Below are 136292 nucleotides of genomic sequence, written 5' to 3' on the forward strand. Positions count from 1 at the left end.
CGTCAGCCTCCATCCATCACTCCCTAATAGACTGACATCAGTAATAAAACCACCCGTGGCCCGAGGGGGCTGGAAGCACCTCCCGCATCTGCCGCCCGGGCAGTGCCGCGTCGGCCGGGTCTGCGGCTCTTTCCTTGGGGCGGCTCCGGGGTGAGGACAAACCGCTTTGTATTCGCTCTCTGCCGTCTCTAAACGCCCTTAGGAAGTTACCAAAATAGTTGGACTTTAAGAGAAGTGCAAGGAAAAATAGAAGTTGACAGTGTGGTTGGCTTAAAATACTGGGTTTGCTGCCCCCTGGGTAAAGAAAAGCCCCAGGACCCTGTGAGTCCTGTATTGGCCAAAGCTTCAGCACCTCAGGTGATGCTGTTTGTGGGCCTGGGATGGCACAGCTGACTCCAATAGCATTCCTTTGTTTTCGCAGAAATTGGTTGTCTTGAAGCCTGAACTCCTATCATTATGTAGGTTTCTATTTTTCCTGGTGCTTTTTGCGGTGGGTTTCTAGCTCTTATGGCAGCAGACTGAAAATCTGACCTTAAACCCTCAAAAAGGTAAGGAAACAGGTCCTAATGTGTTTTATTAGTCTTTCTCTCTCCATGTGGTTACGATGGAGTTTTAGATAGTCAAGTAGCGGCAATCCTGCAGTGCGTGAGGGGACCTGGGTCTCCTGTCCTGGTGTTTTCTCAGCCCATTGTAACGCTCTTCTCTGGTCCGCAGCTAATCACGTGTTTTGCAAAGGCTCTGCCAGGGCTGAGAGCAGCTGTAATTTCTTCCAGTGGTTAATTTGGCCACGCAGTTGATTGGGAAAGAGGGATACTTGGTCACTGAGGCAAGAAGAAGGGGAAGCAGGATGCCTGGGATATATTCTGAGCCTGGGAAAATCACCGGTCTCTCACACTTCAAATGGCACATCACAAAACGAGACCCCCACTGCCCTCAGACACGAGAGCTCGCCGGGAGGAGTGCTGTTAGTGTTGTTGGTGCTTGGGATGGGGCTTTCCGGGTGGATAATGCTGCGCTGGGGGAGGTGCCGATATGTTATTTGGGTAATGGCTGTGTTTCTTTCCGTGCGGCTCCAGCGGTGCTGGAGGGCTGACTCCCCAGATGTGGTCCAGCCAACAGCTGTTGCGTGTGTCCTCAAATCTCCCCTTTACCATGGGAATGTGCTCTCCAGCTGTGGCCGGCGTTGCAGGGTGTTATTCTAGGCTGTGACCTTTTTAATTATAATCCTCATCATTGCACAGTGACCTGGTCTGAGGGCTGCGATCACAGCTATCAGAGCAATCAAGATATTGGCACATTTCCCCAGGCACAGACCTCCTCCACCTAATTTTTTTATTTTTTTTCCCCCCCCAGTTTCTAAAGCGCCCTTGGGAGACTGAGTGTTTGCTACAGCAGCTGGGGATGGGGGAGCAGCCAGATGCCAGCAGAGATAGAGGACAATTTGTGCCTTTAAGCTGCTTGGGGCTGTATTTAATGGCACCGCCACCTTGCCAGAGCTGGTTGCTGGAGACCGGCACCCTGCAAATCGCATCCCTTGCAGCAAGCAGGGCCCCGGTGCCGAGGCGTGTAGTGAGAGGGGTCTGTGCTGTGCTCCAGGTAATGAGTCAAGTGTGTCCCCGTCCCCGCGGATTACACCAGTGGTCTCCCGCCATATGGCATCCAATTTAATCAGCTGGGGTTGAGTTAAGTGGATTAGGCAGTGCAAGATCCTGCATTGTAATTTAAAGGGCTCTGTCAGCAATAATTTAATGGGGGAAAAGGGCAGTGTTTGGGGACAAGTGGGAAAGAGGAAAGAACGGGGCTGGGCTCCAAAGAGGAAATTGATTCTTCATTTCCATTTTGAGCATAAGGGCCTGGGAGACTCCAGGCTTGAAGGACATGGGGGAATTGATTCTTTTAGTATCTTTTAACTGCCTCAGCTGTCATCACACACACACACTCACTCTCTGCCTGCCAGCCAGCCAGCCAAAGCATCCTCGGTAATCCTGTCTCATCCAGCCCCCTTGTGCCCAAGTCCTCTTCCCCACCTGTTGGTCTCCCCCAGGCAGTGGGACTGCGGGGAGGGAGGGGATGCTGCATGGAAATGCTTTAATGTCGTCCTTAGACCAGATCCCTCTTTATCTTTGCACTAATTGTGGCTGTGCATGGGCTGGGGGAGCACACAGCTCCTCTCCCTGGAGACCTGAGGCTGAATGTGGAATTTTAGGAAGTTGTTTGGAGGGCAAAAGAACTATTTAGGAATTCGGGGATTCTCTCTGGACAGCAGTGTGGCTTCCCCACAATTTTTTGTCTTCCTCTTTGCTTCTGCACTGTCAGATCAGCCAGCCAGCGCTGTACGACTTGCCCTAATTTAGCAGATATGCTGATGCCTCCCTTCCCCCTCCCCTCTTGATGCAGAGAGAGAAATAATGTGGTGGGCAGCGGCTGTGCTGCCTGGCCGCTCGATGTGCCCGATCCCTCCGCAGCCTGAAGGCGCTGCTGTGAAATGGCCAACGTTCAACTTAAAAAAATGGGGGCCTTGGTGTTGCCCAAATCCTATTTGGGAGAGGACTGCAGATGTAAATTGTCCTGGGCAGCACCACCTTGGTGCTCTTTGGCTCTCAGTGCTGCAAACGCTGACGTGACCCTTCTCATTAACACCAGCCAAGGAGACACCCCGTGTTCCCAAACAAAGAGCTGTGCCTATGGAGCAAAGTGGAGGGAGGGATGGAGGCTGCGTTTCCCTGCAAGCTTCCATGGGAAAGGCGCCTGAGCAAGGAGGGAGGGGAAGAGAAGAGAGACCATATGGTGGGAAGGGAGCGGGAGCTGAATCCAAGCAGCGCTTGATACAGGGGAGCGTGGCTGGGCAGTGCATCCAGGAGGTAGCCATCCTGAAGCTGTAGAGATCATGGTCAGCCCAGCAATAATTCTGCTGGCAAACTTAAAAAAAACCCAAAATAAATCCTGATCCAAAAGCTGCAGCAGGTTGTCTTTGACTGAAAGAGGCTGAGGAACAAACCACAGGGTATTCCCCCGCCGCAGCATCCCGTGCCGTGCTGGCACAGGCAGATGTGCGCTGCACGGGGCTGCCACGGAGCTGAGCGCTTCCCGGCTGCCCCAGCCTTCGCAGCAGCTTTCAATAAGGCACAAAGAGGGTTTGGAGCCGTTTCTGCCTTCCCAGGGCTGGCCTGCATCTGGGCAGAGCTGTCTTTGCCACAGCCCGCTCCCTGAAGGGTTTTTTTTTCCCCCGCAGCATCTCTTGGTTGTGACTTCGGGGGCACGTAAGCCTGGTGCCGGGCAGGGGAGGTTTCAGCTGCTCTCAGCACGATGGTGATCCGGTGGCTGTTCAGATAGTCCTCGTAAATACGGCTTTCTGGGGGAAGCCACCATCTGGAGCAGCTGCTTTGGGCTTTCCCACGTCGTCTCTCTCGCATGGAGGGATTCATGTGTTTAGGCTGTGAGAGAACATGCCCGCTGCTCCGAGCGCAGGCGAGGGATGCTGCACCTTGCTGCTCATCTTTAAATATCCCAACCCTATTCCCTGTCCGGCGAGACAGGCAGGCTTGCAGGGGGGGGCGGGTTGGAAGTTCTTTGGCCCATAGAGCTAAAAAGCAGTGGTTTGTGGAGCATGTTTTTGCAGGTTCTTCTCAGCTAAGCATCTATTAAGGAATTGCTTGTCCCTTCCTAACGGGTTGGGGCTGCAGAAAGGGCTGCTCCTCTCCTGCTGCAGATGGTGGGGAGGAACAGCTAGCAGAGCTCTGGTGTGGAGGTCTCTGGAGAAAGTTCAGGGTGCTTGTTAGCTGATGGATGGGGTAGGTTGAGACTTAAGAACTGATGTTTAATGCTGTTGACGTTTAATTTAATTGCATTTGCTATCTGCTCCATTACACACGGGTACTTAGAGTTGAGGGTAGGTGCAATTATTCCTTTCAAAGTCTAAATAAATGATGCTATGCTGGTTTACCCCAGGGTAGGGTGTATTTGCTACTCATTTATTCTTCTTAGTTGCAAGGGATTGTGCTGTCTGGGTATATTACATTAAAGATCAGCTTTTGTATATCACTTACTGCTGCTCCGTGACAGGTGATGGAGGCAATCTATGTATTTAGCCCTTATAAGCCTTTGCAATGGAATGTGCTTGGGTGCAAAGAGGCAAGTGCTACCTGACAGCATCTTGCAAACAACCTGGAAAAGCCTTTTCAACATGCCCGTTCTACAGGTGATAGTGTTTCCCGTGACCAGGCAGAGCTTTCAGAGAGCTACCAATGTTACCACTAAGGCATGGATTCTCCATCCCTTTTACACTGGTATAACTCGGACATTCCTACCCAATTCAACTTTGCACTTGATGTTCGGCATGTTTTTCATGGGGACCTGCCATTTTGGGGTAATCTGGTGTACCCCAAAGGCAGGGTTTGCTTTGCAGGGCAGCCCAGTGCAGCAAGGGGGAAAGATGCCTCTGGCAGGGCTGGGTGAAGCCCCTGGCAGCACAGCTGCCTCCTCCCTCTTCCTCTCCTGGTTTCAAACCGTGGCTCTAGCTGGGCTGAGCTGATGTTGGTCACACGGGCATTTCTCTTAGCCTAATAAGATTTGCTGGATTTCCTGCTTGCTTTTTTTCTTCCTTTTCTTCCCCTTTTCTTTCTCACATGTAAATCTGTTACACTGCCTTTTGCTTTACAAATGTCCCTGGTAGGGAGGGAGCTCAGGTGGTGGCAGAGCGAGGTCGAGGCAGGGGTCGAGGCAAGCACAGTGCCATGAGAGCAGCTCCCTGTGTGCTGTCTTTAGTCCCCTGAGCAAACGTGGCACCACCAAGGAGTGGAAAACCCCGACATGGGGCTCAGGGATGTACTGTCTGTATTGTGCTGTGCTGCAAGGAAGCCCTCCAGCCTTCCCAGCCCCTGCCGCTCCCTTCCTTGCCTTCTGTATTTTTCAGTCCTCTTCAGTATTTCCTTTTTATCAGCTCTTCTTTTTTATTTTTTTGTTCTTCTGAGATGCTTATCAGGCTTTTCTGATTTAATCGATACTTGCCTTTTCTTTCTGCCCTCTTATCATTCTGTGCCCCAAAGCCTCCCCTATATGTTAATGTTTGAGACCTGGGATGGTTACCTCTGCTTATAAGCTGTGTGTGTCTACACAAACCCCCACACAGCAGTCCCATCCCCGTGCCCACGGCAATCGATGTGCATTTTGCCAAGTTGTTAGAGCATGATAACACAGAGTACGTTATTAGACCATGGTTAGGGCCCCATCTGCGTCTTTCCCTGCTGTTCTCTTATCTAAACAGCCTCGGTGCCTGTGTTTGCCTTGTAGGCTAAAATGGTTTCAAAGAGCTCGGTGACTGGTGGCTCGAAGGCTCTGATAGTGCACCTGGATCAGAAAGCATCCTAAATAAATACATACAAGTGGAGCTGTTGGGGAGAAGAAGCGAGGAAAGAGGAGGGAGAAAGGCAGCCAGAGCTTTCCTGCGTGCACCGCTCCTCCGGGCAGCAAAGCTCCAACTAATTAATTATGTTGGGACGCAGAGAACCATGAATAGAGGCTTCTCCTCTTTTAAAGCTAAAGACATGAGCATCGCTGCTATGTGGCAATCTCATCTCCCCGCGGTGTTTTGGGGGCAGGAGGTTGTAACTGACCCAGGATGGACAAGGAGGACGAACACCAGGGAGACTTTACACGCTCTCTGTGGCTGCTGCTGCACCACGGTACGGCGCACGTGCAGAGCCCCAAGCGAAGGTGACCTGCGAAGGACAGGTCAGCGTGCTCGTGTGGCAGCGAATGGCGCCCACAGCAACGGGCTGCCACAACCGTGTCAGCTCTCCAGCCCCGCTCGTACTCACACAATATATTCTGCTACTCTGAGCCGTTGCCAGCCAGCTTGGGCACCCTTGCTGCCCTATTGCTGGGGGGAGGCAGGCAGGACCACCGATCCAGAGTGGTTTGGTCTCTTGGGGAGCATCCCAGTTCCAGCACAACTGCCACTTGCAGCTGCAGCAGCCCCCAAGACCACTGCCAGCACCGTGGCTGCTGCTTACTCCTATCTGCTACCTGTTGTGTGCCAGAGGCACGTAGGTGCAGGGAAGATCCTTCTCCCACAGCCATGCGTTACAGCTAAAGGCAGAAAACAGCCTGACCCTCTGCAGCAACATCAAAACCCTGCCCCACCTCTTCTCTAGCAGCCCCTCTGCTCGGCTTTACAGAGAAACATACCGTCTTGCACGCTACTGCTCCCTTCCCATCCCCTGCTGGGAAATGCTCTGAAGCCCTGTTCCTCCAGGTGCTAAGCTCACATAGAGCCCAGGACTCAACGCTTGCTTGTGGACCAAGAAAACTTGGAAGACAGCATGTCCTAGCTCCAACTGCCATCACTGCAGCTGCATAAATGGAAGAGGTCAGCATGGACTTGGATACACACACTCGGACTGAATTCTTTGGGGAGGAGACAAGTTAACTGAGCAGTGCCAGGGCAGCTGTAGTGCACACGGGATAAACTAGAGAGACTTCCCAGAAGGCCACAGAGGAACGGGCTGTTTAAACCCTTAAAAGAACTGTCACCTTTTAGAGAGAAGGTTTGCAACTGTTTGTGAAATACACATGGGGAAGAAAAACCCAAAACCAAAGAACAAACTCTAACATAAAATCACTTTAAAATTCCCAGCTGTGCAAAGACCAGCAGTTGTGTAACATCTGGTCTCATTCCTTCAGTGTGTTTTGTATTGGAGATATTTTCCTAAATTCTTGGCCCACATACGTGTGTTTGAGCAGGTTAAATAGAAGCTTTGGCAGCCCTAATGATGCATTTGGGGTGAGCACACAGACGTATTAGTTGGGTGAAGTGGGAATATACCACTGTGCTGCTCTGGGAAAGGCCTTTTAGCAGAGGAGATCAAGTACGTGCAGGAGCAAGCAAGCCGTGTATCAGCCTGAGCGCTGGCACTGCTTTTAGCAGGAGCAAGCTCGGACCCTGGTGCTGTCACAGCTCTAAGTGGTTCCTGACTGTCACACTGAGTCAGTGCATCTGCCCGGTGCTGGCTGGTACAGGAGAAAGGAAAGAGGACTGGAAAATGCTGGGGTGAGGGGACAGCCTCCCCGTGGCAGTGTGTTAGCGGTTGGTGCCTTGGCTCCCAGTTCCTCGGGCTCAGGGCTGCTATTGGGGGGAACGTCCTTCAGGACTCGGACCATAAATGCTTTGTGCACGGCCTTGCCAAGGAGAAATGCCACTGTTAGCTGATTGTTTCAGGATGGGAGATATGGAAAACTCTGATTTCTTTCTTCCTTTTATTTTTTTTTTTTTTTTTCCCTTTTGCCTCTCCTTCTCCCCTTTCCAGCAGTTCCTCTAATTCTGCTCCCTCCCACAGCTGGAAGTATGTGCCTGGGGTTCAGCAGATATAGAAAGGAACTTCTGTGAGAGGCCAGGAGGGAGATCCTGGAAGTTGCTGTGTGGGGCTCTCTTATGCCCCTTTTTCTTGCTGCCTTCACATAACAGGGGAATTTTTATTCTAGGAAAATACATCTATAAACATTTTTTCCTTTTATTGTTTTTACTCCCCAAATTTGGAGGCTCTCATCCCTTCCTCAGACTAACCTAGCTGTCATCTTATTTCCTTATCTCCTGTGACTTTTCTAGTCCTTCTTGTCATTCCCAAGCAGCTCAGCAATTAGTCACTGAAAACTTTCCACTTCCATAAGCTACCTGCTGTACTGCACTGCTAAATAAGTAAGTGGCTCAGCTACTGCAGGCAAAACTCTGTCCTTCTGGCTTGCTGCTGGGGAGGAAGGACGGTGAGAGTTAACCGCTGCGCTCCTGGAGGACAGGCAAGCTGCGTGGCTTGTCCCCTGAGCTGGACTGTCAGGATAACTGCATCATGGTGGACAGAATTTGGGGTACCACCGGCTCCCCAGTGCAGTGAATCTTTTGGGCAAGCTAATAGTGAATTGCAGCACTATGGACCACCCCACGTAGGCTGGGTAATGCAGAAGACAGACAGGTATGGGTGCTTGGAGGTGCTAGCACTGAGCCCCTGGGTTCACCCCAATGTCAGGAGCCAATCACCAGAGCACTGGTGACCCTGTGTCTTTATGGGGATGAGTTGGGAGCGGTGCAAGCTCAGCACCTTGTGTCATTTTCCTTCTTAGCATGCAAGCAATCAGATGCTTGGCAGGAAGAGGAGGAATTAAAATAAGATCCTTAAATCTGGAGACCTTTAGAGGTTACAGCTATAAAGTCCTAAGCCTGCATTGCAGATGGTTTGGTCCAAAAGTTTCTCTGGCTGCCCAGGAGGAGAGGACCATCAGTCTCGCAGTGGCAATGAGATGATGTGCTGGTTCTCGTACTCCCTCTGGTCCTGCTGGCTAACTCGGAGCAGTGCGAGGCCATTTTATTTATACGGGAGAGATTACCCCAGCACTTAGGCTGTGCTTGGGCTCCGGAGACTGCAAGGGTGGCTTTGAGAGCCCTCCTCTTGGGCTGCACTCTGTGCTTTTTGGCTTAGACCTGAATGCTGGGAAAGCGATAGGGAGGCTGGGAAGATCAGGGAACGCAGCGGGGGGACTGTGAGGAGGACTCGTCTTGGGAGGTTGCTGCGGGGGAGATGAAGGCTGGAAGCGGTGGCAGAGCTAGCTGCTGGGTCTGGTCTCTGCTGTGCTTGGATCCAGATGCGATGGAGTTGGCATGCAGCCGTCCTGAACACAAATGCTTCTGATGAGCAGAAGAGGTGTCCCCACTTATCCCCAGCTCAGACTCTCTAATTTTAGCTAATTCGTTCTCTTGGGGTCTGGCTGCACATACGCTCTGTGCACAGGGTATGATGCAACTGTAGCCCCACCATCAGTTCTCAATGGCTGGAAAAAGGTTCGCCATCACTGTATTCTGGTTTTAAGGCTTAGAGACACAGATTCCCCAGCCCATGGAAGGTGAGGCTGTGCGGCTGAACCAAAGCAGCGCTGACATCTGTTCATGCTTAGAAAGCCTGGCAATGAGCAAAGCCATGCTACCGAGCAATCGGAGCTCCATTTTTTACCACTTTCTTTAAATCCTTCTCAGAGCAACACAACACAAGAATGAAACACCTCAGAGGACACCGCTACTGTTTCCTGGCTGGGATTTGAGCCTCTGCTTCTATGTGCTGAGGTGTCTTGGTACAACGCCTTGAACATGCAGGCGTACAGCATGCTAGGAAACAGGTAAAGCAATCTGAGTGGCACCAACTTCATTTGAACAAGGCTGGAGACCAGATCTTGCTGCCTCCAAGGCATGTGATGGATCCGGTCAGTTGCTGTGGGCACTTCAGGGGGGTGAAAAAAAGTGACTGGGGTTTATTTTCTTGGAAACATTCGTTACTTCAGCAAGGCAAAGCTCAGTGGAGGATGGGGGGGGAAAGTAACAGGTGCTCGGAGTGGAGCTGGAGGAATGATTTCCTCTGTGGTGCTAAAATGGTTAATTAACGTAATCACCGCGGAGCTCCAGTTAAGCCATCTGTTGCTTAGCAAACAGTTTTGGATGTAAATGTAATAAATATTTGATGATGCTGTGAAATGACGATGAAGGCCCAGCAACCAACTGGTTCACAGAAGAACCTTCTCTGCTCTCCTAGCTCAGGAGGTTTCTTGTTTCTCCCGCCCCTGGCTCCTAAGGAACAGTCCTTAAGCCTACGCTTTTGTCCTCCGCCTTCCTGGCGCGGCTGCCAGGCGTGGGTTTCTGTGCGACCCTGGGCTGTTGGCGTGCCAATCCTCTTAGTAATGCTGGCCCGCAACCGCCCCGTAATTGTGCTACGCTGGATGTCTTGCACTGTACTTCCACCCCCCAGTTCCAAACCGACAGCTTCACAGCTGTGACCAAAGACCTCCGGATACTGCTACGGCCGTAATGCAAAGGCGCAGTGTATGTGGACAAAGTCCAGCACTGTCCTCCGTGATGCTTTGTGCATCATGCAAATTAATTACAGTTGTAATTACGCTGTAGGATCTTTCCAGTTGGCTGATTTTAGTTAAAGCCTTCCACGTCTCTCCTTCTGAGTTTGTGCAGCCCCCATTCATACAGGAGGCTGCAAACCCCACAGCTGGGCTTTGTTTTGGGTCTGTGTTTTCCTCCAGTCCTGTGTGTGTGCTCAAAGGTGGAGTCTATCCCCAGCATCAATCCATCATCTGGAGGCAGTTATTCTACGTTTGTGCTGCTGGGACAGAGCTAGGAACCTGGCCTGCAGTGGGAAGGTGGTTTTATTGTTTTGAGCCAGTTGCACGGTGCCAGTGCTGACTCATGAACCTGACACCAGGGACAACGTTAGGCTGAAAATCAGTCGGTCCCGCGTTGTTCAACGCTCCCTATATTTGTCTGTAGTTCTGCTGTTCCTCAGCCTGCATCCTGCCCCTGGCCCAGTGCCCAGGCCCCTTGTGAGCCATGGGAAGACGTCACCAGAAATGTGAATTTCTGAGCATTCAAAGGCCGCACTGTTTATTCAGCCGATAGCTCCATCTCCGCGCTCTGTCCTGGCTTAATTTGACCGTTGTGTTTCAAAGAACAGGGCCCAGTATCCCGTTATTGATACTTCCTGTTAACTGAGAAATTTGGGTTAAAAACCGGCTGCAACAATCCCTAGGGGGGCTGGTTATCATTCCTTGCTGGGCCTCTGCCCTGCAGCTGAAGTTGTGTAAACTTTAAATCGTGACATAACGTACTGGAGCAGCAGTGGGCAGAGGCACTGCAGCTGGACCGCGCGTCCCTGCTGACAGTCAGCTGGCTAAAGCGAACGTAGGACTGTACCGTACCTGCAGTGCAATGTGCCGAAGGGGAGCTGGGTTTAGGTAGGAATGATTTTTCCCTGTGCATTGACAAATCTGTTCAGCTCATTCCTGGGCCACTGGCCTGAAATGGAACTTCTCCCAGTTATTACTGCGTGTTGCCTCAAAACATTAAGCAAAATATTTTATTTTTTTTTAAAAAAAGCCCCAAATATGCACAGCCACGGACTGTCCAGCCTTAGGATAAACATACACAGAACTAGTGCGAACATAGGTGCAGTTACTTCAAAACAAATACACAAGTGAATGTTTATCCTCTAACAAGGCTATTTTTGCTGTTTGAAACTTGGCCTTGATTTTTATTTATTTATTTATTTATTTCACTCCTTCCCAATTTCTCTTGCTCTTATGGCTGGTTGGAGAAAACCCTCCAGAAGTAACTAGGTGACTTAGAAGCTGAAGATCCCTTTAGATTTGAGCTTGGACAGCAAAAGCTTTTGAGAGACACTTTTAGCATCCTCAGCTTAGCAACACATTATTTCCAATGTATTAATTTCTAACTAGCATGCCTGCTAACTCTACCTGCAACTGCTCTGAGATGAAAGCAGTGTCACAACTACCCATGTTTGATTCTGCCTGCAGCAAGTTTTCTGGGGAACCAGCTTCCCTGGGGATGTAACACACCAAATTTTTTAACTGGACAGATCTGGGCTCCTTGCCTCCATCCATCGGGTTTAAACTTTCCATGGCGAGGACAGTGGTTTGGAGCAGCGGAGCTGAGATTTCCACGGAGGTGCCACCGCAGGACGAGGCGCTGGCTTTGCCAAGCCAATGTGAGTCTTAAGAGAAGGTATCCCACCCTCCTGCACCCGGGATTTGCTCCCTTTTCTGCCCCCGCATCCCCCTGGCCCGCCATCCCTGGCAGCTTGCGGGGCGTCCCCGTCCTTACCCTGCTCCAGGTCCTGCTGGTCATACCAGGGCTCCTCTTCCTCGCTCTGAAACTCCTCCATCCTGTCGGCGCTCAGCATTTAGCACCAGCGGCCCCGGGAGACGCGCAGCATCCGCCAAAGGGGACCCCGCCGCCGCCGAAAATGCGGAGCGGGGATGGATGCGGGGATGCAGGCAGGGATGCGGGCGGGGATGCGGCCTCGGTGCCCCGGCCGGGCCGGGAAGGGGAGGGGGGTGGCACGACGTGGCACCCGGCGCCTCGCTGATACCCCGGGGGGGGCGGCTTCCTCCTGCCTCCGGGGCCGGGGGGAGGCTCCGGGGATGAAGCGGGGACGTGGCGGCCGGGGCGGGGGGACACGGCTTGCCCAGGGCTGGGGGATGCACAAAGGAAGGAAGAGGGCCCGGCGCAGCCAGGCAGATCCTCTCTCCGCAGCTCGGTGGAGACCTCTAGCATGGAAATGCTGCAAGGAAACCCGGCGAGAGGGAAGGGGGAGGCGAGGCGAAACCGGCCTCCTCCTCCTCCTCCTCCTCCTCCTCCTCCTCCTCCTCCTCCTCCTCCTCTCCGCCCAGCCCTGCCGCGGACAGCGGGGCGGGCGTGGGGCTGCAGGGAGCGGGGTTTTGGGGTTGCCAAGGTGGGGGTGACCCGCAGTCCCCCCTGCTAGGATGCCTCCAGCTGGGTCCCTGCACCCCCGGGGTGGTCAGCCAGGAGCAAGGTTTGCTCCAGCGCCGGTGGGGATGCGGAGGGTGTTGCAGCCTTGCCACGGGCTTCTCGGTGACTTTGGGCAAGTCTCGGGACCCGTCAGTGGGGAGGTCAGCGCCTTCTCTGCCTTGGTGGGTTTGGATGGGTTGCTCTTCAAGGTGGGGGTGTTTCTAAGCACCCTAGCTGGGGCTGTGGAAGGGGAAACGCCGTACGAAGAGCCCCACAGCGTCACCTTAGTGTTGTGTCCTCCCTGGCTCTTCCTCCAGCTCTCTGTTCTCTCTGGTTTGCACCCTGATGAGGAGTCAGTGCTTCTGAGGCCAGTTTCTCTCTTAATGCTGAGGACAAACTCTTTCTGAGGGGTGAAGGAGCTTAAAATTGAGAGAAATGAGGATTTGTAGAGTTCTGAGGAGGAAATGTGTCTGTTACGTACAAGTAAGTTCAGAAAAGACTTGGGATTTTGGTACTTGCTTTTCAGCTTAAGGGAGCAAAGGTCAGCGAAGGTGGCCTTTCTTCTACTTGCTAGTGTGGAGTTTGGTCTGAGGGGCTTTATTCATCCCTGTCAGCCCTGGAATCCATCAGAGACTCTAAGGTCCAAATTAACCTATGTGGCAGTGGGTTTAGATGATTTTTTTAAACTTTTTTTTTTGCCTTCAGTGTGATGGACCTCCCTGGATTTACGCTTGATTGCATTGCCTTGCAGTGGTGCCTACAGAAAAGGCAATATAAGATGTTTACGCAAGAGCAGCAGACGGTGCATCCAGAAAAGATGAGATCTGTGTCAGAAAACTCTGTCCGATCCAGCAATGACAGGCAGCTGCGAGGCCCTGGGTGATTAAAGCCATGGCTACTACTCAGCTCTTGTGTATAGCAGCAGAGGAGGGAAATAAAGCAGGGAGTAAGAAAGGAATTGCAGGTGATTTTTCCCCTTCTCTCCTCACAGGCCTCTCTGTACACATCCACATACTCCCAAAATTCAGTGACTGCCTGGAAAGTCTTCTGCCTTAATGCAGTTGCAGACCAGAGTTGAGGAATCTCTTTTAACCTGGCATTTAAGTTAATCTGGGAGAAAGACATCTCTGACTGGCTCCCAGATCTTTTTCTGACCAATTTTAATATAGAAATCGAAAGATATTAACTGTGAAAAATAATTGCCTGTAAAAAGTGTTCTGTCCCTAACAAGAAACTATCATAATTTAGCTGTACTGCATAGCCACGCTGAGTGCTTCGATGCAAAGCCCTGGGCTGTTTGACAGCAAAAGCCAGGTGACATGATTCTATGAAAATACAATTTTTTTTTTCCTGTAGGTTTTACAAGAATGTCTCAGATCTGACCTGTCACTCAATGTAATCAAACATTGGTGATTTCTGTACAGGTTATATACCAACAAATGAGAATTTCCACAGTCTGCCCCAACTGGGGAGTCAGCACATTGCTTTCTTTTGCAAAACGATTAGAATTACCTCATTTCCTCTGAAGAAAGGAGGTTTACAGAGCTGGCTGAGCATGTGAAATGTAACTCCACGACACCAAAAAGACCTGCTTGGTGCAGAAAACGGTGATGATAGCTTCGAAGGCAACACTGCATTGCCTCAAACAGCTGCTTTGAGGTGTTTCAGGGAGGGCCAAATCCTGAATTCCTAGTCCCTGGGGTTATAAAACATCATCTCCCTGCAGGTGGGTGGAATTTCATTAGGGTTAAAGGGCCACCACATGCAACGAGCTTGTCACAAGGTGCTTGCACGGGGTTCTTGCTGCAAACCTGTTCACTCCTGGCCCTTTTCAGCCCTGGACTAGGGAGAGGCTGGAGCCGGCCATCCCCCCCTGCATCTCGCTGCACCTCTGGACCACCTGGGCTTGTGTCCAGACTGCTGAGAGCAGCCAGGCTCCCCGGCAGTGGCTAGACAAAGCTGTCGTGGGGCTTGTGCCTGACTGCAGCTGAGCAACGGGGCTTCAGGGGACAAAGGCTGCGGGCAGAGGGGGGCAAGAAGGGGGCAAGATGGGGGGAGAAGTGGGCAAGATGGGGTCAGAGGGAGCTGATTGCGGGGAGAAGGCAAACGTCGGGGGAGAGCGGGGCTGTCAGTGAAGACAGAGAGCCTGGGCCGGTGGGGAGGGCGAGGAAGGGCTGGAGGAAGAGGAGGGCGAAATGAGGGAAGCCGTGCTCTGCCGCGGGCCCTCACGGAGAGGGGAGGTGAGGGGGGGTGCCAGGGGAGCACGGCCATGGGGAGCGACATGTGGGCGGGAAGGGGCTGGAGGGAGGGAAGGGGCTAGCCGGAGGAGGATGAGAAGGAAGGGGTGAAGCGAGGAAGGGATGGCAGACGGAGATGGGAAAACGGGAGAGAACGAGGAAGGTGTCCGCGGGGAGGCGGCGGGGCGGGATGAAGGGCTGGCGGCGGGGCCGGCGGAGGAGGAGCCGCGGCCGTGGGCGGAGGAAGGGATGCGGGAGGAGGGGAGGGAAGGCCGGGACCTGCGAGGCCGGGTTTGACAGGAGGGAAGGAGGCAGGGAGAGCCGCCGGCGCGGGGAAGGGGGATGGCGGCAGCGGCGGCCCGAAGAGGGGAGGCGGAATCGGCGGCGTGAGGGACGGCCCGGGACGGCTGTGCCCGGCAGGCCGCAGCCCCGCCGAGCCGGGCCGCACCATGGGCAGCGCCGACTCCAAGCTCAACTTCAGAAAGGCGGTGATCCAGCTCACCACCAAGACCCAGGTGAGGGCCGCCATGTCGGGCGGTGGGTGAGGTGAGGAGGCGGCGGGGGTGGGGGGCGCGCCGCCATGTCGGGCCGTGGGTGAGGTGAGGGGGGGGCCGCCATGTCGGGAGCCGCCCTCCTGCCCTGAGGCGCGGCCTCCCCCGGGCTGTGAGGTGGCCGGGGACGCTCGCAGGTAGCCGGGGAGGGCTGACAGGTCCCTCTCCCCCGGCCCTGCCCGGAGACATCCCCGGTGCTGGGAGAAGGGGGCGGCCGGGCTGCTACCCCCCACAGCCCGGCCTTGGTGAGCATGGCCGGCGCGGGTGCCTTGTGCATGGGGACAGGGCTGCACGCTGCGGGGGGGCTCGGGGCGGAGGTGACCGCACCGCCGGGGGGGCTTCGGCCATGGCTGGCTGTGGTCCAGGCTCTGGCGGTGAGGCCTTGCCCTAAGGCTGGGGAGCTGATGGCGGGTCTGGGCAAGCTGGTCCCATCTGCCGTGACGCTGAGGGCTATGGAGGGGTACGGGTAACGCCATAAGGCCGTGCTCTGCCTCGGGGCAGGCGTCAGGTCTGGCCGGGCCTTGCTTCCATCACGCCTCTGACATCTTGCGTGGCTAAACAGCGTCCTGTGGTAGCAGACGGAGACTCTGCTGTCGTAAGGGATGCCCACAGCTCCTAACGTATTCAGCTGCAGGTTTACATCACCGCAAGGTTTGCCAGTGCCCCCTTTCCTGTATCTTCTTTTTCCCCTGAATAATTGGTAGAGAACCTTGCCCTGGTTTTGGGTAATAGCTGATTGAAAGGGCTGTTGGCCAACCATGCTGTTGGGACAGCTTTTTGCAGCAGAGGCAGCTTCCATCTGTGACCTGAGAAATAATGCTTTATTTCTGCAGGCTATAGAGGAGAAGGAATTAAGTGAAAGGAAGTCAGGGCTGTGTGTAGGGAGGGTGGCTGCCTAGAGCGCTAACAGGTGCTGCACATGTCCTGGGAGCTAGCTTGGCTCTTGTCTTAAGTTGTGCGCCCAGTAGCACTGACAGAAAATTAGTAGCCTGTCCTCCTGTCTAAGGAGGAGAGGATTTTGTTCTATGGAGAAATTGCATCTTGGGTTCTTCTGAGCTACAGTGGAGAATTGCTTTATGGTCCATCTTTGGCGATGAGGCAGTAACAGCTGCTAATAAACTCGGGGATGATGGCAGAAAGATATTTAACGATGAGGAATGAATTCGGAAGAAAAGGATATAGATGCAAAGAAGTCAAGGGTAATAGAAAAATCTGTAAAAACTCAAGAGATGAAAACTAGGACTGGGAAATGAATCACAGATAGGAAGGCTGGAAGAGCCTTTGAGAAACTGTTTATACTTTCTAAAGCTGTGTCACTTCTATCTGCATTGCTCAGGAATGGCTTTTGTGAACATGTTCTTAAAACCTGCAATTGTGAATGTTCCACAACATCCCTAGGCAAAAAGAGAAGTGGATGAATTAACGTTTTAAGGGATTCTTCCGAAGTCTTTTGTGGTTGCCTAATAGTTCAGAGTGCCTTCAGCTTTGGACTGTCCTTCATCCACTGGGAAACATGCTTATAAAGTGAGATTGGGGCAGGAAATTGAGCTTATAGGGATCTTCTCAGTCTGCTGTTCATGAAGAAAATCCTGTATGAGGCAATCCTTCATAATGCCAGCCAAGAAGAGAGTGCTCCCCTCCCCTGGTTTATCGACATCTGTAATGAAAGAAGGTTCACTGGGGCCCTGAATAAAGGAAGGAGAAAAAGCTTCATTCTTGGCTGGATTGATTTCACGTTCTTTGTGGTCTAGGTGAGACTAACTGCCATGTGGAAAAAGGGTGGGGTGTTGGCGCTCCCATATTTACATACCGTAGAAGGGCACTGGTGTTTGCTTGTGCAGGATGCGTGACTGGACTCTGCTGGAGCCTTCTGAGCTCGTACCAGCAGCAGCCTCCATGTAACCTCCTAGTCCATGAGACCCTGGATTCAAAACCAGGCCGCAGTAATGGATAGAGTCAAGTCCTTCAAAGCTATTAGCTCAAAATACGCTTTGCTTCCTCAGCAGTGTGTCTCCTTTTTTACAGCCTTCTCCTCTGACATTAGGTAGCTGGACAAACAGATTTTCATCAAATCATCGGTAACGTGAAACCGTGAGCTTAGTAATGCACTGTGCAGTGTTTCCTAAGGCTGTGATGGAAGGAAGTGGTTGAGCAGAAAGCACTGTTCACTCACTGGTGAAGGTTCAGAGTTGGCACTGAAGTTAATTTTTTCTTAAAAATAAGTTGTTATAATCTCCAGGCTTTCGTTAGTTAAAAAATTATGACTGTTCCTTTGTGAACAGTTAAAAAAAGAAATCAAATAAATCTGTAAGGAACATAACACTTGAAGGCTTGTAGCACATGTGGAGCCCGGAACTGGAAAGTTGAACCAAGTCTGAACACAAAGGAAATTGATTTTTTTAATTGCCAAAGAGAAACTCTGAAGGTGTAAGAGATTAAAAAGGAAAAATTACTTTAGAATGATTTCAGTGCTTAAAAAAGGGCAGTAGTACCAGAAGAAAGGAATTAGCTTATGCTACAGGTGTATATTTATAATCACACAAGGAGAAATGGGCTTTAGGATCTTTATGTGATATGTATATATTACATTACCCTGCACACCTTTAAATTGATAGGGCCCACCCTTTTAATAATAAAACAGGTGCTTTATAATAGGGAATGTGTGAGCCCTCCCAAACTGCCCATAAAGATGCTGCCTACTTAACAGGTGAAGGGAAATATAGATGGTGTGACAACTAGTCAGTGGCAGGGCAGGGAACTGAAGCTGGGAGACTTAGCTGCTGGGCAAACACACTTTCTTTTGTCAGCCAGTTGGCAATTAAATGGTTCCTGCAAGTGACCGACTGGAAGATAAGAAATTTTAATCTTGTGAACCAGCTTGTTAGATTTTAATGCTAGCTGTGCCTCTGCTTTTAAAGAGACAGGAAGGATCAAACACGAGGGACAAACTCCAGTCCTTTCTTTTTCCCTCATGTGGAAATGCAACAGTACAACAGGCTGTTAATTTGAGCCTGATAAAAGTACATCTTGCGCTTGGACAGAGCTCAGGTTCTGGTAGCCTGTTTCTGATAGTTTTCAGGCTTGACTCAAATGTCCGAGTGTCTCAGGTTGATCAAAAGCAAAGTTGTTGTCTGAAAAGCAAAGCTGTAACTAATGCCTCGCACAGCTGACTCTTGTCCTGGGCTTTCCCTGCCAGACTTCTACAAATCCCATTTTCCAGTTTCCTTTGCAACACTGTCTCTGCTGTGGGAGCAGAGAACTGGCGGCGGACTCGCATGCAGTCTCTCCTTGATTCTGCGCTGCTGACTGCAAAGATCCTATAGAAAAATTTACTATTGCTCTGAAGTCCATGTGGAGCCGCTGTCCTGGGCAGCAGGGATGAAATCTTGCTAGTTATTAATGTTTTGAATTAGCGTCCTCAGGCTTTCCTTTTGCCCAGTGGCTCGCAAACAGGTGGTACAAAGGTGCGTGAATTGCCTTGAACTACTCTGCTGGCCCTGCCGGGTTGCCTGATCACCTAGAGCTCAATCAAGTGCTGCATGAATGGCTCTCTGGTCATGACACACCACGGCTCTGCTTCATTTGGGTGGAAAGGAGCACGCTGCTGTTACAGATTACCTGAGCTCGTGAGGTACTGGCTAGAAACCCTGGTCAGGGATGAGGGACCTGCTCTGCTGTCGAGTTCCAGAAAAAGAAGGGTCCCTGCCCCAAACGCCTCTCTGCCTTGGCTGGTGGGATGCTCAGCTGGCATCTTGGCAAGAAGCAAAAAGAGAATACAGTGAGCGAGACTAGTGGCTGCTTGCCCCCTTGATTCTGTGCTGATGGTTTGCAGCAACCTCAAAATTGGTTTAAGGACAGCCCTCTGGTAGGGACCTGTTGGAGGAGTTGTTGGGAACGGGCGTTCGATGTGAAGGTGTAAGCGTGGAGAGCTCTTGGTTGGGAGGAGGGTGCAAAAGCTCACCCTGCCTGAGTTTGTGAGGGATTGTATCTGAGAGAGAAAGCGAAGGTGGTGGTAGCATCAGGCTGAGGACAGTAACGAACAAGGGGGAGGCTGTGCCTTGGGACCTTTTCCCAAGGTCAGCTCCACTCTGTTTTCCTGTTTCCTCTGACGTATCCTGTTTGCCTGGGGATGGCCTGTGCAGGGCTGCGATTCTCTGTTCGGTAACGGGCAAGAGGCTCGCAAACCGAGCGTCTTCCTTTCCTGACTCCTGCAGCGTGTGTGTGGTGTGCTTTAAAGAACCTGAAACCCAACATTTGTAACTATTGGGAAATAAAGACTGGAGGGGTCCAGTAGGACTGGTTCCACCTTTGTGTGGCCAGCATGCAGGTGGGAGGTCTTTACACTTTGCCTAGGTGAACTGAAGGCAAAAATCTCCCTCCTTGCCCACTCTGAGGTGTCACATCACCTTGGCTCTGCCCACGGTGTTCTCAGCAGCCACTCGGTGCTACAGTCATCTCATCCCTTTGGTGCGGAGAGCATGGTTCAGGCAGCAGCATCTCTCTTTGCCAGTTAGCTCTGTACCTTCAGCAGCCTCTGTTGTGGGGTGCGTGGGGGGTCAGGAACTTCCTTTGCTCTCCAGATGGGCCAGTTGTGTTTCCAGAATAGAGTTGGGCTACTGAGCCCTCAATTCTGCCGGCAACAAAGAAATTCTCATGGTGCTGCTGGCGCAGAGCTGGTGGTCTGTGCTGTGCTGGGGGAACATCAGGCTCTTTCTTATCTGTGCTGCAGCTCCCTCCCCAAACGAGGATGGATCTGTGCTGATCTGGAGGATCCGAAGTGGCTTCAGCTCACAGCATTGCTGCTGAGGATTCAGCTCCTCCTGAGCTCTTCTGGTTAGAGCACTGTTAAGGCTAGCTGCGGTGCTGTGGGATTTGTTACTGCGGCATGTACGGTACCGACACTTGTAACTAAATCTTGACATTTCTGAACGAAGGTGTCCGTGGCTGGTGAACAAGACTGTTCTAGGTCTCTGTAATTCCCTTCTCTATGAGCTAGATACAGGCTGTTGGGTGAGCTCAGCATGAGGAAATCACAGAATGTTAGGATATTTAGATCCCCAGAAATGGATTTTTAGATCCCCAGAGATGCTGTGTGCAGAAGACAATCAGCTTAAAAACATCCAGTAATGTTCTATCAGGGAGATGAATATTATGTGGATTGAGTAGCTTCATGATGCCAGACTGCTAATTAAAACAGGGGGGCTGCAGGGATGTGAGCGACTCGGTATTGAATCCGTGTCCCAGGATTGTACACGGGATACCATCTGTTGATGAGGAGCTGACTTGCTGCAGCTATTAAAAATGAAATAAATGGTGTTTTAGCATAATCTGCTGCCAAGATGGCAGCCGTGACATTAATGTGGCTGCAGCATCCAGCGTTGCAGCTTGGGTAATCGGTGCTATGCTTCTCTGCCTCCATGTAATCTTAGTCAGAGACCGCGTTCTCAATCAGTCTGAGCTGTTGTGTTCCCATCTGTAAAATAGCGGCTGTGTTCAACCTCTGAGGAGGCCTCAGGCTAGCGGGAGGTAAAGGGATCTGTGTCTGCTGGAGGGAAATGGTTTTCTGCTTCCCCTCTAGATGAGAGTGAAGCCATTATTTATGCATGATCTCCAATTAGCAGCAGTTGCTGCTCGCTGTTGTTGTTGGGAGTGGCTGTGGCAGGCAGCCAGTAGGTACATGTGGCAATTATACATGTGGTTGTGGTACATGGTTTGAAAGGGGATGTAGGATGTTTTGTGCGTTACATGGATTGGATTTCCAAATACTTGGCTCCTTTTTGAGCAGTGAAATTAGAGGTGAGATTTGCAAAATAGCTTTGCTTCCATTGCAGTATTTCATGCCCAGGTTACAAAGAGCACAGCTCCTTCACACGTTCAGGAAGGTGACAGTCAGGCTGTAAACACTTGGCTGTTCCTACAGATCCCCTCTGATGAGCTGTGTGCTTGAACCATTTGGAAAAAGTTGCTCTTCCCTTGGGAAGAGGTTTGGTGGGAGCTTGCTTTGGTGGCCAGGTGATAAAATGAAGAGGGTTTCAGCACTAAAGCAGAGTTTAAGATGCTTATACACGTGTGTGTTTTTTTTTCTGGTTTTGTTTTTAAAGACTGGAGAGTCACTCAGGCTGATTTATTGCACGGCTGGAAGGACCAGGACAAGCAGTAAGCAGCCTCTATGGCGCTGGAGCGTTAAGGCAGAGAGCTGCAGGGCAGTAACCAGCTATACCAGTTTGGGGGTGGCCCTGCCTGCCCCTCTCGCTTTTTGGCCTTTGAGTGGTAGTGACACATCACCTGCTCGCAGACTGTGGCTCTTAGTTCAGGAGGTGATAGCAAAGGGGGAAATGCAGCACTTCTCGGTGTCAGAGCTGTGAATGAGCTGTTCCCCCCCCTGGAGTCACATCTTAGTGGCATTTAGAAGGGGCATAAAGCTGGGCGAGTTTCCTCCCTGCAACAGCAGAGCTGGGAATGGGCAGGAATTGTTAAAAGTCAAACACATGTTCATATTTTTGCCCCTTTCCCATCTGACATGCTAGACCCACCCATGGTGCTGATTATTGCAGTTAGCGAGAGCCGCTGTTTGCTTCAGAGCCGGCGCCATCGCAGGCAGGAGGCTCCCCCTCGCCCCAAGCCGAGGGCTGGGGTTGCTCAGGTGCTTTGGCATGGCTGGGGAAACTCCTCTGGAAAAGCTTCCATTTTCCTCTTCTGACTGAAATAATGGATGCAGCTCTTACGCTGCTTGGCATAAATAGGCATGTATTTATCCCACCCCTGTGGCTGGACCCATGGGCTGGATGAGCACTCCCAGTCTTGTTTGGGTGATGCCTATCTCTTGCCAAGTATTAGCATTTAGATTGGAAGAGCTGTGCTCAGTTTTAGACTGGCTGAAAAGTCTTTCCTGATTATTCAGAGCTCCCAGGCTTTGGATGCCTGAGATGTGTAATGGAGATACCGTCTTGTTCAGCAAACCGTGCTGGCATTTTCACCTTTTGGGGAGGAGCAGGTCATCACTGTGCTTCTGCGGGGTTGGAGGCATTGCTGGCCCTGCGTGTCTGAGCCTCTGCTTCACCTTGAATGGCCAGCGCTGTCCACTGGCTCTACAGAACCATGAAGGGCGAAGCAAGGTCCGGTCTGCTTTGTTCAGCCGCGTATAACCTGACACCCCAGTTGTCATCGTTGTTGTTTTGATTTAAAAGTAAATGCCACGCTGTCAGGAAGAAGCTGGGGGAAATAACATTGGAACTCTGCAGCCAGCTGGGCAGAGCTGTCTTTCCAGCTGCAGTCTGGCAAACGGACCGTCCTTATGGCCAGCATCCCTGACAGTGGGGTTTCAGGGCGGGCTCGAGGAGAATGCTTATTCTCTCACTGTGAAAAGGGGACAACAGTGCTGGTAAAAGAGGAGGTTGTCTGCACCTGCAGAGCCAGAAAAGGTAATGGGAAGGTTTGTGTTCCCCGACATTTGTGGAGGGGTGGTTTTTTGGTGGTAGACCACAGGTCTGAAATGCATTGCTTTCTTTGGTATATCGGTCTCCTTCCGTCTTCCCCTCTGAATTGCACACTTAGTGCTTTTTAAGAACAAAGCATTGGCAGCGACCAGCTGCACTGAGTCCAGTTCCCTATAAATATTTGATTCAGAAAGAGCAATTCCGTTGCATCTGTAAGTGCTTTGAGGTGGGCCTGTCAGTTCCATGGGTCTGTTTGTGCCCTAATGTGAGATGTCCCTGATTGCTTCCTTGAGACTTTTGTTACGATAGAAGTAATTCCAGTGCACGCTCAGGACATCTTGGCTTGCTCTGAAGGTGACAGAGTGCCTGAGAGCCTGGGCCATGTGTGTTGGTAAAGATCACGCCCTAGGCTGCAGACAAGCAGGAGGTCTCGTGTGTTGTGATTCTGTGAAAGACTTGGGGAGTCACAGTCTGATGCAGTTGGTCACATAAATGTCTTACTGCTCACCCCCTTGCTGAGGGAATGCTCCGTTTGGGAGATTGAATTGGTCAAAGCCCTGGTAACAAAGGAGGTACAAAACCAGTGCCAGTATCTTTTATTGAACCTCTTCTGTGCCTGGTCCTATCATCCCCAAGCCAGGCGTAATTGCTGGTGTCTGGACTTGGTAGAATGGTAGTTCTGCCTCTGTAACCGTGTTTGTCTCTCCATAGCCCGTGGAGGCAACGGATGATGCCTTTTGGGACCAGTTCTGGGCAGACACAGCCACTTCAGTTCAGGATGTCTTTGCCCTTGTACCAGCTGCAGAGATCCGAGCAGTGAGAGAAGAATCGCCTTCAAACTTGGCAACTCTGTGTTACAAGGTAAGGTTGGTGCTGTCTTATTCCTTGGTGCTGCGCCAGTAGCCGGGGGGGTGTCCCTGGATCAATGGCCCTATGGCTCCCAAGGGGAAGACAGGTACCATATTGTTTTCTTACACCACGTGATGTGCTTGCTTGTCCCTGTCTCCTCTTGATGGTAACTCTCAGCCCTTCCTCGCTTGGTTTAGCACAGACCACAGCTGGCATTTGCTCACTTTGGAGTCTTTTTTCCTCTTGTCCTCTTCCTGTGTTTCACTCTGCCCTCTTGGGTCTTGCCCGCTGTATAAACTGCTTCCTGCTTAGGGGCCTTTGTACCAAGGCTGCATATTTGTGGCAAGGCTGGTGCATCCAATTCCTTGTCTGCCTCCAGTTGCTCCTCACCGTGCGTTAGTCTGGCTTCAAGCCAATAGATCCCAGAGGGATGTGGTGATTGTCACTGTATGAGTGCCTGGATGAAGTTCGAGGGAGATCTTAAGACTTTCCTTCCTTCTGCTGTGACATCAGAACATCCCTGATGTTGCTTCTGGTGTTGCCACCTCCTGGTGTGGAACATAAGGGACATTGACTCACGTTTCCTGCCCAGCCAGGTTTGGCAGATTGTCAAGCTGGTGAGCAACAGCCTGAGACTTATTCTGCCTGGGAAAGTGCAGGTGTTAATAATGCTCCTGATTTCAGCCATGCAACGAATAGCCTTGAATTTGTAGTATTGGAAACATTTGGAATGGCATTTTCCCAGTTTTGAATGGTTGTTGCAGTCCTGTTTTTCTTTCCTGCTCCACAAAATGTGAATGAGACCTACTGAATCATACTGAATCTGACTGGCAATCGTGCCTCAGACAGATGCCTGTAGTGGATACTTGAGAAAGAACACAAAAATGAGGAAAGATTGAATGGTTCTTCCCTAGTGCTGTCTCCTGGCTTCTGGTAATCAGCAGCTTGGGAATTGAGAAGGGCTGAGGAGATCTGTACTGACTACATAACCCCCTTTGACTCTGTGTCCTCTTTCCCCAAAATCAAAACTAAAATATGGGCTGTTCTCCCTGCTGGAAATGGATGTGCTGGGAGACCTGTTGACTGCAGGGCTGTTTATTCAGGAGCCCCAGATCTTGGGATATCAGGGTTAGAGGAGCCTGCAGACTCCTGCAATGCTTTTGCCAGGCTTGAGGCTTGACCTGTGCCAGATGCAGTGTGCCAGTGGGCTTAGCAATGCTGCCTGTTCATGGAGAGCACGACAGCATGGCTGAAATGTCATCTGCAGTCATGGCTAGAGACTCAGACTGTACAGAGTCATAAATGTGCCTGAAAAAATAGTTAAGCTCCGTCACAGAGTAGCGTGTGGACAGACTGAGACTACACAAACAGCATTTAAATACCCATTAAGGCAGTGACGCAGGCTAGCAGAGTCAGTGACCCAGACAGTCTGCTATGAAAATAAGCAGGGACACGTGACCTCATGAATTAAAAAGCAGCAAGGTGAATCCTTGGTAAATGTTTTGGCTTTCATTCCCCCTCTGTTTCCCCTTAGGATCAGGGAGTAAGAGCAAGTGGGTGCAACTGCTGGGGGAAGGAGCTGCCCTTTCCTTTCTGTGGGTAAAACCTCCTGCCTCTGCCTCCTGGGGCTGTGGTTGCTGCCTGGCAGGACCCACATCCTATGCTGAAAAACCCAGTGACTGTCTCCATTGGCAGTTTCGGCAGCGACTGGATGGATTGCAGAGACTCAGCCCAGAAGCTCTTTCCAGAGCAGCAATCCTAGTCGCAGGGTCAGTGGGGGGAAACCCGGCCTGCCACCCTCCTCTGCAGCAGGACCTTGATGGGCTCTGCTGGAGGCCGTATCCACACCCTTAATAGTCACAGGCAGCAGCTTAGCTCCCACCTCCTGAGTCGGGAGAGGTCCCTGCTGTAATCACAACGGCACATACCGATCTGTCAGACTGTGTGTGTGTCTGTGCAGTCTTCCCCTGCCAGCGCCTCGCACCGTGTAGCACAGCGCTGCTGCCTTGGTTCTGCCCGCCTCTCGCGTGCTTGGTGCGGCTGATTAATCTGAGCTGCTCTTTGCAGCGTGTGGTGTCATGGAGCAGTGCTGGAAGGAGCCTCCTGGTGCTGCGGCTGTCTGCCTCACATGGCATGACACGTGTGCTGCATGGCTTAGCTTTGGCACGTGAGATCTTTTGCAGTGGGACGGTAGAAATTCAAGAAGGTCTGTTGAAGATCATTAACCCTGTTTCTCCAGTGTTTCAAACAGCAACGGCAACCTGTACCGTTGAACTCTGAGAAAATGGGCTACAGAACTGCTTATAACTCCATGTGAGCTTGTCACCAACAGGACAGACCTGCCCAACTCTTGCTAACTTGTGTGCTGGCTAATGCTACCTGCCTTGGTTGTGTTTCCTTCAGGCTGTCGAGAAGCTGGTGCAGGGAGCAGAGAGCGGCTGCCACACGGAGAAGGAGAGGCAAATCGTCTTGAACTGCTGCCGGCTTCTCACCCGTATCCTGCCTTACATCTTTGAGGATCCAGACTGGAGAGGCTTCTTCTGGTCAACTGTCCCTGGGGCTGGCCGAGGAGGGGTCTGTTACTTGGCACTTACTCTTCTTTCTGGAGGGTGAAGGGGAGGTTGCAGCAGGGAGACCCTGTATACTTTTGGGGGCAACTTTATTTTGGTCAGAAATTAGGTGGCACCTTCTAAGTTCTTTTCCTTCCTTTGATTCTTGCTGCTCTTCCTCTCACCCTCAGCTGTTTTGTTTATCACAGGTTGCTGCGTCAGCCAAATTATTTCACTTGGGTGTGTAGGTGTAGGAGAGCACTGGTATGTGAGGGAAAGCTTCTCCGGTAGGTGTGAATCAAAATGAACATGAGAGTGGTACTAAAGGCTGTATGACTTTCTTAAACCGAAATGACCCAATTCCATTAACTAAAGTCGATTTAAGATTCAAGTCAAACTGAAATAGGGTGTCATTTCCACTGGTTTTACAATGTCCCATTTAAAGCAAATAATGTCGGAGAAGCTCTCAGCATTGTGGCTCAATACCCTGCTTATGAGCTGAGTGATACCGTTTTAACCAGGGGCCTAGCCTAATAGGTGAAGACCACAAATGAGCAAGGGCGGTTAAAGAATTAGGGTTAAAGAATGAGGTATGTTTCTGGCTCCGTCAGTAGTGTGTGTAACCTCAGGGGAGTCTCTGAACCTCCCTACATTTCTCTGTCTGGAGAGCAGGAACAATAGTACTCTTCTGTGTCTCTCAGAGGAGCAGGGTGAAAGTGCTTTAGGATCTCACTAGAGATAGTGTTGAAAACACAGCTGAGTTGGGCCAGGAATACTTATTTGCCTGCTTGCTCCTTTAGCAGCTGCTGTTCTGTGCGTAAAGAGCACTCTTCTATGAGTTTCTGAATCTGCAGGTCAGCCTGGCTGGGCTGAAGAGTGTGGTTTCCCCTGAATGTTAAGTGTCCTGCAGTGTTTTGGGGGAAGGCTATAAAGGATCAGCAGTGGTTGGTACAGTACAAACCTTGCGCCTTGCGCTGTCTCTGCCTGTCACCTCTAATCTGTTTTGCCTGAGGCACTTCAAGGGGAAGTTCTGGGTGGTGGAAAGAGAAGTCTTTGCTAGTCCTGCTGTGTTACGTGATGTGTGTGATTGGGAGGGTGGTGGTTGTCCATCCTTTCATCCCTGCAGGGGCCGAGGAGTTCTGGAGAGGCTTAACAATGGAGGAGCTTGTTTTGGGAAGGAACACGCAGAGTGCCTGGTGCTCTGATCCAGCCAGGCTGCTGTTACAACTGCTTTTCCACCTTGTTCAGCACCTGGAAGAGAGAGTTTCTCAGCCTTAGAGTGGTGGAGTCACCCCAAGGCGATCCAGCCCAGTGCACGTGTACTGGGTTGAGGAGCCCTCCCGCTGCGTTGTGCCCCCTGAATGTCAGTGGAGCTGTCATGGTTCAGTGTGCTCCATCATTTAACCACGTGCAGAAGCAGCTGTAAGGGTGGCTGAGCTGCCTGGCAGGGGGATGACAGATAAAGCCCTGAGATGTCAGGGAAGCTGGGGCCACGTCTAAGCCAGGGGCAATGGCTTTGCCGTCTGAAGGCTGGTATCTCCCAGGAAACTGAAGGGGAAGAAAATGGTGTGCTTGGACCATTAGTAAATACCTCTGCAATTGTCCTTTGCCTGCTTCATGAGGTAGTGATGGATGGCAGAGCTCCTGGAGCATGGGTGCCTTCCTCCTGTAAGGGAGTCTGTATTGTGTACAGGTCTATTTGTTTGTTGTGTGGCACCCATTTTGCATGTGGTGGTACCCAGAGCCTGCAGGGACTTTTTCTGGCAGCCAAGGCGATGTTAGCAAAGATCATTCTTGGAAAAGAAATCCCCTTGTACCCTGGTACTTGTCATCTCATCTCTGAACTAGGAGCTCAAGTAAAAGCATCTTTGCTGTGCTGGCTCTCTCCATCCGTTGGCTGTGGGCCTTACATCCGGGGTCTGTTTGACGGTAGTCGTCCTGCTGTCACCGAGACAGGCGTCACAGCCACACAGGTTATTATCTCCGTTAGCTGCCTGCTGTGATTTAAGAGCCATGTGTCCTACGCAGGCTGACAGAGGCCTGGCTCAGATAGATAAGCTCCTGCCATTCCTGTTCCCTGCCTTTCCCTCCAGCACCAGTGTGGTCGGGAAGGCCTCCCATCCAGGATGCTCTTTGACAGGCAGGATCTGGCAAGGTTTCCCGTGGCAACGGCTGCAGAGGAGTAGCCGTGCGTGATTAGAGTGATTGCTTTGAATGCTGGAAATGGCAAAATCCCCTCTGCTGTCAGGCTTGCTTTGCCATGGCAGGCTGAGGCGGCCCCGTGCATGGTGCATGCAGCCTCTCCCGGTTCTGTCACCTTCAGTTCTGGGCAGCCCATGCAGGACTTTGAGAGGTTTTACACCTTATCGCTGGCTTCTTCCTGTTGCTGTCTCTGTGCACCATCCAAATCGCCCTCCTTCATGACTGTAAAACCCTCTTCTCTGTAAACAGTTCCCTTTCCTTTTGTCTTGAATAAGTCAAGCATCTCTATTTGGAAAGGTCCAGTGCTACTCTTCTGTTTCCCCAACATCTCTAGGCCTTTGTCTGCTCAGTTTGGTGTCATTAAAGACCTTGTTCCTGTTTAGTCATCACCTTCCAGGGGTTCATTTCTTTCCTGTACTGGCTGGGTTGTGTGCGTTTCTCCCTCTCGGTCCTTTGTAACTTCTTGCCTCCCTGTGTCTTCTTGGGGAATGTACCTTCTCTTGCTGTGTTATACTAGTGTTATTGTGGCCTCTTTGCTAACCCTGGGCTGACAGCACTCTTCCATGTTTTTTGTTTTTAGGGAGAGGAAGAAGATGAAAATGCCCGGCCACTGGCTGAGTCGTTGCTCCTTGCTGTCGCAGATCTGCTCTTCTGTCCCGATTTCACTGTGCAGAGCCACCGGAGGAGCACAGTGGTAAGTTGAATCATGAGATTATCTGCATAGAGGTAGATTAGCTGCATGGTGGGGGTACCCTGAAAAAGCCCAGCAGCTTCCTGCAAACCTACAAGAAGGAAAATACAGAGTTGCTGAGCTTGAACCCATGGTGACTAATAATGATCAGCATTTTGGGTTCACTGTGTGGTGTTTGTGCCTTCTAAAACAGATGTTCTGAGACAACTGGATGAGTCTTAAATGGAGTGGCTGGCACCTACCCCTGCACTACAGCTTGCCCCTCAGGAAAAGGTGGTTGTGTTGCCAGTGGAGCAGAGACCTTTAGTACCTTGTTCCTTCCACTGGCAATTTGGTGCCGTCCGGGGCAGGAAGCAGCTGTTTGCCTGATCGCAGATGCTGTGATCTGAATGAGTAGATGGTCTCTGTTGGGTTCTTCCACCTTCTCTCCCTCTTTTTATCATTGCAGCAAAGACAAATGTGTTCTGATTGTTATGGTGGCCGTCTTTACTTCAGAGGAGTTTCCTCAAGCAGGGATCTCCTACCAGATGTGCAAAGGACAGATTCTGGTGCATCTCCCTCCCTTCTTCTGTCTTTCTCTCTCCCCACCAGTGACTCTGTGGTGTATTTTGTAGGTCTGGTCTATAAACAAACATGGGCAGCCCTCCTTTTTGGTATAACTATGAAGTAAATTAAAAATTAACATGCTGAACCACTGTGTATTTGATGGCTGCAAAATTCCCTGACAAACCTGAGTACTAAATTGCTTGCTTGAGGTTTCTGGGTAGTAGAAACAGAGTTGAAATCTGTCACCAATCTGTCATTCTGGGGATGAAGGGGCAAGGCTGGATCAGAGCTACCCATGTGCAAAGAGTAAGTGGGAGTGAGGCTGAAACAAATGGATTTGCTGTCACTTGGGATGGATTGCACAAGTCGGGGTGGCTTTTTCCTGGGAGAGCCCTGCCCCCACTGCACCCATGGTTTTTCCCTTGGCAGAGGCCAGGCTGGTTTTCCAGGGCTCTGGGCAACTTGAATTAGACAATGAGACCGTGGATGCTTTATGTTCCTTGCTGTTAGCTGCCTCCCGGCTGCCTGCAGCCTCTCTAGTCTTTGCCTAGCTGTCTTCCCTCTCTGAATCCGGTCTGACCTGCTCTCCTGGGTCTGACTGCAGATTAAGAGCAGAGAGATGGGTACAACCACCTCATGCTCATGGCAGAACAGCATATGGCCCCAGAGATACAGATCGTGGTGGATAGTTGCTGAAGCAGAACTGAGTAAAGAGGAAGAGCAAGAACTGGGAGGGAATGGGCAAAGGAGACCCCTGACTGGCCCGTACTCCTTTGCTGTTTGCCCTCCTATTGAAGTCAGCCCTGGAGTTCTGGCTGGAAACTGCAGCTCCCTCTGTCTTGCACAGGGCCTGCATCTCTCTGTTTTGTCACTTACTTGCAAAGGCTGAGCTCTTTGAAGACATCAGCACCTGTTTTTTTAGGCCTGGGGAACGGCTATGACGACGGCTGGTAACAGGCTGTCTCCTCCTAGCGTTCCTGCTTAGTCACACACGGTAGGAGCAGGCTTGTGGATGTACTTGCATTTCTTTCCATGAAGCCTGTGCCTGGCAGGAGATGTTCAAGATTTTGATGTGGAGGGAGGTCTTGGGCACTCCAGTCTCAGCATGAGTTGTTCTGAGGAGCTTGGTGAGAAACCTGACAGCAGGTGAGCTCCAGCTTATCGGTAAGAAGTGAGCAGCAAGGCAGGACAAGCCCAGACCGTGGAGGAAGCTGCGGTTGCTTCCGTGCTGGCAGTAGCTGCTGTCAACGTGCTGGTTTTGTGGGAGTCGTGGTTGGGGTGTTGAGTGCATCTTGGTTGCCCTCAAGCCCTGCTGTCCTGAGATCAGTGCTTTTGTGGAAGGGAGGTTATGCAATGGGAATTCAGAGCAATTAGAAACAGTCCTCTGATCTGCTTTCCCCAAGTGCAGGGAGGAATAAAGACAGGCAGCAGAATTTGCTTAATTAAACTCCAGAAAAGAGACAACCAAAGTGTGCCAAGTGCACGTGGTGCGAACATATTCATCTTCGCCCTTGCTCCTGGTCATTCCTGGAGGGTCGAAGGGTGGTTTTCAATGGCTGCTCGTCTCTGCAAAGCTTCTTCACTCCTGAGCTGGCTGACCATGACAAAGAATAAGGGCAAACTGCCACGGTTCATCTCCTCAGGTTGCAAAACAAGAGTTTTTGAGTCACCCCAGCAGCTGTTAAGGGACTGGGAGGGTCCTCACTAGGAGAAATAAGATATATGCAATCACCTTCTTGCTTTACCCTCTGAAAAGCAAGTCACAGCCATATCCAATTTTATTATAAATGAGGGTTAATTTGCTGCATCTCCTGCCTTTGGGTGCAGCCGTTGCAAGTCACCGTTACGTGGGTGAACTCAACATGACGTGTCCTGAGATAAGGTTGAGATATTGAGTGGGAATGAACCCCTGTGTGGTGCTCTTGATCTGCAAAGGAAAAGCCCTGACCTGGGCTGTGTTTTGTGAGAAAGGAGGAAAGGAGAGGAGATGGTGATGCATCCAGTAACGAGAACAGAATGTATTTTGGGCCCTTTGGTGTTGGTTGACCCTTCCCAGTAGAGACAGCTAGCATTGCACCTTAGCGTGCTAGAGGAAGGGCCTCATTCTGCATGGTGCTCAGTGCCTGTTGAAGTTGAGAAGCCCTCTGTCCAGGATGCTCCCTGGGTGGGGCTGGTAAGTACAGTCTGAGTGTTCGGATGCTTTTCTGCTTGTTTCTTTGCGATTGCTAAAGAGAGCGGCTGAACGGCCTTGGATACCACAAGCCCTGTCAACTCTTGCTCTTGCCTTCTGTGGTCCAACCTCTTACCTCTCCCCACAGGACACAGCAGAAGATATCCACTCCATCGACAGCTGTGAGTACATCTGGGAGGCAGGAGTAGGCTTTGCTCATTCTCCACAGCCTAACTACATCCATGACTTGAATAGGTAAGAGGGGCTGCAAAGGCAGAATGGAAAGAAGCTGGGCTCAGGAGAGGGGGATCTGGGGGAGATGAGCTCTCCTTGCCTCCTCGGGGATCTGTGATTCCCAAGGGGCTTTCTGCTTGCTCCTTTCTGAGCTAACAGGACTGGCAACACAGGAGAAAAAAAAAAAAAAAAGCTGACCTTTTGAATAGCTTTTTGTAGTATGATATGGGAGTCAGAGTGTCTGCAACAGGAACTGGCAAAACATTGCTGCTCTCAAAATGCCTAGGAGCTCTGTACTGTATTTCTTTTTCATAAGGCAGCAATTCTGCTGAGCTTTGTGCCAGTGACAGCAGTATAGCTCATGAAATGAGATGGGCTTAGCTCTCTGTGGGGAGGACTGTCTAGATGGGACTGAGCTTTCCTTATGTGTTGTTGTGGAAGAGATTGTGCCTCCTGTGCCCAGTCTCTGCTGCTGAATGGCCTTGGCTGCTTCTTCCCTTCTTTCAGGACAGAGCTGCTTAAGCTGCTGCTGACCTGTTTCTCTGAGGCCATGTATCTGCCTCCCTCCTCGGACAGCAGCAATGCCAACCCCTGGGTGCAGTTCTTCTGCTCTACAGAGAACAGGTGAGGGTGAAGAGTGAGGTACTGGGTGCCAGGGGAAGAAATACCTTCAAATCTTTTCCATGGAATGTGTTGGTAATGGGGCACCATAGAACTTGCTACCCCCAGCATCTAGGGACTGTGGGAAACGGCAGATCCTGTTCCCTGCTGTAGACCCCGTTCCCTCGTGGCGGTGTGGCGTGGCACTGCAGTGGGTCGTTTGTGGTGTTGGTGGCGAATGATTGCTGCCCTCTAGTGACATTGTCTCCTCTAGGACTTTCAGCTGCTCAGGTGACAGTTGCTCAGCTAGGGGAGCGCAGTCCTGGCTGAAGGCAGACAGTTTTGTCTTTCTGGAGTCTGGAGAGCTCTGAGGTCCTGTCCCCTTTTTCGCATTGCTGCACAGGATCCCTCTGGGAGGCCACACAGCCTTTTTCACCTCCCCTTACCTCTCAGCTGTAGTCCAGGAGACCAGCCGGGAGCTGGGTTGTCAGTTCCTGTCTGTGGGCTGCCCAGTCATGGGCCACTGTCCTAGGTTAGAGAAGATGATTGTGTTTTGTCACGACCCCTAACTCTTGGGGAGAGAGATGCCTGTCCTTCCCCAAGGCAGCACCTTTTGCTTCCTGCTGCTGTCTTCTGAGAATGTTTTCTCCTCCCCAGACATGCGCTCCCGCTCTTCACCTCGCTCCTGAATGTTGTCTGTGCCTACGACCCGGTGGGTTATGGGATTCCTTACAATCACCTGCTTTTCTCTGACTACCGTGAGCCCCTGGTAGAGGAGGCAGCCCAGGTGCTGATTGTCACTTTGGACTATGACAGCTCCACCAATTCAAGTCCCACCGTGGATGGCACCACCACTGGCACGGCCATGGATGATGTGGATGTGAGTGACACTGGGATCTGTATTTGCTGCTCTTCTCAACTCCCTGTGGTCCTCTTACACCAGCTTGCATTGAATGTTGACCTGTAGGGCCCAGCACCACTCCTTTCCTTGCAGCCTGCTATCTCTGGTCCAGTCCTGTCCTGTAGGTCACTAAACAGCTGTATGTGACCAAACCACTAGGTTTTGGTCACTGACTTGAATCACGAGCATGTGAGTGAAAAGCCCCTGACTTTACTGTTCCCTGAGGTGCTCTGCCTCCTAGCAGTTCAAACTGGATCATTTAGAGAGAAAAGCTGAAATAAGAGGCATTAGACTCCAGAGCCAGTGGTTACACTTTGACTTCCTGAGTCAACCTTGTTGCCAGTAAGCATTTCGCTCATTTTCTTTGAACGCAGCCTCCTGGACCAGACAATCTGTTTGTGAATTACCTCTCAAGAATACACCGAGAGGAGGTAACGTGCTCCTGTCCCAAAGTATTTCCTATCTGACTTCATGCTGATTGCATTAGCCCTGGGCCCACCACAGTCTCTTTCCTGCTCTGTCGGCAGGATTTCCAGTTCATCCTGAAAGGAGTGGCCCGTTTGTTATCAAACCCGCTGGTCCAGACCTACCTGCCAAACTCTGCCAAGAAGATCCAATTCCATCAGGAACTCCTTGTCCTCTTCTGGAAACTCTGTGACTTCAACAAGGTGTGGATCTGATTCTTGCTGAGCTTTGCCCCACCTTGTCTGTTGCCCAGAGCCTGGTGTGGCTCTGGCTGGATTGAGCCCTGTTGAAGGGTTGTGGGCACGTAGTTAGCAGTGACTCTGGTACCCTGGTCAACAGCACTACTCCCTGCGGCCTGGGCTGGGGGGTCTGGCTGTAGGGACAGCTTGTGAGAGGGGCTGCAGCTCCTGAGGGTCGGTGCTTGAGGCAAATGCTGGAGCAGGTATTATGATAACTCTACAAATAACACTGGAGTTGAAGAGCTGGTGCATACACCAGGCTTTCTAACATTCTTGAGAGACTGATTAGCTTGAGGTTACCTGTCCTGAGTGCTGCGGATGGTGCAGAAAACTGAATATGCTGCGATGGTCTAAAATTCTCCCCTTTTTTCCAGAAATTCCTCTTCTTTGTGCTGAAGAGCAGTGATGTTCTGGACATTCTTGTCCCAATCTTGTATTTTCTCAATGATGCCAGAGCAGACCAATGTAAGTTGGTTATTTTCAGTATTTGGGATGATCTGTGCTTGACAGTTGAGCTAGAATGTTTTTAAGATGCTTCCTCCCTACCACTTAGACGTGGTAGCATCTCACGTGCGTGTTCCTGGCCTTCTGCTAGCATGGAGTAGAGTGGTTGTTAGCTGGGTTTTGTTGTTTGTAACAGACGAGAAGCAGGACATGGTCTATACCACAACACAGGGAAGGGAGATCCTTAGCATGTGTTAACTGATTTTGAGTCCTTATGTCAAAGACTATGTCCCTGATCCCATGAGGAGGGAGAAATGAGCGATCTGCTCTTGCCTTGGGTGTAAATGAGGCATAACTCCATCACTGGGTAGTGGAAAGAAGTCAGATCTTTCCTACTGCACTGGTGGGTTTACATCAGGAACATAATGAAGAAAAGCACCATCTGTCCAAGACTTAACGTCGTACTGGCCCCATAGATGTGCTTGGGAAGGACACTGGTACTGCCCTGCGTGGGATGTCCCTTATTGGGATGGTCTGGTCTGTGCAGTTTTTCTTCCTGTCCCATACTGTTTCTCCTTGCCCCTCACTGCTCCTCTGTCTTCAGAAGTCCGCTGGCCTCACTGTGGTGTTTTGTTTTGTGTTTTCTGGTTTTGGGGTTTTTTTTTCCTCCCCCTGCAGCGCGAGTGGGCTTGATGCACATCGGGGTCTTTATCCTCCTGCTTCTCAGTGGGGAGCGTAACTTTGGGGTTCGACTGAACAAGCCGTATTCCGTACGAGTGCCTATGGACATCCCTGTCTTCACAGGGACACACGCAGATCTGCTCATTATAGTGAGTATAGCTCCAGCAGTTCTTTTCTGGCCCTCCTAACTCCTGTTTCATACCTCCACAAATAATTGTCCTCCTTCCTCCTTCAATATACTTGCCCCTCCTAGTTTGCCAGCCTGCTGAGTAGCTGGAAAGTGTGTGAGGTGTATCCAAGCACTGGTGGGATCTTTGCACGCTGTTAACTTGAGGTGCTGTGTCCAGCAGGGTGCCTATGCATGAGATGCAAATCCATCTGCATGGGCTGATCCCAAAGAACAGGATCCTGGATGGTGCTGGACTGGTGTCTAAAGGACTCTGGGACTGGCATGGGTGGGGTGGGTGCATGTCTCTACCACACTTGACAGCAGGTGGGGAAGGCAGGAGATCTGACTGCATTGCTGGCCACGTCCCAGGTAACCAGAGTTGTGTGGAGCACATCTGTCAGAAAGGGAACACCAGTGCTACCAAGCTCAACCCTGCGGCTTTGGGTGGCCGCAAGATTTCGTTCATCTTTTGGTCTGTAGTGCTGAGGGCCACGATACTGCATGTGAACAGCTGTGTGTTTTGGAGGCCCGGCCTCAGGTGGTACCCTCTGTCATGTTAGTGCTTGTTTACCAGAGAAGAATCTCTAAGCAGCTTCTGGTAAACGTCCAAAAGGAGATTTGCAGTAGGAGGAGCCAGAAGAAATATGCCCACCAGAACTGTTCTTGATGCAATGTGTTTTGCTATTACAGTCCATTCATTTTAGATCATCTCTGTATTTTCGTTGTGCTGCAGGTCTCCTCTACAGGCATGCCAGCTAGAGGTGGGAAGGCCAACACTGGGAATGCTAGAACTGGTTGCGAGGCAGTTGAATCTTTCCATGTCTGAGAGTATAGTTAAGAAAAGTAGGACAAACATTTGAGTTAGAAGTTTGCACTAAAATCAGATGTGAAATGATTAGTTCTGTGGCATTTCAGGCAGCTATTGTTGGGGTTCAGAGTCAAAATCCATTGGAGGTGAAGATGTTTCTTACTTCCTGGTGGTTTATTTTTGTCTTGGGCTGCCTGTGCGTTTTGGAACAGTTCACAGTCAGTTTCTGTTTGCGGTGTTGTAGAGCTCTAATCAGGGCCCTAAAGGATTCCTTGTAAATGAAAGCTTGTACTCCTGGAGGGCAAGTCTGCAGAGAGAGCAGCCTTCCCCACCTGTCTAATTGTGGAGTGTGCAGGGCCCTGCCTAGGAAGGAATGGTGTCAGGAAGTGATTAGTGTGGGGGTGGCACTGGTTTTGGTTGAGAGGATGCTTTCAGTAAGGTACTACCTTGCTCAAGAACTCCTTCCTTACCATAGGTCTTTCACAAGATCATAACCAGTGGGCATCAGCGGCTGCAGCCTCTCTTCGACTGCCTGCTCACCATCGTTGTGAACGGTAAGCACCGTGTGAGACCACAACCCACGCAGGGGACAGCTCTGGCTGCTCTCCCTCCCCTCTCCCTGTGCTCCTACTCGTGCCCCCTAACATTGACCAGTGTCAGAAACTGGTCCTTCCTCGTCCGTGCTGGAGCTGCCAGCTGCAGACCAGACCTGCCTGCAGGGTTGTTGCCTGGGCTCAGTCGGATGGGGCAGAGGGTGGGAGAGCAGAGTCCCTGGAGCCCCTCTGGAGTGGCAGAAGGGCATTTGCCAGAAGGCCTGGTGGGGGTGGTTGGCAGTGCTGTCCCTTTCCAGCAGGGAGTGCCACCTCCCCATGGTGGCACTGGCTTCCCTTGGGCTTAGTGAGCGTCCAGGGTGGCTCTGGCTTTGTCAGCTTTTCAGGAGGTGCACCAGAGATGATGTTACTAGTGTAAAACTACACAAGACACTCTAAAGGAGAAACACCTGCTTTTGCTAGGCAATATCTCTGTTTCACTTCTTGTATATTTGGAAATGTTTCTGTGGGACCCTGTTGGGCTCAGCTTTTCCGTGAGGGTTTCCCAGAAGTGCAGGGTGGGAAGGTGGGAAGAGCAACATTTTTACCTGTGTATTTGTGTGAATAAATACACTTTGGTTCTTTCTCCAGTTTTTATTTTTCATTTGTTTGCCTTCCCCAGTGTCTCCGTACCTGAAGTCTCTCTCCATGGTGGCTGCTAACAAGTTACTGCATCTGCTGGAGGCTTTTTCCACCACCTGGTTCCTGTTCTCCTCTGTCCAGAACCATCATCTTGTTTTCTTCTTGTTGGAAGTTTTCAACAACATTATTCAGTACCAGTTTGATGGTAAGAGACTGACTTCTGTATTTAGTGGGTTTGCACTACTTTAGTCCAAGAGAACATGAGACGGAAGTTCAGAGGAAGTCCAAACAGATGAGAGAGGGGGGAAAAGTGTAGAAACCAGCTACATGGAGACTAGGACTGAGAAGTTGGGTTAGTAGGTAATCAGTGTTGGGTCCTGACCCAGACAGATTGGGTTAGAGCAAAAGGAGATGGCAGCTAATTATCAGCGTAACCTCAGTGTCCTGCAAACCAGAAGATGAGGTGGGCAGAGGGGAAGAAGAAGGGAAAGTGAGTGTGTAACGCTTAAGTTGGGACTGGCTGGATGCTGCTGTGAAACAGCTCATGTTGCTCAGCAGCGTAGGTGGGGGGACAAAATAACTTCCATCTCCTTAAATGTTTAAAAGTGCCTCGGTTCTGCTCTGGCAGATCACTGGAGCTGAAGACCAAACAGCCTCATCCAAGCAAAGTTCTGGCACTTGCTGCCTTTCCAGGAAGTGCCTTATGCTTTCCCTCTTAAAAGCATGACAGTCTTTTACCTTAAGGAAATAAAAGAGTGAGGTCCCTTAACCTGGTCAAAATTCAATGTTTTGCTTTAACACTGCAAAGGAAGAGTGGCCATTCTGCTTCCCTAATGGAAATCTTGCAAGTCGTGGTTGCCAGATCCTAAAACAGCCTTTGTGGCTGTGATTTGTGTTTTATTTTAGGGGATGGTTTCATTCTGTTCTCTGCCACCTTGCGGACAGTAAGATTTCTGGCCTTTTGGCTTTGCTATTTCAAGCCTGTTTCTCCTCAAATGGAATGCCCCTGGTTCGTTGTGTGAATTCTTTTGAAGACGGAGAAATGTTGAATCTTTACTACCAACCTTCTCTTCCAAAATAGGTGCTAATATGTGGTTTAAACTGTCCCTTTTCTTCCCGCTTGTTTGAGTGTCAGTTTCTAAGCCACTTCTTGTCAGCCTTCCAGCGTAGGAACGATTTAACTGAATTTCCTGTACCGCTTTGTAATGGATCAGGGGATCTCGAGCTCTGCTCTTCCTTTCTTCCTTGTGCCATTGCCTTTATGGGTGGAAGCTTGGTTCTCTGACCTTGTGGGTACCCCATGAGCTGTGCTGTATTGGCAGAGCTCTTTGAGCCTTCTCTACTCAATTTCTTGCTGTGATTCCCAGGGAACTCAAATTTGGTCTACGCCGTTATCCGCAAGCGGAATGTGTTTCACCAGCTGGCTAACTTACCCACGGACTCACAGTCCATCCAGAAAGGTCTGCAGCGCAAGAAGAAAACTCCCGAGCCTATTTCTCGCACCAACTCCCAGGACGGAGTCTCCATGGAAGGATCGCGTCCTGCTGCCCCTGCTGAACCAGGGACGCTGAAGACAAGTTTGGTGGCTACTCCAGGTCAGCTGTAGTTTACCTTTGTAACAGAAGAGAGGTTTGTTTTCCCTGTGAGATACGGTGCGGACTCACCCTTTCACTGGGCGTGGGAGAGATTAGGAGTTTACATCTGAGAATGACTTACTGCCTTTCAGTCTGAGTTTCAGACTGGTTTGCCTGAGCTGATCACAAACGAGTCAAAGTAAACTGCCTTGAGCTTCCCTCCTCTCAGACTTAGTGTCTGTGGGGCCGCTAATCTTGACCTTTTGCCTCAGTTTAACTGTATCCGTGTGAACCGATGTTCCTTTTCACATCGGTGGGCATTTTCCTAGAGACAAACGAATTCCTTTGAGGTGGTGAAATCAAGTCTAGATCTTGCTTTTCCTGTTGAAAGGAGAGCATTTCAGATGTCAGCAGATGCATAGCGTATCTGTGCGTGGTAAGGCAGAGAAGAACCCCCTGCTTTTAAGTATATTTAATTCACTTCTGTTTCTGAGCTTTTTCTCTTTTGAATGCAGGAATTGACAAGCTCACAGAGAAATCACAGGTATCAGAGGATGGGACCATGCGTTCGCTGGAGCCCGAGACTTCACAGCCTCCACCAGAGGGTAACCTGCCCTCCGCTGCGAGCGATGGGGAGCCCTGGAGCGGGGTAAGGTCAGACACTGGTGTGTAGGGAAGCTCTAGGGTGTGAAATAAACTAAAATGGGGGACTTAGGAGGAGAGGTGTGGTTGACCCAGTGAAAAAGAGCATCATACGAGAGGCAATATGCACACACGCACTGTGCTGGAAAACGCGGTGGTTCAGGAGTCCTGTTGTGTCATCTTGGGTGTTTCGTGTTTGTGCTACTGACGCAAGAGCTAGGACACTAGAGGAGTGAGCTTTCCCCACCTTGAAAGCTAGTGATAGATCAGCAAGTGTGTAATTGCAATTAATTAAATTAATTGGATCCAGAGGCTTTCAACTCAGGTTCTGACTGCTGCTTCCTTTTCCTCTCCCTTCTTTCTGGGCTGGAGAGCTCTACCAGAATCTTCTGGCTAGCTGGTGTGAACAATGTGTTCCCGTGAGGCCTTGGCTGAGATGCTGCCCTCAGAGCGGCGGTTGCTTGGTTGTGTAGATGAGACAGAGGCTTTGCGGTCCGTGGATCAAGGCTGCGCTGGCCTCCCAGGCTCCGGTGGCAATGTCAGCCTTCCGGCATTCACTGGTTTTCCCCATCAAGAGCTATAAAACGGCTGTCTTCCAATTTCAGTGGAGGAGTAGTCTTTTATTGCTCTCCATTAATTCCTCGGTCCATGTCCTTTCCTGTCCAGTATCAAAAACCTCTGGGCTGTCCTGTAGGATGTGTATTATGGGGGCTGTCCTGCATGTCCTCTCCTCCTTCAGCAAGGCCACATTTATACACCTAGAGCTGCCTCATGCTCTGCCTGAGCATTCGCTGTCCTCTGAGCTGTTTCATTGCGGTGAGAACATTGCATCCGTTTGCGTAGGGAAGCATGACTGCCTCGTGGTGAAAGGCGTAACTTTCCCAGCTTTCCCTGTCTTAGTTTTCTCTGGAATGGCCAAATTGACAAACTAGCTCTTATCAGGTGTGGAGCAAACTGGGCAGGAGGTGATGAGCTGGGATGGGGTGACGCGTTTTGTCGTGGACTGCTATGGACTGTGGTGGTGCTACAAGAATCTTTGTCTGTTTTGGCTGAGACTGTACTGCAGAGTCAGAGCCCAAATGGGGAATGTTTGCAAAGGCACCCCAATCTAGCGGAGCGGGCTGAAGACTCCTGTATTCCACCCTTATGTCCTGATCCTCTCCGCTGGTTCTGCTTGCCTGTGGGCCTTTGGTCTCAGACAGACAGCTGCCCATGAGCTGCCCCACCTGGCTCCAGCACTGCTGTTTGCACGTCTGAATGTTTGTGGGGTGGGGGCCAAAAAGCAGACAGGAGGTGAAGGGCAGTAAAGCCGTGGGCGTGGGATATGCTGTGGGGACAATCATCACTGCTATCACACGGTGCTTCAGGTAGCACACACCTGTCTCCAGGGGTTGTGGCGTTTCAGACTTTCTGAACGTTGTCTTCTTTCTGTGCTCCAACTTGCTGGGTTAAGATAAATTAGTAAGAGCTGCTGGATAAATTTTAGGATCCTCACGCTTGTGACTGGTTTAATTTCCCTCCTTTATCTGTTGTGATGTTCTCCCCTTATCAGTCATAACCATTTCAAAAATGTCTCATGAAATGTTCAACAGCGTTCATATTTCAGTGTAATTCCATCTTACCTCTCCTAAACGTGTCAGCTGGCTGACAGCATTTGGATGGCAGCTGTGAGGGGGCAAGGGCTGTGGGAGAGTGAGGAGAAAAGAGGAAGAGGGTGAGGCCATCTGAAGGAAATCAATTTTTTATGTTTTTATGAATTTTATTTTTAGAAGCTTAATGAGGACATGTCACTGAAGCTGAACAGGCTGAATGATAAGGTTGTAGCTGCAAACATTGCAAAATAATATTGCTGTTTAGTCTTTGAATAAACTGGAGTGAAGAGAATTCCCAAATATCCCAGGACCAATTTTACTTACCCTTCCTGACCTTCACTGGTACCAGATGAAGGCCCATGGTCAGCAAGATGTCTTAAGCACACAGTTAATTATGTTGTCATTAAGTGAGATCTTGGCTGAGAACTTGCAGAAGAAATGTTTTCTTCTTCCAGCAGCCCATGAAGCATCATCATGGGTCATTATGTCTCTGTGTCCAGCAGCTGGCTTGAGCTGTTCCCCAGTCAGAAAAGGACTGGTACAGCTCTGTCAGCTTCCAGCGGGTTGCAGCACAGCACTGCCCCAGGCCTGCTGTTTCTGGTTGCAGAGGTGCTGCGCGAGTGAGTCCACGCACATGGGGGTGCAGGATGGCTGTTGGAAGGAGGTGCTGTTCCCATTTGTTTTGTAGAAAGCTACAAAACTACTACAGCTCTCGGCCGTGGTAATGGATGGTCAGGGTGCATTGCAAGAGGAGAAAGCCTCACTGTTTCTACCTCCTGCAGAGATTGATAGTGATTTTAAAGGGTTATTTCCTTCCTTCATGGAATCACAGAATGGTTTGGGTTGGAAAGGACCTCACAGACCATCCAGTTCCCACCCCCTGCCATGGGCAGGGACACCTCCCACCAGACCAGGTTGCTCCCAGCCCCATCCAGCCTGGCCTTGAGCCCTGCCAGGGAGGGGGCAGCCACAGCTGTTCTGGGCAACCTGTGCCAGTGTCTCACCACCCTCACAGGGAAGAATTTCTTCCTAATATCTAATCTAAATCTGCCCTCCTTCTGTTTGAAACCGTTACCCCTCATCCTATCACCACTCTCACTGATCAGGATCCCTCCCCACCTTTCCTGCAGCCCCCTTTCAGCACTGGAATCCGCTGTAAGGTCTCCCCGGAGCCTTCCCTTCTCCAGGCTGAACAACCCCAATTCTCCCAGCCTGTCCTCACAGGGGAGGTGCTCCAGCCCCCTGAGCATCTTCATGGCCTCCTCTGGACCCGCTCGAGCAGGTCCATGTCTGTCTTGTGCTGGGGGCCCCAGAGCTGGATGCAGCCCTGCAGGTGGGGTCTCACCAGAGCAGAGGTGGAGGATCCCCTCCCTCGATCTTCTGGCCATGTTTCTTTTGATGCAGCCCAGGATGCCATTGGCTTTCTGGGCTGTGAGCACACATTGCTGGGTCATGCTCAGCCTTTCATCCCCCAGAACTGCCAAGTCCCCCTCCGCAGGGCTGCTCTCGCTCCACTCATCACCCAGCCGGTGTCTGTGCTTGGGATTGCCCTGGCCTAGGTGCAGGCCTTGCACTTGGCCTTGTGCTTCCTTCCCACCATGAATGTGGAAAGCCAGGATGCTAGTAATGTTTTTTTCTATAAGAGAAATTAAAACAGAGTGATGGTTAGAAGAATAATAGGAGAGAATTTGGTCTTGGGCTTTTGAGCAGAGCTTTCCAAAAAGTGACTAGTGGTGGTGTTTGTGTTTGAGGGTATGAGTGTGTTGTTCCTTAAGGGGCAGCGGTTGTTAGGTAGGAGTTGCTGAGAGCCCACCCTTGGAAAAATGCTTTTAAAGATACTCTAGGATGGGCACCAAAAGTCCCGGAGATACTCTACCTCAGTAGACAGAGGTCTGAAAAGCTGTGGCCTTTAGCTGTTTAAATTTCTTCGCTAAAAGAAAGAAGCATCCCTGAACAGTTCTTTGTCAGTCCTGTTTTAACTCTCCCACCGTGGATTGTTACAACAGAGTGTCAGCAGTGATGACTGAAGTTGTGACCTTGCCACAGGGTCCTACCACTTAACCCCATCAAATATTGCCACTCATTGGGTTGAAGCATATGGTTTTGGTGAATTAAGGTCTAGTGGGTTTGATCTTCTAGGCACAGGCTGAGCTGTCTTTCCTAGGAGTGCTCTGGAAAAGCTGGGGGGAAAGTCAGCAGAAAATGGGTTGTATTTCTTGCTCTTAAGTGTCATTTGCTTTTGTTTGGTTGGTTTTTGTTTTTTAAAAAGAAATATTTATTGATAGGAGGCATCACATCCCCGACGGGATCGAAGGCGTCTCTCTAGTGCATCCTCCAGTGGACAGTGGACCCCAACTCCTGACTGGGTAAGGGAATCTGGACAGAAGAAATAAACAATGAGGAAAAGAGCTATGGCAGAAATGCCACACCACCCCCCCTTCCCCTGCCAGCAGAGACTCCCCCAGAGGAGCGTTTCCTCACAGGGAATGTCTTTGACTTGTGGAAACTCCAGAAGTTTCCTACTGTCTGCAAAGAAGCATTTTGTTTCACTTGTTTTAAACCGATGCCCTGCTAGTTTCATTGAGTGGCTCATAATTCTAGTGCTCCAGGATTTTTTTGTATTGCTGTTGTGCACTCAATTCATCCACCACCTTTGTGATTTTTGTAAACCTCATTTGTTGTAGAGATAGTGGAGATAACTGTAGAAAAACTACTAATGCTGTGTGCACTGATTTCCCTGCGGGCTTTCCTGCTTACAGGTGATGTCTTGGAAGTCGAAGCTTCCCTTGCAGACAATCATGCGGCTCCTACAGGTGCTGGTCCCTCAGGTGGAGAAGATCTGCATCGACAAGTAAGTACATTTTTGGAGAGAAAGGACTGTGCAGTGTGTGAAGAGCTCTGTGAGGTTGGCAGAGTTTGATGAACTTGGAAGGCCTCTAGGGGAAACCTTGTAAAGTATAATTGAAAGCATCACGGCCTCAGCAGAGATATTATTTTGCTTGCCAAGCTTCTCGTTTGTCCAATCCCTTCTCAACTCTCTTTTACAGTGCAGAGAGTGTGTGTTCTTGTGGCCGTGGTTGCCACGTCTGTTTGCTTAGACTGGTACATTGTGCTGCAGAAGTTTTGGGGGTGCCTGTGGGACACGCTAAGGGTGTTCCTGATCTGTCTCTTTGCAGGGGTCTGACTGATGAGTCGGAGATCCTCAAGTTCTTGCAGCATGGCACACTGGTGGGGCTGCTACCTGTACCTCACCCCATCCTCATTCGCAAGTACCAGGCTAACTCGGGCACTGCCATGTGGTTCCGGACCTACATGTGGGGAGTTATTTATTTGAGGTAAACCAGCTGGGTGCAGTCTAACTTGGTCTTTTCCAAACTTTTGGGGGGCCTATAGAGAGAATTGCATGCACTTGGCCAGCTCTGGATTGTCTCATATTTACAGGACAGGAAGATGTTTTTCCCCTGGAAGAGACTAGGGTGAACCAGCTGCTCCAAAACGTTGTTTGAGTGGGTGATGTGAAGGGAGTTGTTCTGGGAGTGCTGCTTGTTTGGGAGCTGGCAGCAGCAGGGAATAGAAAGGCTGCCTAGAGGGGGTGGTGCAGAGATTTCATGCAAAGCTCTGGCTTTGTGGGGTGTTGTTGATAGGGTCATCCCTTTAAGGTGCATTGTCTCTCAACCAGTGAATTCCTCTTTCACAAAGTTGAAGGCGTTCTGTGTAGCCAGCTTCTCTAGTCCTGGCTGTGATTTGAATTCCATGTGCCTGGCCACAGGGAGTAAAGTGGCTCTTGTCTTTCTCCCTCAGGAATGTGGATCCCCCTATCTGGTATGACACGGATGTGAAGCTGTTTGAAATTCAACGGGTCTAAGAGAGCACTTACCTCTACTAAGAGAAACACACTGGATCTAAGGACTGCTGTGAGCTGCTTCATCACAGCTATTCCTGCATTTCACATCCAGCTGAGAGACCAAAAGGACAATCACTTCATTTTACCTCCCTGTCATTTAAAGCTTTAATTGGGACCTGCTTGGACATCCCTCCCCCCAGCTCACTGCTCTTCCCTCACCCTTCACCGTGAACCTTGAGTGAAAGACGTCTAAGGGATTGTCCATTGTTGTGCTTGCACTAGAAATCAGACTGTTCTTAGCTCTTCTGTTACTCTTTTGCTCCCAGATGTGGTTTGGAAACCAGTCTGACCCTGTCCTTGCCCTGGTCAGAGTGAGCATTTAATTGAAAAAAAAAACTAGCTGTAAATTGGGTGCAAGGGAGAAGCTGCTATTCCTGCAGGAGAGGGGGTTTGGAAACGGCAGTTACTTTCATGTGGCTCCACAGTTTCCGGGGCATCCCTTCTGGCTGCAGGTGTCTCCCTGGTGTCTCAGTTGCATACTGGTAGGGAAGTCTTTCCCATCCAAATGAAAGGAGAAGTTGCTGAAGGAAGACTTTGTATCTCAGTTGTGAATCTCTCTGCTCCTTTACTGGAAAGCTACTTAAGAAGTTCTGTAGTAGCTGGTGCTTTGGCGTGGCGTGAGAAGGTTTTCCTTGGGTTTCAGGCCCAGCAGCCTGTCCTTCTTGGTGGGCTGTTGCAATGGAGTGCGTGTCACTTTGGAAAGCCCTGCTTAATCCGTGTGAGCACACAAGGAGGAAGGGACTGGCTCCGTGAGAGCAAGGAGGAGAGACGTGACTGTTCAACTCTTCTAGTCTTCTCCCGTTGACTGAAAGGACAGTGTCACCTGCGTTTGAAAGGAACCATATCCTTCCTTCTTTGCCTGGCAGGCTGATGCAATTCAGGGAGTGGAAGAGTCTTTTGCACACTACTACCTAAGGCAGGGGATTGAGGGAGACACTCAGGGAAGTTGTACGAGGAATTTGGAAGTTGTAGGAGGAAAAGCATCTCCATGTCAGTAGGGAGTGGAGAGTGCTGAGGCAAAGTTCAGTTCTTCAGGGCATTTTGCTAGTGACCAAGTTATCAGATCTTGAATGTATTGGGTCCCAAGCATGTGAAGTCTGGGAAACCAGCATTAGAATTGGTGGGAAACCCACTGTTGCTGGCTTGGTTCAGCAGCATGGAGTTGCACATTGGTAGGTGGAGACGTCCTGGGGTTTGAGTCAAATTTTGTGTTCTGCTGGGAGGGGTTGCTGTCTTAGACCTGGTGGTCTTTCGACAATGCAATCTTTAGACAGGGATCCTGTCATGAACTGATGAGACCTACCTTTCCCTCTCCACCAAAGCTTAGTCCTTGGTGCTCTGGTATTCAGGCTCTTGGGAGGGTCACTGGCTGGGAGCTGTTTGCCGCAGCTTAGAACCAGTGCGATCACTCCATGGAAACTGCCCTCACGCGTTAAAGCAAGGGGACAGGTACGGCACGCACTTCTGTGTCTCGTAACCCTTGCTGGAGTTTTGAAGCTAGAGTGATAGCAACATGGTCATCCTCTCCTGGAGAGAGTGCTGCTCTAGTGTGCTGCTGGCTCCTGCTGGCTTGTGGCAGGTGGTTTCCTCCTTTGGGCACTGGAAGTGGACTGGAGTCCCAGGCCAGCAGAAAGCTGAAATAGTGGTTTTCTGAAGGATAAGAAATATGTGAAATAGAGAGAAGTTATTCCCCCATCCGCCTCCCATCTCCAACCCACTTTGCCATCTAGCACTACTCCCATCCTGACCTCATTTCTGTTCAGATGTAAACAGGGTGAGGTCTTTGTTTTACTTGCAATCTCTCTCATATATAAGAATGTGATTTGGTGGGGCCAGCCTCTGATTGTATGGCACTTGCACCTCACAGCTGGAATGGGGCATCCTGTGTCCCACGTGCTTGCCTCTTCCCTCCCATGGATCTGCTGGTTCTCATGATCTCTTCCGTCCTCTCTTTTCTGCTTTGTTTCTTTGTGAGTTTCTCTGAAATCCTTTTTGTTTGTTTCTTGGTGTTTGGAGTCTGATCCTTGTTCTGTGGAAATCAACTTGCACTGTAAACTATTTGCTTACTTACAGAGAAAGATAAAGATTATCTGAAACATGCAGTTGGTTGCTTATTTTTTTCCCAGAGAGAGGTTTCTAATTTTGTTTGTGTTATGCTGGGGTGATTTGTGCTACTAGGAGACCATGTGCTGGCTTCCTTGGTAGTGTGTGGGTTGTTTTTTTATTTTTTTTTTCGTTATCAGAAGTGAAGATTACATGGAAATCTGATCATCTGGAAAATGAGCCTGAACTGTGGTTTTGGCCTTTTCTGTGTTTATGGCGTGAGACATCACCAAAGGTAACGGCCTCAAAGGGTACAGAAAAGGAACTGGGCCAAACAGGGTCGAGTCTCCTGACTTTGTGAACCGTATACTAAAACCTCTGTGCAGCTGAGACCCACAAAACAGGCACCCTGACCCTGGGAGAGCTCTGGAAGTCATTCACGGATGGCAGATGACAACGGAGCAGGTGGGCCACCGAAATGCCGTGGCTGTGTCGGATTCAGGATGCACGGCTGGCTCACTTCTCACTGGGCTTTCGGATTACTGTGCCCAGCCCTGCTGTCGGGCTCGTGTAGGAGCTGAAGGCAGTTTTAATTGCCGGCAAACCATGTGTTCGTGGTTTTACCCCTCCTGGAGGCAGACACCAGTCCAGAGATGGAACCCTCCTAAGCAAAAGGGCTGCAACCTCGGACCCTACGTTTCCCTTTGGCCTGGAAGAGTGCTTTTGCTGTTGCCTGTTGTGGGATTTCTTTCTTCATCTGCCCAGTTAGAACTGGGTGCTGTTAGGAAAGGGCACAGAGGGCCTTGACCACTTATCTGATCTATAGTGGCTGTGGGTGCGAGTTAGAGCTGGTGGGCTTCGTTCCTGTCTGTTCTAATCGTGTATTCAGGTAGTCCATGTATTTACCAGCAAGAAATCACAAGCCAACCTCTCTTTCAGTCCATACTTGTACATAGTCCCTGCAGGACTCAGTATTTGTGTCTCAGTGGGAGACCTCCAAAGTCAGCTGCTCCGTGGAGGCTCAGCAACTTCAACAGTGTTTTATTTATTACACTGCAGATAAAATCCAGGTCGTGGGTTTGCCCTGGAAGTACATCATTGCTTGTCTCTAGGCTGTCAATAACGAGGAAGAAGGTTTTAGATCACGTTCATCATTTGAAAGGGCCATGTATCTCCTGCGGATCCCTTGGTACGAACTGTGACATGAGAATAATAATTAACTTTATTGGAGCATAATTTATCCAGCTGTTATTTCTCATGACATATTTCTGTTGACACAAGCCTAAGTAAAAAACACTTATTGGGCAAAGTTCATGCTCGTGCAATCGTTCTCGCTTTCACAGAAAGGTGCTGTCATTGCCTGAATGCTGAATCCTAAGGGGATTGGAATGTGCGTGGTCAGGAGTTTCTAGCTCTCGTCACTGTTACTTCTTGGGATAGTTTGCTTTTCTAGGGGATCACAAAAACCCCCATAAATAGGCTCTGATCCTAAACCCACGCTGCTTCTGGGATTGATTTATAGAGGAACAGAAGCAGTAGCATAAAAGCCCTTTGTACCATTCTACTTTGACCATGGTTAAGAGTCGTGGAAGACTTTCATGGATGGTAAAGCAAGGCCTGCCCTTAAATCCCATGTAACCCCTGAACACAAGGTGACCTAAGTCAATGTCAGACTCGGTTGACTTTGAGTCTGGTCTTCGGTGAGCGCAGAGCAGACCCAGAGATTTCGCAAGATACACGTGAAAATTCGATCTCTCTTTATTTCCATTCATCAGGCTCTGTATTGGGGACACATGGTCACGAGGCCCCTTGCTCTCCCGTGTGCTTTCAAAGCAAGCATCTCCTGTGGGGCAAGTGCTGCCGGGTCTTCGATCCGGCACCGTGCCGTGCAACCGCGTTCCCTTAGGCACAGTGCACCTTGTGAAATGTTTGTGGATGTGCAAAGCAGCAGTGAGGAGCAAAGTGTTGGGGTAGGGAGGGGTTCACCGTGGGTTTGGCGGTAGCTCTTTCCTGAGCTACCTCTGTGTGCAAGGGTGGGACCTTTGCTAGTACACACTGCTGCTAACATCATGCACGAGTAGCATCAAGGTAAAGGTCAGCTGTAGTACTCCTTTAGTGTCTCTCACTTGAGAGTCTCTGAGTGCCTCTAGGGAGAAATAGTGTTTATTCCCAGTAAGGCAAGGTAATATTACAGCTTCTCTTTTCGATAATGGGAAAAGGCGCACTGAACCAGTGCAGGTGTGAAGGCCTGCCCTGCTCTTCAGTACCGAGAGCTGCAAGAGCTTGGCACTCAGGGGGGCTGGGCCCTAGGGGACTCGCACAAGTTGACGTGCCCCGCGCCAGCACCGGGAACCAACAGAAAGTCCCTGGTCTGACTGTGACAGCAGCATCTTTTTGAAAATCACACATAAAAAGTGTACGTTCAGTTTGTTTCTGAACGACCGTGGCTGTACGCGCTTCTAGCGCAGCTGGTAGTGAGAGGTCTCTTCTGTGCTGCAGGATGGTGGTTGGCGAGCAGCGGTGGGCCTTGGCTGTGGATTTTTGAAGTTCTGTGGAGTGTAAGTCAATCTTTGTTGCTTTTGTTGAAGGCTGCTCTTGTAATCTTTCATCTGAAAGCTTTCAATAGGAGCTGGTAAAGTTCTCCTTGCTACCCTACAGCATCCACTGGCAGGCTACTGAAAAGTACCAGCGTTCATGCTTCTGTAGAGCGGTAAGACACTTTGTTTATGGGCTTTGAGTTGATTCTCTATGGAGGAAAAAATGATAATATAAAGTAACCTGCTTTTCTTCTGAAACTCATTGTGCAAGGAGAATTCAAAGCAGAAGCTGGAGGGGGAAAAAAGCTTGAAAGCTTCCATGTGCATATCCGCTGCTTACTGCATCTTGTTCAGCGTCTTTTCAGCCCAGCCTCTGGCGTGGGGAGTCAGCTTGGTTCAGGCTGTGACGTAGACCTCCACGAGTCCCCCGACGGAGTGCATTCGGTAGAACACGCTCAGCGGGAGACCGAAGTTCACGATCACAAACCAGGTGGAGTAGCCGTAAAATGACTTTTCCAGACCATTCTCGAAGACAGGGTGAGCCCCAAATGTGGGCATGACCCACAGCTGAAGAGGTGTAAGGAAAAAAAAAAAAGAGCAGAAGTCAGAGGATGACAAATTGTCTCCTACCTGCACTGCAATCTCAGCATTGGCTCAAGCGGTCGTAGCAGTATTTCATGAGTATCAGAGGATTCTCCCTGCCAGCGAAGAGAAGGAAAATCCCCTGGTTGTGCTGCCAACTCCTTGCTAGAAGTCAAATCCTGTTGCATTCCTGGAAACCTAATGTTTTCCTCATTCTGCCCCAGCCAGCATCATCTTTCTTCAGAATTTCACTGTTTCCTTGGCTGATTTGTTTTCACTGGGTTAAGGCTGCAGTGAAGATCCATATTGATTCAGTATCCCAGAGCACAGTGTACTTTATTGGGTGAGTTTCAATCCTGGAGACTCACGTTTACAAAGACTCACTACTGCTGCCTCATGTTTCTCCACCTATCTCCTGAAACACCCTTAATGAGTTTGATAACTTTTTCAGAGGCTAAAATTTCGGCATGTAAGGCTTTTTTATCTGTCTCCTCCCTGCACCCAAGAAACCTAGCCATATTTGACTCTTAGGTTAAAAGAGAGAGCTTGTAATTATGCGAGTGGGGTATTAACAGCAAAAACAAGTCTTGACGTGCCTCACCAGTAGGTTGAAACTTGGTGGGCAAAGGATTCTTGTCTGGAATAGCAGCCCAAGAGAAAGACAAGGAGAGCACGTCTGTATCACAGGTCATTGTGGCTCAGCCAGGCTGTGATGCAGCGCAGAGAGCAATACTTACTGTGATGTTGCACAAAACCAAGAAGAATGAAATCTCCCTTAATGCTCTTCTCTTCCAGCTCAGGTGAGAGTAGCTGTGGATATAGGACAGAGAAGCTTTCCGGATCTCCTGGCCCAGCTCCAGCACGCTCATTCGTCTCTGGTCCTGGGCTTCGTCGTTCTGCTCTTCTTTCATTTCTTCATCTTTGCTGGGAGACATCTGCGTGCGCTCCCGTTTGCTGCGCGTTGTGGTTTCCTCTTCGGGAAGCTCTGAAGCCACGGCGTGCTGCCCAGCGTGTCCTGTGTGTCTGGCCTCGGTTCCTGCTACAACGTGCTGCCGGTGAAGCCCATCGATGATGAAGACGTTTTGGGTGATGTTCTGAAAGATGAGGAGGACAGAATAGGACAGGATGAGACTGTTCAACAGGTCGTTGGGGTCAGTGGCCACGAGGGCAACAATGGAGAAGTAGGACATGCCGATTTGGCCGAGGGCTGCCCCCATCAACAGGATCACATCCAGGCTGCGGGTTGGGTTCTTCAGCGTGTCGAGCTCCCTTTTTTCCAAGGCGTGGATGATTGTCCCAATAACTGCACCCACAGTCATCAAGGGCAGGAGCACAATGTGGTAGGAATAATACATCACGAAGGCCTGGAAGTTGGGGGCTGAGCCGGTGGCCTGGATTTGGTACATCATGAAGACACAGATCCCGATGATTACAGCAGCGGTGCCCAGCAGCGGCCCAAAGACCACTCCCTGGAGCTTGAACTTGGGCTTGATGTGAGGGACGTGGTGGTGGCTGATGCGTCTCCCCACGTTCTTCCACATGACGTACAGCACGGAGCAGCAGACGAGGCAGTACTCGGTGCTGAAGGGGTAGAGCAAGATGTAGCCCTTCTGGAAGACTTTGCAGACGGTTGTGTTTGGGCATGTGCACGAGGTAGTCTCATTGCCTGGAGCATGAGAAGAGGAAGGCAACAATTAAGAGGGAGATGGCCTGGATTTCGTGGCTATCTTTGGGAGTTTCTAGTGTGCGGGCACAACACCTGTCTCTGTATCTCAGAAACAGCAATCAGTAGGAAGTTAAGTGATTACCGCTTGGTCCTCAAGCTGCGAGGATTCAGAAAAACAGGGTTTAGCAAATGTCTTTTCCCAAACGTGTAGTGGTGCCTCTGTCTGCGCCATAAGTGCTGGATGAGACACCCCCTCCTTCACAGTGAAGCCTCCTCTGTCTGTACCCTTGGAATATTAGTTTTCGCTTTTTATTTCCCATCTCCTCAGAAACAATTATGCACCGCAATTATGTGAGTTTCTTCTAGTCTGGCAGTCTTTTGCTTGCAGTTGACAGGTAAAGGTGAGCAAAAATGCTAATTTATAGCGGTCTTTTCCTTTCCTAGCCCTCGGTTCCAGGGTTCATAGCAGATCCCCCCCCCCCCTCCAGGTGAGGAGGTTCTCCCCGTGCAGCCCATCTCCTCAAGACAACCTCCAATAACAGGGAAGTTGCAGCGTTTGGGGGAACCACTTGTGATGTCTGAATCACTGAGATCAAGAACGGGTTTTCTACCCTAGAAGTCATCTATGTCAGCGTAACACAAATAAGGACGTGAAAAGGGAGCCTTGCCTGCAAATCGTTCCTCCACCTCACGCAGCTGAGACTCAATCTCTATGTGAATGGTGTCGTTGGTCACGGCCAAGAGCCAGAGGAGGAGGTTGGTGGCTATGGTCAGCATCAGCCCGCACCTGGGAGAAGAGAAAGGCACTTCTGCAGTACGTTGCCTGTGGAGATTGTTTACAACCTCTGTGTCCATCTGCCATGTGGTGCTGCCCTTTGCTTCTTGCTTACCCGCGCACAGATGCGTGCACACGCGGTGCATTTGTGCCCGCTCTGCGTGCGGGTGTTGGTGCGTGACTTTGCACGCACAAATACGGCTGGACAGGTTCCCGTTTGGCCATTTGCAAAGGAGCAGGGCAGGCAGTGCTGGGCTCGCTGGTGAAACTGGCCTAGGTTTGGGTGCAGTGGAGGGAGGGAAGGCTGAGACGTGTCCCAGTGACAGGAATGGGAAGGCCACCCCACCTCATCCTCCAGTCAATGGACTGGTCCCCGAGCCGTGCGGCGGGAAGGTATTTGGGGTTAGGAGGAAGCAACAAGCTTTGCCGCAGCCCAAGGCACAAGTGAAAACCGAGGGGAGCTGGTGAGCCCAGGTCAATGGAGGGAGGAGGGGTCTGGTCAAGTCATAGCTTGGTTCTTGTGTGATGCAGAACATAGCGAGTCTGTGTAACATCAGATGGAGACAGTTCTAGCAGGAATAGTGGAGATCATGGGCAGACAGAAAGGAAGAGTTTCTCTAGAGGAGTAGAAGGCAGTTTTTCCCCCTCTTTGTACCTGGTGAAGTTGTGCTGGACTTGAATGCAGTCCTTAGAGTGATGCCACAGGAAAAAAGTCTGCAAATCGATAACAGCAACGACATGAGCAGGGTGAAGCGGGCAGCCTGCCACACGCGCGGTGGAAAGGGACAGGCAGGCAAGAAGGTACATGTCCGAGTGGGAGCAAACCTGCCTCTGTGCGAGGGGTGCAGGGGCATGGGTGCGCCCGCAGCTCAGGGCTGAGGCGTGTGCTGGCATCCTTAGGTGACTGCAGCACGTGTGTGCCTGCGCCTACTGCAGGTCTGGGAGATCTGCTGTTCCCTGTGTTGTGTACGTATGTGGGCGTTTGCTGCTGAGATGGGAACTAGTTTACTTTCCAGATATGGCTTTGGGTCTGGAAAGAGGGTTGGTATCAGAGTAATAAGTGGCAAATGATGTGAGCTGGTTTTGTGCCCGAAGGATTTTGTTGGGGGGGTGCATTAGGAAATAGAGGGGCTGGGCCTCAGACTGGTGCAAAGACATCTCTGGCAAAATCTGAGATTTCCTCTCCCGTCTCTCTACTTTGGTGCTTCAAAACAAACTCATCTGGATCCTACAGTACGTCAGGTAGTGCTAGAGTTGATTTCTTTCTAAATCTTACTACTTTGTCTCTCAGTCTGGCACATGAGGAGTGTGGGTGGTATTTGCAATCGTGTGTGATACTTCAATGCTTAGGAGAATGCCTCACATACACCCACTGTCCCAAGCCTTCCCATTTCCCCTCCCCGACTCCTTGGGCGCCTGGGAATGGAACACAAAGAACAAGCAAGCTTGCAGAAGGGTAATGTGCAGTACCTGGGTGCAAACAAAAATGATTTCAATGCTGGGGAACACGATGTCCACCTTGGATTTGCACTGGATGAGAAGCGTGCTGTAGCCGATCTGAAACACGTTCAGGAGGATGCTGAAACTGGCGAACAGCAGCACTGACCCTGGGCAAACAGCAAAAGCACCAGTAAATAAACAGAGGCAGGTCTGTGGAATACCTGAGCCTGGCTGGGAACTGGAGCCCTCGTGCCTCTTGGATTTGGGTGGAGCTGAAGGCCTTTCCACTTGGAAGTCTGATGGTTTTGAGAGAAGGGAGCAAAGGGGAGCCTGATTCCCGAACATGGTTGCGTGTTTTGGCTGGTTTAAGGTGTTGAGGCAATGCAAGGTGTTTTCTCGTGCTTGGATACGTGGTGGGAACAGGGGTTTTGGCCTTTTCTGTGCAATCTGGAGCGAAGAGGCAGGTGATGGTTTCTGCCTTGCAGAGAAAACCCAAGAGGAACGCAGGTCTGCTGAGGCTTTTGGCAGCACCAGTCTGCAGCAGTTAGGACCCTTTAACTGATTCTTGCTTTTGCCTTCGACCTCTCTGCAGCTTTAGGTACTCAAGTACCTTGCAGCTTTCTTCCCTTTAATTCTCCATGCTTGGTTAACAAGACTGTGTATTAATTAGAAACTCCATAATAGACCAGAGACAGGTCTGTTTGGAGAAGTGTCATTTCACAAAGTGGAGCAACTACTGATGGGAAATCTCCCAGAAAAGCCCGAGTGTCACTGGGATGTGACTCACTGGTCAGGAATCTTTCCCTGGAAACAGGACTGCTGTGATGTTAAACAAGGACAAGGGTAGCATGGGGCTGCTGACGCCCTTGGAGGGTAAACGTGCTGGTTCTCCTTCTCACTTTGCAAAGCGGTCATGCCTAAAACCTTTCTTATGTCTCTCCCACTGTGCTCAGTTGCTGGGCTGCAGGTGGGAGATGCCTGGGTTGTGCTTTGGGAAGGGACCACAGAGCGAAGTTGGACAGGAGGCTGAAGAGAACCCAAGTTCCTGGCGGCTTTGGTTCCTCTCTCTGGCATCCACTATGCCCCTGTCTTCTCCCAGCCTCACACCACAAGCTGACTACATCTCCTGTGGCTTCTAGCCCTTTTAGTAGTAGGGGAAGAATTTCTTCCAAGCACTGGGAAGAAGGGGAAAGGCATGAGATGACAAATAAAAGCAGAACTTACCCCTAATCCAGATCGGCCCAGCGTGGGAATCTCGGTACAGCACCGCATGCGGCAGCCGACTGGTGCCCAGCAGGTAGTAGATAATCCAGCACAGGCACAAGACCTTGAGGGTGGAGAGCAGGATCCAGACCTCTGCCACTGTGATGGCCACGTGGTTGAACATCATACTGCTGATGAAGGCGCTGCCCAGAAACACCACGTTCATGGCTAGCAGCCCTGAGAAGAGCTGCCCGGCTTTCTGAGCTTGCCTGTCACTCTGCTGCACTGACGAGCAGTAACGGTACAACCAGAACTTCTCATAGTGGATCGTGGAGGTGTCTGGTGGGGCTGATGGTGACCTGCTCTTGCAGTGGTGGCAGGACTTTTGCCTTGAGACTTTCTTGTCCGACATGGCTCATCTGCCTGAGGGTCACCTGCTGTGTTGGACAAAGGGGGAGGTTTAAAGTAAGAAAGGTGGTGGAAAGCACCCTGAGGTGAGAGGTGGTGTGCTCTGCTGCAAATGCCACTTGTGTGCTGACCTCCCTTCCTTCCTTTGCAGCTTCCCCTTCCCTCTCCAGAAGCTGGTTGAGGGGGAAAAAGAGATTAGCGTTTAGCCTAGGTCAGGCATAAAAAATGTCCTGGTGGACAGAGTCATTGCAGGGCGCCAGCAAAAGGCCCTTCTGCCAAAAGCTGTCCAGAGACACCTGCATTAAAATGGGTATTTGGTGTCTTTGCCCTGCCCCACCAGTACTGGGAGCTGTTGGGACCAGAAGTGCCCGAACAGTTTCCATCCTCACCTTTCACACCTCCGCTGCGTACAGGCCTGGATTCAGGTTTCCTCCCTTCCCTTTGTTGCTGTAAGGATTAGGTGGAAATACAAAGCAAGCTCAGACCCGCTCTAAAATTCAGAGCTGTTTGATATTGGTTGATGGGTCCAACCTCTTCCTTGTGTTTTTGGGCTGAGAGAGTTACACCACACTCCTCGTATGGTCATGCAAATCGTGTCAGAGCTGGAGGGAATGAAAAGAGGGTCTGTAAGTTTTGATCTAATCTGCTGGGAAAAGATCCAACCTCCCACCCAGGCGGGCTGTGACAGGACAAAGTTAATACCTGGTTTTCTTTCTTTTTCTACTTGTAGTACAGAGGGAAAAGCACAGAGCTGTGAGCACACTACCACAGAGGACTCTGAGGGATTGGCCCAGATTGATATCCAGAGCTTGGGAGCTTTTCTATCCAGCTTTTGGAAAAAATCTCAGCAGGACCATATGGCCCACAAGGGAGAAATCTCCTTGCTGATATACAGCGATCAGGCAAAGTCAGCCCCTCTATAGGTTCGGTATATGGGAAAGTGCTTTCGCTCCAGGGCGTGACTCTGGCCATGGTGGGGGCTGGCTGGAGTGAAACCCTGAGATGTGTTTGAGGGCGGGGGGAATTGTATGTGGTTGTCTCGGGGCTTTGGGGCAGAAGTTCTGAGAAGGGGTTGAAATTTCAGTGTTTCCCTCTTCCTTTGCACGTGCACTGAGGTGGTCTGTCTCCCTTTGGTCTCTGGGTATTCAGTGCACTTCTGTTAGCGGAGATTGATCTTAAACTCTTCCCCATTTGGCTCCAAAACTCTCATAACTTATGAGCGCAGGAGGAAATGCCCTTCCCTCTCTCTAGGGCCATAACTCTTCTGCTTCAGGGTCAGGGACGAGACAGGAGAAGCCATAAAATCAGAAGGATCACATGGAAACCCATCCAGGCTGCATCAGGAGGTACCCAAGCACCCAGACAAGGCTGCACACAGCAGCTGCTGCCATCGACCCAGCCCCTTGACCCCATAGCGGTGCGCTGCTGAGAGCAGCCAAGCCCCAGCCCTTACCTCCCTGCAGCCTCCTGCTGCCTGCCGAGCGGGAGCAGCTGCCGCCGACGTTAAAACCGCTGGCTGGAGTGCCACCAGGATGCGTGTGGGTCTTCCCAACGGACCAAGGAGCAGGCAGAAGCCGTCAGGACTGCTCCCCGCTGAATGCGGCCTCTGCTCCCAGCCCATTGATTTTTTTTTCCCCCACTTTGTTTACTTTGGGTCTATTATTGTCATTACATTAATTACTTAGTGAGAAGTTCTGGGCTCTGCCAAGGGCAGCCAATGGGGATCAGCTCCTTTATTCACCTGCTGGGTTGCCCCACGTTAACGGCCTTGGCGCAGGATGTGCCAACTGGTAAAACCACAAGCTGCGGTGACTAATTTGTGCCATGGCTCAGGCAAGCACAGAGCTAATCACCTGGCACAGGCTTGCGCTGGGAGTGCTTAGCCACGCTGCTTTGGCTAAAATGCACTTGAGTTCCCCAAACCCTTGTTTTTAGGTAGATCCCTAAGATTTTATTTTTTTTTTTCTTTTTTTCTCGAGCATGCTGTTGCTTTGTGCCTTTATCCAAGGCACGAATTCCCAAACTGACCCAAAAGGCAAAACTCACAGTCCCAGCCTAGGTGCAGGGACGATGCCAATTTGATGCACTTGTGGCAGAAAGGTTGCATCTTTTGGGGGGGATAGCTACAACCCATTAATGTTGACTTCAGAGCCAGACCCTCACGTGCAAACCCCCCAGGCTCAGCCGTGCGGCATCGGGGATGTTTAGGTCCGAGCTGTGCTGTCCCTGTTCCCTCTCCTGTTGCAGCACAAACCGATTTCTCTCTTGGCACTCTGTGGTGAGCTGATCCCCCTGGTTTTGGGGCTGGCAATGGGGCTTTGGCATTCCTGGCTGAGTTGGTGAGCCTAGAGGGTCCATCAGGAGAGGATGGACCTCTCCATGGAAGGAGAGGAGTCATCTGTGTGTCCCAGGATGAACCTCCAAGCCCTGGGGTTCTTGCAGCTGGCAAACACGTGAGTTGGGAGTTGAGAGCCGTGAAACGCTTCCCAAGAAGCTGATTAGGGGTAGGAGTGGGTGGGGGAGCACAGGTTATCATGCGTGGGGATGTGACGAAAGGGATGGAAAACAAGAGTGAAAGGGGCCCATTGCTCCTGGGCGAGAACACCCAGTTTGTGCTGGTGCAGCCGTTGTGTTTAATGTCTGCCAGCAAACCGGTCGTGTTTAATATCTGACCAAACCCTCGCACCGCTCTGATCTGGGCAGGTTTTCATGAATGCCCAGAGCTAGATTTGTTCTACCTTCCCCCAAAACATCTGCATCTCCAGCCTGCTTGGACGACCATGTCCTTGCTCCTTGCTTTGATGCTCTGAGATCCCCCGGATGAAATTGGGCTCTCCTTTGGGTGCCTAGCTCTGCTCCAGACCCCATTCTAGAGCTTAGCAGGGAACTGGAATCTCCCAAAAGCTATTTGGTGGCCTCTTTGTGGAACAAATCCAACAATTGGCTGTTTTTCAGTGCCGTGGTCCGAGATTGGAGTGACCATGCAGAACTGGGAAATGGAGGCCAGGAGTCTGAATACATCCTGGGGAAAAGAAGTTTGGGTGAAACCGCGGGTTTTTCCTTTAAAGATGGGCCTGAAATAAGAAGTTGGAGTCTTTTGTGCCCCAATGGTTTTGCCAACGGGACTGTGCATCTGGGCTGCAAAGATGAGGTATCCTCCCTGACCTGTCCCTGGCTTTGGAGCTGAGATTGAACCCAGAGGAGTTGTAAAGCCCTGGGAGACTGGTTAATCCTCCTAATTTGGCCTTTACGTTGAAGAACAGCAGCTGTTTAACTTGAACGTATTGACACAAGTTTCACCAAGTCATTAAGTAAGCAAGCGTGCGGGAGAGGGGCAGGAAGGGAGAGGATGAGCTGAACTGACTGGATCGATCACAAAAATGACTGCCCTGCTCTGCCCTGGAGAAGCTGCCTTCACTGAGAGGCTGAGAGTAAGCTGCTAAACGTTAGTGTTTGCCCCTCTGCTATCAGCAGTGTGCTTATTAATGGTGTTATCTGTGCACTTAACAGTAATAACACCCAGGCTGGGCCAAGCGGATCTGTCAACAGGACCCGGGGAGGAAGGTGGTTTGTGCCCAGCCGCTGTGTTTGCCCAAAGGCCGCCTGAGGAACGCTGTGCGCCTCACGACTCCCAGGCTGGCCCACACCCTTCCTTCTCCGCCGATAACCGTGCCGGTGACGTCTCCTGCGGGGCTAGAGAGTGAGCAGCTTTTGGGGTGACTGTAAAGAGCACCTCATTCAACAGGGGGGAGGGTGAGCCATGCTGCACTGCCCCAGCTCCGGCCCTTGCTGCGGCAGCAGATGGGCTCTGTGGGTGTGTGCTCGCTCTACCCGTGAAGCATGGCTCTGTGTTCTCCCTGCTGGCCCTCCGTGCAGGTCTTCTGCCGGCTTTGGGTTGCTCCTTGCTGTTAGGGACCACCGCCTTGGTCCCTGGGAAGCGCCTTCTCCGCCACCACCTCCTGCCCTGGCTCCCAGCACACCCTGGAGCCTGTCCTGCTTGCAGGCTGCACCTTGCCTTGTTCTGCAAACCCATCCCTCATCTCCAGCCATTTGACCTTCTCAGTGCATCCACTTCCCAGCTGCTGCATTGACAGATAATAATTAACTTGGATTCCTTCCCTGTCCCTGACGCACCTCAGTGCAAATCACCCAGATAAAAGGTGCTTTTTTTTTTTTTTTTTTTCTCCTAATAAAACAAAACTCGCCTTCAAATAACAGATGATTAAGAAGCAGAGGAGGGGATGCAAAACCCTGGTAGCAGTGGGATGATGACTCAGTTCTCGCCTTGGTTATGGCCTCCCCTCTGTTTTCTGAGCAGTGATTTCTGATTTTCTGCTCTTCATCTCTTCCCCCTCCTTGCTGCTCTCCCTTGCTGGCTCCAGCACCGCGTGCCTCAGGCCAAGGTCTGAATCAGCACCGTTTTGGCACTCACGCAGTGGCTGGAGTCCTGGGGCAGGATCAGAGCTGGGCTCTTCACCCTGGCATCGCTCGAGGAGTGATTTTTATGGGTGGGGTTCAGTGCTCCCACCAAACCCCTGCAGCACAGCAGGTGCTCGGATCCCTGGGAGGCCAAGGTGGCTTTTATACCAAAGGGAGTGAGACTGGAAGCCCCTAGCAAGATGTGAGAGCCCCAGGGCAGCCCTTTGCTTTCCTGTAGCTCTTCATGTGCGGCAGCTACCATTTAAACAGTCACCCCAAGGCACGTTGTTGTCCCTGTTCCCCATTCCCTTAATCTCTGCTCCATAATTGGTGCGATGGCAGGAGCAGTCAGCAAGATGCTGCCAGTGGCCTCAGGGCCCAGCCTCGTTCTCTGCTCTGACACAGGCTTTCTGTTCACCCAACTCCTGTGCCTCAGTTTCCCTCCCTCCAGGCGCAGAAGATGGAGCTAACAGCGGCGCTTTTCTGCAGGGATCTGTCACAAGGGTGTGTGTACGGAGGACCAGGTGGGACACCTTCACGTTACTCAGGTACTCTGCGTGTGGGTTGTTCTCCCCTTCCATAAAACTCTCCTTCAGGGAGAGGTGTCCCCCTCTTTAACTGGGCCATGAGGAGGTGTGTCCCAGGTCCGCAGCGAAGGCGGTAGCGGTGGAGCAGCCAGCATCAGTCGGCTGCATCGCCTGACAGCGCCGAGTCCCCAGGAAGGGCATGGATCCATGCAACTAGGATGGGGCAGCGCCCGCTCCAGGGGTGCACCTGGGTTTGGGTGACACACCTGGGCCGCTGGCTGCACCGAGGAGTTGCCCAGGGACATTTGGCTGATTCTCCATCAGCCTTGGAGATCATCCCTTTGCATGTTCACTGACCATGAGCTGATACCTTCTAGCAGACAATCCTTGAGCACGCAGCAGGGCCCATGTTTACAGTGGAGTTTTCTTAGGGTTTGGGGTTTTGGTTGGTTGGGGTTTTTTGCTTTTTGGACCTTTGGGTGCTCACTTTCCCCCTGTCCACTTTCTTAGGTATATAAACAGGATTCACTGATGGCTGTTTCCCTATCTGCTGCCTCTCCCAAGATGCATCTATGTGGCTGGAGGGCCGAAGAAGAACACAGCCCTCGGTTGGAAACCCATGCCGCTCCTGCACTTGCTACCTGGAGATGCCTCAGGTTAGCAAGGCGTCTTTGTGGAGCTTGTGCTGTCCCCAGAGTGTTTTGGTTAATCCCAATATAATTGCTTGTGATTGGATGTTACGGTTCCTGTTGACCCACCACCCTGGAGCAGTTGATTTGGGATTATTGCCTGTATCTGTATGGACTGTTGTGGGGTTTTCCTTTCACTCATCCTGAGTTTATTTAGCCCCAGAAATGCCCCTACAGTTACTGTCCAGAACAAAAGAGCAGTTCAAACTCTGCCCTGCCTGGCTCGGTGCACTCAGCCCTGGGAATCTGTGACCGGTCACCAGCAAGAGCACGTAGGAGGAAAACCTGATGTGTGCCCCCCAGGAACAGAGCAGGTGATTAAAAGTGTTTTCTGCCCCTGTCAGGGCCCTGCAGCTTGGGCTAAAACAATGTGTAGGGGTGTACGTAAGACTGACGTCCGTGTACCATTTACGTCTCTCTTCTGACTTAATCTGTGGCTCCTGCAGTTGAAATTAATAAGGCTTTTGTTTTACAAAAGGTAAAGTTTCTAGGGAGAGATTGTATCTTTACCAGATCAATGCAAAAAATTAGAGCCAGGCCTTTGCAGGGTCGGTGGGGCTGGGAGAGGCTGCCTCGCTGCTCCCAGGCTCGCGAAGGGAAGGACTGGCCCACACCAGAGATGCTGGATCAGTGCAGTCCTCCAGGGGCAGGGGAAATCTGGGGTTACCCCAGACCAGCCAGAGGCACTGGTCCCTTCTAGTTGGGTGATTTAGGTTTGGAGTGGAAAGGTGGTTTGAAACACGTGAGCCTGGGCTGGCAGCCTGGGCCGTCGGATGCAAAATCGCATCACTCCATTTCAAGTACCATGATTTCCATTTATTATTTTTTTTTTCCTTTGGCAGATGCACACACGTTCATAGGAAAAGGTTTGATTATTACTGCTACCGCTGCAGTTTTCTTTATTGGAATGATAAACGCTGGTGGAACGATAAACCCTTTATTGGAACAGTAAACCCTGGTGTCTCAGGGTCCAGACAAAGCTCAGCTATGCCGTTTTGACTTGCACCCTCCCGACCTGGTGGTGTGGGCTTTCTGAGGCTCCTCTTGGACTCTGGGTACAGCAGAGGTGCCCATTTCTACCTCCTGCAGCCCAGGAGTCGTGCTCTGAAAGCCCCCTCAATCATACAGTGGTTCACGGAGAGCTGCAGGCACCCAGAAACCTCTGTCGGGCCCCCCCCGCTACGTGCTCTGGGGCTGCCTGGGTGCTGGGGCTGTGCTCGTAGCCTCCAATCATGCACAGGCTTGAGGGTGCAGTGCAAGCATCCCTTCAGGGCATGGGAGATCAAATTGGTCATGGCATCGGATTGATTTCTCTGTTGTAGGGCACAGAAGGTCCCTTCAGGAATTCAGTGTTACATGAAAATCAATAAATAACTTCGCGTACAAAAATGTTCATATATTAAAAAAAATCATATCTATTAAAAAAAAAAAAAAAAGGAAAAAAGAAAACTAAATCTCTTTAAATCTCTTTAGCATTCCCCAGACTGCATTGCCCATGTGATCTTTACGGCTGTTGAGCCCTGATTCAGGAAAACTGGGAAAAAAGTGTGTGCTTAGAGCAATCCCGTATGAGGGGTATGAGGGCCAGCCCAGGATCACATGCACAGCTCTCTTTAGAGACGACCTACCCCTCAGGAAGAGGAGGCTGCAGTGAGCAAATGCACTTGGCAGCAGTGATATCCCGCTGGAGAGGAAAGGAAACAGCAGGGGCTTATGCAGAGGAGGGTCTAGAGGGCCAGCATAAATGGGCAATACAGAGAGGAGAGATTCAAATGTTTCCCAAAGCCTTTGGTGGTCATCGGTTTGTTTTTCACATCTCTACAGGGGAGTGATTTCCGACTGGCCATACCAGAAGTTGTGGTTTCCCTTTCTTTGCCTTCCATGCCTGTGTTATCCCCTCGTACCCACCGAGTCTCTGCGCACAGGCAGGCACTGACTGTCCGAGGGTGCCGAGCACCCACTGGAGAGTACATCAGTGGCATGGAGTGAACAGGCTTTTAAGAAGGAAGGTGAGTCTCTTCATGAAACAAGGGTAAGTACCATGATCCTACTCTGGATACCTTCCTCTTTATCTTTTTTCTTTTAAGCTTTAAAAACTTCAGACACACACATCCACATCCATACACAAGTAGCAAAAATAGAATCTGGACTATGTTTGGATGATCTTCACTGATGGTTCATAAATGCCCCAACACTGCAAGGGCACGTGATTCAGGCAGTGACGGGGACCCCTCGGGACATCTGGGCAGTCTTCCCAGGTAGGAAGAAGGTGGATTGTTTGAGGAGGATCTCCTCTTCCTTGTGAGAGAGTTCTTTAGGACATGATGTAGACCTCCAGCAAACTGGCCACTGCATGCATTCGGTAGAAGATCCCAAAGGGTAGGCAAATGTCCACGATGGCCGGCCACATGGAATCGCCATAGAAGTTCAGTTCTGTGTCATTGTCAAACTGGGGCCGGGCACCAAACGCTGGCATGATCCAGAGCTGTTTGAGGAAAGGGGAGAATAAGATTACAGTGAGAAAGGTGTGCAGTACAGCAAGCACCTGCAGTCACAGCTACTGAGAGATGGGAAAAGAGCAACCTTCTGAGCATGGGACCTGTGGCAGGAGCCTTGTGTTTACGTTAAGATCCAGTATGAGGTAGTGTTGTACCCTAAGCCTGGTTTTGATTCATGCTCAGACAGGTTGAACCAAGGGCTGAAGCACTCACCGGGGGAAGAACTTGAGCGTCTTGTGCATTAGCATGGGCCTGGCCTGTTCAAACTCTTTGGATGGAGCAAGCATGGGCAGGGCTGAGCTGGCAGCAGCTTGGTCTCCCCAGGATCAGTTGGGTACGTTTTGCTCAGAAGTCCAGCCAGCGTGTGTGTCTGGTTGCATGGGGGTTGTCAGCTCATTCTATGTGAGCTTATGTGTAAAATGAGTTTGAGGACATGACGTGACTGACTAGCTGGGGATTTGGAGGTTCTCTAGGGACATAACATGTGCTTGGCTCCTTTGTAGCTGCAGCGGTAATCCGATGTTCCTTTTGCAGGGACCTGCGGTCCCCTGGCTGCTCATGAAAGCGGAAACCCTGTCTGAAGTTGTCAGTGACTAGTTTCTCCTCACAGCAGCTGGGATCAGCATTTGGGCTCCTAGGCCATGGATTTTTGAGAAGAGGCATGCTGCCATTTCTCAAGGAAACCCAGACGTCACCCCAGGTAGCTGTCACTTTACATACTTTCTTTGCAGGTGTAAGGGAAGGGTTTGATGTATTTTATTGCTATTAATAAGCTATTCTACATATCTGCTAATACCCAATAAAAACACTGATTCTTCTCTTATACCTACTGATTTTGTTGTCTGATGTTCTGGTGATAAGTGACAGGTCTATTGGCATAGCCTAAAATGTCTTAACTCCAGGGCAGCTGTGTTTGTTTTTAAGTGACAAGGGAATCCCAGCTCTCCACACATACAAATATAAGTGTCCTCTCTGTATAGTGGAGGCACAGAAAGGACTGTTTTTCCATGGGCTGCGTCCTTCCCTTCATAGACACTTCTCCCTTGCGCTTGCTTCCCTCTCCCCCACCCTGACAAACTCTTCTCTCTCCATGTACTCACTATGATATTGCTCAGCAGGAGGAACATGGAGATCTCCCTTAAGAACTTCCTCCTCCAGTTCATCTTCTTGGGGGCAGTGAGGGACCGCACGAGGTCAGAAGGATGGATGGCTTCAGTGCCAGAGGCAGTGCTAGGGGCCAAGGTGCTGCCACTGTCAGGCACACGGAGGGACACTGCATTGATGTTGACAAAGGTGAGTCCATAGAGATCCTTCTGGTGAGGATCGTGCTTGTGGTCTTCCTTGGGAGGTTGCCGATGGAGGCCTTCGATAATGAAGATGTTCTGGAAGGTGTGCTGAGCAATCATTAGGAGGGCATAGGTGAGGTTGAGCGCACTGATAGCGTCCCTTGGTGTGCTGGCTACAATGGCCACAATGGAGTAGTAAGAAATAGCATACTGCCCCAAGGCTGCACCCATCAGCAGGGCCACGTCCAGGGTCCTGGTTGGGTTCTTGTGCCGATCCATGTCTCTCTTGTCAAACCGATAGATGACAGAGCCACCAATGCAGACCAGAGACATCAGGCCCAGACAAACAATGTTGAAGATGTAGTACATGGTGAGCGCTTGGTTCTTCTTGCTGGATTCAGTGCTGGAATTTACCTGCACCTCATAAAGAATAAGGACTCCCAAACCACTCACCAGAATGACGAGGCCCAGCACGATGCCTACAAAGAAGGTCCTTCGGAAGAGCCTGAACTTCAGGCGGTGAATGTGGTGGGAGTAGTGGTCTATGAAGCGTCCAACATTCTTCCACATGACATAGACCATGGCAGAGGCAAAGAGACTGTACTCAATGTTAAAGGGGTACAGCCAAAAGTAGCCGTTCTTGAAGATCTGGCAGATTTGGCTGTTGCAATTGCATTCTTCCACTGAGCTACTTCTCATTCCCGCTGAAACAAGATAAAAACACATAGATGCAATGGTATTAAAACAGGGAGCCAGCACTTGTAGCAGCCCTGAAGAACTGGATAGTTGGGGTCAGTGAAAAACAAGACCAAGGACAGAATACATGACCACTTTGAAAACAAGGACACTTCAACCTCAGCTTTCTGGTGTTCATGTTCTTTCTGAAGAAGCTAGGTGGCAGGTCAAATCTCTCTTTTTCCTTCCCTTCTTCATTCCCATCCTACTTGTACAGAGCCTTCCACCCTTCTGACTCCTCTGTGATACAGGTTAAGAAAAGACCTGGCTTTTCATGTAGAAGCTCTGTTAAAGGAACCTTCAGCTCTAGGTAGGCCTTCTGAAAAGGGACAAAACCTGACTTGCAGAACCATTTCTACCTTGTGGGCTCCCTCCCTGGAACAGATGGCTTCACGAATGGGCAGATTACCTTTCAGGAGCCATTTGAAGATTTCCTCTGTCATGTTCTTCTTCAACTTTGAATGCGCTTTGTGAACGGACTCATCTGTCACCGCTGACATCCACACCGCTAAATTTGTAGTCAGTGTCAGCATCAAGCCGCACCTGCAGACGAAGGATGAGATTCATGAGATTAAAGCAATGGCTCTAGGCCATGTGGCTCCCATCCATGTTATAGATGTGCATATGCTCATCGGGACTGTGGGACCTGCCTGAGCTGGTGCAAGGATGCTAGGGGTCAAGACTGGAAATCCTGACCTTCGCTTTGCTGCTCTCGCTCCCTTCCTATTTTTTTGTCCATGCTCGTAAGAATCAGCAAGGCCTGATTCCTCTTGTTGGTTTTGGAACAGCTTCTTGATAGTGAATAGATTAATAGGTTTGGATTGGTCTCCAGCAGATCCAGTCTTGCAAAAGTGGACAAGATCTTGTTTTAGCCTGAGGCTTACCCACTGCATTGCTGTCTTCCCCAGGGAAGCAAAAGTCAGCTATGAATCACTTTATTTAATGCTAATTATTTATTTAATACTAATCTGCTTTGAGTAATGCTTGTATTCTTGAATTGAATCCCAACACTGCTAGATCCACAGGTCATGAACCTCAACTGTTTGAGCTGGGACTTAAAGCTAGCTGCAGACTGAGCAGGTTTAGTTTTGGCCAGCATTAAAGAAGATGGGTTTATCCCCTTGTTGCATCTTAGCTGTGTGAGAGTGTGAAGCGGGTTTGTGGTGGCCCAGGTCTTCTGGGCCAGTGGGATTCAAAGAGCAGCAAGTGCTCACCTGGTAACGTTCAGGTGTACGTGGACGCAGTCTTTGGCAGAGACCCACAGGAAGTACGTCTGTCACGGGGAAGAAAAGAAGTTGTTATTTCCAACAAAGCAAGAAAGCAAATCATGTCATTCTGAAGCAGGGATCTCCTTGCTCGGCAGAGAGCAAGCTGTAGCCTCTTTCACTTGGGTGCATCTCGGCCCAGCCTACTAGCCCATAATCCTGGCTGTTTGCTGGATGTGGTCTGTTCTTTCCTTGCTCCTCCTGCCCTGTCCCACTGCTGTTGGTCTGCCCGTGGCCAGCCCCTGTTCCTGTCTAAATTGTCCCTATCTGATCTCTTCCCTCCTCGCTATTGTCCCAGAGCAGGTGATCTTCTGTGTAGGACTTCAAACTGCAAGGCTGTCCCTGCCCTGACTGTCCTCCTCCCACTCTGTTCTTCGTGAGGCTTGGCTGGATGGGGGCTCCTTAGAGTTTGTGACAAGCCATCCTGGCATAAGCCAAGATGTCACAAGCTTAAACTAATGCCTTAAAGTGAATTGTCACAGCTGGAAGTTGTTGTGGTTGGAGGGAGAAGATGTGGGCTGGGTGGGGGCTGAGTTAAGCTACTTGCATTTGCTGCAGAGGGAGCTGAACTATGTCCATGAGATCCGAGCTCCTTCTGCTGGTAGCTCTGTCTCTCTACCCCTCCCCGAGACAGAGCACAACCATCTCACCTGGATGACCACAAATATCGCTTGCACAATGGGGTAGATTATTTTGATCGCAGACAGGCAGCTGTAGAAGCTCGAGTAATATCCTATTTTGAACGCATCCATGACAAGGCTGAAAATAGCAAATAGGATCAGGCCTCCTGTTGAGGAACCAAAATATCTGTGGTTGGATAGATGTATGCACATGTGGTCTACTGCAGATAGATGAGAGGAGGAAGAGGAACTATGGCCACGGAGAGGCTTTGCTTCTACCTCTGTTTTTCTTCTCCCAGCACCCAAAGTATCTTGGCACCAAGAGAATCGTGCAATAATTTTGGCTGGAAGGGATTTTCAATCAACCCTGTACTCTTGGCTGGGGCTAATAGCTCTTGCAAGAGCAATGGCAAGGCTGGGAAGAAACGTGGTGTAAAGTACCAAGAGCCCTTGCAGATAAAGGGAGACCTGGCAGTGAAACCAGTGGAGGGACAAGGAGCTAACCTCCTGAAGCAGGCCATGGTGTCATGCCCCAGTGTAGGAGCAGGAGACTGTGCCCGAGATGGTTGCTGTTTCCCTTTTAATAACTGGTGCCCCCATAAACTGTCCACCCTGCATCTCGCCTCCAGCCCTAGCCCCCCGAGAGCTCCTACCTCTCAACCAGATGGGCCCAGCGTGGGAGTCTTTGCAGAGGATGGCATCTGGGCACCGGGAGGTGCTGACGAGGTAGAATATGATCCACATGATGACTACCAACATCATGACGGTCAGCAGGAAGAAGACATCGTAATCATGCACGGCAATCTTCTCGAAAGCCCCACTGCTCACCAGTGTGCAGGCCAGCAGGGCTAAGTGCACAGCCAGCAGGATGGAGAACATGCGGCCGCCCTTTTTCCACACTTCCTTGGAGGCAGCAGTGGAGGGGGGCTGATGAGGCTGGTGGCTGAAAGACGCTATCTGGCTCGAAGCTAGGCTGGCTTTGTCATCCTTGTGTCCGCAGCCCATGCTGGAGCTGGGGCGTCTGATCTCGCTGTCCTTCCGCACAGGCTCTTCGGTCATGGTTCAGCTAATGCTTTAGCTGAGGGTTAACGCTGTTGGGAGGAGAGCCCCATGAATGAGAGTCATCACTTCATTTTGAACAGTCCAGGGCTGGACCAAAGCAGGACATGTGATGAGGAGGAAAGGACGTATCAGAGGAATGGGGAAGGCTGACACAGGGATCGCGAAAAGAGGGATGAGCTCATTTTCAGCCTTTCTTTTCCTGGTTCCCTGAAGGCTGTGGTTTTGCTTAAGATGCTTTTGCTTGGGGAGATCCCAGGTCAGTTTAACAAAGCATGCCTGATTTGTCACACAACGTTTAGGTGTTTATTGATGCAAGATATTGGAAAAGTACCAGAAAGGCACTCAAAGGATCAAATATCCTGGGGCAAACGGCCAATGTGGTTTGATTTCTAAATGTCAACCACTAAGCATTCTCAGAAAATGTCGTACTTCCTGGCTGAAGAACAGGCCACCGAAAGGTAAGAAAGCCCTGGGAGTCTTTGGAACATCACATCGTGGTTTATACCACTTCCTGCAAGAAGGATGTAAGGTAACTCTGCTGTCACTCCCTGTAAAGCCCCTTGCCTGTGCCAAGTTTGGGACTTCATTGATTCTCAATGAAAAGCTTGAAACAAAGCAAACTAACCATTCAGACAAAGCCATTCCACCAACCTGTTTTGCTGCCTGGGATCCAGATCTCTGCTCTTGCCAGGCTGAGAAGTTTCCCCGTTGCTGCAGCTTGGTCAGCCAAAGAATTTATACCTGTTGGAACGTCTCTGTGATTTATACCATGTCTGGAGCTGACAGCAGTTCTTCATGGGCTTCTCAGAGAAACTCATGTGATCCATTTTGTGCAATAGCTGATTTTGGGGAAGCAGGAGAGAGATGAGGAGATAAGGGTTATTTACCTGGGGAGGGCATGAGGGGACAACACTGCTAAGCATGGCACAGACCGCTCGGTTGCAGGGTCACGGTCACCATAGAGCAAAACCACCCCATCAAACCCATCTCCCTACACGCATGAGATCTCTTCCCTCGAGAGAAGATGGTTTAGGTGATGAAGTTATTTTTGCTGTACATTTTGGGCTTGGCTTTCTGCTTAACTGAGCACAATAAATATTGTGCCTCACCCTGTACTATTCCCATAAGTACACCCTATGCCTGGAATGTTTTTGAGGAAAAGGAAGAAATTTGCTTTTCTGTCTATTCAGTGTCAAGGGCAGCTCAATCTTTTCCCACCCATGGTGGCAACAATGAGGAAGGTTTAGCATTAGAGCAGGGCAGGATTTGGGGACTGGAACCCATGTCCCTCTTTGCTGACGCACTGCCTTTGACTTTTCCGAGTGGCATCACCTTTCTCTGGCCCTCGGGAGCTTAACTTCTCTCCTTTCAAGGAGGAAGAAGTCACGTTACAAACCACGATGCAGAGGACTCAAGCACTTGCCAGGTGAGGCGAGAGCTTTTGCTCAAGATCTCTTTTACCCCAGGTGTTTTATTTCGGTGGGGGAGATATGAGGGGACCCAGGGCAGTTCTGAGTGGATGGGAACAAGTTTTGTTCCTTCATGAGGGACTCCACTTTTGGAGATGTCCCTGCTGCTTGCCCCCTCTGGGGCAAGCACAGCGACGGGGCTGTTTGCTGTGCATTTTCTCAGTCCCACTCCTGCCCGCTCACCACCGTGCTCCTTCTTGCAGCACTACAGGGACAGCATCAAACTGAACGACGTGGGATGGTGAAGGAGAGAGAGCTCAGGATCTACTGTACAGCCCAGAGAAACCTTCATGTGTCTTTCCTGTGCTGCCACCAGCCGGCTGCCCCAAGCAGCACTGGGTCTGCCCTGCCTGGCCTCCGCTGATCCTTCGGGACTCCTCTTTGGGGTGAGCGGTTGAACTTTTCTCAGTCAGGAGAAGCCCAGACCCCTGTGTGGTGAATCTGAGCTGATAATGGCGATGTTCTGCAGAGGCCAGAGGTTCAGAGTCCCCCTGGCTAAATGCACTGATTTATCTTCCCTCTTTTGTCCTTAACAGCCAGCAACAGAGGAAAAATCTTTTATAGCCTTGGGCAATGCTCCCAGTCCCCCCTGGGAGCCACTGTACAGCATAACCAGCTTAATTAGTAATAACACAAGAATCATTAAATAACCTTGGTAATGGATTGCGGATGTTACTACGTTGCTTTTCACCCGGAAGGATCCCAGTGGCAAATACCTCAATATCTACTACAGCCCATCAGGACTCGCCCAGGGAGGCTGAGAGGGTGAGTAAAAATCTGCCGATCGTGAGCAAACCGTGCGGGGAGCGGACCCTCCCTCTGGTGCACTTACAGGCGTCCCCAGGCAGCCGGGAGGGTGTCTCCATGTCGGTCACCCAGGGGTTAATCACCGCAGCTTGTGTGGGTGCCCCTGGGACTGCTTTAGGGCCACCCTGCTGCCTTGGGGCATTTTTTTGCTTACAAAAATAAGCTGCGTTTCTCTCTGGTTTTTCCTCCTCTCTGCTTGTTACCTTGAACCCTCTCTGCTAGTGTCTTTCAGGTTTTCCCCGTTTTTCCACTCTTTTGCCCTTTTTCACCCATCTGCTGGGTCTGCCTTCACCCTCCAAACCCCATGCACTGTCCCAGGACCATAGTGGCAGGCAAAGGGTCCAGCCCTGGAGATCTCCATCCCCAGAGCCAGGACGTAGTAGGTGAAACAAAACGGCACAAGAGAGGAGCAGGAAATTCCTCCTCCATGACAGCGTGTCCCAGGGGTTACGTTTCACCTTTGGGTGCTACGACGTGCTTGGGTCAACATCCAAGCTTGGCTCAGTCTCTCCTGACAGCAGAGGGTGCCCAGGGCCCAGGAATCCTGTGCTGGAGGCACTGTCTGGGGCTGTCCGCCTCCCAGCAAGGCTCACCACAGCCAGAACTTCTGTGTCAGCATAAAAGACACCGGAGGCCAGCCACTGCCCCCCATGCACATCAGAGTAGAAGTACTGAGCAACAGACAGGAGTGGGTTTGGTTTGGGGGGGGGGGGGTTGGTGTCCAAAGAGGAAGAGAGGATGAGAAAGGGGATTTTTCCAGCCTGTACAAGTTACTTTGGGTTATCATGGATTCCTGTTGTGCAGCTGGTTGTGCAGTTCCCTGGAAAGCAGAGTCCTGTGGGCACAGGCAGGGTAGTTGTGGGACAGAGGGGGTGGTTGGTTCTGCTGTTGTCTTCCTAGTGACACTAGGGACATATATATGTATATATATATATATAAAAAAAAATATATATATATAAAAAAATATGTATGTATGTGTATAGCTTTTTTTTTGCTTTTTTTTTTTTTAGCAGGAAAAACCGAGCCATGGACACCCCTGGTGTTGCTTTGACATCAGGGACGGTCACCAAACTGCTCTTGGCCATCTGCACAGACCAGGAGCATCCATCCAGGTCCCAGCTCTGCTCTGATGGGGCTGTGAGTGGAGGCAGTGAGGGCTCATGCTCCATCAGCCCACGCTTCCTCCCGTGGCTGCTGCTGCCCCCTCGCTCGAGGTGGGGTGGCTATGGCGAGGGGCATGCAGGGGTATCTGCCAGGACGCAGCCCGTGACCCTTTCTGGCAGCCTGCTCCACTTAGGGGACGTGTAGCCCTGTGCCCGCAGCCCTCGGCTGAGCCTGGCGCAGCGATGCTGCTTAATTGGAGCTTTTAATGAGCTGGTGCGTGAAAGGTTTGTTGCGAGGAGCCATCGGGGCTGGAGGATGCTTAGGACCCAGGGGAAGCGCTGGAGCGCCTGGCTGGCTGGACTTGGAGGAGCTCCTGCCTCCCCGGCCAGGACTTCTCAGGTGTCCTGGTACGGCAGCGCTGTGCGAGACCAGCGGGGCCCTCCTGCCAGCTCCCCCTTCCCCACTTCCATGCCCATCCTCTGAGCCCCCCGGGCACTCATGCGCTTGCCCGGGGACTGCTCCGCACCATGAATGACCAGTACCACCGAGCAGCCCGGGATGGCTACCTGGACCTCCTGAAGGAAGCCACCAAGAAGGACCTGAACTCGCCGGACGAGGATGGCATGACCCCGACCCTATGGGCCGCCTACCACGGCAACCTGGATGCCCTGCGCCTCATTGTCAGCAGAGGGTGAGCACGGCCGAATGCATGGTGCTGGGCCGGGGGACAGAGTAGCTGGGACCCCGTCTTCCCCCTTCCCTGCTCACAGGTCAGCATGGGTGCAGGTACCTCACAAAACGATGGCTTCTGTCCACAACACCCCCGCTCCTGTCATCCCCTCTGTTATTTTTCTCTCCTTGTGGTGCTTTGAATCTAATCCTGATAACTCCTGATAACTGCTCTGTGTTCTCCCAGCTCCTCTAACCCTCTATAACTGCTCCTGCCCCAAATGCTGCTTACAGCTGCCCAGGTGGGGCTGGGTCACCCCCCTGCAAGCGCTTTGCAGTCCTGAGTCAGGTCCTGTAAAGACAGGCAGAGCTGAAGTGCAAGCGTATTGTTTCGCTGCCACGAAAGAAGCCCTTTTTAAATGAGGGGGCAGAGAGAATAACTGCTCCTTCTGTCCCAGAAAATGCTCACATAGAGAGATGTGTGCAGGGCCAGCTGGCAGTAGGTGACACTTGTCTGTTTTACCCCAAGTGAGGTCTCCCTGTGTGACCCCCAGGCAGCCTGTCATGCACCTGGAGCCCTGGAAATTCAGGAGCAGTTTCCCCAAGAGCAGATTTCTTTAAGCCCCGTCTCCCTGACAGGGGCTTCTTAACGCTGATGTGTCTCTCGGTACCTCACCCTGGGCTGTCAAACCTGAGGGTCCCTGGCTCTGTAAGCGTGGATGCGATGGAGAAAAGGGAGTGGGACTAAGGGGACTTGTCAGACTGGAGGGCATTACATCTTGGTGCTGGGGGAGCTGCCCAAGGAGGTCTGTGCTAAGGCAAGGTCTGCCATACCTAGTTCCTTCTTGAGCAGTACTTGGCTTTCCTGTTCTTCACAACCTCCCAAGGGAGCACATGGCAGAGCTTCCTTCTGCTCTGGTTGCTTTTCTGAGCACCTCATCTGAAGGCATTGAAGGTGGGGTGGCCTCTGTCTTGTGCCGAGAGACTGGTGGCGGTGCTGATTTTTTTTTCTTTCTTTCCTTCTTTCCTTCTTTCCTTCCTTCCTTCTTTCTTTCCTTCTTTCTTTCCTTCTTTCTTTCCTTCTTTCTTTCCTTCTTTCTTTCCTTCTTTCTTTCCTTCTTTCTTTCCTTCTTTCTTTCCTTCTTTCTTTCCTTCTTTCTTTCCTTCTTTCTTTCCTTCTTTCTTTCCTTCTTTCTTTCTTTCCTTCTTTCTTTCTTTCCTTCTTGCTTTCTTTCCTTCTTTCTTTCTTTCCTTCTTTCTTTCCTTCTTTCTTTCTTTCCTTCTTTCTTTCCTTCTTTCCTTCTTTCTTTCCTTCTTTCTTTCCTTCTTTCCTTCTTTCCTTCTTTCCTTCTTTCTTTCCTTCTTTCTTTCCTTCTTTCCTTCTTTCTTTCTTTCCTTCTTTCTTTCTTTCCTTCTTTCTTTCTTTCCTTCTTTCTTTCTTTCCTTCTTTCTTTCCTTCTTTCTTTCTTTCCTTCTTTCTTTCTTTCTTTCTTTCTTTCTTTCTTTCTTTCTTTCTTTCTTTCTTTCTTTCCTTCTTTCTTTCCTTCTTTCTTTCCTTCCTTCCTTCTTTCTTTCTTTCTTTCCTTCCTTCCTTCTTTCTTTCTTTCCTTCCTTCCTTCTTTCTTTCTTTCTTTCTTTCCTTCCTTCCTTCCTACTTTCTTTCTTTCTTTCTTTCCTTCCTTCCTTCTTTCTTTCTTTCCTTCCTTCCTTCTTTCTAATATTGAGAAATAGTGCTGAGGTTGGCAGCCTGGATGTACGTCGTGCCTCCTTGGAAGGGCTTTGCTTCTCCGTGTTGGGTCAGGGCTTGGTGGGGCCTTCAGCTCCCAAGCAGGGATTTTCTGCGTCCACACTGGGCTGTGTTTGCAGCTCTTGTACCTGATCAGCCACATCTCTGCTGTGCCTGTCCCTGGGCTCTCAGCATCTCCTGATACTCTGGTCTGCTTGTGCAAAACCTTCAGGCGGCTCGCCTAGCCCCAGCCAGCTGTACTTGCAGGCAGAGCTCCCACACACATTGCTGTCCTTCCGTTGTAAAGCATTTTCTTTTCAGATCCTGGGGTCAGAAAGGCTGTGTACAGAGTCACTTGGAGAAGTCCTTGAGTGCCTGATGCAGTAGGAGTGTGGTCAGGAATAGATGATTTCAGCGTCTGGAGGGGTGAGAGCAAGACATTGCTCTGAGTGGCGCACCCCGAGGTGCTCCTGGGCTGCGAGCCCCATGATGCTTCCCTGGGTGCAGTCTGGGTGACTTACTGTGTGCCTCCCCGGAGAGAACGTGCCTGGCAGAAACCTGCTCTGAGCTCCTGCTGGGAGGAGAATTGCTGCCCAGAGCCAGAGAGACAAGGGCAGGAGCTCTGGGGATGAGGCCCCGAAGTTAGAAATTGTTCCAAAGACTCTTTGATGGCCGAAAAATCCATCTGAAAGGCCCGTGCCATGGACAAACACTCCTCTAGAAGGCAAAGCCCTTTTCTGGAAGGGCATTCATCCATGGCACGGGCCTTTCAGACTGACTTTATATCCCTTTATATCATTATAGCTCTTTATATTGCCTGCCTCCATCGCAGGACACCCTGCAGCACGACTGCCTGCCCTGCCAACCCACGCATCCAAGCCAGCAGTTTCTGCCACTCCGCGAAGCCCAAGGGCTGCTTTTCCATGGAGGGGCCCCTTTTATAAATGCATATTGGTTTGAAAGGTCCTTGTGGGCTCAATCATGTCCGAGTGCAGCTTGGATGCTGTTTAATTAACAGCCTAATATACATTCGTTCCTGACAGGGAAAATAGCCTGGCAAAAGCCCAGTGCCCTTTACGTGATGGATGGTGGAGCAAAGTGAGCGTCTGTGGGGCTGCAGGGTGCATTTACAGCCGTGAATTCATCTCTGCATGTCAGATCCTCACCCAGGACCACACAGAGATCAGCCAAGCCTCCTCGCCTTGCCGCTCGGCTCGGTGCAGAGGCAGGCATGGAAAGCCCCAGCCTGGGGACAGGGGTCCCAGAGAGGGGAAATCATGCAGGACCCGGGAGAACCTGTGGGCAGACCCTGTAATTTTCTGCCAGTGCTTAGGACAATGTGTAACGGTATTTAAGTCTTGTTCAGAGATGAAACAACACAGAATTTTGGCAATGTTACTATTACCTGCACTATAACAATTGGGAGGCAAGAATGAGGGCTCCTGAGTGTCCCAAATTGTCAGGACGTTTCTCTCTGCTGTCTAAATATTCCTCCTTTGGCATGGAGAGCCCTGCACTGCGAGGCAGGAGAGTGTGGGACTGTGGCGTGGGGCGGTGCCTGGGGGAGCGGAGGCTTTGGGGCTGGGCTGGCTCCATGCAGGGATGGGGTGGGAGGCAGCTTGAGGGTCTGAGGGGGCTGGTCAGCCTCTGACTGGGTTGCAGGGGGATGCCGAGGCACAGCGGGTGATAGGGGAGTCTTGGGGCAGCAAGAAACACTGAATCCTCCTTGCCCATGCTGGGCAGTGGTGCTGGTGCCCAGACCAGCTTGGAGATTGAGTGCCGGGGCCAGGCTGTTATGAAATGTCCTAGTGAGGCCAGCCAGAGGTACCCTGAGAAAGCAGGGCTGTGGGAGGGGGGCTGCTGGGGGGCAAAAATCACAGCTCTGATTGTCGTGCCCCGCTGCAGGCTGGGCTGATGGACCCTTAGGATTATCTAGGCTCGGTCATCAGTGAAGAGGCCTCATTCATATGCCCACGTGTTCAGCAGATTGTGGTGCAGGGCTGAAATGGGGAGGGGGAAAGAAAATATAAGAAGTCCATTGGTGGATCCTTGAGGAAAGTTCATCATCTCACCCCACACAGAAAGGGTGACGAAGCAGGCTTATTGCTCAGTCCCTACGAGCTGGTGATACCTGTGCCTCCACGGCCACCTTTGCATGGGTGTGGAGAGGGGGTTTGGGACTAAGGGATCAGCAGTGGCTCGTCCTTCTTGTTTGCCACACAAAAAGCCTTTTTCTTCCTGCTGGCTGGTCTCCAGGGAGGGAAGCAAACTCAATTAACATGATGGCTGGGAAGAAAGGCAGGCTAACTGGCATTTAGCATTGCAGCTTTTCAGAGGCAGTAATTCTTCAGCGTGGTGGTTCATTATGAACTGCTGTGGCAGTGGCCGGCATCAGTCAAGCTCCAGTTAACCACGGGTCTAGGGGCCTCGGCTGGGAACGGCCAGGACTTTCTTGCCTTGGGGTGGACCACAGGAGAGGTGAGGAGGCGTCTTTCTGCTCGAGAGGTCCGCAGTCAGGTTTGTCACCTGCTGTTTCTTTGCAGAGGTGTGCCTCAGTTTCCCTTCTTACAAAAACAGGGACCACGGATGCTTTGGATGTTAATGGCAGAGGGGTGTGAGCGGCTCAGCCGTGGGTTGGAGGGGACGAGATGGCTCCTGACATCAGCCAGGCCGCTCAAAGGAGTTACGTCGCCCTGGCCGGGGTAGGGTTGCAGTGGAGGTTGCAGCAAGGCACGTGAAGGTGATGTGCACCCTCTGCACGCCACAGGGCTGATGGCCACGTGGGCGCCAGGAGCAGCGTGGCCGTGTCAGTGGGGACCTTCCCTGGGCGATGACCTGCTGGGAAGGTGGAGGAGCAGGGTGGAGCGCGGTCGCAGCTTGGTCGCTTCCAGCACCTGAGCTGGCTGCTTGGAGTCAGCGCGAGGTCTGGGCACGGCGAAGTGCTGAGCCGGTAGACGTGCCCGTAGGCACTACCACAGCGCAGCCAGCATTAATAATCACCAGTAACAATAACTGCCAGCCTAGTTTTCTGCTGGGACAAGAGGCAGAGAGCCCTGGGATGAACCTCACCTACAGCATCTGTGCTGGATTCTTGGGGATCTGAACTTGGAGAAAAGCTGAGTCCTTCACCTACCACCACCTGGACAGAATTTGGGATACGGGAGCCAAGGCTCTGCTCTGGGTCCAAAACCTCATCTTTTCTGCTCATTTCTAGCCTTTGCTTGGGTCATTGCCCTGACTGGCTACGCTGAAGCTGCTAGGCTTTTTTCCTCAAGCCATAAATTTATTTTTTCCCTCTCCCTATAGCCAGAAATATTTTATGGGAGCCAGAGACACTCTGCACCCAGCTGGCTCCTGGTCTGAGGGCCCGATCCTTCACACACACCCCATGAGCCAGGGCATGAGCCAGCCCATTGCTATCAGAGGAACTTCACACGTGCAGCCAGGGAAGGACGTATGTAAGTGCCGCTGGATTCCCCGGCTAATTGGGATCCTATGGGAGAAGTGGAGGGGAAAAACCGGCAGGAAGGGAGTGAGTGTGCGTGTCACAGTGCAAACACAATGACTCAGGAGATGCACATGTCCACCTAAGGGGCTCAATTAGCAGCGTTTTTAATAATGGTTATTACAGGAGTTGACTCAGCACTTGAAAATGCTTTGAAGTCGAGAAGTGCTGCACTTCACACCTGTTATTAAAATATGTTCCCACTTAGTGGACCCTGCAGTCAGCATCTCCTCGTGCGCAGCGCCCTGGAGGTGAAGTTTTGCTGGGACAGACACCTGCGAGAGGGAGGGCCTCATGTTTATTATCTGTGCCTGATCAAACACCTCTACTTTGCGAGGCGCCATTCTCCTTTCCTTCTGATGCATTTTCAGTGCCTGCGGCAGGCATTATAGGGCAAAGGGACCTAGAGATCTAATTTTGCTGTAATACTCTTGTTTGTAGACAGTGGAAGTGTCCAGGGAAAGCTGCTTTCGATGCTCTTTCCCCTCTCTCTCTGAGGTGGTGAAAAGCATGAGGAAAGTAGACTTTCAAATATGAATCCACCAAGACATCCCTGGCTTTACTCTTTTCCAACTGAACCAGACAGACATGAGAATGGGCTCTGAGACGTACTTTATGGATCGAGCATCCATACACTTGGCTTGGGGAGCAAGATGATTTCTAGTGAGTCTGCTGCTAACGCTGTCCGCATCATGAGTCCACATACGTGTCAGGACCCTCATGGTGCCCTGACTCATCTGCCCGCACAGGTCAGGCACACGTGGGCCCATTCAGAGCACACGTCAACAAACGAACAACCCTTCACGCGCTGGATTCCCACTGCCAGCACCGGCAGTTCCAGTTTCACTGGCTCTTTAATCCAGCTCCATCAATAATTTACTCCTTTCTTGCAATTCATCAAATATTTATCCTCCCCGTGAATTTCCCAGCCTCGACATGTCACTACGAGGGTAGAGGCGAGGGCTGGGGAGTTACTGCTCCTGGAAACTCGGCGCTGCTGCAGTACTGGCAGATCCCTCCTCTCCTTCTGCTGGCTTCACAGCTCCTCAACCCTACGATCTCCTGCCCTTCTCTTCCCTAGCATCTTTGAAGCCTTTCTCTGCTTCTACAAGAGATGCCAAAGGCTGCAGATACAGAAGTCCTGCGGGGTTTGTGGGTCTTACACAGTTTTGAACCTTTTGACTAACTTGCTGTGTTTGCTGGAAGGCTCAAGGTTGTACTTAATAGGTTTCTACAAGTTTTGTGAAGATATGTGCATGGTGGAGCTACTGCTGATGCTCCCACCTGGGGAAAGCTGAGCACACCTCATAGCAGCTCTCGGAGAATACAGCCAAAAAGTTCATGTTCTGGGTCTAAATAATCTCCAGCTTAACCTCTAGACGCTGTCTTTCTTGCTTCTGCCTTTGCAGAATCATTTCACTTCCTCAGCAAAGCCTGAGGACTGCAAATCACTCATTGCACCAGTTGAGTGGCTCTGCTCCAGCTCTGCTCTTCCCTGAACAGCAGCCTCCAGAGTGGGCAGCAGGCAGCCTGCCTGCAGTATGGGAGGGTGAATGTGCTGGACGAGGCTGTTCCTGGGTCTTGTGCATGGGTACTAGTGATGAAGGTGTAAAGCAGCAGGAAAAAGAAGTCCCTCGGATCCTGTGATCTCCATGCTCTTCCTCTGAAGGAGTTTTCAGATTCCTTCAAGCAAGACGAGCCATAGCACGGAGCACATGGCATTTAGTCGGGGGTTCTGGGCTCTGCTGCTCTCAGCTTTTGTCAGCACAGGTCCTGAAGCAGCAAGGAGTAAAGTAACACAGGCTGAAGGTCTCAAGTGTGCATTTGCCTTCCAGACTCCTGGCATCACCAGGGCTTGGAGCTGACGTCTTTGTGGTGAAGGGGCAGTGCTCAGTTCCTCTAGAGCTCATTGAAAGGGTGGTGCAGGAACAGGCAGAAGCTGTGCTGAGCTACAGCTCTGCCCACGGGGAGTTGCTCTTGAGGGTGGTGGAGCTGCGCAGCCTTAATCAAAGGCTTTGCCTGATCCATGTGCACGAAGGGAGGGCGCCTTGTTGACAGATACTGCTGCTGGCTGCATATCATTAGCACACGCGCTCGGGCGAAGGCTGGTGCCAGCAGGGGTGTGAACTGTCTCTTGTTTCAGCAGATCACAAATACAGAGGAATGTCAGGAGGACAGACTTCCCTTGAATCCCATCCTGTTCATGGGAGGCAGATGTGGGCAAGCGGTTGTGCCCTGTCAGCAGCTTGCTGGGGTAGGGGCCAGCACGGTGTGAGAAGAGATGCTGATGGCATTAGTCGAGTGTCCAGCTCTTGAGGAGTGCAGAAACCTAATCTCCACTTTCTCTGAAACTGGATTCTCGGGATGTGCTAACACCAATGTGCTTCAAGCCATGCAATTGCGACCAAGCGTGGTACAGGAAAAACCCCACAAAACCCCAACCCCAAGGCCAATGCCAGCAACTTTGCTCTTATTCTCTAGTCACAGTGTGCCCTCTTGTGCCCTAAATTTCCCCAGGCAGCAATGAACAGGAGGGTGGGAAGGTGCAGCAGCTAATGGGTTTCAGGAGCATTGCTGAGGATGGCTGTTTCGTGGTGGTGCTACCACCAGGGCAGGACCCCATGGTGTCCCACAGAGGATGTGGTGTACAGGAATGTATTTTGGTGTGTCTCTCCACAGAATCTGAATAAAGCCAAGATCTGAAGATAGAATATGACTAGAATTGAATGGGATGTTTGAGATTTGAAATTTTATAACAAGCTTTAGGTCTGAGCTGGAATCGGCTCCATATCTCAGTTCTGGGCTATTCGGAATCTGACTTGCCTCCCTCTAAAAGTTGCTTTGATGCAGGAACATATGTCTCCTGAGAGCCAAATTCAAGTCATGGGAATTACCGCAGACTTGTGTGTCAGGCACTTGATTCCATTTCAGTGGTACACCCCCCAGAAGCCCCCTTTCACATTAAGCTGTGGGGGCCAGCAGCAAGTAGCTTCATAGTTTGAGAAGGCAGCAGTTGATGGTGCTGATTTGCCCCTGCACAGCTAGGAATATCTCAGCAGAGTCTGCCAGCCATGCCTGCATGCTAACCGGTTGTTTTTCTTGCTGTCTAGGGGCGATCCAGACAAATGTGACATCTGGGGGAACACCCCTCTCCACCTGGCAGCAGCCAACGGCCACCTGAACTGCCTTTCCTTCCTCATCTCTTTTGGGGCCAACATCTGGTGCCTGGACAATGACTACCACACCCCGCTGGACATGGCAGCCATGAAGGGGCATATGGAGTGTGTGCGATACCTGGACTCTATTGCTGCCAAGCAGAGCAGCCTCAACCCCAAGCTGGTGAGCAAACTGAAGGACAAGGCCTTTCGGGACGCAGAGCGGAGGATTAAGGACTGTGTGAAGCTGCAGAAGAAGCACCACGAAAGGATGGAGAAACGGTACAGAAAGGAGATGTCTGATAATTCGGATACCATGAGCTTCTCCAGCTATTCGAGCAGCACCTTAAGCAAGAAGTTCCAGCACATGTCTATGGTGACTTCCCTGCCATACTCACAAGCCACCATCCATGGCACAGCCAAGGGAAAGACAAAAATACAAAAGAAGCTAGAGAAGAAGAAGCAGGTGGATGGGACATTCAAGATCTATGAGGATGGGAGGAAAAGCGTGCGGTCTCTGTCTGGCCTGCAGCTGGGGAACGACGTCATGTTTGTGAAGCAGGGCACATATGCCAGCCCCAAGGAGTGGACTCGACGTAATATCAGAGACATGTTCCTCACGGATGAAGACACTGTCTCCCGTGCCATAAGTGACCCAGGTTTGCACGTGGACTCGGCCCACTCGGAAGTCAGCACCGACTCCGGCCACGACTCCTTGTTCAACCGCCCCGGGCTGGGCACCATGGTGTTCCGGCGCAACTACGTCAGCAGCGGGCTTTTTGGGATCGGCCGGGAGGATGCTGGCACGCTGGGTGAAGACAATGCAGATGGGGTAGGTGTCAAACTGCGGAGCCGCCTGCAGCGCTCGCCAAGTCTCAATGACAGCATTGGCAGTGCCAACAGCCTGCAGGAGAGGAACGCAGAGGAGCTACCCTGGGATGAGGTGGAGCTGGGCTTAGATGATGATGACGAACCAGACACCAGCCCCTTGGAGACTTTTCTGGCTTCCCTGCACATGTTTGAGTTCATCTCCATCTTGAAGAAGGAAAAGATTGACTTGGAGGCCCTCATGCTATGTTCAGACAATGACCTGAAAAGCATCAATATCCCATTGGGCCCCAGGAAAAAGATTGTGGATGCCATCCAGAGGAGACGGCAAACTCTGGAGAAGCCAGACGTCATTGTAGACACTGAACTGTAAGTAAGAGACGGGGCCTCTGAGCAATTAAACCCTTCAGCAGGTGGAGTTGTGGATATTGTAAGGTCTTGTTCTCAGCCCGCTTGGAAGAGTAGGAGTCCAGGTAACCTCAGTGCTTCTGTATGTGGGCAAATTCCTGCTCGTGTGGAAACGATGAGAGTTCAGAGAGGTGGCAATAGTGTTAGTTCATTACTCAACAGCCCTAATGTGGCTGGGCAGGACGTAAAGCCCTTGATTTGTTTCATAACCTGTATGAATGCAGACTGCTCTGTGGTCTGGTTCTTCTGCGACCTGTAGCTGGGATTTTCAACCACGCTCAGGCTTGTCTTGACTCTTCACCTTTTGAAGGCGTTAGGAAATCAGCCGCAATTCCCGGTGGGAGCAGGCTGACGGCAGTGCCCAGTGGCATTGGGAATCCTTCCCCAAGTGCTTGAGATCTTACTCAGACCTTTGGAGACTGCATATCTGGGTTGGAGTTGTTGCTGGTTTATGGTGTTTCCAGGGTTTGGTTGGTTTGGTTCGAAAGACCATGTGCCTGCCACAGAGGTGAAGGGAAGGCATTAGCGTGGGTCTCCCCGCTGTCACGTCTGCTGACGCTCCAATCCACTGTGTTGTTCAGGCTTCCCAGCCTTCAAATATCTGCGTGCCTCTTGCTGGTTTTACAGGCTTTCAGTACAGCTCAGTCTTAGATCCTCAGGGTGCTGATAGATTTTTCTCTTTCCCTTTGCAGATAGCAGCAGCATCATTTTTATTTTTTTTTTTTTTTAACGATTGAGAAACAAACCCAGTTCTAAGTTGCCAGAAAACACAAGCCAGAAACTCCCTTCCTGGGGCAGCTGAAAGCTACAGCCATCCCCACCGGTCCCTCTGGGCTGCCCTCCTGCACCCTCGCTCTGCTCCCTGTCTGTGCGATGCTCCCAGGCAGTACCTGGTACAGAGGGACGACTGCTGAGATCGGACCAGGCAGCTCCAACCTGCCAACCTTGAAGGGACGATGGTCGCCTGCTCGCTGGGGGAAGCACTGTGCTGCGCAGCTGGCCGGGACGCTGGGCTGTCACAGGCTGAGAGACCGCGCGAAGCCACCACTGGAAGGAGATGCGTGATGGTATTTTCAAAGGGACCCAAAATAAATAATTACGATCCGTTCTTTCCTGAGCAAGTGGTTGATTTGGGGTTTGGGCTGGAGGAGCAGAGGGGTGGGGAGCCGTGGTCTCTCTCCTGGTTCTTGGTTGCAGTGTTTGATGCTGTGTTTTTGGAAGGGAGTTTTGATTACTGTGGCTTGGAGCTGTTCAGCTTGAGATGTGCCAGCCCTGGCTTTAGCCAACTTGGCACATGCTCAGCACATCCGTGAGTCCAGTCTGTGCTGTCTTGAGGGCAACAATCCAAAATGAAGATGGTTGGCTGAACGTGTTGGCCTTCCAGTGGTCAAATGGCTGTCCCACGGAGGCAACATTTCTGTCCCATCTCTCCAGGGCACTGGAGCTGCTTCAGCAGTTTGTGTGCAAAGGACCTTTTGCCTCCAGGAGCTTCCCAGGACCAAGCGTAGCAGTGGGCTGCAGCCCAGAGCCTCTCCCAAGCATCCCTGATGCATCAGTGCTCAAAACACAGCTCTGAACCGTAGCGTGTTCTGTACGGACCCATCGTATCTCTCGATGACCCTTGCACTCTCTTTCCGAGCCCTCAGCTGGCAGCTCCACTGCACCGTTTTACATGCATGATCTATGGATGGCTCCTGGGTGGCAGGAGTGTTTCTGGGGTGCAGCAGCAGGATGGGGGCCTGGGCAGTGACATGTCCTAACGGGAGAGAGTCAACAGCCCCTTGCCGTGGGGTGCTGGTGACGTGCCTGTTCAGGATGTGATGTGAACTACCAGACCAGCGATACGCAGCACGTTGTGACTGGTACTGCTTATCCAGCCTTATCTCGAGGATGCAAATGATAAGGAATGACCTGAGCACAGTGACTCCTGGCAGTCCGTCTGTGCTCACCCTGGGTCTGGCTGGAATCTGGACCACACTTGTCCCTTCGGAGCTGTGGAGGCTGTGGTTTGGCTGTTTGGAGGATGGGGATTTGTTTGGTGTGAAGCTGTGCTGCTCCCTGCCTGCGCACGCCCTGGGAGTCGGGGTTTGTAGGGGAGGAAAAATACCCTTTGCAAGCAAGAAATACTCTTTGCAAGGTGGTACTCTGTCCTACTGGCCCCTGAGTGGCTGAAGCCCCACCAGAGGAGGTGTGGGGTCCCAGCCACGTGCCATTGCACACAGAGATGCTCCGGCATCCACTAAACACCGCTGCTGCACTGAAGGTCCAAGGTCTTTCTGCACAGATGCAAACTGAGAAGGATTTTTAAAGTGATTTTTAGAGCTAGAAGTGCTTTTATATTTGAAATTACCAGTTCTGCATAACTCTTGGCTTGATTTCCAGGCAAAAGGGTGAACGATCAGATGTGCTGAGTCGTCAAGTTCTCTGCGAAGGCTGCAGGGCGCCTGGGCCCCAGCACTGTTTTCTTTGGTCCCTCTCCAAAGCCCGGGGCTGCCATCCCAGCAGGGAGAGTGGTGGCTTGGCTCACTAATGTCACAGCTCCCTCTGCCGGGACTGGGTCTGGGAGACCAGGATGGGACCCACTGCCCGCTGGGGCTGCAGGGCAGCAAGGATATGGCGTGGCAGAAGGACAAGCGCCAGGTCCTGCTGCGAGCTGGACCTGTAACCTAAGGCCAATATTCAGGTGAGGCTGCAGTGGCTAAATTCACCCCCTTCCTCATGCACGTGTGTGACTTCATCCAAGGCTTCTGCCCTTGCTCTGGATAACGGCAGAGCGCCAGCTGCCCGCCACAAACCAGCTCCTGGCTCCAATTCCCCCGGGGATGAATCGTGCCTTTGGGTTTGTACCAGACATGGGAGAGGAGCGATTTGCCCTGGCTCACATTGCTGTCACTCCAATGCAACTGGGACCAGTTCATCCCTGTGGATGATAGAGAGAAGTGGAGCTGTTGGCTTGGCACCCACTGGAGCCTTTTGCACCCCGGGCACTGGGATGCAGCGGGTATTTGGGGGCTGCTGGGGGTTGCACACTCCCTAACTTTGCCTTTTTGCTTAGGAGCACCCAAGCAGTTGCTGATGTTGGGCTGATGCTGACAGAAATCCCTTCTCTGACTTGTCTTTCCTCCAAAGAACCAGTGAAAAGGTATGGTGATGTGACGGTACCCAAGTGCCACAGGACATGTCACTGCACAGCTGAGGCCAAGCCCAGAGATGCTGCTTGGGATTGCTGAGCCCCAAGGCCAAAGTGGTCACCTCCATGCCTCAGCAAGAGACCAAAACTGAGCTGTGGCACCAACGCAGCGTTGCAGAGCCCAAGAGATGGGCTCAGGCCCACGGCTGCCCCAGGTGGGGTGAGGAGGACGGTCTGTGGGCACAGGGGTGGCTGTCAGAGGTGCCAGCAGCCCCAGAGCAAGCGCCTGCTCTTTGGCCTTGTGCGTGTTGCTTGGCTTTGAGTTTGGTCCTTGGTTTCCAACTAGGTTGTCTCCTGCAAGGTACGGGGATGCAGCCCTTGCAGGACAGGGTGTTCGAACCCCCTGGGCCAGGAGGTGTCCCCTGGCTTCCAACTCCCCCTGGCTGTCTGCGTTGCTGCATCCCACCGGGCTCGTGATGGAGCTGGGCTTTGCCTGTCCTGGGCCTGGTGAGGGGACGTGGCTGTTCCTGGGTCGCCAGCACAGATGGGACCCATCGCTGCTCTGCACATTGGCAGCCCGATCGCAGGGGAACCTCGCCGGTGCTAATTGCCTCTGCTCCACGACCGAGAACAACAAGCTCCTTTTGGAGAGGGCGCTTATGAAAGCAGGGTGGAGGCCAGGGCTGGCACACCCTGGAGAACACCTTAAATACCCTCCCAAACAGAAACCGAGCTAGGCAGCAGGTTTTCCCGACCTGGTGCTGCCAGCAAGAAAACACCAGCCCTTGTACCTGCCCGTGGCCAGTCCTGCCCGCGGTGCCTGGCCGGTCGGATACGGCACAGGTCCTGCGGGCACCGTGGCAGCATCTCCCTGGCAGGAAACCTGCAATTTTGGGGACAGCCGTCCCTCAACGCCCCAAGCCGCAAATGTCAAACCACCCTGTGCCTGCGTTAAATTCAGCTTCCCAGCAAAACCAGTCCCCTGGGTTTAGCTTGGACGTGTATTTCCCTGTCCCCAGTGGTGCAGGAGGTGGCATGTAGAGAGCAGAGCGAGGCCAAAGGGCCGTGCCAGCAGTCTGGCTGTAGCACAGACGTCCCAACCTTGAGCTGGACAGCACTGGCTCCTCGACTGGAGGAACATTGCTCACAAAAGTGATGCCGGTTGGCAGGCCCTGCCCTTACCCCATGCAGCTGCTGCGAGGCGGGAGGGGGCATGTTGGCGCTTGCTGTCACTCCGGTGCCTTTGTCTCCCTGTCCTTAGGAGCTGACTGGGCCCCCAGTCCGCAGTCTGGAGGAGAGAAAAGGCAAGGGAGGTTTTCAGGGATGACCCAGGTTGTGCAGCAGTGCGTTGGAGATGCAGGTTTGCAGGCACCGAGTGGGGTTGCAGCACCCCTGCTTGGCTGCTGGGTACTGTAGCTGGCCCAGGGAGGGGACATGGCTGCTTCCCCCAGGCTGCTGGCAGCACTGGGGTTACTGGCTTCTCCCCTTGGATGGCACGTGTGCTCAGCCGTGCCACGCCAGGCTGGCGTGGGAACCAAGGAAGGACATTGCCTGCGGGACACCAGGGAGATCCTACGGGCAGAGGGGACCAGAAGGAGGCACGTCCCTTGGGCTGGAGCACCTAATCCTCAGCCCTGCCTGATGTTCCTCTCCTCCAGCCTCACCTGGAGCTGGTGACGGCCACAGTGCCCACACCGGAGGGTGAGGATGGGGTCCAGGACCTGCCAGGCCAGTGCAGCCCATTGCACGCCACTTGCTTAACTATTTCCTGCCCATCCCACCAGAGATTCACTTCCTGGCCGAGTGGCTGAGTAACGCAGGGCTGCGGGAAAGTGGACGGCCAGGATGGAGGCGAGCGGGAAGGGGCTCTGTGCAGAGCACCCATGGCACGCCCCGGCTTTGCCCTGCCTTGCGAGGTGCCTGGCAGCAGCTGAGCGCAGGGCTGGATGCGGCGCTGAGGTCTCCTGGCTTGGATGCAGCGCCTTGCAGGGGCTTTGCAACGACTTTTGGACCCTCCGTGGCTCTTCCCCAAACCAAAGTGCCCCAAAAGGCAGAAACGCGGACACGGCTCAGCGTGTTCTCCCTGAGAGAGAGCTGTCAAGCAGGCTGGGAAAGCAGGAGAAATGGAGTGTCATTTTCTTTTAATGATGACTTTAGGTATAAACAGGCTGAATTATTTTCTGTGTCTCCTTCACGCAATTCGTGGACGTTAGCAGAACACCAGGGGATGCTGTGGATACTGCCACCAAGTGTCTCAGGGCCAGAGTGAGGTCTGGGTGCCCATCGCCCCAGCTTGCTCTCAGTCAGGGTGGCCCAAGGAGCACGGGTACACACCCACAGGCTATTCCCTTGAGGTACAGGGTAGGGAGATGCTCCCTCCTGGATGCTGAGCTAAAATCCCTGACTGTCGCTGAATGAAGGTCAGGAGCAGGGCAGCACCTCCCACGGGGCTCCGTGCAGGGCCAGAGCACAGATTTGGTCTGTGATTGAGGAGTTGTGGCTGCAATAACCTTTTCCAGCCTCAGCAGAGCTATGGAGCTGTTTCTGCAGAAGCATACAAGGAATTGCCTCTCCTGTGAGACCCCACTGGGGCCCCTCGGCACTCAGACTGGGTGAGCTGGGGGCTAATGGGGCAGCTACAGGGTCACGAGCAGCTGGAAAAGCCAGATGTCTTCTCCCAGACTCCTGCGCCAACTGCATGGAGAGAGGGAGGGATTTAAGGGCTCGTAGCTGGGGACTGCAAGTCGGGGTGAAGATGTGGCTGCGGTCAGGTACCTGGCGTTAGTCTGGATTCATGCTGCTGAGCACTGACAGCGCTGCTGGGGATAAGTGCGCTTTGAGCACTGCCTGATCTTTGTCCCCAGCTGCCGAACATCCCTGGTCCCCTGTGACACCCAGGCTCCTGGCTCGCACTGGCACAGCCCTGAAAGCAGTGGTGAGGACAGGGTTGTGCCCAGCACCGCTGGCGGGAACGCTGAACCTGTGAAGAACTGTGTTTTAGGAGGACTTGACTCCAACGCCAGCGATGGAGCCGGCTCTGTGCCGCTCCACGTGCTGGGGTGAGGGCACCAAGCAGCCCTGCACAGCCCCCAGTGAGAGGGCGTCTCCTGCACGGACGAGGGATCAGCTCGGCAGGGAGGCACACGGGTCCCAGAGGTGACGGCGGGTGGGAAACCCTGTGTAGCTGGGACGATACCGACGCCGGCTCCTCGGTAGCACTGCTGGCTGAGACCCTGCGGTCAGCTGGGGCACACACCGGCGCTGCAGGGTTGGTGCCCTGGATGGCCAGTACATCCTGCCCCAGATGCTTCGGTGGGAGGAAGGTGGCCAGCAGGGGGCTGTGGGACCCCCAGCTGACGTGGGGTCAGCCAGCACCCTTGGCACACGTGCCACGGCCCTGCCTCCCCCCACGGCACCACCCGCGGCACCAGGGGACCCCACTCGTGGCACAGCCCCACGATGCCAGCCTGGGCCCCAGAGCAGCTCCCACAGTGGGTGACGATCACGGTTTTCTTCACTCTCTCCCAATCTCCTGCTTTTTCAGAGGGACAGGAACAACCTTCCCACTGCTCCTGTTCCCTAATCTTCGTTTGAGCTTTAACCTTTTAGGACGCACTTCGACAACTCTATCTTCCTGCTGCAGAACACCAAGTTCCGACTCAAAAGCGTTCTCTGAAGCCAGCAAAGCCTCCCAGCCCCAAAGGTCCTGATGGGACCAGGAGCAGCCACCACCAGAGGAGACACCCAGGTGAAGGCTGAACCTCCCAACCCCACCACGGGACTTCACTGGGAGCAGCAAGCACAGGGCTGCAAGGAGTGATCCAGCCCAGAAACCACCTAAACCCAGGCAGTAAGTCCTATGCAAGTATTTAAGCCCTGGCGGGGATGGATTTCTTTGGGGTGCCCTCCCCAGCTCTGGTGAGGCTGCAGCCTGCCGCTGCCCGGGTGGAGGTTGCAGCAGGGCACCGCCAGCAGCGGGCTGAGCACGACGCTGCTCTCGCCCAAGGGCGGGCTCTGCCCTCGCGGGAGGCGCTGGGGACAGATCCGGCTGCTACAACATCCCTTTGTTCCCCACCCATTATCTCACCGCGGGGAAGTGGCGGCGCTTGGCTGGCGTGGCAGTGTCACAGCAAAACCTGGGGCTGGCAGTGGGGACCTTTACCCGCCCTTGCCCCGTCCCGCGACCCTGGGGTCTCGGGCTGCATTTTGGAAACCCGCCCATGGATGGGATGGCTGACCCCCACGATTCCCCGTCCCTGCCATGTAGTGCCACCGGCCGTGGGCAGTGCTGGCGAGGAGCTCCAACAAGACAGCGGAAGGCCTGAACAGGGTAGGGAAAGGATCTTGGGAGCCAGCCCAGATGCTGCCTTTCACCTCAGCTGTGATAAACCCCGAGCCTGGCCCTTCTCCACAGCCACAAACAACCCCTGAGCTTGGCACCGGCAGCTCGGCTGGCGTGCCAGCACCCGGGGGCGGCTGCAGGCCACGGAACCTGGGTCAACTGCGGCTGCCATCCCCAAAAGCCTCTGGGTCCCTGGCACAGCAGAGCCCACGCAAACACCCGTTATTTCAGCCACCCTGGCCCCGCTGGTGTTTCAGAGCACAGCTCCCCAGGCAGGGGGCTCCTGCGGGGTCCCGTGAGGCCAGGGAAGGCTGAGTAGCATGGCTACCTGCCCGGGGAGGGACGGGGAGATGCACGAGGTGGCTGTGACCCCATCCGAGCTGCTACCTCTGGAGCAGAGAGCCCGGCCTTCAGCCCCGCTCAATAACCGAGCTAACGAGAGCCGCTGTCAACAAGCCTGCAGCTCTCCAGCCCGCGCGAGGAAGGACGCCTGCTCGAGGGACCCAGGAGGAGAAACCTGTTTCACTGACCTTGCTCCATCACCGCCTTCCTGGCTGCGCCGTGGGCAAGTTTGGGGCTGCGGCGGGGGGTGAGCGGCTCGGCTGCCCCTCAGGGGCACGGCGAGGAGGAGGAGGAGCGTGGCCGGGGCTGCATCGCCAGCAGGTCGAGGTGCTGGGGGAAGCGCTGGGCGGGAGAGCGAGACCCCGCTCGGTCGATGCCGTGTCTCGGCGTGGCTCCTCGCCTGCCTGCGGAGCCTTGCTCCACCCCTCATCAGCTAATAAAGCCTCTGCCGCGCTGGTCCCTCCTTTGCCACTGACTCACGGGCTGACCTAGCCCAATCCCCTAACTGCCCCGCACCTCCATTTTCTGACCTATAAAGCAGGGCTCATCCCCTCTGCTCTGCTGCTCCCTTACATAAGAGCACCGAGCACCAAAGCAAACCCTGCGGCGCTTTGCAACCCACGAGTGATGCCCGAGGGGCAACAGCGGGTGCTTGACAGCAGCCTATGGGCTCAGCCACCCATGCCGAGGGGCGTGCAGACCCTGGCTGTGGGTTTTGTGGGTGCTGTGCAACCCTCGAGGGCACTGACAGGCAGCCATGAGCCGGCCACTGGTTGTACCCACAGGCAGCATCTCCCCAGGGGTTTTGCTCGTGTTTTGGGGGGCTGGGAAGGGGAGGTGAGCAGCGCGTGCTGTTCTTGGCACAGTGTCCTGCCCGCTCTGGTGCCAGGGAATGCCTTCACCCTGCTGTCCTGGTGCTTTGGCACACCTCCAGCACCCCGAAACCTGGCTGGCCAGGTTTGGAAAGCAGGGCAGGCATGGCTGGGGAGGTGGAGGCTTTCTGGGCACCAGTCAGGCTGTGCTGGGCTCATCTGTGCTGCTGGCCAGGGAGCAGCCCTGGCCACATCCTGCCCCCTCTCCCTTGGGAGAAGTATAAAAACATCCCTTTGGTTTTGGTTGCTTTCAAAGACGACGACAAAGGCTGCTCTGTGTGAAGCGGGACTGTGCCCCAAAGGGTCCTGAGGTGGAGGACGAGCACCCTTGGGTTGCAGCAGGGACCAGGTGACAGCACCCACCAGCCTCCCTGCAGGAAGGCTGCTGGGCAGAGGGGCCCATGGGGCACCCAGCAGGTGCAGGGATCTCCAGAGAGCGGGACCCCGGAGCGTTGGGCTCCAGGACTGGCTGCGGTGCCGGGCTGGTGTGGGCAGGGAGAGAAGCAGGAGCCGGCTCGGCCGTGGCCCAGCGCTGCCTGACGTAAGAGGTTATACAAGCCCATGTGGGCAGGGTGCCGGCAGCAGCCACCGGCATGTCTGACCGGAGCCCTGCTCCGGCTCTGGGATAACGCCTGCAGGAATGGGGACAGCCTGGCCCCCTGCCCCTCCCTGGGCATCCCTCCTGAAAGCCTTGGGCGCAGTGGCACCCTGGAGAAGTACCCACAAGGGATGCACAGGCTTCCTGGAGGAGCACAGCAAGGCTGAGCAGCACCCATAGAGGGGCAAAAGCCAACCTGGAGAGGAGCGAAGATGGTCTGATGGTGCCCAAGAGCCATGGCTGGGGGTGGTTGGAGTGGAAGGCAGCAGGGCCCCTGGCTGGTGGCTCAGGGGCCATGGCAGGAGGAGGGCAGGGGGATCACTTGCCTGGAGTGAGTGGGTAGAAGAGAGCACAGAAGAGCAAGAGGTGGCGCTGGGATGTGGTGCTGAGCTGGGTCAGTCCCATTCGCAGGAGCAAGGAGAGGCTCCCAGACTCTCCCCAGGAGGCATTTTGGAGGTGCTGAGAGGGGCCCCTGTGTGCCAGCAGAGCAGCATGCCTCCTTGCCCGCCAGCACCGGGTGATAGATCAACCCACCCGGTATTCGAGGCAGCCGGCTGAAGGTGTTACTCACCCGGCCCGGGGCTGCGCTCAGCTCTGCTGGGCAGGAATGCCACGTGCTCAAACCACCTTTCCCCAGAGGACCAGCTCCATGGCCAGCTGGGGACAGTGTCCCTGAGCTGGGGCTGGTTTGACCCCACATGATGCAGAGAAGATAGGTGCTGCGAGTCCTGGGTGGCTTTCCATGCCGGTGGGGATGAGCAGGTCCCCGGCCCTCCCTGAGCATCCTGTGGACACCAGGGGTGGAGAGGTTGACATGGGATGGGTGCATTCCTCTCTGACTGGGACCATAAGCTCCGTTTCTCACCACTCAAGAGCTCTCCCAGCCCTAACAGCAGGATAAAGTCATGTTCGGACTGAAGGCTAAACAACAGCACCCTTTTACGCTGTTTCTTCCCCCCCAATTTTGCCAGCAGCACTTGCCATCTCTCCCCAGATGTCCTCCCCACCCCGGCTCCTCTCCAGCCCTGCCACCAGCAGAGCCTTCCCAAGGGGCTGAGGGCAATGTGCCTGGCAGTTCAGTGGGGCAGGAGCTGGGCATGGGAACCCACCCACGATGTCTCTGTGGACTCGCCTTCTGGAGAGGTGATTTTGTTGACCACAGGACTTTTCACTATGGGAAAGGGAGACCTGCTTTTTTGGGGAAAATAGAGGTCATGGGGATGTTTTTCGCTATGGCTGACAGCAGGTTTTCTCCTGGTCTGGAGAGATGGAGTGAAGTCCTGGGTGACAAGTGATCCGTGGGCTGAGGAAAGCCATCGGTCCACGTACGGGTTGAATCCCAGGTGCTCCAAGGTGACTTTCCATCAACTCCAAGGACGCTGGTTTCGCCCCGTTTTCCAACAAAACACAAGTCTTAGTCATGGTTTTCCCAGTAAATCACCTGGTTTTCCGGGGGCATCACCTATGCCGTGTGCTGGTAGGTGATATCCTGCTTGGGAAGCGGGCTCGTGCCAGGCAGCAGGGCTATTCCCAGAACTGACTCCGGCCTCACTCTGTAAATCCCGCTATCAGCTCCCTGCCCTAACCCTGCCTGGCTCCAGCTGGCTGTGGCCCAGTTGGGGACCTGGCTGCGGGACGGCTCCTGCATTTGCTGGCAGATTTGGCCGCCCGTGAGCTCCCTGAGCTAGTGGGTGCCAGCCTGGTGCCAGCGACATTTCATGAGCCCTTTGCGTATTTTGGGAGGACACTCCAGGCTGTGTCAAGTGCCCGGTGACGCTTGTCCTGCTGCCGTGAGCACTGTGGGAGGTCGGTCTTATCTCACCTTGTGTTGAGCTTGGCTCATTGTTGATTGTTCTTTTCTCACTCAGGAAGAAAGGAAAACAAAGCACCCACTTTTTCTGCGGAACAGTGATATGAGTCCCTATTTCTGCTGAGTCTCTGTGTCTGCCCTGAGTGTGGATCTCCTGGGGCAGCAAGGACCCTCTGGAGGGGAAGTCTTGAGCCCCAGCCACCTGATGGCCCAAAAGAGACCCTGCAGGATGAAAGGATGGTTTTAGGGCTGAGCTCTTGTTGTCTTTGCACACGGGCTTGTCCCTGCAGCCCCTCTTCCACTGTGCCCTCCAGCCCAGTGACTCCCAAAACTGGAGAACCAGCAACCCTGCAAACCTGGTGAGGATGTCTTGGAGTCTCCCAGGTACCCTGGCCTGGCAGTGGCAGCCAACTCTACCTGCTGTGACAGCTGCTACCACCCACAGTTTAGCCCTAACCTGGTTTCTATTCTAAGCCCTTCTTTTTTTTTTTTTTTTTTTTTTTTTTCATGGGTCTCCTCCCTCTTTCACTTTGCCCCAGTTTGCCCTCCCGCTGGGGAGCTCTGCCACTGACCCCAATCCCAGCAGGGCCTCACTGAAGTCAATAATAAAATGCACCAGTGAGGTTGCTTGGGTCAGGGAGGCTCTTACTTCCCCAGGCTGGGATTAAGGAGCAGCATCTTGGATTTGCCTGAAACGGCTCACGGTGGGAGGGTGAAAGCTAGAGGAACAGTGCTGTGGAGACTTGGTTTTTGTGGCAAAACCAGTTGCAGGATTAGCAGCTTTCCTGGTGTTCCTTTTTCCTAGGAGGCTGCAAAATGCCAGGTTTTGGGCACTGCGGATGGAGGACAGCTCCTTCACCCAGTGCTGCTGGCAGGGCTGGGGATGCAGCTGCGTGCCAGCCAGAGCTAACCCGCAACCTCCTCCAGGCTCCTCCAGATATTCCCTTGGTGGACAGGGATCCAGAGCACCACTGCTCCAAAGGTATCATTAGAAGAGTCCCTGTTTTTCCAAGCTAACTGGTTTTATGGGTCCAACCGTGCTGATGAAATAGCTGCCAGGCAGCGTGTGAGTTATCCCTCTGGCTGGCAGGGCGCATCTGGGCACTCACTTTGAAGAAGAAACAAAAACTGCTCTTGGTGCAGTGGCACCCGCAAGAGGCAAGTTCAGCAGGGCTCCAGTGGGCTGCCTGTGCCCACCAGGAAGGATGGGCTCTTCCCCGGGGAAAGAGGGCTTGGGACAGTTCAGCCCCAGAAAGTCAATCCCCTTTGCCCGGGGCTGGGGGCTGCCCCACGTGTGGAGGGTGGACATGTGGGATATCGGCCGGACGCATCCCCAGGCCTGGCAGGGAGATGGAGCCCGTCTGTGTCTGGTGGAGCTGGGACAGCAGACCCTCTCCCTGTCCCCTCGGCTCGACCATCGCCTCCCTGCAGCAGCCGAAAGCAGGGAAGTAGGTTACAGCCGTGCGAGACCTGGGGAGATGGGAGTGCGTCCGTGGAGTCCAGCTGGATTCTGGCAGCCCTTTGGCTCCCAACCAAATTTCCAGCCCAAAGGAGTGACACAGTGCATTGGCTTCCCACCCGGGCTGGGCAGCTCACTCCCTCCCAGGCACTGCCTGCTGGGCACAGCAGGGTACGTCACGGCCCCGGCTGCCGTCGCCACCCCTCTGGCCGGAGTGGCATGGGATTGGGCACCTTCCCAGGGACCGCAGCACCCCATTGCTGTTTGCACCCGTGATGGTACCACCCTGCTGCGCCAGGGCAGAGCTGATGCCAGGGCAGAGCACAGTCCCATGCCCAGCGAAGGGCAGTCCCCATCCTGGGCGCAGGGGCATCCTTGTGCAACCCCTCCTCTTGCCAATTAAAGGCATTCAAGGGTTTCTTAGTGAGCGGGGAGCTTTCTGTCTTGCAGGAAATCCTGGTTTCCATGAATTCAATATGTCCTGATCCCACAAAAAGCAGCGACAGAGTCAAGACGCAGGTACTGGTCTGTGCCCACCTTAGCTCTGGTTTCTTAAACTGGGCAAATGCAGTGGCCCCACCAGAGCATGTCCAAATACTCCCTGGGGGAGAAGGCAAGAAGGTCTTGGCCTGGAGCCCTACCCTCCCTCCCGGCCCCTTTCTAGCCTGCAGAACCGGTGGTGGGAGCTGGCAGGGAGACCCGGCCCTGAAAAGGAGCTGTGGATAGTGACGCTGAGCCACCCCGGCAAACAGTCCTTGCTCAGCACCGTGGATCAGCCCGAGGCAGCAAGTGCTGGGTAGTGCTGTCCTGGAACAACCTCGCCGGGGTCCTCGTCCTCCCTCCATGTGCTGAGAATGTTGGAAAAGTCTCTTTTTCCTAGAGAGGGCAGAGGATGGAGGCTGGAGTTACCCTGCCTGCACTGAGCGGTAAGTGTTTCACGTGGGCGGCTGCCGGGGAGATGGCGGGTTGGGTGCCTGCCCGTGGGGACACGTGTGTGGCCGTCCCCAGTGGCTCTGGCCTGGGGACCAGGAGGGCACCTGGGAGCTGGGGGTGGGAGGGCTGGGGTTGGGCAGTGCTGTGGTTACGAGGATAAATGTACTTAATTTTTGAGGACTGGAGGTCCTGGGCGTTGTACCCAGGAGCATCTTTCCAGTTGCTGGCTGATGATCGGTACTGGAGCAATGGCTGGTTCCCTCCTCGGGACCCATCATTGCTGGGACGGGACCCCCCAGCCCTCCAGGGCCTCAAAAGAGCTGCTGGGCTAGTGGGCGAGAGGGCTTGGCCATCCCTTGGTGGCACCACCAACGGCAGGCTTGGCGTTTTGGAAGCGGAGCAGGATGGAGCCTGCAGCATCTCCACCGTGCACCTGCATTGGGTAACACCTGCCCAGGTGGTGACGCCAGGGACCGAGGGGTGGGGGCAAGCAGTTTCGGTCGGGGCAAGAGCAGCGGCACCCAAACCAGTGATTACCTTCACCCTGAGCTGCTAAGTGGAGGAAGTCTGTGATTAGTTGACACCTCCAGCCAGGCTTTGGAAATTAAGCCGTGCTGGAGCAGGAGGCGGATGACAACTGCTTTATTCACTGCTGATATATAAAACTGAAAACACGGTCCGGGTACGGTATCAGGATATATTGGCGGTGGCGGCCGAAACCGCTGGTGGTGGATATGCAGCGAGTCCCCAGGGGCATTTGGGGTGGTCATGGGCAAGGATGGGTTTTGGTGCTGTGACTCAGCCCTGGGCAGGGATGTCTAAGGGCTCAGGGCCGGGCTTTGTGCTGGGTTTGGCTTTCACGTGCAATCGGCTTTGAATAAACCTCCTGCACCAGCCGCTGCGGTGGGTCTCACATGGACCTGCAGCCTTGGGAAGGCAGGGACTTAGACCTGGAGCTTGTCCCTCAGCTTTGGGGTTCTTGTGTTTGCAGATGACTATCAAAAAGGGTAGGAGGAAGATGGTTGCTTTCCCCTCCGTGGCGTAGCTGATACCAGGAATGTGTCCGCCCTCACGCAAGGAAGAGCCTCCCACTCCGCACAGGCAGTCCCATGGGTCCACTCCCGCTCCGCAAGTGGGGATGCTCGTGGTCCATCCCTGCAGCACAGCAGCACGCTGGCCTGCCCAGGACCTGGACAACCATTGTCCCAACCCCCGAGCTGGGAGGGCTCAGATCCTACCACGCCATGTGGCCCCTAATGCTTGCAGCACCGAGGAGCTAAGTCGACGTCTCCATACCTGGCCGCTGCTGGCCGGTAAATCCCGACTCTTCTCACCCTGGGGTGAACATCGCTGAGGTTTAGCAGAGCGATTCCCCACGTGGGACCCCCGCCTCAGCACCCACCTGGAGGTCAAACGGGGACGAGAAAAAACCTGGCAGCGCTGCAAAGGGTGGTGTGAATGACACTGGGCGTGTGGGGCTTGCACCCCCTTTCTGGCTGGTCAATGCCCTTTGTGGAGCTCTGCCACTCGGCCGCTTCCCTCCCAGGGGGCTGGGGCAGCGTGAGGTGGCATTGGACCAACACAGAGCCTGGATAAGACCATCAGCCCCCGTCTGCGGTGTCGCCCCGGCAGCCCATGCCAGGGACAGGGCAGTGTGGCTTTACCTGCCCTGTCCCGCCACCATCCGGTCTGTGCCACGCCAGCTGGTGCAAACAGATCGGCCAGATTAGCCAGTGCTGGGTTCCAGTTTCTTCCCGGAGCTGCCAAGAGCGAGTGGGAAGTTTTCCATTGCCTGAAGTGGCTCTTTGTGCCCTGCAAACAGTGAGACATCCCGGGGGGGGTATTTATTTAAAGTTAAAAGCACGGCCTTGCCGCGTCTTGGCAGGGCTGGGAGCACGTGGGCTACCGAATGGCCCCAGACAGATCTGGCATCTTGCCGCCCCTGCCAGCCCCGTCCCAGCCTGCCACTGCCAGAGCTCGGAGAGAGGCTGTGGCTGCACTCAAGGTCTTGGTCCCTGGGAGGTGACTTTGTAGCCCATGGGCTGGGGCTCGGTGGCTGTGCCACCTCTGGCACCCCCTGAGAGCTCCTCACCCTGGCACATGGATGAGGATGGGTCTTGTCTTTTGGGAGCCCACCAGCCCAGGGCTGAGCATCCTGTACTTTTGGCAAAAAGACAGCGAGAACAGCCGTGCATGGAGCTGTGACTCCCTCTGGTGCCTGCCCCGAGGCTCCTGAGCTCATCCTTCGCTCTTTCCTTATCCCACAGCCCCAGGGATGGAGGGTTTGGGGTGCCCTGGCTGGCCATGGGGCAGCCCCGCTGTGGGTGGGCAGATGGGTGAGTGGGAACAAGAGCCAAACTCCTGGCTTGACAGCAGCTGTGGAAGCTGCTCAGCCGTGGAGCCCGGGATATGCCAAGCACCCTTGTGCCAGGGCTTGAATTTGGGGGAGACGGAGCTGGTTTTGGGGGTGATGAAGACAGGGCTTTGCCTGCAGATGGAGCTCCTTGCTTGGCCATCGGGTTCAGGGAGAAGGTTGGGGTGAGGTGTTACACTGCAAATTTCTTCGTCTTGAGGACCCTGTGCCTCTGACAGACCCCAAAAGGAAAAGAGGATGATGCTTAAACTCTCCCTGCTGGGGAGGGGATGGTGGTAATTAATCCCTCATTAAGTTAACTACCCAGATATGCCTGGCCTGAAAGTGTGGGGGGGAAACCCCACCCAAACCCAGGTATTAAAAAAGTGAATTTCTGCAGCCCTAGTGATGCCAGAGGAAGGTGGGGCGCTGGTTTTGGGGTGTCTGGCTGCAGCAGCTGGGGGAGCTGATGGTGCCCCATTGCCAGCCCCTGCAGCGTGCTCCTTCCTCCCTCGGAGGAGGAGGAGGGCGTGCCGGGTGGGTGGCCATAGGGATGAAGGGACTGCCAAGGGGGCTCTGCGAACCCACCACAGCCCTGGGGTGCAAATACTGCAACTTTTGCAAACAGCTCCTGGATTTGGGGCTGGAAACGGCCCCTTTGGGAGCTGCAGCAGGCTCTGCCTCATAGGCTGGGGGAACCTCAGGGGGGATCAGCGGGGAGAGGTTGTGGCTGCTGGGTCCTGCCAGCTTGGTATGCGTGCCTTTGTGACACACTAAAACGGCCCATTTTCCCCTCATTTGGGAGCAGTGACATGGAAGGACCCTGCTGGGGCCCAGATTTGGACTTTTCAGGTGCCAGCTAGGGCTGGGCTTGGTCCTGGGGGCAGAGGGGCTGGAGGTCAGATGAGGGCAGCGGCTCGGGCTTAATCCTCGGGGCTGGCAGTGGGGTCTGCTTGTGGGACCCCTGTGCTGCCCGGGGTGAGGGATGACTGCGGGGTCAGCAGCCGTCGGCAAGAGCTCGCTGCTCCAGGGATTATGCTGATCCCCTCCAGCTGCCCTGCTGTGCCGAAGGATTTCTGAGTCTTTAATGTGTTTTTCCTGCTAAACTGGAGGTGTTTGCAAGGGCCAAGTCAGCATTTGCTTTCATCCCTAAAATCTCAGCTGGGTCAGTGGGATTGCATGGCTTGGCCTGTGTGTGGTGGGAAATCTTTTAACCTGGGGTTTAAAAGTTTGTTTTGAAAATGGAGTTCTGCAAGGAACCAGATTTAGGGCTAGAACCCCCAATCTGCTGGCCTTCCTTACAGCTTTGCAGACTCCTTACGGCTGCTGCTCTCCCGTGAGCCTCGTGACTCCCACCTTTGCGGCAGCTCAAAGGGCAAAGCTCTTACGGGTTTGACGCTTTTCTCCAGAAGCCAAAATTCAGCCTCTCCCACATGGCTTTCAACCCACTATTTCTTCTTTTCTCCCAGGTGGTCTCTGGTCCCAGCGGTGGCACGAGACCGAGCAATGCCACGTGCCTGCCTCTGCTGCCGGCTGCAGTGGGGTCCTGACGGCTCATGTTGGTCTTGGCTGTGGGGCTGATCCCCACCTCCTCCTCCTCAGCCACCACCACACAACCAGTTCTGCCCCGTTCTGTGCTTGTGCAACGGCAGCTCCACCACTGCTCACCTTTGGCCGTGCCAAACGGCAGCCTGGCACCCTCGGAGCAGGGCTTTGTCACCGTGCTGCCACTGGCCCTCGCAGTGACATCCTAGGTGTGACGAAGGCACCATTCAGGAGCAGACCCAGCTCCCCACCTGGTGCACTCTTTGGGTCTGAAACCCGCCTCTCCCTGGCCCAGCAGCACCCATGGGTGCTCTCCCAGCCACAGCTTCCCTCGCTAACGAGCGGGTGATGAAAGCCACGCTGCGTATCGGAATGAATCACTGACCTGGCTGGCTGCAGCCAGCCCTGCAGCTTGCTGGGCTTCAGACGCTGCTGTAATTCGTTAGTGCTCCTGGCTCTGGAAATGATCTTTCGTCATACAAGCCCTTACAGTAGAAGTGAAACCTCAGCAGGTCTCTAATGCACCCTCGGCTCTGCACCTTTTGCAGCAGGTGTGATTTTTTTTTTTTAACTGTTATTAATTTTTTTCTAGGGTATGATGACAATCCCCTGAGGCTTGGGCGCAAGGTTTGCTTCCCTGGGAGTCGCTGCATTGATGCGCTGTTACTGGAGGCGCTGTGTCTGTCCCAGTTCGAGGCTGAGGTACCCCAGCAAAGAGTATAGCAAAGCAGCCTTGTCTATGGATGTGCTAGATGTCAGTGTTCGTCAAGGTTTTGGTGGATTAGTTGATCTGATTCGGGTTTTGGAAATAACAATGCAAGAAGAAATCCAGTGCCACACCAAGAAGTGATGTGTTTTTAGCCTTCCTCCATAAAGAAATGGAGCTTGGGAGGTGCTGGTCTGTGCATGAGCATCCCCAAAGCTTTCGGGGTGCCTGTGCTGTGTCTGTGTGATTAGTCAGGAGGCAGCAAATGGAAAAAGGAGGAAATTCTTACAAAATTCCTAAAAAACAGCCCAGAAGGGAAGAGAGACCCTGTGGGGGTCAGGGCTGGGTGCCTCAGCTGCTAGGCACAGGACTGGGGTGACCTGGTCCCTGGCAGGTGCCCCTGGGCTCTGCAGTCGTGTCCCCCCCCCAGCACAGAGGGTGCTGAGCAGCTCCGCAGCAGCGATGTGGGCAGGCAGGCAGGTGCAGGCAGGCAAGCTGCGCAGCCGTGCACCGCCCCCTCCTTCCTACAGCCTTGCTGTGAAAAAAAAAAAAAGCAAAGCTGGTTTTCTCCCCGAAACGGCTCCTGGCAGGACGGGCAATGTTTGCTCCCATGCCCTGGCAGGAGTGAAACCCTATCCCCACCCTCAGCGCTCTGCTTGGGTTTCTCAAGGCTATTTCTGGCACTCAGCTCCTTCACCTCCAGTGTTTCCACTTCTTCTCTCCATCTTTTTTCCACTCCTTCCCTCCCCTGCTGCTCTCGCCTCCCCGTGCCCTCAACCGAGCGTCCTCCCCATGGCCCCGCCGCGACGGCTGCTCCCCGAAATGGGCCGCCAAGGCGCATTATTGCCATTGCTAATCTGCATTCGCCCTCCTCCCCTTCCTCCTCTGCTCCTCCCTTCTCCAAATCATCGCTGTACCGCACACCGTGTGCGGTGCCGCACGGACTGGCCGGCTGCCCCGGGATGGCCAACACCAGGAGAGCCACCGGCCCGGGGCTGGCGTGAGTAGGGGGCTGCGGTGGCTGGGGTGTCCCTGGGGTGGGGGGCTGGGTGGCGCTCTGGCCATCTCCCTGGCTGCCTCCTCCTCGGGGTGTTTATTTTTTTCCCGTCCCTGTCCTTCCCATGTCCTTCGGCGGCAGCGGGAGCCGGGAAGCCCATCTGCGGCGGGTCGGGGTGCTGTGGGTGCTAATCTGGGCGACCTCTGCTTGGCAGGGAGTTGTCCCTGGAGGATGGGGACCTGGTGAGGCGGAGGGGACAGCAAGTCAACAGCAAGGTCAGCGGTACCCCCCAGCTTGGGGGGACGGGGGACCCCCTGCTCCAGGGCACGCCGGCACCCGATGGCAGTGGGACAAAGGTGATGGCAGAGGGCTGGGAGCCAGGGCCGGCACTGGGTGATGGGGACGTGACTCCCAGGGGGGCTCCACGGCAAGCAGAGCAGCACGAGGAAGCCCTGATGGCTGAGCTCTCGGAGCTGGTGCAGAAGGTAGTGAGGAGCAGCAGCTGGTGGGAACGGCACGGCGTGGACATCGGCATCCTCACCTGCAGCTTCCTCCTGCTCCCAGCAGGTAACCCGGCTCAGCCCTCCCAAACCGGAGCCATGGGTGTCCCAGGGGGTCCCGCTGCCTCCTCGCGGCTTTTGCTGGAAGCAACTGGTACAACTTTGTGCTGGAAGCCTATTAAGCCTGTAATACAGCTGCAATAACCCCTTCACCCCGTGCCATGGGGCATCCTGACCCCACTGGGAACCCACAGCGGGTGCCGGTGGCAACTGGGATACGGCCCGGGGTGAAGGGATGGTGGCACCTGAGGTACAGCCTGGGGTGAGGGGATGGTGCCTGGGCAGACAGGCACAGGGCAGAACAGGGAGTGGTGTGCCCTGTCTGTACCCCACCATGGGGCAGGGAAACCCTGGTGGTTTTGGTGACAATGGCCACAGCCATGGTGGGTGCAGGGGGACACGGTTGAGCGCAGGGCTCCGGCAGCGCGGTCGGAAAGCTGCAGCTGGTGTCTTCTTTTGCTTTTGAACTCCTGGGGATACTGAAACCCTGGCAGAGTAGTATGTCACCAGCAGGATCCCAGCCAGAGCTGTGGGATGGGACCTGGCACCCGCAGCGCCCGGTGCCATCATGGCTGGAAATGGCCAAACCTTCAGCACTAAGGCGAGCGTGGCTGGTCCAGCTGTGCTGGGCTGTTTGGAGGGAAGTTTTCCAGCTTGGGCAGTTTAAATACCTGTAACTACGCCTGAAAAACAGGTTTAGGGCAGTGGCCGGCATGTCCGGGTGTAGCAACACCTCCACCCGGCTTAGAGGCGAGGAGGGCTGCAGCATGGGTCCGTGGCTGAGCTCCTGCCTGGCTGGTTTCTCCACAGGGTTCCTGTGCCTGCAGTCAGCCCAGGCCATCCCTTTCCTGGTGGGTGTCCTCACCCTTGGTGTGGTGCATCACACCTTGACTGTGAAAGGCAGCCATCTGGCCAGCCACAACGCCTTGACCGAGTCCAAATCCTGGGGCAAAGTGTGGGCCATGTTCTTCATTGAGGTGAGCAGGGCTGCAGGATCCAGGTGACAGCCCCCCAAAAACCTCTTCAACACCTTGCCAGCACCCCAAGCCCTTCAGGAACGGCCACTGGAGAACAAGATGGATCCAAATCCTTCCTGATCCATGTGCAGGAGGGTTAAATGAAAAGTGATGCTGCACCAGGAATGTCCCTGCTTGTGGGGCTGTGCCTGGAAGCAGCGGAGTGGGAGGCTGAAGAGCGGGATAATGCGTTGTGGGGAACAGTGGGAATTGTTTCCAGTCTATTTCCAGACTGGTTTGGAGCCTATGGGGTGCAGAGCATCTCCCCTGGGTGCCTCTTCCTGGGTGTAGATCAAGACCCCTCAGTACCTCTCCTGCGACTAGGTGGTGCCTGGCCCCTGGTGCCACGGCTGTAGGCATCACTTCTCCCTCCTCTTCCCTCCCAGCTCTGCTCAGCTTTCACAGTTGAGCAGGCCACCTACAACCACGTGAAGATCCACCATGGCTACACCAATGTCATCGGCCTGGGGGACTCCAGCACCTGGAAGCTTCCTTTCCTGAACCGCTATGTCTACATGTTCATCGCCCCTCTCGCAGTGCCCATCATAACCCCTCTGGTTGCTCTTGGTACGTGTCCCAGCCGCCTTGGGACAAGGTGCTGGGTATGGTGAGCTCATAACCATCCAGGTCTCACCCCACCAAAGGGTCCTGCTTTATTTGAAGGCACCACATGGCCTACACCAGCCCACAGTGGGACACAGGGCTGCAGCAAACATAGGTGATGCTGCATCTGCTCTGGGGAAGGCATCTGCTGCATCTCTCCTTTCTGCTGGTGCCCAGAAACGCTTCACATTTTCCTATGGTTGGGTCAAGTGTTGGAAGCTCAGGCAAAAGCCATCATGAGCCTGAAGCAACCCCAAATTTGCTCTCCTTTAATTCAGACCCTTGGCCATAGCAGGGTTCAGTGTTACATGTAGGTCTCTGGTTGGTCAGAGCATCACAGTGACTTTGCTGACTGTGTGCGAGGTGGAGGTGTGGGGGTCTACAGGGGCCGGGATGCAACGAGCTCGGGCAGACAAGGCAGTGGCTCGGGGGGAAATAATGGTGCCAGGAAATGATGGGGGAGAACAGCCTAGAAAATAGTAAGAAGCTGAGGAACCCCACTGGGCTGAACACACAGCTCTGGGCAATGCCAAAAACGCAGACAATGACTTGGCAAGTTGTAAGAAACAAAGATGCAGCCAAATCCCCAGGGGATGATGCACAGCTGGAGCCTCTGCCCCACTGCCTGAGGGGGGTTCCTGGCCCCAATCCTAAAAAACAACAGGTTGACAGGCTGGGGAAAGGGAGATGAAGGATGGGCTGGGCTGTAGATTTATCAGTGTGCCAGGCAGCCTGGCTGCTGGAGCAGCAGTAGTGGGGAAGCATCACCTTGTCCATGTGCGGTCTCTTCTTCCTCACACAGACTTGTTGAGGAAAGTGGAGTGGAAAGCAGCTCTCCGGACACTCTGCTGCATGTTTCTGGGACTTTACTGCCATTACTGGCTGCTGCTCCACGTCTCGGGCTTCCAGTCGCCGTGGTCTGCCCTGCTCTGCATGCTGCTCATCCGCTCCCTCCTGGCCCATCCCTACATCCACGTCAACATATTCCAGGTAGAGAGCCGCAGCTCCAAGATGTCCCAACGGTGCTGGAGACAGGCCAGCCACCACCCAGTGTCAGTGACATAGCCCTGATGCTGCTGGCTGGAGCTTTTGTCAGCTTAAGGCGAACAGCCTCGGTTGTCACATCCCTCGTGCTGATGTTGTCACAGGGAGGATCAGGCTGACGGTGCTGGGGTGGAAAGCGATGGCCCCGGGAGAACATCAGGGCAGATGGGTGCGAAGGGCTGGAGGGTGATGTCCAGCGTGGTGGCTCGCAAGGCTGGGGGGTTGGTGTGTTTTCAGGTGTCGGTGCAGCTGGTGTTACAGGTGCTGGGATGGTGAGAGGCTGGTGGCTCAAAGTGTGAGTGTGTTGGGGGACAGAGCCCAGGTGCTCCTCGGTGGCTCCGTGGACAGACAAGTGCAGGGTGGAGCGACTTTAGGGACGAACCCAGCTCTGGGGTTGGCAGTCAAACCCCAAAACGTGGCTCAGCCTGGCCAGCACCTTCATGCCTTTGCGCAGCCGGAGCCATGGTTTGCTCTGCCAGGAGGGGCTGGGGGTGGTGGCAGGTGCCTCAGGGTCCCCACCTCCCTCTGCCGCAGCACATTGGCCTCCCCATGTTCGCGGCCGATCGGAAACCCAAGCGGATCCACCTCATGAGCCTGGGCGTCCTCAACCTGCCCCGCAACGCCCTACTCGACTGGTCCTTTGGCCACTCACTCATCAGCTGCCACGTGGAGCATCACCTCTTCCCCAGCCTCTCCGACAACATGTGCCTGAAGGTGAGACAGCCCCGTGGGGTGGACGAGCGCACTGGGAGGTGACACAGGGATGAGACCATCCGTCTCACCGCCACCCTGCTGCAAGCTCTCCCCACCACGGGACCTCTCTGTGCTTCTCCCCCCCATGCTAGAGACGTCTCGCTGCTTTGCAGCAGCCCCTAGCCCACCTCCCTCCGTCCCCACTCCTGTTTCTCCTGGGTTTCTGCTCCCTGGTCCCAAATCCAGCCTGCAGCAGCCTCCCAGTGGTCCAGGATCCTCCCAGCTCTTCCCTTGGGAGAGCATCTCCAGTGCCGTGCAGTCTGGCTTTTGGTTCAGCTGGCGTCCAGGCAAATATCCTATAATTTTGGTCATGCCCGTACTTGTTGCTCTGAGGTGTGGGGTGTGTTCAAAGCGCGGGCTCTGAATGTTGCCCTGGCTCAAGAGAACCCCAAGTCAGGTCCATGCACTGCCCTTCAGCACCAGATCTCCCCTCGTTTAACGCTGTGGATTTATTTTCAGTCTCAAGCTGGGGGAAAAATTAAGTAATAGTGAAGAGGGAGAGGGAGCACCTGTGGGTTTCAGGTCGTGCCCTTTGCTCAAGCTCACAGGGCCGGTAGGACCTGCCTCCCACAAAGACGTGTTGTAGGGAAGGGGTAATTAAGCTGTTGGCAGCCTCCCAGCCCGGTCCCTGAGCCAGCTGTATGGGCACATGGGGATAACTACGGATGCAAGTTGTGAGCATGCGTGGCTGGCCCTTGTTAAAGCCTCATTAGGGCATCTCTCTTAATTTGGAGTCCTGCAAAGGCATTTTGCCAGGGTGAACTCACCATGTTGCTGCAACTGGAAACCACACTTTCCTCTCAATTTTCACGGTAAAGACGTTATAGCTGGTGCTGCTGCCCCAGCCCCGTTTGGGGCCTGTGGGATGGGTTTTCTGGGCACGTTGCAGCAAGCTTGGAGATGCCTCAGGCTGGGAACGTTGTGCAAACACTAGGACATCCTGCACAGAGGTGACTTTGTCTTTGCCTTTGCAGATCAAACCCATTGTCTCCCAGTACCTGAAGCAGAAAAAGCTGCCGTACAACGAGGACACCTACACCTCCAGGCTCCGGCTCTTCCTCCGGAGATATGAGGAGCTGATGGTCCACGCTCCCCCCATAACAGAGCTGGTGGGCATCCAGTGAGGACGAGGCCCCAGGACTCAAGGGGCTGTTTCCCGTGGGGACTTTCAGCAGGGATGGTTTTAGCAGGGTCGGGGCAACACAGACACACGCCTCCATAAAGCCATTGCGTAGGAAACATCTCTCCCCGATGTTTTGCTTTTGGATAGATGATGGTGCATGAAGCCACCACGGAAGGAGAGCCAGGATGGAAAAGGGGGGTCCCCCCCAAGTTATTCCCAGCCAGGGCTTAGTTTTATCCACTCTGCTTTCTCACCTGGGGAGAGGAAACCCCCATCTGCTGACTGGGGCAGCAGGAGCAGGGGGGATGCAGCTGGGGATGTGGCACCATGTCTGGAGCATCCAGAGCTGATTCCCAGCTGAGAGCTGCCGGGATGTGTAGGATGGGGGTGCAAATGTGTGGTGGGAGGCTCAGGGAAGGAGTGTATCGTGGGGAGGGGGTTGTGTCACTTCTGCCTGCGCTTTGCCTGACTTTGGGATAAATCAGTCCCTTCTAGGAACAACGATTTGGCAAATTCAGCCTTAACACGTTGAAGTGCACCTTCTTTTACTGGGTTTTGTGCTGGGGCAAGTCACACTGGTATCCCATAGTGCCCAGAGCAGGGCTGGGGGAAAGACCCTCGTTCTATGTGGGGTATCCACATTGGGGTGCCGGACGTGACCCCATACCCGATTGTTGCTATTGCAAGAGTTTAGCAGGAGAATCACCCGCTGGAGGCAGACAGGTCTCCAGGACTTGGGAGACTTTTCCTGTTTAGGGAGGGTAAACTCAGCCCACGGAGCCGCTGCCAGCAGGTGGGATGCTCACGTAGCCAGTTCCAAGCCCCTCTGGGATGTTGTGCCTGGCTTTCCCGGGGTGCTCTGCTCTCCCAGACCTGCAAGATTGACGGCAAAGTCCAGCCCAGAGTCACATCTGGTGGCAGAGAAGGCAACGGCGCAACTGGGACCAGTGTGGGAGTCAGTGCTGGCCCTGGGCTGTGTAAGGCTTTGCTCTGAGCCCAGGGTTTTGCTCCCTGATTCGTGCTGTCCCCCCACCAGGGCTGGACACCCCCCCCCCCCAGCCCCACAACCAGGATTTACAAGGCTCCACATCCCGAATGTGTCCCGAGGCACAGGGATGCTCTGCCCTGGTCCTGGCCCGTGGCAGGGTGAGGGTTGCAGTGGGCAGCCTGTGGCGTTTGCCCTCCCGTGGGCATCACGTGCCCTGTTCACCTTCACCAAGTGTGGGGACATCCTCAGACCCACTGAAGAAGTGTCCCCATGTGGCCGCTGTGACATGAGCCAGGATGGCCATGGCTGTCCCTGTGCAGCAGATCCAGACTTGGGGGCAGGGAACGCTGGCCCTGGATCTATCCAGTGTCTTGGCCCAAGAGTTCTTTGGCATCAGAAATAGGGAATTACTGATTTATCTTGGGCTGGTGCCTGGGGGCTGCTGACACCCTGGGCTGGTGGCATTGCTGTGTCATCTCTAACCAGCCCCATGTGGGTTTATTGATCCAGGACAATGTGAAACATTCAAAGAGCAAATTCTTGCCCTTTGAGCATGGGTTAGGCCGGGTCTGTAGGTGGGAGGGAGGCTGGATCAAATGGCCTGAGTGCTCCTGGGAGTCACCCAGGGCTCAGGGGTAGCACAGACCTTCCTCAGAGCTACCCTCCCACTCCCATTATTGGTTTCTGAATTGAGCATCAGAGGCAAATTATGCTAAACCTGCTAAATTAATGGTGCTCCTGGCTCCGGCGATGGGGGTGGTGAACATGCATTAGTGTTGCTTGTGGTTCGGGTGGGGTAATTTCAGCATCACGTGTCCCTGCTTGTGGGCACAAAATGCTCTTTCTCCTCCCCTGTTGCAGAGAGGTCAGTCCCAAAATGTTTCTAAGCATCGGTGGGAGCAACAGCCCTTTACACAGCTGGATTTCATGGATGTTGTTTAACACAGTGCCATCTAAAGGCAAGTGTTCGCAGGTCCTTCACCAGCGGGAGATGACTTGTGATTTGGGAAAGATGTGGATTATTCACTGTCAGAAGCAGCAGATAGAGCAGAGGTTAATGGGGAAAAGGGAGATTTCTGACCTATGCTCAGAACCCCCAAAATTTCTGCCTTGAGCGATGCCCCAAATTTAAACTCATCTCTTTTTTGTGGATGATATCAATGCTGATATTTGGAATGAGCCTCCAGCCTTGCCTCTCTGGGCAATAGGCTGGTAATTGCTGTGCTGAGCTAAGGCTGGGGGCTTGGAGCACAGGCACAGGCTTTAAAGGCATCGGAAATCCTGGTCCTCACTGCAAAAACCCTGGAGAAGCGGGTGCAGACGGAGGCATATGGCCAGCTGCTGTTCTCAGCATGCCTTTGCAGACAGCCATGAACTAATTTTCAAGACCGTGCGAGAAAGCATGTTGCTTTTATGACCCTTATTAAAATCAGCTTCTAGCTGTAAATTCCTCTCAGTTTTAATTGCTTTTAAAAAGCCCTGTTAGCGCTCGCCTGCGTGGTTTGGCAGCTGTACAACCCTTAAGCATCTCCTGGGCCCGCTGAGATGATTTCCCTGCCTGGTGTATTGCTCGGGGGGTGAAGCAAGATGGGGTGTCCCTGCATGGGAGGCGTGAGTAGCTGCATTGGAAATGAGCCGAGCGACGGGGCTTAAGGATGAAATAAAGTCAGGGCTGTGGGGGAGGCTAGGGCTGGAGCTGTGGCAGCAGCATTTATCCGCTGTCTCTGGCGCTGCTGTTTTATCCCTTCCTGAGCGGATGCTGTGGGTTTCTCCCGGCACCGGGTGGACGGCTGCGCAGGGGGATGGTTAGCATCGGTCTGAGCTTCGGTTTCCCCCGGGAGACCTCCGCAGTTAATCACGCTTGACAATAAAGGGGCGCACGCAATTAGCAGCCGCAGGGATGATGCCGATGCGGGGAGCCCCCAGCAGGTAGGGTACCGCGGAGGCCTCACCATAGAGAGCAGCGGCACGGGCGGCCGCGAGAAGGCCTCTCCTTCCCTACCTCTCTATGGTACCGCTCGTTTCCGGACAGCCCCGGTGGCAACGGCGTGCGGCCATTGGCTGCCGGGGCGGGGGCGGGGCCACGCGGCGCTGTGGGGGCGGGATTATGCTAAACAACGCGCCGTCCCACCTCGCGATTGGTCGTCGGGGGGGAGGGGGCGGGACAGTGGCGGCGGCGGCGGCAGCGGCGGCGGCGGCCGGGATGGGACCGGGCGGCGCGTGCTGGAGGGGCGGTGGCGTCCCGGGCGGTGAGGGGCGGGGCTTGGCGGCGTCACGGGGCAACGGCGCCGGGGGCGGGGGGAGCACGTGTCCCGGGCCCGCCGGGTTCGGGGGGAACCGCGGTTGTGGGCCCGAGAGGCTGCGGGGTGTACCGGCGCTGCGGGGAAACCGGGACCACGGGGGGCACCGGGACCGCGGGAACCGGGGCTGTGGGGGGGACCAGGGCTGCGAGGGGAACTGGGACCGGGAGAACCGGGGCTCGGGGTGAACCGGGACCGGGAGAACCGGGGCTGTGGGCCCGAGCGGCTGCGGAGGGAACCGGGACCGGGAGAACTGGAGCTGCGGGGGGAACCGGAGCCGGGGGAACTGGGGCTGCGGGCCCTAGCGGCTGCAGGGGTAACTGGGACCGGGAGAACTGGGGCTGCGGGCCCCAGGGGCTGCGGGAGCTGTGCCCGGCAGGCCCGTGCTCCAGCCCTGGGGAGTGAGGGGTGCGGGGCCGAGGGGACCATGCCCCGCGCTCTGGGGCAGGAGTTCTGGGGGCCCCCGTGCCCCTTGGGCCGGGACCGGGATCCCCCGGTGCGTAGGGCTGGGGTCATCCCGGGTACGGTACTTTCTGGTGCCCTTCTCCGGGGCAGCTGACAGCCCCGCCGGCACCCCCGGCCGGGTCCGGCCCAGCCATAGGCACCAAGGCCGCAGGCTTGGCGGAGCACGGGGGCTGCTGGCCGTGACCTCGAGGCGTTCCCGCCTCACACCTCTCCGGGGGGACGCGCCGCCGGGCCGGTACATAAACCCCGGCCTTCCTCCGCCGCCCGGCTGTGTGCGATGGCCGGCGCGGGGGGACGAGCCCCTCTGGGTCAGTGCTGGGCTCGAGGGAAGGGCTATGGCCGGGCCTGGGGGTCGGCACCACCTGCGGCCTCACGTCCCCTCTGTCCTTTGCACCTCCAGGTCTCAAGCGGTGGCTGTCCTCGCCTGCCCCGGCTCCTCGCGTCTGCGTGGTGGGCAGCGGGCCCGCGGGGTTTTACACGGCTCAGCACATCCTCAAGGTACCGGCGTGGGAGAGGGCAGGGACGTGCCCGCTGTGGGAGGCATCTCCATGCTCTTAGGGGGGTTGGGGGGTTGTTTTGTGGGTTCCCAGCCCTGTTCCAGCCGGGTCTGTGGTGTTGGGGGCGCTGCTTGGGGCAGCCCTGACCCCCCAGAGTTCTCCTGGATCCCTTCGCCTGCCCTGCCCCTGGGCCATCCAGGCTGGGCCCAGGCCTGGCCGGGTTGCTGCAAGTTCAGCCCAAGTGATTTTTCTAGAATCAAATAAGCAGCAGACATCTGCCTCGCTCGGAGCTGTTGTCACCCAACAGGGGTGACGTTAACTATGTATTAAAGGGAATGTGCAAGGACTTGCTCTCCTGCCTCTTCCTCCCCCAGTTGAATTAAGGCATACAGGTGACCCTTTGCCTGTGTCTGTAAACGTTAGGGCTCTGGGCAGTCAGCTCTCTGTTGGGAAATGAGACCCGAGCACAGAATTGGGCTGCTGGCACCCGAGCGGAGATAGAGCAGCCTAACCCTGTCATTAAACCGTGCTGTGATGTCTCTGTGTTGGAAAATCGCTGTTACTAAGCCTCAGGGACAAATTTCAGGGCTGCTTAACCTCTGGGAAGAGGCTGACTCAAAATACAAGATAACAAAAGCCTTGCAGCAAAACGTCTGTCTCAAGCTCTGACCCTGAGGTGACTCGGCTCAGGGGGATCTCAGGGCATGGGCACCTCTGCTGGGGGGCAAGGGGGGGGGTGGCAGACAGCCTGGCAGGTCCACCAGCATACAGGGTGCTGTACTGGGTGCTGCCCAGCTAGTGTGTGGGCTGTCACCCCCCCTGGGGACTGGATAGCCACCAGGTTAGGGTGGAAGAGGAGCTATGGGGTGGGTAGGGGGATGGAGTTCCCCCCAGGATGTACTTGGTGGTGGTTGGGGTCACGCTCCCCACTATACCTTGCAAGCTGAGCTGGCAGGAACAGGTACAGCATCATCCAGGGTATGGAAGAGTCTGGAAGAGGCTGTTTCTGGCTGTGGGATCTTGGTGCAACCCTCCCTCCTGCCCCGTGTTTCCCCCAGCAGCAGGCGAGCGTTGCGTGTCCCTCCTGAGCTGCTGGGCTCGTGCAGCCTTTCTGTCCTCGTCCCTTAACCGTGACTTCCTTCTCCTGCAGCACCACGGCGGGACCCGGGTGGACATCTACGAGAAGCTGCCTGTTCCCTTCGGGCTCGTCCGTTTTGGGGTGGCCCCAGACCATCCTGAAGTGAAGGTGGGTGCTGGTTTCCTCCCCTTGCCCGTGTGGTTGAACGCGACGATGGTGGTGGGCGCAGGCGAGGCAGTCGCTGCCCTTCGTGGTGCCTCAAGGCTGGCGGTGGTGTGGAGCTGTCACACTGGGGAGCTCCAAATCTCCTCCGTGCTGAGACCCAGCGAAACCATGGCTGGGTGATATGGGACGTCTGGCATTGGGGCTCTGGACAGCAGGTCAGAAACAGGGGCTTGTGACGGGAATTGCTGCTCCTGGTGCTGGTCAGCCTGGCCTAGAGCAAGGCCAAGGAGCACGGGTGGGTTTCTTTGTACCAGGGAACCTTCTGCCAGCGGGATCTTGCCTGCTTGCTGCGGTTGCTGTTTGCCTCTGCTCAGCCCATACCCGTTCTAGGTGCCTGGGAACACACGGAGCTGCTGTTAGGGGTGATAGAGTTGGGCTGTAGGTTCACACCTGGGCAAGGAGAAGTTAAACCAGAGAGTTCTTTGAAATCAACCATTTTCCTTTGCCTCGCAGTAGGCCTGGTTGTACCCAGGGGTATCTGCTGTGTCTGAGTGGGGTAGAGGTGGTTGGAGTGGTAGGACTCAGGAGATCCAGACACAGCAATGTCTTGCGATGGTTCCCTCTGATCCCTGGAGATCATCAGACCAAAATGCCTGGATCCCTTTGAGCTGGGAGCTGAGGAGTGGACGTAACGGATGTGGGTTGGGGGCAGCTTCCGCGGTCCGGTGGTGTCTGTCCTGTCACCAGGCTGAGCCCGGCTGGAGCTGCCGGGGAAGATCCGTTTGTTTTGCTGTGCAGCCCGGATCCCTCGGAAGAAAAGGCTTTGGTTGCCATCCTGCCCTGCACCCTCTCTGGATGAAGCGGGTTCTAGGAAGGGTTGAGATGAGAGGCTGGCAGGCAGCACCCTTGATGGAAGGGGCTGTTTGCTGGGACTCCCTTCGCAAGCCTCACCTTTGGGAAGGACTTTGCTCCTACAGCGGGGTTTGCTCAGAGGGGCTGAAGGTATCGAAAGGGTCCTGTCCTCCCCAGGCAGGGGCAAAAGATGGATTTTCCTTTCGACAGAGGGTGGTGGAAAGAGTGCCAAGTTGTGCTTATCTGCCTGTGAGTTATCTGCGTCTGTTGTTAGATAAGAGTCTCGGAATAACGGACTTGGAGACGAGGAGAAGCATCTCAAGGCTGGGGTGGACGGGAACGGGGACCTCCTGTCAGCAGCAGGCCTTGGCCCCGGCGGTGGCTTAGCCGTAACTCCCCGGTGCTGGTTCGATCTTGGCAGAACGTCATCAACGCCTTCACGCAGACGGCGCGCTCGGAGCGCTGCGCCTACTACGGGAACATCGCCGTGGGGAGGGACGTCACGGTGGCAGAGCTGCGGCAGGCTTACCACGCCGTGGTGCTGGTGGGTACCCCGCCGTGGTGCTGGTGGGTACCCCGCCCCGGAGCCAGGGCTGCCTGAGCTCCCCAGCAGTCGTGGGGAAAGTCTGCAGCGTTATTCCCCACGGAGAGCTCAGGAGGAGGGCCCGGACGAGGCGTTTCTGGGTGCCTTATTACTGTAGTAAACTCTCCCCAGCCTTGGGACAGCTCAGATGCCACCAGGCCTGCCCGATGCCTTGCAGGGTGTGTGTGCTAGAGCGTGGCGTCAAATGCAGGTCTCTGAAACCCCACGGCCAGGTTGAGGATCCTCTTCCCTGTGACGGCCGATACCTGGTTCAGCCTGACATGGATTTGTCCCTCCTGTTCAGTCCTCTGCTCGTTGTGCTCTGCCTTGACCCTTGGTCAAGCCCAGTTTGGCTCTGGAGCCCAGGGGGATGGGGTGGATGAAGGCCCTGTGCTCAGGCTGTGTTTAGCCCCTCCGTTGAGCATCCTGGCCCTCGGGAAGGGTTGGCAGCTCTGCAGGGTCCCTGGCAGCAGCTGGAAGGGGGCATTTTGTGTTTTGGTGTCAAGCCCTGCACGTGGTGACATCTCTGACTGTGTCTGCTCCCTCCCCAGAGTTACGGTGCTGAAGATAACCGCATCCTGGGGATCCCAGGGGAGAACCTCCCCGGCGTTTATTCGGCCCGGGCGTTCGTGGGCTGGTACAACGGGCTGCCTGAGAACCGGGATGTGAGTAGAGCCGTGCGTTTCCCTGCCCTTCGTCCCTGTCCTGCTTCCAAACGCAGGCATTCAGCTCCAGATTAAGTCCTGAAAGGCCTGCAATTGGAAAAGATTAGCAGGCACCATGTTAAATCCTTCTTAGATGGTAGAAATGTGAACAATTTGCACATCAGTGAGAGCGGATTAGCTGGCTCTTTAGGTTGGCAGCACGTTTTGGCCAGGCCAGATGGGAATCTGGGGGGGATAATGCTCCGCTTTGGCCTGAGGAAGGTTTTTTTGGCCAAAACAGCCCCTGCTCCCAGAGATGCCATTGCAGGAAGAGGGGGAGAGAGGGACTGGCTGGGGTGCCTGGAGTGGCTGTGTTGCTGTGCCTGCTTGGGGAGGAAGCTGGTGTGGAGTTTCCCCATCTGCACCACCTCCTTTTGGGGAAAAGGGGAGGTGGAAAGGGACTTGGGTGGTGGGAGCGGCTCTGAGGGGGTGGGCGTCCTGGAGGCTGGGTGGATTCGCTCACAGATGGGTCTTTCTCTCCCCACAGCTGAAGCCCGACCTGAGCTGTGAAACGGCGCTGATTCTGGGTCACGGCAACGTGGCTCTGGATATTGCCCGGATCCTCCTGTCACCGCTGCACCTCCTCAGGGTGAGTCACGAGGATGCTCCGTGCTGTCAAGGCAGCCTGGGGCCCAAATTCACTCCCTGCTGGGTGGGTGCTGGTTCCCACCCATCTTGGCGAAACAGACTCGCCTGTCTTTGGGATCTTTTTCCTGGGAAGGCTGTTGCCTCTCGGGTGCACCCTATGAATCCACAGTCCATAGGGAATGATCCAAGCCTGCGGCCCTACCTTGGGTGACGCTGCAGAGCTCTCGGGATTGCTGCTGCCTCCTGGGCTGCTGGTACCTAAAAAGCTGGCAATTGAGCTTCATCCCTTCCTTTCCTATGAGAAGCAACGGAGGAGCTGTGACCCTTTTCCACCACCACACTAGAAGCTTCTCCTGTGGGGAATTTTTTTTTCTTTTCCCACTGTAGCTGAGGGCAGCAGCCTGGTAGCACTGGGCGCACTGGTGGCTGGTCCAAGCTGGTGGACCTCTCCTCCCGCTGCCGTGCTCCCCTACAGACAGCTGGGAGCTGGTGTGCACAGCTGCTCCGTACAGCTGCTGCCCCAGATGTTGGCAGCAAAGGCTTTCCCTCCTGGAGAAATGCCACGAGGTTTGTTACAGCTGTGCGACAACTTCCTGTATTAATATCTAAATTAAATTTTTTTTTAAAAAAAAAAAAAACCAACAACTTGGAGGCGCTGCCAACCAGTGGCTAAAGCCAGCTGGGAAGCAGTGCTGCGGAGGACACAGCACTGGAAATGAGTGCCAGGGTGTGCAGGCAGTTTCCTGTTAAGAATACTGGCCTGGAATGGTTTATCCTGGTTACCTGGTGTCTCTCCTGTTGTGTCTTTTCTGGAAAAGGTCTTCTTGTGACCTAGATACATGCACATAATGGAAACAGAGCGTGGGGTTGCTGCAAGATGCCAACCATCGACCGAGCCCTGGTGTTGCTTGTGTTTGTGCTTTGGAGCTGCCTGGGGCGGGCAGGCGGTGGTTTGAGCGGTGGTTTGCTGTGGGTTTCCCTCCAATGCCTGTAGATCCTGAGCTGGGAAGTCACCCAACAGCATCTGCAGGCACCCCAAAATCAAGATCACTGGAAGGCTTTGCTCAGTTAGCCCCAAGGTTTAAGCTACTTGGGTGAATCCCCCGAGGCCATCTCACGGGGTGCTGGCTCCTTACCTCTAGTGCGTGATGGCCTCGGAAAGTGCAGTCAGTGATGAGGGACCCGCTGTGCAAATAGCTCTGTGCAAAGGGGGGGGTGACTCGTTTTCCATCCTGGCCCGGCCGTTCTGCGTGCTCAGCCTGCTTTTTTTGCTGATGGTTCACCTTCAGAGGCTGTGCCTCCCCCTCGGCTCCCTCCGGATCTGCCCTCGTCCCACTCTCCTGTCTCTGTCTTGCAGAAGACAGACATCACTGACAGCTCCCTGGCAGCTCTCGCCGGCAGCAAGGTGAAGCGCGTCTGGCTGGTTGGGAGGAGGGGACCTCTCCAAGTTGCTTTCACTATCAAGGTAAGGCTGGGGGTGCTGGAGGGCAGGCGTGTTGCCCAGCCTGGAGCCTTAGGCTGCCTGTCCCTGGTGGGGAGAGATGGTCTAGGGGTGGGTGAGGAACCTGGGCGTCCTTCTTCCTGCACCTGTAGGCTGGCTCCTAGCCTGGACTGCTGGGGAAGGGGGCCTGGGGCTGTTGGACGACCTCTGTGTGCTGGAGGTAACTTCTTCCTGCCTGCCATTCCCAGGAGCTGCGGGAGATGATAAACCTGCCTGGTGCCAGACCTGTCCTGAACCCTGCTGACTTCACAGGCCTCGAAAATGCCATTAAAGGTGAGGGAAACGTGCCATGCTCCTCTGGACAGGGAATCGCAGGCAAGCGTCCAGGAGTGATCTGGAGATGCTCAGAGTGCGCATCAGAGAAGCTCTTTGCCCTGTGCTTAATGGATGGTGTATGAAAGCCAGGTGACCGTGATGTGGCTTGTCCTCAGAGTGCTACGAGGCCACAAAGGCACGGGAACAGCCTGTTTCTCTGTCTGAGCAGCCACTTGGCTGCCTGGGAGTGATGCTTACTCTCCGAGTGATGAGGGCAGGAGGTTCAGGAGGGCTGGGGGAACCTTGCAGGAGAGATCCCAAGGCTGTTGATTTAAGAGCTTCCTGCAGAGCTAAAAAGAAAACACCCAGTTCAAGGGTGTCCAGAGACTTGCTCTTCTCCACAGGCTGCTGCCTCCGAGCACCAGCAAGATTGCAAAATCGCAGGCTTTGATGTGTGTGTTCCGCTGGCCTCAAGCCTCAGGAGCTCTCCTGGTCACTTTGACTTGTAGTTTGTCATCTCAAAGGCGTCAGACTCCCGTGGCACTGGAACTGCCTTGACTGTGGCCTTGGCTCCTGCTGTTTCCCGAGGGGCTTTTGCTGTGCCTGCTATCCTGAAGCTCTCTCTTTCTTCCTAGATGCCCCCAGGCCCAGGAAGCGACTGACTGAGCTGATGATCAAAACAGCCCTGGAGAAGCCTGGGGAGAAGACAGTGGAGGGGCAGGCAGCAGCCGTGCAGGCAGCAGCCCCCCGGGAGTGGGGGCTGAAGTTCCAGCGCAGCCCCCAGGAGGTGCTGCCCACTGCCGATGGGAGGCGGGCGAGGGGCATCCGCATGGCCCTGACCCGCCTGGAGGTACTAGGGCTGGTGACAGGGCTGGTGTGGCTCTGACAGGGCTGCAGGAGGACACTGCCACATCCCTGTACCCTTGGGAATCTCTCCAAAGACTGCTTTGTGCCGCTGGCTGGTTGGAGTGGCTGCTGGCAGGCTCTCGGGGAAGCCAGTACCACCGACATGAGCCTCTCCCCTTCTGAAGGGAGCTCTTTCCCTGCTGCTGCTGCTGCAGAAAGGCCTTTAGCAAATCCCCAGGGATCAAGGATGCCAAAGGGGACCAGAGGAGGCTTCTCCTCTCCATCTGGTGCTTCTCTGGAGGTCAGCAGCCTCTTCCTCCCTCTCTCAGGGCTCGGGTGACTCTGCTAAAGCCGTCCCCACTGGAGACGTGGAGGAGCTGGAGTGTGGTCTGGTGCTCAGCAGTATTGGATACCGGAGCCTGCCTCTGGACCCAGCAGTACCCTTTGACACCCAGCGTGGCGTTATCCCCAACAGCTCGGGCAGGGTGGAGGGTGTCCCAGGTCTGTATCCGCTGGGGGGTGCGTGGGACGTGTGTCAAGCCCAGCTGGTGGGTTGGGGGCTCTGGGGTGGGAAGCTCCGTTGGCCGAGAGCACTGATGCAAGGTGGTCACGTGCCTCAGTCAGGGAGTGCAAACTGAGGAAAGGAGCTGCCTCTGTCAGGTGTTAAGCCCTGGCCCGCCCCCAGCTCACATTAGGGGTGTCTGGTTTTGCAGCAAGCGGTGCTGGAGGTTCTGGTGGTTTTACTGGGCCTGGGAGTCTGTCACTGAAGCCGTACGGCTGCTTAGCGCCCGTCTGCAGGTACACAAATCCCTGTGATGGCGCCGTCGAAGGGCCACGCTCTGCTCCCACCAGGGGTGGATTCTTGCACCACCTGCAGCTTGACCTGACACCCAGGGACAGGGCAGGGACTTGCAGCCAGGAGGGTCCGTGGCCACACGCTGGACTGAGCCTGGCTGCCCTGTGTGCCCGCGCAGGTCTGTACTGCAGCGGGTGGGTGAAGAGAGGACCCACGGGCGTGATCATCACCACCATGAACGACAGCTTTGACACTGCCCAGTCTGTGCTGGAAGATCTCCAGGTGGGCGTGCTGGACGTGTCTGCCTCCCGAGAAGGCTTCGGGGCCGTGGGGAGCATCCTGCGCAGCCGAGGTCAGTGGGGAGGCGGCGGCGGTGGGGGCGGGGGGAGCTGCTGTGGCAGCCAGCGGGAAGGTATGATGCAGCCAAACTTTTCCTGGATCGGCGTATGTTGGGGCAGCGAGTCCCACGAGCCACTTTTGGGAGCGGAGTCCCAACCGAGGAAGTGTGTGGTGCTGCCGTTTTGTCGTCCCAAAGCTCAGGGAGAACAGGACTTGAATTCCCTCGAGCTTGGTGTCATTGCTAAGGTTAATGACCACTTTCTGGGAAGGGCCGTTAAAAGCAGCATGGACCTTGGGTAAAATGTCACTGTCAGCTGCCTAGACAGTGAGCTATTGCTCTTGAGTGGTTTTCCTAGCAATCCTTCCAGGCAAGTTGGGGGAAAGATTAAAATGCCCAAGAGAGTCATTTGCTGTTGCTGTGTTTAAAGACATTCAATTAAACTGTGTGTGTTTTGCCTCTCAGCTGTCTGAGGTTTAACAGTGAACTGGAAGCGTTTTGTCCCCCGAGGTGATGCTGTGCTCACCGTTGTTACGGCTCACAGAGGTCTGACTTATCTGAGTCGACTGGAACCTGCCATCCCTCTCCTGACAGTGTTAGAAATCACTATTCCTTTGTGAGGCTGAAGTCTGACGCCGTGTCGGAGAAGGGCAGGGTTTGTTCACACATCAGGTCCCTGCTAACGGCGAGGTGAGGCTGAACTTGTCGTTACTTGGCTGACTTCTCTCTCCCGGCTCTCGCTGTCACTCCAGGGGTCCGTCCTGTTTCCTTCTCGGACTGGGAGAAGATCGATGCTGCTGAAGTGGCAAGAGGCAAAGCTTCTGGCAAACCCCGGGAGAAGATAGTGGATCCTCAGGAGATGCTGCGGCTGATCGGTCACTGAAGCAGCAGCAACAGGCACGCGGCGCTGGTCCAGCTGGTGGTGCCAGTGGGTTACAGACAGGGAGCATGGGGCTTGTTGCCCGGGGCTAGTGGCCGCTCTGGAGACGCACGTGACCCTTGAGCCTCTCTAGTAACATGAACGTCTCCGACCACCTGAGCCTGTTGGCTGGCCCCACGTCTCCGCAGCCGGCTGCCGCTCCTGGGAGCGATTCTTGTCCCTCCTGTCCTTTGAGCATTCCCGAGTTGGCCAGTGCAGGTGAGGGGAGGCGGGCACCTGGCAGGAGTCCTGGCCAGGCGCTTTTCCCCATGGCAAGTCTCACAGAGACACTGCCTTGTGTCTTGCTGCCTCCCCTTTAAGCCTCAAGCCAAATGGCTTCGTTGCCTTGTCATTTGTGCCCGAGCAGGCTTCTTTTAATAATAATTGTTTTTAAAATAAACCCTTCCAGGAAGGACAAATTGGACCCGCTGCTTGAGTCTGGCTTCTTTGTCTGCGACTGCCTTAATTTCGGAGCAGCCAGCCGAGCGCCGCGTCTCCTGCGACGTGTCCCAAGGCGAGGCAGGGAGGGACCGTTGATTCTCCGCTGGTTGTGAGCTCTAAACAGACAGACAGGGGCGTTAATTTGCTTTCTGCCTCCTACAGTTAAACCCCGGCAGAGCCTGGGTTCGAGCTTGTGGGGTGGGCTGGGATAACAAGCGTGTAATTGCCTTGTTTCTGGATCATGAGGGATCCTGTGTTCGTTGGTACCTGTCAGCGCTGACTGGTGCAAGCAATGCCTTGAGGCCTTTCACTTCGTTCACTGGCCAGGTTTTTTTGTTGTTCTGTGTGTTTTGGAGCTTATTAAATGCTTCCCTCGGTCCAGATTGACTATGGTGACGGTGTCAGGTTTTAAGCCAGATTACAAGCTGTGAGCCATAATCTCCTCTTTATCCGTGGCGCAGGGGCCGCGTCAGCATGGCCCCCTCCCCTGGCCGTCCTGCCACCCACGCTGTCCCCGACCCCCCGCACTCCCTGCGGGAGCACTGCAGGATTGCAACTGCTCCTCTCTGACCTGTGGAAACGGGGACGATGGCGGTTGCTGGTGGCTGTGTGTTAGAAACAAATGAGGCTCCGTGATGAAGGCAGAAGGTAAATCAAGCCAGGGCAGCGGGGGTTTGTCTCAGGTCCACACTCAACCTCCCTCTCTGCTGAGCCCTCTCCTGTGGTAGAGTGCTTGCCCCCTGGGCACTCTACTCCCACCCCATCTCTGGTCCACCCTTAGGGAAGGGAGATCTCTGGCTTCTCTTTTTTTTTTCCCATTTTCCCCCCCCTTCCTTTTCTATTTAAATCTCATTTGCAAGCTCATTAAGAAACTCAGGAAATGTGATACTGGGAACTCATACGCAAACGAGCAATAAAGCTTTTGTCGAACAGCTGCTTGTGTGATGTGGCTCTCCTTACGTCTCGCGGCTGATGCAGTCCTAATGCTGAACTCTTGAGCAGGAGATTACATCAGCTCTGGGTTCGGAGGTGAATAAGCGCTTTGGAAAAGGGGGGTGTGGAGGCGAGAGCGCTGTTCTTAGGGTGGGGAGCAGCCGTTTCAGTAGATAGCCCAGCCAGAAACGTGATGGTGAAGGGGTGGTTGGGGCTACATCAAATCTGCAGGTATTGGGAAGAGAAGAGCCGGCTCTTCTCCAGGGTTTCCTTCCACATCACCTTGAGTGTTGATGTCGGGCTGCTTTTGGAGCCGTGAGGCCGGCCACCGTGCTTGCGCTGAGCACGGCAAAAGGCTGTTCCCAAACTGGTCGTGCTTCGGGGTAGTTTTTGGGCTGTGATAGCAGATTAAGGGGAGTGTTTGTCTTCGCTGAGCCCAGTGTCCTTACCCAACCCAGAACTTGGCCAAGGCCCTGGGGTTACTGCTGGGCTGTGGGAAAGCCATGGGATGATCAAGGTCAGCGAAGGGCAGGGATGGAGGAGTGAGCCTCATGGCCAGAGGAGGGATCATTACGATTGTGTAAAGCCTTGTTCAATACCTCCAGCGCCCCCTTCCTCTGCTGCCTGCGCCCCCAAGCCCCAGCCGGGTGTCCTGCTGCCTCCTGCCTCCCCATCGCTGGGAGCTTGGTGCTCTCCGTCCTTCGGTGACCGGGATGCATTCGGCTTTCCCATGAAGGTCTTTATCCCCGGTCGCCGTGTCGTTAGGTGGCGCTGGGAGGCCGGTAACGGGGAGCAAAGAGGGGCTGAGTGGGGACGGAGGGGTGACCTGGCACCCCTGGGGCTGGGGGGCCAGTGGTGACCCAGCTCTCTTGCTGCCTGTGCCTCCTGCCCGGGCTCTGAGCAGGCTGGGGGGGCCCTCGCAGGCTCCCTTTCACATTTGGATTCTGCTTTTAGGGGTGATTAACCTTGTGTTTGCTGCAGTTATGTCCCCACCGTGGTGGGGTGAGGGGGGGGGGGGGGTGCCTTGCTGGGCAGCCACCCCCTTGCCCTCCACTCTCCCGAGCGGCCGAAGGAGGAGCAGCTCCGAAGCCCTTTTCCACAGCGGGTACGGAGCCGGGAAGGCGATGCTGTGAGTGACACTCGTCTGCTGTTGGAAGGAGGCCTGAAAAGCTGAAAGTTGTCGCCGCTGGCTCTTAATGTGGACTTCCCTGCTCCGCTGAGTTATGGCTCAGCTTAGCTTTAATGAGACTGCACAAAGCTGGTGGAGATCGGCAGCTGGTGAGGGATGGCCCTGAGACCAGCCAGGCAAGGCTGCACCATTCCCTTCCCGCGGCATCCTGTGCCACGCTCCCCTTGCTGTCCTGTGTGCCACTCTCCAAGGCAGCCAGGCTGGGTACGGAGCAGAGAGAGCTCGCCACGGTGTGGGGTGGCTGCTCAGTTAGTGCTGTTCAGTCGGGTCCTTTCAACCTCCTGCTACTGCTTTGCGCTGCTGTGCCTCAGTTTCCCCAGTCCGCAGAGCTTGCAGGCTAGCTCTTCTCTGCCCTGGGGCTCCTGCCTTGCATGGGCCGCTGAGCAGCTTGGGGTAATCCAGGAAAGCGGCCGGTCTGAGACACCCCAGGAGCTCCTGTTAATGCTGCATTTTGCAATTACACCCAGGAGACAAGTGTGGAGGCTCTCGCTCGCTTTGCTAATAGGCTGCTTGCTGAACTTGGCCTTTTCAAATGAGCATTTAGAGCCCATGAAGCAGGAGGTTACCTGTGCTCTGGAAAAACCAGCTTGAGTCAGGTCTCTGGCCCGGCAGCAGAAGAGCTATGCTGCCATTTAAAAGCCAGCCCGTGCGACCAGAAAAATGGTCGAAAAAGCTTTTTCACAGCGTGGCTAATCCATAATTTTCCAGCCCCATCCCCAGAGTTAGCGCGGCCGCAGAGGCGGTGTCCGTCTTTACGCCGTCCCCTCACCGTGTGAATCACCGAATTGCGGCATCGGCTGCCGGGAGCCCGGGCGAGTCCGTCTGCGCCGGGGCTTCGCCGGGAACAGATGGCTCCGGAGAGTGCTGACTTCAGCGCTTTGGCTGAGCACAAGCATCGGCCCCTGCGCGTATCCTCCCCTCGGCGCTTGCTCTCCTGGGCTCATCATCTCCTACTTCGCGTGCTCTTCCCTCCCAATCCCTCCCCAATCCCAGGCAGGGATGGCGAGCCGGTTGGGATTGGGGTACCAACCTCTGGGGTCACTGGAGTGGGTTGCCAGCCCCGCTGCGCCCAGGGAACCACTTCCCTCTTGGGACAACATCACCGCTTCTCCGAAAGGAGCCCAAGCACATACTTGGCTCCAGCCCCACCACAGGCTCATGGTTTCCACTCCCAGCCTCAGGCACCCAACCTTCCCGGGGCTCTGCACTCCCCAACGTCTTGCCCATGGTCGGAGGGCTGTGCTGGGGCAGGCAGCGGCTGCAGGGCGGCTGTGTGGGGCCGGAGGTTCTCTCTCTGCTTGGGGTGAATTGCTTTGGAAATCGGGGCTGCACGAGCCCGTTTCCCGAGGCCGCGAGGGGAGCAGAGGTGAAGGAGATGTAAACTCCCAGCAGCTGCTTCGAGGAGCTATTTAGGGACGTGACAGCGGCAAATGAAGTTGTTGGAGGGCGAGGGCTGGTTACGCCCCAGAAAGAAGCGATTCCCTCCCTTCCTGGGAAATTTCCATTTCCAACCCGCTGGCTTTGGCTGCCTCATCCCCAACCTTTGGGGCAGCCCTGCAGGCACACGCTGCCCCAGGAGGGGGAATTATCCCTGCAGGGATGAAACCATCCCTGTTTATTTTAGCTCCCTTAATTACTACGAGGGTAGGACGCGGTGGCAGAGGAGTGATGCTGTGCCGGATCCGTGCCGTGCGTGCACCGTGCACAGCACCATCCCTGTGACCTCTGTCCCAACCTTTCTCCTTGCTCTGCTTTCTGCCTCGATTGCTTTTGTGGCTGCTGGGATCCAAGATACCAGCCAGCTCTGTGTGGTTGTTTAAGCACCAAAGCCCTGAAGCAGCCAGGGGAGGTGGGGACGGTGCCTGCGGGTGGCCCTGGGAGCCAAAGGCAGCACGGGGAGGGGGGGAAGGTGAGCTACACCCACACTTGCTTCTTAAGTGAGACCCAGAAGGACAGGACGAGGTGGGTGCCCAGGAGTAGGAATGGCTGGGCTTGGACCTTAAGCTTTGGCCAAACTTCTGAGGAAAGGGCGGGGGGGGGGGGGGTGGCAGCGAATGGGGTGCAGGTCCAGGCCTAAATCTCAGGTGTCACAAGTGTCACCTGCAAGACGGCTCCGGCAGAGGGACCTGTGGGCATGGTGCTATGTTTGCCCCATTCGACATCAGATGCCGTTGGTGGGATGCCAGCCCTCACGGGGACAGCCAAAGCGGGCTGTGTCACCCAGCTGCCACCTTGCTCTTCCAGGGACGGCTCTGGCTTTGTGCTGGCAGTGCACAGATCTAGGTCCTCTCCTTCCCCAAGTCCTGGTTTAGGATGCACTCAAGACAAAAACCTTCGGCCGAGGTTCTCCTACAAAGAGGAGGCTGACGGTAGGGGCTTGCCCCGCAGGACTGGAGATATTAGACACCGGCTTGAGCTGTGCAATGCTGCCTTGGCTGTGGGTACACCTCGGGGGGGGGGGGGGAGATGCTGTGGGATATTCTGGGAGTTGATGGGCTCCCATGGCCCCTGCAGAGTTGGAGAGACCAGAACGGAGCGGGCTGGGGCAGGATGCGCGGTGAGGAGCTTTATCCCAGCTTGGCATGTGAGATGCCAGCGGGGTGGCAATGGGATGCCAGGAGCCCGTGTGGAGCCCAAGGCACTCCCCCGACACCGGTGTTGGCCTGGATGGGTTAGTGCAAAGCTGGACTAACATCAGCCTCCTGACACGGTCCTCCTGCAGCCCCCTCGCTCCCCCGGCCCGGCTGCCAGCAGGCTCTTCGCTGCAGGAGGTGGCTGCACACCGGGAGCTGTCGGAGCACAGCACCTTGCATTCATCAACCTGCCTTCAGAGCCTCCCGCAAGAAAAGACGCTGGGGAAAGGTAACGAAGCGATGGAGAAGCCGACGGAGCTCCCTCTTGTCGGGGCAGCGACGTGGATGAGGGACCCACTGGGACATGGAGGGTTCCACGCTGTGGTACCACCCCAGCGGTGCGAAGGAGGGGGATGAAGGAGGGGGGTAAGGCAACTTTGTGCCTGTGTTATCCCCACCCAGCCCAGAAAGCCTGGCAAAGTGGACACAGCATCCCCAGAGAGGGTGGCACCGAGGGGCTGGGGAAGTCAGAGGTTTCCAACCAGGAGGAAGAGGCCAGCTGCACCTCCTGGGGTCGTGGCCTTCATCTTGGGGTTCTGTTGGTGCTTCTGTTTCAACCCAGACCTTTGTAGCCATCAGGGCACTTTTTTTTGAATGTAAAAAGGAATTTTGTTTTTTAAAAGAGCAAATAAGGTATTTTGATCGCAGAACAGCTCCCATCAGCTGCGTCGTGGTGTGGTGGCCCAGACCCAGCAGCGGGCTGAATTTGGGGAATCGCTGCGTTTTCCCCTGGAAAAATTTTGGGGGTTTTGTTTTTTAAGACGCTGAAGGACTTTGCCAGGAAAAGTGAAAACATGGAGGCGAGCTCTCGGTGCAGCGGCTCGCTCTGCAGCCTAAACTGGGAGCTACTGGCCAGGGGCTTTAACTGGGTTTGACTCCCAAGGGAGAGGAGACATGGCTGGCGGGGTTTGGATCCAGCATGTGGGTCACCACCAGTCCTTGCCCTCCGCTGCTTGTCCCCGCTGCAGACACCCTCCAGCCGTGCCCAGTTGTGCACCAGACTGGGTTTGTCTGTCTATCCTATGTGTGGTGTTTGGGCTGTGATGGGAGGTAAATGTCCCATGGAGTGGAGATACTGGGAGGTCATGGGTGTGATGGGGGGGGTCCAGGTATTGCCATGGAGGAGAGGGAGGGGGTTGCTGTTGCCCTCCTGATCCTGCCTGGGTGCTGGCAGCTCTGCTGGGAAATATTGTCCCCATGAAACATCACCAGGGCTGAAATAGGTGTGAGCCAAGACTCCCTGGGGGATCCAGCTCAGGGAACAGCCAGTGTCAGGAGGCATAAATGAGGGTCCTGAGCTGCTGGGGGGACACTAAGGGCACAGGAGCAGCTCGGGGAGAGTCTGTGCCAGCCCCAAGGGACCAGGTCCCCAGAAAGCTGGTCCCCCCTGGCCCTGTCACACCCAACTATGAAGGTGACAGAAGGGGTTAAATGCAGCCTCTGCTGCTTTCAGTGTTAAACCCAAGAGCCACCCTTTTGTTGTCCTGGGAAAAGGATTTGAGGCAGCAAAGACCTGTTGCTAACCCTTAAATCTCCTCTCCTTGGGCAAGAGAAAGGCAGTGCTGCCAGAACCAGGCAGCGGTGGGCAGCCAGGACTGACTGAGGTTTGGGGAGCAGGATGTGGCCAGCAAGTAGCCGAGAGAGGGGTGCAAGGTCCCACGTCCCCCATCACCCCGAGCCCCTGCACTGCAGCAGCCTTGGAGATTTGATTGAGATCTCCTGCAGAGAGGGTGGTTTCTGCTTTTACAGGGATTAAAGTGAAGCCCAAAATGAATTTTTCCCTTTCCTCTTTTTTTTTTTTTCCTGACATCTCTTGCAACCCTGAGGTGCCCCGAGGGCATCCACAGCACCCGGGCAGCTGTGGCCGGGCTGCCCAGGGGACAGGGACAGTGCAGGAAGGTCCTGCATCAGGCAGCTCATGGCTAACCACAGGCAGCAGGTTTTTAGACAGGTTGAAACCTCTCTGGAGACCACTTTTCCAGGCCCCAGCAGCCACAGAGAAGCAGCATCGATGCTGTTGCAAGTGGCTGCGATGCCAGGTTGGGTGGCAGCCACCCGATAGCCTGAAATAACTTGCTTTTTGGGTGGCCATGTCCCCAAGCCAGGCATCTGCGCTGGGGAAGGCAGGAGGACAGTGCCTGGGCACAGGTGCTGCTGGCACCTCGCACCGGCAGGGATGGGCAGATGCTCTCGGGGAGGGGGGGGGGGTGGTGTGTGATGCGCAGCGTTTTGGTGGCTCTGAGCTGGGGCACAGGCTGGTTTTGGAGCAGCTGCCCCCCCTGGCAGAGCCTGAATTAGGCTCTAGCCCCTGCCAGGCCCTGCCAGGTGCCGTGGTCGCTCTGCCCGCAGCCCGGCTGCTGCAGAGCACAGGCTGGTTTTGGGACCGTGAGGCAGACTGGGCACCCAGCTGGGGACAAGGGGACCCCAGCAGGGCTCCTGCCTGTCTCCCCCTTTCCTTTGCTGGATCTCCCCCCCTCTCCCCCCCAGTCTGGCTCGCTCTAAACCAGTGCTGTGGGATCAGCTGATGCTTTAATACTGGCCCTGGCGACAGCTGGAGGATGCTGCTGCCTGCGGGGGCTTTGCTCTGTGTCACACCCCCCCCCCCCCCCTCCCCCCATGACCGATGGGGACCCTGGGGCTCCCCTGCGCTGGCTGGGGGGCACCAGGGGTGGGCGCCTGGCCAGTCCCCACCAATCCAGCTAGCAAAGGACTGAAGATTTTTTTTGGGGGGGTGGGGGGGTGTTGAGTCCAATCGCAGCCATTTGCACCCCTCCAGCTCTTCCTGGGGCTGCGGGGGGACGGGCAGTGCCCGGTGAGTTGGGGGGCGGGTGTGCGTAAGGGCTGTGCCGTTTTGCGGTGGGTTTTTCCTCCTGGGGAAGGAGGAGGGGGCCGGAGGAGGTGGGAGTCTTGCCCCCTGCCCTCCCCAGCGCTAGGGCCGGCCCTGGGTGCAAGGGGAGGCGGGCAGGTTTCGGCAGGGGAGGGCTGCCCGTCACCACCACCCCCCCCCCCCCCCCCCCCCCTCCCTCCTCCCCGGGGCTGGCGGCCAGCCCCGAAGTTGCGGCGAGGCGGGAGGACACACGTCCTGTCCTTCCACCGCCCCCTTGCCTCCCCCCTCTCCCCTCTCCCGCCTCTCCTCCCGCCGCCCCCGGTGCCTCCGGCCCCGCAGCCCTCCCCAGCGCCGCCGGCTCCTCCCGGCCGTCCCGCTCGGGCAGCCCCTCCGGTCCCGGTGCCGGTGCAGGGGGGCGGGGGAGCGGAGGGAGATGGCTGCCGGGGCTCGGCGGCCACCGAGACACCTGCTGCCACCGGGCCCCCCCCCGTGCACACCCGCTCCGCTCCCTCCTTCCTCCGCTCCCGTCCCTGCCTCCAGCCGCCGCTGCAGAGCCGCCGCCGCCGCCGCCTCCAAGGACGAGCCGGGACCGACGGCGGCCGCTGGACCCCCCCGGCAGCCGCGGCGGGGACCGATCCTGCCCCCGGGAGCTGCTCCGGAGGAGGAGAAGACTGGGAAGAGCCGAGCCCCCGGTGGGACGTGCAGCCCCGCCGGAGCCGCGGGGCATGTAGGCACCGAGCAGCGGCGGTCCCGTAAGTACCGGGCGGGCTGGGGGCAGCCGGACCCCCCCGACGGGCTCTGCCGCCGCCCCGGCGCCGCCGCCAGTAACTTTTGGGGATGGGGCGGGGTGGTTCTTTTGGGGTGTGGGGGGGTTGCCCTGGCCATTTCCCTCTGCCCCAGCATCCCCCGGCATCCCCATCCCCGAGAGCTCTCCCCGTCCGGGGCAGGGGATGGGAATGAGCCTCGATTTTGGGCGTTGGGATGGGTTGATGGGTTGTTTTTTTTTTTTTAAGGGGAGGGGGGTTAGGAGGCAGGAAAAAGAGGTGAGACTTCGCTGGGTGCCACAAGCCCTGTGTCCCCCCCTGCCCGCCACCTTGCATAACCCAGTGGCAGGCAGGACACTTGGCATTTATTTTTGGTTAATCCATATTCGACCTTTTTAAGCTGCGTTTTCGGTGCGTGGAGTCTGGGGCCCTCGCCATCACCCCAGCCCGCAGCCCCCGGCCCGCAACTGTTGCTGTTGGAGGCGCGGATGAGGAAGAGGAGGGTGGTGAGGAAGAGGAGGGTGATGCTGGGTGGTGGCAGATGAAGGTTGAAAGGAGACGGCGCTTGCCAGGGGCTGCCAGCACTTCTCCCTCCCGAGTCGTCACCCCTGCATGGCAAGAGGGATGGCGATGGGTTGGCTTTGGGGAGGTTTTGCTGCTTTCCCTCCTCTTGGGGGGCTCTGTTAAGGTCTCCTTGCTCCACAGGGGTGTCCCCCACCCAGGCAATGACAAGCCCTGGCACAACCTGGTGCCCTCCCTGGTGCCCCCCATCTTCCCCGCGCGTCTCCCACCAGGTTCGGGTTCGCTCTGTCCTTTCCGTCCGTCAGCAGCCGTTCCCCCTCCCCTGGCACAGGCTGTGCCTTCCTTGTGGTTTCAGGCTTGGAGGCTTTTTGGGGGGATAAGGTTTCTCTTTCTTGAACCATATTTTGCGTTTTGGGATTTTATTTCTCCCTTTCCTGAGGTCAAAATATCTGCATGAGCTCTATTCCTCTCGGAGCAAGGGAGGGAGGGATGGAGGGAGGGCAAAAAGGAGGTTTAAAATTAGGACCAAACTTTCCCTGTTGCATTAAAATGACATTTCAGGGGGTGGTGGGAGGTAAGGGCTCGATCGGTGCCTTTAGCAGGAGGTTTCTGCGTTTGGTGTATCAGGTGAAGCTGTGCTTGGGAAAGGGATTAACCTGCTCAAAAGCTTCCCAAAGCACCAAAAAACAAGGGCCAAAGCCACTGAGCAGCTCTGCGGCTGTCCTCCGGTCCCCAGGGAGGCTGCTGGGAGGTGGCATTGCCCTGCCTGGGCTCCCGGCTGGGACCACGTTCCTCCTGCTCCAGCCTGGCCACCGGCCCTTCACCTGGCTGGAAAATCTCCTTTCTGGGAAGGTCTTTTCCCAAAGGAGCAATTCTGCAGTGCTTGCTATAAGAGGTTGAAAAATGTAGATTTTTTTAAAGTCCATGGGGCCTTTGCTGTGTTGTGCTGAGCCCAAGAGCAGCCTCGGCTCTGGCAGTAGCACAGGGCTGGTCTCAGTTCCTCCTCTGCCTCCACCGCTTCCTTGCAATTTACCTTCCCCACCCTCATCCCCCCAAAACCCCCACACTTTCCTGCACCCCTCTAGCTCACTCCTCAAAAAAAAACGAGCTGGAAGGGCACAGAGCCGGCTGGGCTGGAGGAGCCGGCTGGGCTGGAGGAGCCGGCTGCTCTTTGCATCCCAAACCTGGCCATTTTGGAGCAGCCCTGGCTCCAACCTGCACACAGAGCCCCTGCCAGCCATGGGCTCGCTGGCCCTAACCCCCTCCATCCTCCTCCGCAGCCTCCAAGGGCTGCGGTGAGCAGCTCGGCTCCGGCCGGCAGCACCAGATTCCCAGGAAGGATGGAAATTCATTCCCTGGCTTGTCTCAGCCATGGCTGAACAACGTGATGTGCCCACGCTCACCTCCCCTCTGCCAGTGCCATCGTGCTCCGAGGAACGGGGATGCGTTCCACCTGCGGCTCGGTCCAGTGGGAAACCAGTTTGCTCAAACCTGCTCCTGGTTGCACCTGGGAGCGGAGCAACCCCTTCGGCAGCAGAGCTTGGCATCACAGAAGGGGTTTGCTGGCCTGTGCTTGGATTACTTGGTGCTGGAAAAGGCTCCCGAGCATGGGGAAGAGATGGGTTGAGGAAGAGGAGGATGAGGGCCTGGGATGGGTCAGGTGCCAGGGCTGGCACGAGCAAGCTCGATCAGTCACCATGAGGGCCCAGAGTATATTTAAACGTCCTTGAGGAGGGCTCAGACGGGCAGAGCTGCTGGGAGAGCAGCTCTGTTTGTTTTGGGTGGCGTGTTGCTCCCCTTCCTCTCTGCTCGGGTAGCTGATGCCGGATTCCCAATGAATTATTTATCACGGGACTAAAAATACCCGGGAATTCGCAGTGAGGAGCAGGCGGTGCGGGCCGCCCCGCCACCGGACTGGCCGTGCCGGAGCATGGGACGCTGCCAGCATGGCATGACTCACCCACCGCTCTCTCCGGCCAAGGGGCCCTGGCTGCGGCCATCGGTGTGGCGTCGTGGCTCCTGCGGCTCACCCAGCTGCAATGTGGGGCTGTGAGGGGGATGCAGCTGGGCTGGGCGAACCTCCCTGGGTGACGGTGGGTGCTGGGGGTGGGTGATCCCCTACGGAAACCCATCTGGCCAAGAGAGATGCTGTCCAGTGAGTATCGGTGCCCATTCGGGTGCCCGAGCCCACCCAGCACCCATGGGGTGCAGGAGGGGGACATGGGGGCTCATGTCCCCTGTCTCTCCGGAGGGGACAGCCCCGGTGCTCAAATCCACACCGAGCAGCTCTTGCAGGGTGCCCAGCCAGGCAGTCGTTGGGTTTATTTGCAGTGTTTTCAGTCCAGCACGCTGGCAGTGCTTCTGCAGTGTGCCGAGGGGTTGTGCACCACTGCGGCACGGAAGGGTGTTGGGGTTTGGGTCCCCAGGGCACCCCAGACCCCCAAACCATCTGGGACTCGGCAAGGGGCTCCTCCAGCCGTGCCGAGGACACGTTAAGCAACAGCAGCTTTTAATTGCAAGTGACGTTTCTGAGCACCAGCTGGCATCTCGCTGCATGGAGCGACACCGGTGCGTGGCTGGTGCCACCGTGGAGGGCTGCTTGTCCCCCTCCCCGCTGCTCAGCGTGGCCCTGGGGACAACGGGGCTTGGAGGGGCTCGGATGCCCCCAGCCGCAGGTCTTGCCGCGGGTTGGTTTTGCCGGCGGGCTCCGAGGAAGGGGTGAGCTCTAGCACAGGGTCCATTGCTGTGGACAGCGATGTCTGCCCCCCCCTGTGGGGACTGTCACCCTGCCTGCCGTGGGCTGGGCACCCACAGTTGGTGGGGAATTGCGGACCTGGCAGGGAGGGAACGTACCCAAACAACCCCCACAAACACAGCGTGGCTTTGGGGTGCAGCTGGCAAGGACGCAGCACGGAAGGCGTGCCAGCCGGGCGGGCAATGCCAGTGGGGGACACGCACTGGGGGGTAAAGGTGAGAGGGGGGAAGCTGAAGGATGATATCTAGGGGGGAAACTTGGAGATAAGGGATCAGGTGGGGGCTGGAGCAGGGTGATGGGCAGAGGACAGGCAAGGGACCGGCTGCTCCGATAACGGTGTCGTTTGCAAAATCCCAACATGGGGGTTGCAGAGCTGAATCCTCCTCAAGGGCAAAGCCTTTAAATATTGAAGATGGCTGTTAGCTGTAGAGAGAGGCACCAGGGAGCTGCCAGCTTCTCCTGCCACCTCTCGCTGCTGTCCCCATCCCTGGCCGAAGCGGCGATAAGCATCGTAGCGGTGATGGCTTCTGGAGAGGGAGTGGGAGGACAACGGGACTGGGAGGGAGATGGTGGTGGTGTGATGGGGATCGGTGGGTGGTGGGAAAGAGGGACTAGCTGGGAAGGGTTAGTGATTGCTGGGACTGGGGACAAGGGACACAGCACAGGGTTGCACAGTGGGCGGTGGGTACAGCCCTGTGGTCATCCCTCCACCATGTCCAGCCTCCAAAGGACAAGGGTCCCCCTCCCTCCCTGGGGTCAACCCCCTCCTGGTGCTGCCCCAGCACAGTGGAGAGGGCTGGGGCGAGCGGGGCCAGGGGTCCTGGTGTGCAGATGGATACAAGGGGCTGTGTCCCGTCCTGGCAGGGACGCGGCGGTGGACATGGGCAGAGCGCCGGTGCACGCTCTGCTACTGTCGATGGTGCTGGGCTGCTCGGCTGCCTTCACGGACCTCCTGCTGCCAGGCCCCGAGGAGCCGGTGGTCAACGTGGCCGTGGTGTTTGGGGGCACGTCCTACCCCCTGCACATCCGCTCCCGCCTGAGTCCCCAAAGCTTCCTGGACATGCCCCTGGAGATCCACCCCATCACCGTCATCGTCAACAACACCAACCCCAGCACCCTCCTCACCCAGATCTGCGACATCCTTGCCAGCCACAAGATCCACGGCATCGTCTTCGAGGACAACGTCGGCACAGAGGCCGTGGCCCAGATCCTTGACTTCATCTCCTCCCAGACCCAGGTTCCCGTCATCAGCATCAGTGGGGGGTCTGCTGTGGTCCTGACCCCAAAGGTGAGGCATTCGCTGGGAGTTATTTCTGGGAGGAGTGGGAGCAGCGAGGGATTATTAGAGAGGAGCAGATAGAGGATGTGACACGCGGGAGGGCAGAGGAGTTGCTGGGCCGCGGTACAGGCAGGAGAAGGCAGTGGCTATGGCAGCGTGGCCTAATGGGGCGGTGGGACATGGAAGGGACTTTGGGGGGGGGGTCCTGTTGATGTGACATGGGAGGGGACTTCCGTACGCTGTGGAGGGACATTCCCTGGTGTCCTGCTTCCCATCCCCGCCAGGCTGTGCCCACCGTGGGGTGCTGGGGTTGTGGTGCTGAGTCTGCCAGGGCAGTGGCAGCGTTGACACGTCCCCATCCTCCTCCCTCCCCACCCCACCAGGGCCAGATCCAGCCCTGAATTGTCTGGGCAGGCAGCATGGAGAAGCCTCGCTGGGCTGTGGCAGCGTTCTCAGGTGCACCATGGGCCGAAACAGGATTTTTGGCTTCTCTGCTCCTCGCTGGTGTCAGACACTGTCACTGTCACTGTCACTGTCACCTGCCTGCCGGGAAGTGCTGGCAGCAGCGAGAGCTGGAGAGGGGCTGGAGGGTGCTGGGCGGGTGGCGATGGGCTGCAGCGAGGCTCCCGTCCCTCCCGGGGAGGAGATTCGGGTTATCTCCTCCTGGCTGCTCATCTCATCCTGCCCAGCCTGGGCACTGGAGGGTCCTGGTGCTGGCTTCTTCCCATGACAGCAGCCCCTGGGCTGGAGTCCCTGCTGCTCCTCGGGGCACTGGTTTTGTGCTCTGCTTGCCCAGAGATTTTAGGGTCTAAACCCCTTGGATGGCACCTCAGCAGCTCTGTTCGCACCAACTCATGCTCCCGGACCACCCTGAGCTGCTGCTTGCTGTGGGTGGGTGGCAGTGGGTGCAGTGGTCTTGGGTGGGTGCAATGGACTCATGTGAGTGCAGAGGGCTCGGGTGGGTGCAGTGGGCTCAGGTGGAGCCCAAGCAACTAAATAATAGCCATGGCTTTGCTGTGGTCTGGGTGTTTTTCTGCAGCATTCTCCAGGGGTTGGGTAATTTGGGGGCAGTGGAGGGACCTGTCTGAAGGCTCAACCTCCTCCTCCTCCTCCCATGGGTCTGAGGTCCCTGCAGCTCCTACTCCCCAGACAGGACTCCCCGGGGCTCACCCCTCCAGCTGGACCACCAGCCTTGTTGGAAAGACTACTTCTCTGGAGGTGGAGGGGGTCCGGGTGGCAAAACCCTGCTGCCTGCACACGACCTTCTGCAAATGCCATTCGCTGAATCATTTAAGACAGAATCAGATCAATTAATGTCTGCTAATGAGAGGCCAGATGGCCGGGAAGGTGAGGCGGGAGGGAAGGAGCCGCACGGGCTCCAGCAGCAGGTAGTGAGTCGGAGCCGGGATGGGATTTATGCTCCTGGCAGAGCCCTTGCCTCCCTCCCTCTCCTGGTTTAAGGAGAAATTGTTGGTCTCCTTTGGAGGATGGATGAATTCTTGCTCAACAAGCTGAGAAACGGAGGAGATGCTTCAGGGCTTGAACCTTTTCACGGGATGAGGTTTCCTGGAGACCACCAGTGGATTATTCCCATTTCGGGTGGCTCCAGCCCATGGACCACACCAATTCAAGGCTCCTTTGAACCCTTCATGATGGCAAATTCAAGGAGGCTTGCATGGGTGCAGGAGACCTGGACCATGATGCCAGAGCAGCCCCTGACCTCTTCTTCTCCCGCAGGAGCCCGGCTCGGCTTTCCTGCAGTTGGGTGTCTCCATTGAGCAGCAAATCCAGGTGATCTTCAAGGTGTTGGAGGAATACGACTGGGGCTCCTTTGCCGTCATCACCAGCCTCTACCCGGGCTACAACATCTTCCTGGACGTCATTCGCTCCTTCACGGACGCCAGCTATTTCGGCTGGGAGCTGCAGGAGGTGCTCACCTTCGAGATGAGCCAGGAGCGGAGCAGCTCCAGGACGCAGCGGCTCCTGCGGCAGATCGATGCTCAGGTCCTTATCGTCTACTGCTCACGAGAGGAGGCCGAGTACCTCTTCGCCATGGCGGAGCAAGCTGGCCTCGTGGGGCCGGGCTATGTCTGGATTGTGCCCAGCCTGACGGTGGGCAACATGGAGGTGCCACCCGCCTCCTTCCCCGTTGGCCTCATCAGTGTGGTGACGGAAAGCTGGAAGCTGAGCCTGCGGCAGAAGGTGCGGGATGGGGTGGCCATCATTGCCATGGGGGCAGCCAGCTTCTTCCGGACCTACGGCTACCTCCCAGATGTGGGACGGGACTGCCGGGCCCCCGCTGGGCCCACTGCTGCCAACACCAGCTTCTACCGGTGAGGCCTGGGGACCCAGTGGGATGGGTGTGAAATGGGGGAAATGAGGAAATGGAGAGAAAAGGGTCAAGGGAGGAGGAGGATGGAGCTGGTGGGGAGGGGGAATGATGCTTGCTGTGGGCTGCAGCTGCTGGTCCATGCCTCTTGGCTGGGTTTCTCCTGGGACATCTCCCCAGAGCAGCCCTTGCCTTTTCCCATGCTTCTCTGCAGCACGGGACCCTCGGGGGTCTCAGGGGGACTTTCACAGGTCTGCTTTGTAGTGCAGGCACGGCACCTTGGGGCTGCTGTGGCAGTCTGTGCATCCTCAACCCTGAAGTGGTCCATCCTCGGTGCCTCCTTGCTGGCAGGGCTTTCTCCAGCTCCCCGCTGCCTGTTCCGTAGGGGACTAAACCTGGTCCCCAGCTCTCAGCCCCACGTCTCTCTGTGGAACCCATGGCAGCCTGGCTGGAGCTGGAGGAGGAGGAGGAGGGCTGTGCGGGGCTGGGCTGCACAGCCAGGGCCTTACAGGCACTGTGTCCCATCAGGCATCTCCTCAACGTGACATGGGAGCACAGGGACTTCTCCTTCAATGAAGGTGGCTACCTCGTCAGGCCCACCATGGTGGTGATCTCACTCAACCAGCACCGGCTCTGGGAGATGGTAGGACCCCTGGACCCCTCGGGATGGGCACACCAGGGGGGTGGCCGTGGAGGGTGAGCCTGGGGCCATGCACAGGCTGGGGTCCTACCCTGGGGAAGGTTGTCCCACACAAAACCCATGGCTAGTAACAAAAGTACCCATGGTGGCATGGTGGGGCTTCGCGGCAATATCAGGCACCAAAGCTCTGCCAAGAACTGGGCTTTTGTCCTGTAATTTGGCTGAAAAGTTCCAAAAGAGGCAAAAAAGCAGCTGCCCACCTCTGGAGAACAGCAGCCAAGCACCTAGACCTGAAACAAGCTGCGTGGAGTTTTTTGTTCTAGTTTAAAAGTATTATGGTAAAGTTTGGCCAGGTTTGTGCTGACGCTTGGGGCCCAGAAGGAACCACTTTGCCCCGTGGTCAGTGGGTGCGTGGGGAAAGGGGTGCTGAGACGGGTCTCACCACGGCTGAGCTCCAGCCTAACGATGCTCTGGGAGACACGAGCCCTGAAGGTGTGGGGAGGGTGGACACGGGACCCAGTGTGATCC

General features: G+C 54.4%; 8 protein-coding genes across 9 annotated transcripts in view; 5 read left to right on the top strand and 3 right to left on the bottom strand.

The window, feature by feature from the left end:
* CDR2L (cerebellar degeneration related protein 2 like) overlaps positions 1-11741 on the bottom strand; it is a 17703-nt gene extending 5962 nt beyond the window's left edge. The window contains exon 1 of the mRNA XM_009952372.2: positions 11663-11741. Coding sequence (XP_009950674.1) covers positions 11663-11741 — 79 coding nt within the window. The remainder of the gene's footprint in view (positions 1-11662) is intronic.
* Positions 11742-14996: 3255 nt separating this feature from the next.
* On the top strand, positions 14997-44927 carry HID1 (HID1 domain containing). Its single transcript, XM_086473718.1, has 19 exons — positions 14997-15062; positions 23246-23395; positions 25787-25957; positions 28715-28828; positions 31690-31796; positions 32283-32399; positions 33033-33255; positions 33651-33707; positions 33804-33944; positions 34355-34445; positions 35103-35254; positions 36558-36636; positions 37295-37459; positions 38622-38849; positions 39344-39477; positions 43348-43428; positions 43822-43913; positions 44239-44397; positions 44864-44927. The coding sequence occupies exons 1-19, from the start codon at positions 14997-14999 to the stop codon at positions 44925-44927; spliced, it is 2391 nt and encodes a 796-aa protein (XP_086329844.1).
* A 5015-nt stretch (positions 44928-49942) lies between these two features.
* Positions 49943-55624, bottom strand: OTOP3 (otopetrin 3). The gene is made up of 6 exons (XM_009959381.2): positions 55234-55624; positions 54040-54176; positions 53225-53283; positions 52463-52581; positions 50866-51794; positions 49943-50113 (listed from the first exon to the last, which is right to left on the bottom strand). The coding sequence occupies exons 1-6, from the start codon at positions 55622-55624 to the stop codon at positions 49943-49945; spliced, it is 1806 nt and encodes a 601-aa protein (XP_009957683.1).
* Positions 55625-63569: 7945 nt separating this feature from the next.
* Positions 63570-68718, bottom strand: OTOP2 (otopetrin 2). The gene is made up of 6 exons (XM_086473764.1): positions 68313-68718; positions 67690-67826; positions 66989-67047; positions 66184-66317; positions 64854-65743; positions 63570-63740 (listed from the first exon to the last, which is right to left on the bottom strand). Exons 1-6 carry the CDS (start codon positions 68716-68718, stop codon positions 63570-63572), a joined length of 1797 nt encoding a protein of 598 aa, XP_086329890.1.
* A 3910-nt stretch (positions 68719-72628) lies between these two features.
* On the top strand, positions 72629-82357 carry USH1G (USH1 protein network component sans). The gene is made up of 2 exons (XM_009951235.2): positions 72629-72792; positions 81112-82357. Exons 1-2 carry the CDS (start codon positions 72629-72631, stop codon positions 82355-82357), a joined length of 1410 nt encoding a protein of 469 aa, XP_009949537.1.
* Positions 82358-94793: 12436 nt separating this feature from the next.
* FADS6 (fatty acid desaturase 6) lies at positions 94794-106579 on the top strand. Its single transcript, XM_086473537.1, has 15 exons — positions 94794-94934; positions 95396-95464; positions 95617-95741; positions 96980-97191; positions 97582-97699; positions 98146-98214; positions 99536-99621; positions 100369-100478; positions 101265-101482; positions 101694-102046; positions 102850-103016; positions 103442-103622; positions 104461-104648; positions 105237-105416; positions 106430-106579. The coding sequence occupies exons 1-15, from the start codon at positions 94794-94796 to the stop codon at positions 106577-106579; spliced, it is 2367 nt and encodes a 788-aa protein (XP_086329663.1).
* A 1822-nt stretch (positions 106580-108401) lies between these two features.
* Positions 108402-119656, top strand: FDXR (ferredoxin reductase). Of its 2 annotated transcripts, none has more exons than XM_086473387.1 (12): positions 108402-108525; positions 110732-110829; positions 111979-112074; positions 113345-113467; positions 114058-114171; positions 114698-114799; positions 116156-116263; positions 116488-116572; positions 117190-117404; positions 117730-117901; positions 118375-118548; positions 119286-119656. In XM_086473387.1, the coding sequence occupies exons 1-12, from the start codon at positions 108402-108404 to the stop codon at positions 119414-119416; spliced, it is 1542 nt and encodes a 513-aa protein (XP_086329513.1). In that variant the 3' UTR covers positions 119417-119656. The 2 variants fall into 2 exon arrangements, with proteins under 2 accessions (XP_086329513.1, XP_086329514.1); XM_086473388.1 differs by lacking the exon at positions 108402-108525 and adding an exon at positions 109770-109815.
* Positions 119657-132396: 12740 nt separating this feature from the next.
* GRIN2C (glutamate ionotropic receptor NMDA type subunit 2C) overlaps positions 132397-136292 on the top strand; it is a 10434-nt gene continuing 6538 nt past the window's right edge. The window contains exons 1-3 of the mRNA XM_086473459.1: positions 132397-132804; positions 134533-135128; positions 135653-135767. Coding sequence (XP_086329585.1) covers positions 132397-132804; positions 134533-135128; positions 135653-135767 — 1119 coding nt within the window. The remainder of the gene's footprint in view (positions 132805-134532; positions 135129-135652; positions 135768-136292) is intronic.

The sequence above is a fragment of the Leptosomus discolor genome, chromosome 15 (assembly GCF_034619465.1).
Source record: "Leptosomus discolor isolate bLepDis1 chromosome 15, bLepDis1.hap2, whole genome shotgun sequence".
Taxonomy (NCBI): Eukaryota; Metazoa; Chordata; class Aves; order Leptosomiformes; family Leptosomidae; genus Leptosomus; species Leptosomus discolor.

Bases quoted from the DNA above. Each gene is read 5' to 3' on its own strand.
- FDXR (XM_086473387.1), top strand. From the start codon at position 108,402: ATGCTCTTTCTCCTCCCCTGTTGCAGAGAGGTCAGTCCCAAAATGTTT. The intron at 108,526-110,731 runs GCAAGTGTTCGC...TTGCACCTCCAG, and splicing joins TAACACAGTGCCATCTAAAG to GTCTCAAGCGGTGGCTGTCC. The intron at 116,264-116,487 runs GTAAGGCTGGGG...TGCCATTCCCAG, and splicing joins AAGTTGCTTTCACTATCAAG to GAGCTGCGGGAGATGATAAA.
- HID1 (XM_086473718.1), top strand. From the start codon at position 14,997: ATGGGCAGCGCCGACTCCAAGCTCAACTTCAGAAAGGCGGTGATCCAG. The intron at 23,396-25,786 runs GTAAGGTTGGTG...TGTTTCCTTCAG, and splicing joins TGGCAACTCTGTGTTACAAG to GCTGTCGAGAAGCTGGTGCA. The intron at 34,446-35,102 runs GTAAGTTGGTTA...CTCCCCCTGCAG, and splicing joins TGATGCCAGAGCAGACCAAT to CGCGAGTGGGCTTGATGCAC.
- FADS6 (XM_086473537.1), top strand. From the start codon at position 94,794: ATGTGGGATATCGGCCGGACGCATCCCCAGGCCTGGCAGGGAGATGGA. The intron at 94,935-95,395 runs GTAGGTTACAGC...TCTGTCTTGCAG, and splicing joins CAGCAGCCGAAAGCAGGGAA to GAAATCCTGGTTTCCATGAA. The intron at 98,215-99,535 runs GTGAGTGGGAAC...CCTTCCTTACAG, and splicing joins CGCTGTGGGTGGGCAGATGG to CTTTGCAGACTCCTTACGGC.
- OTOP3 (XM_009959381.2), bottom strand. From the start codon at position 55,624: ATGTCGGACAAGAAAGTCTCAAGGCAAAAGTCCTGCCACCACTGCAAG. The intron at 54,177-55,233 runs GTAAGTTCTGCT...CTGTTTGCCCAG, and splicing joins TGGGCCGATCTGGATTAGGG to GGTCAGTGCTGCTGTTCGCC. The intron at 50,114-50,865 runs GTAAGTATTGCT...ACACCTCTTCAG, and splicing joins TGGTTTTGTGCAACATCACA to CTGTGGGTCATGCCCACATT.
- OTOP2 (XM_086473764.1), bottom strand. From the start codon at position 68,718: ATGACCGAAGAGCCTGTGCGGAAGGACAGCGAGATCAGACGCCCCAGC. The intron at 67,827-68,312 runs GTAGGAGCTCTC...GTTCCTCAACAG, and splicing joins TGGGCCCATCTGGTTGAGAG to GAGGCCTGATCCTATTTGCT. The intron at 67,048-67,689 runs GTGAGATGGTTG...TCCCCGTGACAG, and splicing joins CGATATTTGTGGTCATCCAG to ACGTACTTCCTGTGGGTCTC.
- USH1G (XM_009951235.2), top strand. From the start codon at position 72,629: ATGAATGACCAGTACCACCGAGCAGCCCGGGATGGCTACCTGGACCTC. The intron at 72,793-81,111 runs GTGAGCACGGCC...CTTGCTGTCTAG, and splicing joins CGCCTCATTGTCAGCAGAGG to GGGCGATCCAGACAAATGTG.